The 134,143-nt window shown below is 41.9% G+C and overlaps 5 protein-coding genes across 14 annotated transcripts in view; 3 read left to right on the forward strand and 2 right to left on the reverse strand.

Annotated features, from left to right (window-relative positions):
* Positions 1–733, forward strand: part of LOC138968700 (ubiquitin-conjugating enzyme E2-22 kDa-like) — a 17,428-nt gene extending 16,695 nt beyond the window's left edge. The window contains exon 6 of the mRNA XM_070341313.1: positions 1–733. This exon is cut by the window's left edge and continues 3,856 nt beyond it. The gene's annotated coding sequence lies outside the window, so the exon portion shown is untranslated.
* Positions 734–3,999: 3,266 nt separating this feature from the next.
* On the reverse strand, positions 4,000–36,920 carry LOC138968701 (UDP-N-acetylglucosamine--peptide N-acetylglucosaminyltransferase 110 kDa subunit-like). Its single transcript, XM_070341314.1, has 22 exons — positions 36,644–36,920; positions 35,372–35,522; positions 34,846–35,089; positions 33,704–33,772; positions 31,030–31,146; positions 29,866–29,945; positions 26,423–26,512; positions 25,883–26,129; positions 24,945–25,045; positions 23,907–24,060; positions 23,526–23,627; positions 16,036–16,215; positions 15,025–15,183; positions 10,975–11,064; positions 10,596–10,721; positions 9,402–9,680; positions 8,795–8,983; positions 8,259–8,423; positions 7,595–7,717; positions 6,984–7,225; positions 6,349–6,642; positions 4,000–5,572 (listed from the first exon to the last, which is right to left on the reverse strand). Exons 1-21 carry the CDS (start codon positions 36,684–36,686, stop codon positions 6,468–6,470), a joined length of 3,126 nt encoding a protein of 1,041 aa, XP_070197415.1. The 5' UTR covers positions 36,687–36,920; the 3' UTR covers positions 4,000–5,572; positions 6,349–6,467.
* A 9,372-nt stretch (positions 36,921–46,292) lies between these two features.
* Positions 46,293–95,774, forward strand: LOC138968710 (thioredoxin domain-containing protein 2-like). Of its 10 annotated transcripts, none has more exons than XM_070341324.1 (11): positions 46,293–46,411; positions 66,224–66,389; positions 68,002–68,115; positions 74,755–74,868; positions 84,527–84,640; positions 85,125–85,238; positions 85,765–85,878; positions 88,152–88,265; positions 91,358–91,471; positions 92,040–92,153; positions 92,679–95,774. In XM_070341324.1, exons 2-11 carry the CDS (start codon positions 66,275–66,277, stop codon positions 92,708–92,710), a joined length of 1,059 nt encoding a protein of 352 aa, XP_070197425.1. In that variant the 5' UTR covers positions 46,293–46,411; positions 66,224–66,274; the 3' UTR covers positions 92,711–95,774. The 10 variants fall into 10 exon arrangements, with proteins under 10 accessions (XP_070197425.1, XP_070197432.1, XP_070197431.1 ...); XM_070341325.1 differs by lacking the exon at positions 46,293–46,411 and adding an exon at positions 50,209–50,367; XM_070341326.1 differs by lacking the exon at positions 46,293–46,411 and adding an exon at positions 62,741–63,097.
* On the reverse strand, positions 95,141–103,517 carry LOC138968709 (uncharacterized). The gene is made up of 7 exons (XM_070341323.1): positions 103,280–103,517; positions 101,758–102,110; positions 100,804–101,060; positions 100,180–100,390; positions 99,563–99,643; positions 99,037–99,165; positions 95,141–98,462 (listed from the first exon to the last, which is right to left on the reverse strand). The coding sequence occupies exons 1-7, from the start codon at positions 103,305–103,307 to the stop codon at positions 98,169–98,171; spliced, it is 1,353 nt and encodes a 450-aa protein (XP_070197424.1). The 5' UTR covers positions 103,308–103,517; the 3' UTR covers positions 95,141–98,168.
* Positions 103,518–108,627: 5,110 nt separating this feature from the next.
* Positions 108,628–121,397, forward strand: LOC138968708 (heat shock 70 kDa protein 12B-like). Its single transcript, XM_070341321.1, has 10 exons — positions 108,628–109,566; positions 111,324–111,753; positions 112,368–112,589; positions 113,377–113,551; positions 115,285–115,481; positions 116,317–116,526; positions 117,003–117,143; positions 117,519–117,698; positions 118,723–118,838; positions 120,742–121,397. The coding sequence occupies exons 2-10, from the start codon at positions 111,331–111,333 to the stop codon at positions 120,947–120,949; spliced, it is 1,872 nt and encodes a 623-aa protein (XP_070197422.1). The 5' UTR covers positions 108,628–109,566; positions 111,324–111,330; the 3' UTR covers positions 120,950–121,397.
* Positions 121,398–134,143: the final 12,746 nt, after the last annotated feature.

Here is a 134,143-nt window from a genome sequence, read left to right on the forward strand (position 1 = left end):
CACACACTGTGGTATGGTTACTTTATACATAGGGACTGAGCTTGGCTTGCATAATGACTGACGTAGGTTGTACCTAATAGTAATTCATCAACCAGGATAAAATTATATAACATGATAAAAGGTCACCAGTTAAAATAATGTAGTTTCAGTGCGTCTCTTGTAAACTTACACTCGACAGTTTTAGCTCAGATGGAGATGCGTCTTCTCTCGACTCGTTCACTCTGTATGTTATGTAGATGTGTACTTTTTTTTTGGGGGGGGGGGGGGGGGGGGGATGGTGGTGATGCTGATACAATGTACCAAGTTTCATTTCAGGCACTCTGTCATCATTGTGAAGTAACTTTCCCTCTGTCTCTCTCTTTCTCTGCACACCTTTTTTTCTGTACCTTTTTTTTCTGGTCAATATCTTTCAGGTGTCTTGCTACAGGTAGTTCCCATACTTTTCAGAATGAACCTTCTTTTTAGCCAGATTTGATTGGGGGGGGGGGGGGGGTATATGTCTCGACTCACAGGCTGTGTTCCTTGTGTTCTGCAAGATCCTACATTGTATTTTAATGTAAGGGGGATATAAGCTGTTAACTAATAAGTGCAAGTATTTGGAAATGTATTGGTGCGGCAAGAAAATATATTATTGTAGCGGAAAAGAAGGCGGCAAAGCTATTTCATGTAACTGACTTTTTTTGTATGTGACAACTTGCCTGAAACAAATAAAATTCACATGAAGAAAAATGAATATATTTTTGTGTGGAATGTTATGTTACTTTTTGTTAACCCTTCATCTCACAACTTACATCTGGAACCTCCTTTGAAGACCTACCAAAATCTGAGAAATTCAGGTTTTAAAAAGGAACTTAGGAAGTACATGTAGTCTCAAAATGGGGGTTAACATACAGAGGTTATGAAGAGAAAATCTGAAAAAGCAAAGTCTTAAAAGTGGGGAGGTCTTAATTTGGGGGTTAGGGGGAAGAATTTACCCGATGCTCCCCAGCATGTCGAGAGAGGCGACTAACAGATTCTGTATCTTCCTTTTACGTGTTAAGTGTTTCTTGTATAGAATATAGTCAATTTTTGTAAAGATTTTAGTCAAGCAGTATGTAAGAAATGTTAAGTCCTTTGTACTGGAAACTTGCATTCTCCCAGTAAGGTAATATTATTGTATATTGTACTACGTTGCAAGCCCCTGGAGCAATTTTTTGATTAGTGCTTTTGTGAACAATTAACAAGTGGCTCTATCCCATCTCCTCCCCCCCCTTTCCCCCCCCCCCCCCCTCCCCCCGTCACGATATAACCTAGAACGGTTGAAAACGACGTTAAACACCAAATAGATAAATAAAGAAAGAAAAGCTTTTAAAAAGGAACTTGGGAAGTACATGTAGTCTCAAAATGGGGGTTAACATACAGAGGTTATGAAGAGAAAATTGGAAAAAGCTAAGTCTTAAAAGTGGGGAGGTCTCAAAAGAGGGGTTCCACTGTACCGTCCCCCTTCAGTAGTTGTATGTTGGTTGGTTGTGTACAAAAGAGGGGTTTCACTGTACCGTCCCCCTTCAGTAGTTGTATGTTGGTTGGTTGTCTACAAAAGAGGGGTTTCACTGTACCGTCCCCCTTCAGTAGTTGTATGTTGGTTGGTTGTGTACAAAAGAGGGTTTTCACTGTACCGTCCCCCTTCAGTAGTTGTATGTTGGTTGGTTGTGTACAAAAGAGGGTTTTCACTGTACCGTCCCCCTTCAGTAGTTGTATGTTGGTTGGTTGTGTACAAAAGAGGGGTTTCACTGTACTGTCCCCCTTCAGTAGTTGTATGTTGGTTGGTTGTGTACAAAAGAGGGGTTTTACTGTACCGTCCCCCTTCAGTAGTTGTATGTTGGTTGGTTGTCTACAAAAGCAGGAACACTTGCATTGCTGCATAGGCTTATAAGCAAACTATATGTGTTCTTTGGCTCAACCTTTTTGTCTGTTTGTGCCCTTCGGATTCTCTGCACACCTGGCAATAAATTGAATAATACATATATTTGCTGGTTATTTCAACATTTCTCATTCTCTCGAGTGCTTACTTCCCTTCATGAAGGGATCTCATTTTAAGGCATTTGCCTCAACTTGGTTATGATTACTGAACCTTTTTGGCTCACTCACCTAAATAATCAGTCTCAGTAATGAGCAGTGTTCGTCTGTATGGGCTGGCTGGCTGTGAACAAAAACCTTAATGTTGAGGTTTAGTTTGATGACCTCCAGACATGCCTCAAATCTGGTTCAAATTTCAAGGTCACAGTGTGGTCATGTTTGGGCCAAACAATAAATTTCTTCCGTTTTGATCTTATAATTTACAACAAGCCATTGCACAACTACAGGATTTTTACCCATATAGCCCACAAAAAATGATGCCAAAACAAGCCTTTTACGGCTTCTGACAAGGCTTCTTCTTCTGCGTTCGTGGGCTGAAACTCCCACGTACACTCGTGTTTTTTGCACGAGTGGAATTTTACGTGTATGGACGTTTTTTTCCCCGCCATTTAGGCAGCCATACGCCGTTTTTGGAGGAAGCATGCTGGGTATTTTCGTGTTTCTATAACCCACCGAACTCTGACATGGATTACAGGATCTTTTTCGTGCGCACTTGGTCTTGTGCTTGCGTGTACACACGGGGGTGTTCGGACACCGAGGAGAGTCTGCACACAAAGTTGACTGAGAAATAAATCTCTCGCCGAACGTGGGAACGAACTCACGCTGACAGCGGCCAACTGGATACAAATCCAGCGCGCTACCGACTGAGCTACATCCCCGCCCCTCCGACAAGGCTGATACCAGTCTTCTTCAAAATGGCAAAACAACACTGCTAAGCACAACAGCTGAACCAAATAAATTTGTATGGGTAGAAAATGAGTTGTTCTTTCATTTGAGATCAAAAACGGGGTCACTCTTGCTTATTTTGATTTTTGTGTGTATTTTAGTGTCTGCAAGTTTGCTTTTGCGAATTTGATTTCGGTCCTAGGTCTCCGGTCCACTGCATAAACACTAATTCATGAAAAACAATACTCTTTATTTTATATAGTAGAGGAATGAATTACCTTTCTGGCAATATACTTGGTTTTAACATAATTGGCTGCATCACAAAGATCTACAGCTAAAACCTACTTTTTTATGACGGGTAATGAAGACATTGGTCTGGTTGATCCTGGTCAAATTGAAGGTGGAAATGGGATCGAGTTTGTGATGGTGGTTGATGTTTCTTGTCTTAAGAACCCAGGGGGTCGTCCAAGAACGATTCATCATGTCTTATGCTCTGTTTTGTTCTCAACTCTTTAAAATGTGGAAAGCTGTGAAGTGAAAGGTGTGGAGTCACTTGAGCATCTTATAGCCCTCGTCTCATTAGCATGTGGAGTTTTCTGTTGGGCTCTGGTCATCAGTTTGTGCTTTAACCAGCTGAAGAAACCACACCAAAGACCTGTTATCATCTGAGCCCCGATTCAACTGTGGATGAAAAGTAGGTAAAAGGCACAGGATTATTTGTGTGCATGTGTGAAAGCAGTCACCAAGTGCACTGCCATTTTGATGTCATTTCATGATCTCTGCTCTCTGGTGCTTGGCCGCGATAGGTTTCATTTTGCAATTGAATTTGATAGGGTGCCATTCCTCGATTATTTGTAAGTGAAATAAATATTGATATATGCAGATCTGAATAAATAAGCTTGTACCCAATTTTGCACAATATCATTACATGGGTGCAACCTGGAAAATTCCAAAAACCGGCAAAAGTTGAGGTCCAGCTTTTTTAGTATTTAAAATGCCAAAAAAAACCCTCTCCTGGAACAAAAACATCGGCAGCCGATGAAACCAAAAACCGGCTGCCGGGGTGTAGCCGGCAGAGTTGCACCCATGTCATTATATGGCAGTAGCAGCAGATATGCCAAATTCTGGAGTGACTGACTGCTTGTGTGAATATTTTCACTTGTAGGGCATGTATGATTGAAATCTTTCACACGGACACATCAATTCAAACAATCAATCTTTAAGTCAATTTTTGTAATCATCAAACCATGCACTTTTGGTTAATGCCAATCAAAAATTCAGTTATGGCAAGTCGTTCCTCTTATCCAGACCAGGAACACAAAACTATTGACAGCATACGCAGAACATGTAAGGTTCTGGTAGACCATAAACAGAACAGTAATTCTCAGGATACAGACTTGCATAGGCTGAATTGGTAACACCTTTCTGTGTAAATAAGAGTGAAATTCCCAGGAAAAAACAAAAGCAACACAGAAAATTTCTTCCATCTGTACAAAGACCAGAAATAAATTATAACAGTTCTAAAACGAACCATATTTACAAATTCTGAAAGTGTGGTAGTTATGGATAATTTAGATATAAACAATGCTATTTACACCTGTTTGAAGCATGTATTTTTTTCACAAGACAACCAAACAGGATCAAGGTGCAAACAATACTGATTCAATGTTTTTTGGTACACATACAGTTCCCACCATGAGCACGACCAAACCACACACTCCCGCATCCACTCTGACATTACACTATCAAGCATCTCATCATTCCCACAACTTTTCTGTGTACAGTGAAATCAACTGACACAAATGAGTATCCACAACTCGGTGCAATAACTAAGCAAGACAAAAAATAAAGAACAAAATGTGAAAGGTTTGTCCAATCACCCCAGTGAAATAATGTTCAACAATTCCCGTTACATGCTACACAAAAAGCTGCAACAAAAGTGCTGTCAATTTATCAGTCGTCACGTCTCAATCTGAATAATGGCAAGTTAACACAGCGGTTTGGCACAGGCAACACCCATGCCCAGAGAATATATACAAGTTCACAGTGTAACTAACATAAAACCCTTCAGAAGGACATTTTTGTCCAAGTCGGCAAGTGAGCCACCATAAAATTATTCCTCTTCATTTGCTTACCATAATTTCTACTCTAATGCATACACTTTTGCCTCTCAGCAAAACATGCGGATTTCACACTACATTCATATCAAACCTCTACGTATATGAGGCAATCACCAGGATTCAAAGGAAACATCAACTGAAGATAAAAACAAATGAATATAACCATGTCTAGACAGGAAGAGTTCCTCTCAATGCCACACAAGACGTGGCACAATGATGAAAGCAGCCAACCTGACCTAATGTATCCCCCATAAGGCTGGGAAGCATTAAGATCATATGATGATTACCTGATGTGGATGAGTGCATGTTTATAAACACAACAGGAATGTTATAAATGACACGGGACATTTTCAAAATGTGGTAACAGCTCAGGCTGCTCAGCCCTTGATGCAAAGACTAAGTGCTAGATAATGTGGCAATAAGACACTAGAGGCACACAAACTCTGATAAAACACCTCTGAAAGTGACAAACAGTGAACAGATCCAAGAAGCCTTCACACATTAATCTGCTTCTTTTGCATCTCAAACCATACATTATCTGGTGGTTGTGTACAACAAAAGCAGAGGAACCACCAGGAAACACTTGGGGATTCTGACAAGTTCCTCAACTTTCATGCCTGCTTGTGTTCTCCTGAAGCAGACACTGCCACTTCAGTCCAAGGGCATTCCTTCTTAGGCCAAAAAAAAAAAATGCTTTGGTTACGGTTTCATGGCCAAAAAAAATAGGGTAGGTAGGTCGATTAAATTTTTTTTTTTTTTTTTTTTTTGTTTTTTGGTTGGTCCCTCTTGAAATGATAAAAATATTTGTGTATGCAGGATATTCGAGGTATTTTCATATTGGTGTATTTGGAACCACAGATATTAATTACTTTTTCATGTTAAGAAAAGAAAACTGGACATACCCTTTAAACTGTATAGTGCCACTAGTGAACACAGTTTTCGAGAGTCATGCCAAAGTCCAGTTCGAAAGAGTCTTCGGGCTCGGCACTTATTTTCGTCGACCCAACACATTTTATCCCGAACAGTTTGCCGTCCAAAGTTGGATGAAAATCATGAAAAATGTCCACCAAGGTTGCACTCTTCGAGTACCGACTTATCAGTCGTGTTTGTTCGATATGAACGCACTTTCCGAATACGATTGCAAAAACGTTCGCGCAACGAACGAACGCACGAGACTGACTTCCCTTGGATATGGGAGTTGTAAAAAGCGGAGTGGTGTCCCTTGTCGGGCTTGTTGTTGTCTGCTCGCCGGCGATCGATGTTTTCTCTGTGCCGTGGTGTTGTCGTTTTCGGTGGGTTTTTGTGTGTGTGTGTGTTTTTTTGTGTGTGTATGTATGTGTTTGGTTCATTTTATTTTTAGCTTTAGGACCAAAAAAAAAGTTTAGGGTCGGCCCAAAAAGTTAGGGTCGGTCGGGAAACCGTAACCAAAGCATTTTTTTTTTTTGGCCTTAGCACTGCTTATTCTTGTCTTTCACTACCCTCTGGTGTGTTGAGACACAGTATCTGGGGTGTTCCCGTCTTTTTTTGTACCAGTCAGAACTGGCCTCTTTCGGTAAATGCAGTAAGTCAAGAGAAAGCTCTGGCATCGGTTGTCTTGGTGAGGTGGTTGGCTGGCAGGTTGTGCTCGTAGCGGTCCCACATACGGTAGAAGAGGTTCTCCAGGTGGTGGGTGTAGAGCCTGGTGTTGAACAAAGGGGAAGAGGTGCGTGCCATGAACACCTTCGCCTGCATCTTTCGCAAGCTGCAAAAAACATACATACATAAGTAATCTGAAATAATTAAGATAACAATATGTTTTGCGCCAAAAAGACTTCACTTTCTCATCAGTCTACAAATATGTTGATGTTTTTTGTTAAAAAGTGGTATTCTTTCTGCAGAAGAAACTAATTAAAATTCAATCTCCTCTCTTGAAACAATGCTATTAACAATGACAAACACTAATTACACACCACTGTTTGGCTGCAAAAATCAAGTCTCTAATCCAATTCCCCTTGAAGAACAAAAAGCACAAATTACATGCCATCTTTTGTTTGCAAAAAAGAGTCCTAAGAAGCAAACCGAAACAGAAAGATGAGCACTCACTAGTCCACATCGTTGCCCAGCTTTGCAGCAATGTCGACGTAGTCGTGACGAGTCTTGGCCACCAGCTCAGGGCAGCCCAGGGTGACGAGCTGTGAGGACGCCACACGGGAGGCCAGGGTCTCGGCTGGCAGAGTCACCATGGGGATTCCCGCCCACAGCACATCCATGCCCGTGGTGTGCCCGTTGCACAGAGGGGTGTCCAGACACACGTCAGCCAGCTGGCCACGACGTACATGCTCCTCCTGTAAAACCATTCACCATCACTTAGGCACAAGTCCAAGTCATAGGCAGCAACGTTATGTCAACTGAGGGTAATACAAAATATTCTAAACCAGTACATACAACTTTCTTCATTATTTATTTCATTTCATGTCTGATTAAGTAAATCTACAGGACAATTTGTTTGTATTTTCATTTTAAATGTTATGTGTGTGGCTTTGTGTTTTTGAATATGCATGCCAAAATAGTAATGGCTCACAGACAAACAACAGAAGAAATTATTTGACAAGATTGCAGAAACCAAAAACTAGACAAACATTACCCCAAACCGTCCTGTCAGAAAACAAGCAACCATTTCTTCAAGAGATCCAGAATCTTGTAAGAAAATTTACCTTGGGAGCCACGTTGGAGAAGATGATTCGTCCAGCAGGCAGACCCATCTCTGCAGCAGTTGCCAGCACGTTGGCTTCACCGACAGCAGGGAAGCGAAGCAACCACAGCACACCATTGGGAACCTGTCACATTCATGTCAATAAATTCCATCATCTACTTGGGTCCTCAACATGTGCACAATACTTTCTCATATCAAACACAACTGTAAGGCACTTTTTCCAGCTTATGGATGTTGATGTTCCTTTTCTTCTGCGAGTGTCAAAACAAGGTATACTTCTCCTTTACAGTTTTGTAGGCTTCAGAAAGGTGTGCTGTTGTGAACTCACCGATTCATTTCCAAGGAATAACAAGGGCTTATATTTTTTTTTTCATTTCACACCTTATCAAGCATACTTTAACCCTTTCACTGGTGCAATTCTGTAACACGTTACATTGCCACTGGTGAATTAACAGAGACAAAAATAAAGAAAAACGGTCATATAGGTTTTCGCATCCATGGGAGGTAATCGGAACCGACCAAACAGACTGAGCCAGTAGCACGACATATGTCGTGACAACCAGGTGACAGTATACGTAAAGTAGCGCAACATATGTCGTGACAACCAGCCTAAGGATTAATACAAAAGTAAGTAAAACGTAGTGGACGAAGAAGACAATAGTTACCTGCTTGAGAATGTCGACCCACATGGCCATAGTCTCAGGATCGATCTTGTAAAGCTGGTTGAAGTTGCAGAACACCACTGCATTTTCAGGCAGTCCATAGGAGGTACGGGCAGACAGCACCACAGAGCGAGGAACTTCCTCCCCTGTTGCAGCCTTGGTGTTGGTCTGAAAACATGGAAGAAACCAAATTAATACATTCTCTGTGAAATTTTTATAAGAAACCAAATTAATAGATTATCTGTGTCATATTTCATGATCAGAAAGCAAAAGAATCCCTGAATTAGACAACAGCTCAGGGTGAAGAATGCCTAACCACTCACTAATACTCCCAGAAACATGTGTACAAATATTAAGTTTACATGAGCACGACGAAGATACAGTAAGACTAGAGCCAAACTGGGACTCAGCCAGCGACCTGGATCCGACAACCAGCTTCATGGCATCAACCGAGCTGAGGATTAGAGTGGAGTGGCCCCCATCAGACACAGAAGATAATAAAGGAGAAGGAGGAGAAGAAGAGGTGAATGTTGACATACCTGGTTGGTGGTGAGTCCATTCTGCACCAGCACGTTGCCGATGGTGCACTGCGGCTGGTTGGCGGTGATCATGGTGTGCAGGGTCTGCAGCATGGGGGCAGGCAGTTCTATCACTGTGGTCCTCACTTCAGCCACTTCTCCATTGGCAAGATCCGTTGTGGTCCCGTGTAAAGCCTTCTGCACTTTCTCCTGGAAACATCAATATGCAACGTCCAATGAGATATCTCTTTACGCTGCTTACATGATAAGAATTCAAGCTGATGTATCATTATGTCACGCTCAGGGTTATAAAAACTAAACACATTTTGATCTTCTCAGACTGACACTAATATACACGGACATTTATCTCAAATACGACTGTCGTACTTAACCAGTGTAAAGCACGTTCAAATGATGCATCAAGTTGTTGATCACAAACATCAAGAAAGCAGACGTGGAAAGAAATCCTTTCCACACCGACACTTCTCCGACATGTTTTCATACCATATAAAAGAAGGCAGACAATTACAGGCATGTCTTGGCAACCAGGAACATTTGTAGGGCAGAACACTACGGAAGACTACCCTTTCTTGCAGCCAAGCAACGCAGTAAAGCAGCCACTCCTCACCTCCACGTAGACGGCCAGCTTTTTCAGGGAGTCCAGGTCCACACCGTTGAAGGTCCAGTGGACGGTGATGCCAGTGTGAGCATCCATGAAACGCAGAAGGATGCGCTCGGTCATGTGAGGGAACATCTGCATGTGGTCGCCCACGAAGAAGGTGTGGTGCATGTAGGCCAGCTTCTCAGAGTACTGGCAGGCCAGCTCCAAGGGGGAGGTGACACGGTCAGTCACGATGTAGTCCATGTAGTCTGCGCCGCTCGTTCCGGGGTACCCCAGCCACATGGCCTGCACAATACAAGCAGTGCTACTCATTGAAACATTTGTCAGGGCCTGCCACAGAAGAGGTAAAGTAAGGTTCTATCACTGTAACATCCAGTTTATACAAACATTTGGTTTAACGATTTGTATCCAAACAGTTTGACAGGGATGGTGAGGAAATGAATCGTAACGAAGCATTGTGGTAAAGTCAAAGTCCCTTCAGTCTACTTTCACCTTATTTAAGCCTTTCGCTAGCAGCCGCGCATCTACACGTGGCTGTGAGGTCACTGTTCTAAATACAGCCCTCACGCTAGTCACATGATCAAATCACATGACTTTTATCACATGGTCAGTCACGTGAGTTTACTACAAATGGCTGCCTCCATGTGTTATTGAAAAGCGATTTTAAAGTGTGTATTTTGAGGTTTTTCTCCGGGATTTTTTCATGTGATCCAAGATGGCGTCGAGGTTTGTGCGTAGGTATGATGTGGAAGACGTTCATCGCTTTATATTTGATGTGGTAATGGAGATGTCAGCGATGAGGAAAACAAGTTCCGACGAAGAAGGCAATGTTTATGTTGAACAACCTGACAACGGTGTGTCTGATTCTGAGGAGAATATCTTCGACAAGTACATCAGTACCGAGAGGGCGTGGTCGTGGTCGTGTTCAAAGCAGAGGTCGTGGTGAATGTGCTAGACATGATAGGATTGCAGAAAGTGTTGATTTAGGACCTATGGATGAACATGTACACAAGGACTATCCTGTTTACATCTGATTGGTCTAGATTAATTAATGATTTTTCTAATGAAGTACCCCAGATTTGGGGAAATTTCCTTCTGAGTGCTGAGGGTCAAAGGGTTAAAGGAGGAAATTAGGATAAAATCTCCATGTTTCATACTGGACTTCTAAGAGATCTGCCTGAAACCCTACAAATAACACACCTGGATAGGAGCAGCCTTGAGAGCGAAGAGCTCGTTGCGAGCACCCTTGGTGTAACCGTTCATGTTGACCAGGATGTGGATTCCGTCAGCGTGGATACGGTCTGCGGCTTTGCCGTTGCAGGCGATCTGCGACATAAAAATTGGGGTAAATAACCACACTCATGGGTACGCACAAGGCGACACAAGTTATATAATTAGACAAAGTCATAGGGGACTTAAAAATCGTTCTAATACACTATGTTACGCTAACACTTAACACTGCCATAGGTAAGAGCAACAGGCAGCGCAATCATCACTCCGACGTGCAAGATGAAGATGCTTTTGAGATCAAGACAAAAAAGGCCCCTCTTTGCAAAAAATACAAATAGTATAAGCTTACCTTGGAAAGATCCACAAAGTGTTCAACTTCCTTTTCAATCTTGCCCCTGAAGTTTGTGTTGTCATCGGAGCTCAATGCATAGCAGAAGATCTGCAACAAGATCAGATAAAGTTTCTTACTATCAGTGACAAAATAAAACCTGCACCACAGAAATCATGAAAGCAGCATCTTAAATTTTTACAAATGGGCTGGATAAGATGACTTGAATATTGTTTGAATAGACCTCCCACATTAGACAAGTGGTTTTTTCTCTCCATAACTGTTGCTATGTCCAATGACCAGACTCTTTTTGAACTTTACTTGAAATTGTCATTACCAATCGTACCAGATCACCAAGAACAACCGGTATAGCGAGGGAATGTTTACTGTACACAGCGATGAACGGTCAGCTCAACAACTAGCATGTTGAGAGAAGCTGGTGCTGTGTCTTAGCAGTATGTTAGCGCAGCAGGACAAGTCTCAGCGAGAGGGAAGATATCTGCCTGTGACCCGAGTCCCCACCCACCCTGTATACTGTCTGAATCATCGTCTCTCTTGTTGATTTCATCAATATGTAGTGGTATCCAGCGAAAAACTTGTACATGTATATGTGCACGCAAGGCTAGTGGGTACCGAGTTGATTTGGGCACTGAACATGTCTTTGTGGAACTGGGGAAAAGTGAGGCGTTGTAACCTAAAACCCCTACAAGAAAGAAGGAATGAGGACAATTGTCACTACCAATCGTACCAGAGAATCACCAAGAACCGGTATAGTGAGGGAATGTTTACTGTACACAGCGATGAACGGTCAGCTCAACAACACACATGTTGAGAGAAGCTGGTGCTGTGACTTGGCAGTATGTTAGTGCAGCATGATAAATTTAAGCAAAACGGATTATGTCCGTCTGCGACAGAGTCACTGCCCACCCTGTATCTTGTCTGAATCATCGTCTCCATTGTCGATTTCGTCAATTATGTTTGTGGTATCAAGCAAAAGCGACATGTGCATGTGCGTTCAAGGCTAATACTGAGTTGATGTTGCATACTAAGAATGTCTTAGTGGAACTTTGGCAAAGTGTAATGTTGTAATTCACAACAGGCTTTAAACTGTTTACTGTGTTATTTGGATCTTTGTTGTGAGGGTAAAGCTGGAAATATAACCGTCAGGAATTGTGTGTTTCTACCAGTTTGTCCATATTGCGCCATTTACTCAAACACCCCTTCACATAACAAGGAATGAGGACAATATTGTCATTACCTATCGTACCAGAGGATCACCAGAAACAACCGGTATAGCGAGGGAATGTTTACTGTACACAGCGATGAACGGTCAGCTCAACAACTAGCATGTCGAGAGAAGCTGGTGCTGTGTCTTAGCAGCATGTTAGTGCAGCACGATCAATTTAAGCAAGAGTGAAGATGTCCGTCTCCGACCTAGGCCCTGCCCACCATTATCCTGTTTGCATCATTGTCTCTGTTGTCGACTTCATCAAAACATGGTGGTATCCAGAATTGCATGTGCAGGCAAGGCTAAAACCGAACTGATGCGAGTACTGAGCATGTCTTTGTGGAACTGAGGAAAAGTGTGGTGTTGTCATTCACAAGAGGAATTAAATTGTTAATTTTGATTTTTGCTGGACCAAGGTGAACCTGGAAATGAAAGTGTGAGGGATCGTGCGTCTTAGCCAATACGGCATGTAATGGCATTCTCCGCAATACCACTAAAAGTAACAAGGAATGAGGACAATTGTCATTACCTATCGTACCAGAGGATCACCAGAAACAACCGGTATAGCGAGGGAATGTTTACTGTACACAGCGATGAACGGTCAGCTCAACAACACCCATGTTGAGAGAAGCTGGTGCTGTGTCTTTGACAGGATCTTGGTGCAGCACGATAAATTTGAATGAAAGGGAAGATGTCAGTCTGCCTATGAGTCACCGTTCTTCCAGTATCCTGTTCGCACCATCGTCTCTGTTGTCGACTTCATTATCGAGTGAAAGCTATGAGTGCATGTGTGTGAAAAGCAAGTATTGAGTAGATGCGAGTACCACGAAATTCTTATTATTTTTGTACAACTTGGGGAAAAGAATATATGTAGCAATGTAAGTGAGGAATTTGTTCTCTCAATTGTCATTACCTATCGTACCAGAGGATCACCAAGAACATCGGTATAGCGAGGGAATGTTTACTGTACACAGCGATGAACGGTCAGCTCAACAACTAGCATGTGGAGAGAAGCTGGTGCTGTGACTTGGCAGTATGTTATTGCAGCGGGGTAATTTGAGCGAGTGGGAAGATGTCCGTCTGCAACGGAGTCCCCGCCCACCCTGCATACGGTCTGAATCATCATCTGTGTTGTCGACTTCATCAATACATAGTGGTATCCAGCAAAAGCATGTGCATGCAAGAATAGTACTGAGTTGATGGGAGTTCTAAGCATGTCTTTGAGGAACTGGGGAAAAGTGTGATGTTGTAATTCATGAGGAATTAATTTGTTAACTGTTAATTTTGATATTTATTGTGACTAAAGTGAACCTGGAAATGAACGTGTGAGGGATCATGTCTTGGCCAGTAAAGCATGTAGCGGGATTCATCCCAACAAGTAATGACGACAATTGTCATTACCAATCGTACCAGAAGATCACCAAGAACAACCGGTATAGCGAGGGAATGTTTACTGTACACAGCGATGAACGGTCAGCTCAACAACACGCGTATTGAGAGAAGCTGGTGCTGTGTCTTAGCAGTGCAACAGGATAAATCTGATAGAAAGGGAAGATGTCTGTCTGCCTCTTGAGTCACAGTCCTACATGTATCTTGTTTGCATCATCCTCTCTGTTGTCGATGAGTGTATGTGTGTGCAAAGCCAGTATTGAGTAGATTAAGTAGGAAGTAGTTTTTGTTGTACAACTTGAAAAAAGTATGTATATAGCAATGTAAGTGAGGACTTTGTTCTCTGTTTTCTGAATTGTCACTCCTTTTGAACTTTACTCGAAATTGTCATTCCCAATCGTACCAGAGGATCACCAGAAACAACCGGTATAGCGAGGGAATGTTTACTGTACACAGCGATGAACGGTCAGCTCAACAACACACATGTCGAGAGAAGCTGGTGCTGTGTCTTAGCAGCATGTTAGTGCAGCACGATAACTAAGTGAGAGGGAAGATGTCTGTCTGCCTCTGAGTCACCGTCCTTCCTGTATCCCATTTGCATGTTAATTTCTCTTGTTGACTTCATTATCGAATGAAAGCGACGAGTGTATGTGTGTGCAAAGCCAGTATTGAGTGGAAATGAGTAGCCAGTAGTTTTTTCTCTCTACAATTTGGGAAATATATGTATGAAGAGATTCAAGTGAGGAATTTGTTCTCTGATCTCTGAATTGTCATTACCTATCGTACCAGAGGATCACCAGAAACAACCGGTATAGCGAGGGAATGTTTACTGTACACAGCGATGAACGGTCAGCTCAACAACACACATGTCGAGAGAAGCTGGTGCTGTGACTTTGCAGCATGTTAGTGCAGCAGGATAAGTCTGATAGAAAGGGAAGATGTCTGTCTGCGACCGATTCCCCGCCCACCCTGTATCCATCATCGTCTCTTTCTTTCTTTATTTGGTGTTTAACGTCGTTTTCAACCACGAAGGTTATATCGTGACGGGGAAAGGGGGGGAGATGGGATAGAGCCACTTGTTAATTGTTTCTTGTTCACAAATCATCGTCTCTGTTGTCGACGAGTGCATGAGTGTTTAAAGCCTGTTGTGAGTGGATGTGAGTAGCCAGTAGGTTTTCTGTACAACTTGGCAAAAGTTGGAAAGTAGCAATGTAAGTGAGGACCTTGTTCTCTGTTTTCTGAATTGTCATTACCAATCGTACCAGAAGATCACCAAGAACAACCGGTATAGCGAGGGAATGTTTACTGTACACAGCGATGAACGGTCAGCTCAACAACACACATGTTGAGAGAAGCTGGTGCTGTGTCTTGGCAGCATGTTAGTGCAGCAAAATAAATATGAGCCATGACCACACAGACCAAACCAAACATACATAACATAGTCATTTCCTCACCTCGACTTTGCTCCTGTCGTGCATGCCGGGGATGCTTTGCATTAGGTGGGAGGTGGGGTGGTTGCAGAAGTCAGAGCTGACGTAGCCAATGCGCAGACGACCGCCGCTGGCTCTCAAGTCCTTGGGGAACAGGTAAGCCTCTTTGTGAAGGACAGCCACCTGCAATGCAAACAGTTGCAGCTTTTTTTTCTCTCTTCACTTTAGTCATATCAAACAAGCATGTTTGCGCAAAAGTATTTGTACAGAGACATTTTATATCAGTAGTAGATCAGACTTCAAGGAGTCAAATTATCCTGATTAAGAACTTACACTGTATGGTTTGATCACTTGGCGCAGCAAACAGAGCTGTGTCTGAAGCTTCCAGATGTATATCACGCACAATATAAGATGAATACCTTTGATACAATCTGAATGATAACCTTGTCTAACTTTCAACCATGATTCTTAAAACGTTCTGGCCCATAACATACAGACCTAAACATGGAAATGTTAACCAGATGGGCACACACACACCAACTCAGGCCTGGGTTCCTGCAGGGCAGAGCTGATACAATTCAAGGAGTTTTCAAGGACATTTCCAGGACCAAATAAATGCTTTTCAAGGACATGATTTTCCCCAAATTAATGCAAAGCACCAAGCTTGCCTTCAGGAAGGGAAGCAACTACAGGTGACTAGTAATAGTTAGTTCGTCTGCTTTTGTTTTCACTCGATCTTTTATTCTCCCAAAATGTGTGTACTGTATTTGACGAAAAAAAAGGGGGTTGCATTTTTTTTTTAAATAAGACAAGCTGCTGACGAAATGTATAGGCAACAATTTGGAAAAATCAAGTACTTTTCAATGACTATTTAACAAAACTCTATTTTCAAGCACTTTTCAAGGCCTGGAAAAGGTTTTCCAATTTTCAAGGAGTTTTCCAGGGTTCAAGGACTCTGTACGAACCCTGTCAGGCACACACACACCAACTCAAACACTGTACAGGTATAAATGTATAAAAGAAATGAATACACACTTTCTCAGTGCAGAGATTGGCGTGGCAGGCAGCAATGGCCTTTCTTTGTTCCGGGGTAAGGGGGTAGAGCATACTGTGGTGGGGGTGGACGGAGGGCAAGCGATTCCTGTCCACTTGGTCCTGGACGATCCGCACAAGGCGCTTCATGCGCTTGTTGTAGTCCTTCCAGTCACACACAATCTGAAACACCACACAAATTGCTTTATTTACCTGTGAACAAAACTTCAGTTTATCAATAATTCAATTCAACAATGAGACTTACTAATCGCCTTTCTATCATATGAGCTCATGGCATTGCACATTTGTACAACACATACACACTAATAATAATAATAATAATAATAAAACATTCTTTTATATACTGTTCAAAAAAAGAAACGCATAGCTTGTAATATTTGGTTAATTTAATAGGTAGTCAAAAGCCTCTTTCCCGAGTTGTCCTAAAGCCGGTGTTATCCCGTTTTGCTAATGGTTCACAAATGATTTCTGGTGTAATTACGTACCGCATGTAATAAAAAACTGAATGAAACAAAAGTTCGAAGTCTTATCTTGGTTTCTGTGGTGATGGTTGTTTGTATTTGTTGAGCTAGAACAGATAACAACTCTCAAACCGAGGGCCCCGTGACCACCGGATGCCATTACGTCACGCTCTGTGGCATGTCAGGCCTGACGGTATGCTCACACAATCTCAGAGTGCTTCGCGTTGTTTCATCGGTTGACCTAGAAATGATAACCAATTAAAAGCTTTGTTTCTCAGCTTCATTTACATGTAACAGTAAACGGGATCGGACGTTGGCAAGAAAACGTGCAAAGCAAATGAAATATATGATATACATTTTTGGAAGTTTTGCGATTTACAATCGATTTCAAAAGGATATTATCAGAAAGAAGAAGTATTCGACTAATTAATGCGGTATTTTTCTTGCCTAAACGTTATTTGTACGCCGAGCACTTTACGGGAGAAAAACGTAAACAAAGCCGTCTGTGCAACCCAGTCACCCTGAGCCGTGATGGCCGAAGCTTGTTCACGGCCCTGTCGAGCGACTGAAGACATCGCTGATTCTCGGCCTCGTCCATGCGAATCATGGAATCTCAAAGCTCTTGTTGGTGAGTACAGTTCTTAAGAATCCTGATTCATATTGTTTTTATCAGTTATAAATAAAATCTGTGCGGATACATGCGAGTAATGCCGATCGCATGTGCAGAGATCGGTCGTCCATTGATGGTGTTCATGTGTGTAAAATGGTAGCTGTGGTTCTCAACAGATTTAATTAAATGTACGTTTCAAAGGAAGGATTGTTGAATGGGCAACTTTGACTGGGCTTTTATATTCATGGTTTCTGAAGGTTTTGTGGTTGTAGCACCTAAATATAAGTGGAAAATCATGGAAAAAGCGAGGTCACGTGACCCGTGGCAAAATCAGCGGTTTTGTGTCGTCTGCTCGATGTCGTTTCAAGGTGTGCTTTGCATGCTGCAACGTTAGAACTCCGGTATTTCGGGTTACAGTTGAGAATTGCCTTTGGCTTACTTATAAAGAAACGATACCATTACATCAGTTATAACTAACAAGAGGCGAAGCCTTCAAGGCTCCCGTAAGAAATCGACAAACAGTAACACAAACTCAATCACTCCGTCACACATACACACGCACACACACAGTAACAAACACTGTACATTGTAGTTTCTTTGACAGTAAGCGGGAGACGCTAGATCTAGATCTGTCTGTCTGTAGCCTACTCTGCCGTGTGCTGAAACCGAGTAAGTCCACTGACGCTACTTCCGAGAAAAACGACTTTTACTGTTTGATAAAATGTATCAAAAGTGATGATTATCTAGATCAAACCACCGAGATAATAAGATAAATAGCATTAATTTACGTTTAAAACCCGATTTTCATAATAATCTGATGGATGGTTTTGGTTTTGTTGGGCAAATTGTGGACTTACTTGGTTTTACCACTTTACCCCCCCAATATCAGATCTAACAAAAAATGCGCAGATCTAAGCAAGCGGACTTACTTGGTTTTACCAGAATATTTGGAAGAAGAAGTGTTGTCAAGAGAAATGACAAAACAGTGAAAATAACACTACGAATTTACACAAGATGGAAAGATGGAAAGAGGGAGAGAGAGAGAGAGGGGGGGGGGGAGAGACTAGACAGGGAGTGAGAGAAAGTGAGAGAGAGAGGAGAGAATGAGAGAGAGGAGACACAGCAGGGGCAGGGGGGGGGGGGGGGGGTGGAGGGAGTGGGATGCAGGGAGTGAGAGAAATAAAGGGAGGGAGGGAGATAGAGAGATGGAAAGAGGGGTGGAGAGAGGGAGAAAGAGAGGGAGGGTGAGGGGGGGAGAGCTATGGAGGGAGAGATAAATGGGGAGGAAGAGGGAGGGATGGAAAGAAATAGTGGGATGGAGGGAGAGAGAGAGGACGGAGGGAGTGAGAGAAGGGGAGGGAGGGAGATAGTGAGGGAGGAAGAACAGGGGGGAGAGGAAGTGTGGGAGGGATGGAGGTAGGGAGAGAGAGAGGGGAGGGAGGGAAAGAGATAGTGGGATGGAGGGAGAGAGAGAGAGGAGGGAGGGAGTAAGAGACGAGGAGGGAGATAAGGGGGGAGGAAGAGAGTAGGAGGGAGAGAGAGGGGGAGGGAGGGAGAGAAAGAGAGTGGGATGGAGGGACAGAGGGGAGGGAGAGAGGGGGAAGGAGAGAGGTAGAGAAAAGTCGATTGTTGGCGGTAGGGAGAGAGGGATGAGGGAAGAGAGCCACTCAAACCTCAAGATTGAGAGTGTTGCTGCAGGTCTGGATGACCTCCGACTTGTAGCTGTGGTGTGTGCTGTTGTCCTATGGTCTTCGTCCGAATCACCGGTCCATACTGGGAGCTTCTCCAAAGTGAAGTCAAGTACACAGAGTTCCACAAATATATCCAGCTCATGATCCACAGGATGGACAAGCAAGTTGCAGAATATCCAGCCTATTCTTCAGCTTTTTACTGTTTTCTTTTCATATTAACAAACTTACATTTTTCTCTGACACTTCAAGGGTTAATTTTGTACGAATGAATTCTAAAATATCTGCGTATACCAGAGTAATTTGCAACTCTAGCTGAACTTTATATTCAAGAACAAAGAAATGTAAGGAAAGAATTCTGTGATAGCACGAGCAATATATATTGTACTAGAATGAATACCCGCTTCGCCGGGTAGCCGGCTTCGCCGGGAAGAAGTACTTAGAGCCGTACGCCGGCTTTGCCGGGTCCGAACAATGGACCCGTCAAGCTTAGGTCCCTCCCAGATTCGTGGAATGGGAACAGCACGAAAATGATTCAGTGGCCATAATGCCATTCCTGACCATATCGAGTCCCATCCATGTCGACGAATGTAACCGTGTTAATCACCTTTGGAGGCGAACTCCACTCAAACAGGATTGAGCAATTTATAGCTTATCTGTAAGCCCTTTTGAACTGTTATGGCTTTTCAAAGGAAGGCCAGTACATACAAATACACAAAAGCCGCCAGACCACATCACAAACAGAACTGAACAATCCCCAGGTGTTGCTCACATAGAGAGACACACACACACACACACACACACACACACACACACACACACACTCACACACACACAAACACAGAGAAGCCGTATATATAGAGAGATAGATGACAGTGTATTTTTCGCGTGGCTATAAATTGATTCGACCTTTGCACTTTTACAGTGAGGATAATTTACGGGTCCAATTTACGTTCTGGACACTGCGGTGACCTTCTAAAAATAGTAACAGAACGCCGGGAATATCCGAAGACGCCCCACTCATACTATAGTGCACCATACGAAGGAAGGGAGGTAAACGCTGAAAACCTGGAGAAGATGAGAAGATAAGGAAGAGTTACTTATAATGGTGAAATGAACACAAAAACCAAAATCGGTTCAGCGCTGCGCGCTGAGAGCACGTGTTGAAATATCTCATCGATGATATTGTGTCCGGGGTGTAGCTGAATACGGTGTCCAAATTTGAAAAAGATCCACCGAGAACTTTGGCTTTGGTGTGTCGGTATGGGGGCCCGGGTAGCTGAGGTGGAACCAAAATAGCTGAGGTGGAACCAAAATCGGTTCAGCGCTGCGCGCTGAGAGCACGTGTTGAAATATCGACCAGGTTGTGTCCTGTCCCGGGTCTACCTGAATATGCCCACCAAATTTGAAGCAGATCCATCGAGAACTTTGGCCGTGCATCGCGCACAACCACACACACACACTCACACACACAGACAGACACACAGACAGACAGACAGGCACAAGTCGTATATATATATATATAGATTAATTGCTGAATTTTTGTAAGTATTTTATTGATGCATTATTTCAGTTGGACGGCAGATTCCAGCACTCTCCTGGACCCTCACTTTCTGGGCATTGATGGGGAATTCGAACTGCAAGGAGACAAAGCAGCCCTGAAGGACAGTATCTACAACTTTGCCAGTCAGCACATCGAAGCAGTCCAGTGTACTCTACGGCAGCTGATGCCAAACATGTGCAGTGTATTGCGCAGGCAGTTGAATGACTTTCTGGAAGATGGTGTGTATAGAGGACAACCAGTTCCCTTCCCAGATGTCCTCAACCACTGCCCACTGACAAATCTGCTCGGTGAAAACATTTTCGGTGACCTGGGCTATGACATTAACAAGCGGCGCAATGCATCTGTCCACCAGAGGTCGTCAACAAATATGCTGAGCCACAACAGGACAACACTGTGGTTGAAGAAGAAACTGGAGACCCAGTCAATTAGCCATCTTCTTGCCTTCGCTCGAAGGAAAGGGAAGTCTTTGCGACACCACAACCGCCAACAAGAGAAAGCGGTGTTGCTGCGACTGAGGTAGAGGCTCCTGAAAAACAAGGCAAAAAAGGCGGCAAAGGAGGCCAGACAGGCAGCAATCAAAACCGAGCTAATAAGAAAGCTGACGGCTGTTGGTGGCCCCTGTGTCATTGCAGAAGATGTTGATGCTCTGGTGACATGATACGACTGAGAAGAGAAAAGAAATCAACCATCTTGAACGCATTGAAGGACCAAATTCGATACCAGAAAACAGTATTGAATCAGAAGGGCTGCCTTCGACTCACTGGTAGCATTGAGGACCTGACAGCCAGCCTCAAGGCTCATCTGGGCGGCACTAATCTTCCAGCTCCAGATGAAAATTTAAATTTTTTTAAAAAAGCCTTAAAAAATGAAAATTTTCAAACCTGTTTTATTTCTTTGTCTGTGTACATGTGTTTACAGATCTGTCGATGCTGATCATTTTGATGTAAAGTTCATGTTGGTCGGACAGTTAGAAGCTGAAATATATCCTTTTAAAGATTAGAAGTGTTTGAACGGTAAAATTGAACGATTTTCCCAAGTTTGGGTTCTTCAATTCAATTATTTTTTACCCGTAAATTTTGGAGAAAAAAATTGAGCTAAAAGTCTTAGATATGGAGAGGTAATCTGTTCAAAATTAGCTTCATATTTCTTGTTTTGGTTTCACAGTGAGGCTCCAAAGTTGACGATTTCTTATTCTTGAAAAAAGTGAGTTTAAAAGGCCTAAAATTGCACTTTTCAAATGTACATAACTACTAAACTAATTCACCTACAGAATGCAAATTTACATCACTGTGCTCAGAATAAAAAGATCTACAAGACCATGGAAGTTATAACCTTTAACTCTGGAGTTTGAAAAATCACTTTTGAGTACCTAAATTTAATTATATGGCTACAAGGATATCCACCAAACTGCAGAAAATGTTTATCTGGTCGTCGACCTTTCGTCCATTGCCACAAGTGAGCTCTGCACGTGACGCATGCGTTATCAGTGGCTACAATGTCAAAATTGCTCATTTGGCATGACCATTCGTCATGCTTCAGTGTAATCTCGTGAAACTCGGGGAATATTGAGCTCTCACCATGTCTTCCAAAACCCATAAAAGCGGATTGTTCGCCACAAAGAAATCAGACGACAATTCAGCGACGAAAGATGGCCCGATTGAGCAGAGAAGACCGCCAAATTGCATTGGGTCGTTTACAAGCAGGCCAAAGTCAAAGTGCAATCGCCAGGCACTTCCACGTGTCCCAGAGCACCATCAGTAGACTGTGGGTCAGGTTTCAAGCCACTGGCTCCGTTGCTGACTTGCCACGAGCGGGAAGACCAAGGGCGACAACTGCTGCTCACGACCGCTTCATACGGCTCCGCCACCTCCGGAATCGTTTCCTGTCGGCCTCATCTTCTGTCCAGGCTCTCCCCGGGCCACACCGATTATCGGACCAGACCGTGCGGAACCGCCTGCATGAAGCTGGTTTGAGAGCTCGCAGACCTCACAGAGGAGCTGTCCTCACCCGCCGCCATCGCCAGAACCGAGTGCAGTGGGGCAACCAGCACCTTCGCTGGACCGTCCGGAATCACTGGAGACACGTGTGGTTCAGCGACGAGTCCTACTTCCTGCTCCAGCGACATGATGGTCGGAGGAGGGTCTACCGGAGAGTAAACGAACGTTACGCGCCCAACTGTGTGGATTAGGCACCCGTTCATGGTGGTGGAGGCGTCATGGTGTGGGGGGCGATCAATACCGCTGGAAGGAGCACCCTGGTGCACGTCCAAGGGCGCATAACTGCCCAGCGATACGTGGAGGAAATTCTGCGCCCACACGCCCTTCCTCTTCTGGCTGACCAGGATGCCATATTCCAGCAGGACAACGCTCGCCCGCACACAGCACGACTCACCACCCAGTTCCTCACCGACCACCATGTCCAGGTGCTTCCCTGGCCATCCATGTCGCCAGACATGAACCCGATAAAACACCTCTGGGATGAATTGGACAGACGTGTGCGCAGGCAAGAAGAAGCGCCGGCAAATCACCGCGATCTATTGCAGGCACTTGAGGAGGAGTGGGACACCATCCCACAGCAAGATATCCGGCATCTGATCCAGTCCATGCCCAGAAGGTGCCGGGCAGTTGTTGCTGCTCAAGACAGTCACACCCCCTACTGACTTGACAGCCTCGGCACCCAATCGTATTGATTGACTGATTGATTTGAAGATGCAAATGAACTGTGTGTGCATTCAACTGTGTCCATACCAAATTTCAAACAAATAATCTAAATATTGGATTTTCTGTTAATTTTTTAGAAAAATAAAACAAATTTGGCAAGTAGCAACTATGCGTTTCTTTTTTTGAACAGTATAGCACTGTTCACCGCCGAATGGCAGTCTCATGGCGCCTGACATTAGACATTAAAATTTAACATTTTACATAAAGTTTTCTCGTAAGAAATAACATACAAGAATTAAAAACAATTCAAAGACAGAAATACATTTAATAGGTAAAGTCCTATTTGTACTCAACATCAGAAACACGCTGCAATAGCAAATCAGATTGTGTTTTCCGACACAGAACCATTAATTTCAACACTCTTGTAAAATCTCTTCCATGCAGTTAACCACAGTCACACCTTGTCATCACAATGTGAAGACGTCTCACCTGTAAACAGTGTGCTAAGTTGCAGAACGCATCAGGAAAGTCTTCCTTCAGCTTCAGGGCTGTTTTGTAGGAGGAAATGGCTTCAGGAATGTTCCCTGAATCCTGAAATGACAAAAAATAGAGCTTGAACCATACCCCAGATGACAACTATCACACATGGCAATACAATGTCCTATGCACAATTTGGAGCACATTCACTATGAAAACACAAGTTTTATCATCCTTCTTAATTGGTTTTTTAATTGGCGCCACAACCGCAAATCACAGATTATGTGAGACCTCCCATGCCTGTGCTAAAATTCAAAAATCTTCTGACAATGCCTATGGCACTTAATTAACACAACGCCTACTTAAGTGGATAAGTCGTGAAGCTGGGCTCACCTTGTGTATAGAGGCCAGGTTGCTGTGAGCGTCAGCAAAAGCGGGGTTGATCTGAATGGCACGCGTGTAGCACTGCAGAGCAGACTGGAGATCCTGCATCTCTTTCAGGGTGTTGCCCATGTTGGAGTAGGCATCAGCAAAGGAGGGGGATATGCTGAAGGAAGGACAAAGCAACACGTGTGTGAACAAGCACACAGACTGAAGGAAAAGGACGCAACACTGGTCAGCCAACTTGCCAATGGTGTATATAAACACATAACACTATCTACACCTCTTGTATTTTCTTCTTTTTAGTACAGTGAAGTGTGAGAACAGAAGGAACGTCAAGATAAAATGGTAATTGTCAGCTCAATAGGTAGAGTAAGGTGATGGTGCAAAGAAACACACGGACACATACACTAACATAAGCTATGCCCCTCATCATTTTCGTGTGTGTTTTTTTTCTTCTAAAAAAACATCAAAGTGTAAAAACTGAGTATAGCAGGGGCTCACATCCACGTCGGACATAAACGGATATTTTTTCCAAATGTCCTATACATTTTTTCATGCAAGAGGACATATGTCCTATTGTTTTTGTCACAAGGTGGTCATTGTCCAATTATGCTTTCATTTGATCCGGACATTGTAAGTACTTTGCAATTTACAGTAGTTTGATTTCCTATTTTATCAATGTTTTGTGAAGCGATGTGTCTCTCCTAGCACACGAAACTTAGAGAGACTTTAAGCGCTTTTTATAGAGAAGAGCTTCCAAGAGTTGCAACTCTGAATGCTCCAAGCCGGTTGACAGTTTTATTTGTTCTGTTACCGTTGTGACAAGAAACTTGTCAAGTTTAATTAAATTTACGTTTTGTTGCGAGAACAAATGTCATATTGATTTACTTTTGTTCAGGACAAATGTCTTATCACTTTTGCATTGTCCAGGACATTTGTCCTATGCCACCTCTCATGGATGTGAGCCCCTGGTATAGGACTTAGAGAAAAGCAACCCCTGTTACCTAAAACCATATGAAGCAAGATGTACAATCAAAGTGAACTAACCTGATGGCTTGCTTGTAGTGGCCGAGGGCTTCATGCAGTTTGCCCTGCAAGTGGAAGATGCTGGCCAGGTTGGAATGGGCCACAGCAAACTCGGGATTCACCTGCACAAAACATACAGCATGTCAGCATTACAGATGTAAAAACATGCTGGCTGACCGAGACCACACATTTTACAGTTATGTCTAAACCTCAGCCCCCCCTGGTACTCAAAGGAATAAGGTATATAACCTAAAAGCTATGGCTTACCGTTTTCAAGACATTCATCAGCTTTGTAATACAGAACGTGCTGGTGCCGACACATGCACAACATAGCTGTCACTCTACAGGTGACAGACAAGAAGGCCATGTTCTTACTGTTGATGGCACTTGGTTACTGACACTCATACATATGTTTAAAGTCATTTAATATCGTACAGTAATTTGTTGTTTACAGTAATTTCATATCATTTTCTTACAAGCCAAACTTATTTCACACGTCAACATCAATGATGTTATGACAAGAACTTTCCGTCCTTTTGTGTCCCTATTCAACTTGCGAGCTTTCATTGTGGGAAGAAAACTCCAGCACAGGGCTCTTAGTTTGTTTGTTTAACGCCCAGCCGACCACGAAGGGCCATATCAGGGCGGTGCTGCTTTGACATATAACGTGCGCCACACACAAGACAGAAGTCGCAGCACAGGCTTCATGTCTCACCCAGTCACATTATTCTGACACCGGACCAACCAGTCCTAGCACTAACCCCATAATGCCAGACGCCAGGCGGAGCAGCCACTAGATTGCCAATTTCAAAGTCTTAGGTATGACCCGGCCGGGGTTCGAACCCACGACCTCCCGATCACGGGGCGGACGCCTTACCACTAGGCCAACCGTGCCGGTGGCTCTTAGTTAAGGTGCTACAGAATCTAATGTGTACCGTGTACAACAAGCCACCCCTCACCTCCAAGGCTCTGAGATAGAGGGAGATGGCTTCCTCAATGACACCCTGCTCTCGCTTGATGTTGGCCAGGTTGTTGAGGGAGTCGGCATGATTGGGGAGCAGGGTGAGGGCAGTGTTGTAACAATCCTCCGCTTGATCCACTTGCCCCTTCTCTTTCAGGGCGTTGGCCAGGTTGCAGTAAGCATCAGGGAAGTGAGGCTGCAGTTCTATGGCACGGCGGTACATCTGAATAGCCTGGTCAATTTTCCTGCCACAGCCAGCCAGCCAGTACATCAATGACATGTTTCAGGTACTACATTTTCAAAAACATCTGATCATAGCTCATCCACTTTCATTGTACAGAATCTAAAAATAACTAATTTCCCCTCTACTTTGGATTAACAAGTCCTTAGAATCTTTTTCCCAAAAATTTACTATTGGAACCAAAACAACTGCAAGCTACTGTTGGGAACATAAACATACAACTTCTGTAAACCAAATGATCCAAGCTGTTAATACAAGCGCATAATATAAGCAAAGCAAGCAGCCGCAGTTACTCACCCCTGTTCATAGTAAACACAGGCCAGGTTTCCATGGACGGTTGGACTGTTCGGACTGAGCAACAAGGCTCGCAGGTAGGCATCCACAGCCCTGAGCACAGAGAACACATAGCATCTCAAATGAGTACATAACTCTTTCCTCTACCTTCAACCTTCATTAACTCTTACCAGTTCACGATATTTCATGCTGAAAACAAAATAATAAGGGTATGGCCAAACAATCTTAAGTTTTATGCTCATTTCTTTAGGTAATTATCACATGTTATATATCAAATTGAAGCTCTTGAAATGTTCTTGCCAACAGTAATAAGGAATTACAAGAAAAAACAGACTGGAAAGAAGTTTTGTTGGATGAGAGCTAACCGTTTTGCTAAATCTCATGCCAAAACCAGCACACATGACAATCGTCATGAATAACTTTTTTTCCAGTTTCATTTTTTTAATAATCTGTTGATATTATTTTGATAATTATTTAATTTTTCACATAAAATCCGAATTTCATTTAGTGAGTGTACCAATACAAATGATTCGTCCAGCTGATCTTGAATAAACATACCAATACGTCAAAAAGTGGGACTTCTGAGCTCAAAGAGTAATAGTTTGGTTTGAAAAATCTTTAAATACACCTAATTACAAACAAAAAATAACTTTCGTGATAGAAGATGTACTGTTCTTGCAACTAAAGTAAAAAAGAGAGTCAGCTTTGCTGATTCCATTTTTGGGTGTATCTGAAACTCTCTTTAGGGGGTGGGGTGCCTTTGGTCTCTGGTCCACTGATTTAACGCGACATCATGAAAAATACAGCTGTTTGTTGCATTCGGTAGGGAAATAAAATGCCTTTCTAACACTATATTCTATTTTCAGTGCAAACGGCCTCATCGCACAGATATACACCAGACGCATATGCCTAGTTGTTATTTTCAGTAACGAACCTTACTACAGCAGTCCCTCTCATGAACGGACACCCTTGGGCCATAGCAAAACTGTCCGTACATTGCAGGTGTCCGGTCACGGGAGGGGTGACCACACCACCCCCTCCCCCATACACTCACACCGAGACACACAAACAACAGGATTGAGTGTATGCTAATCACTTCTTGTGGCTACTAAACAATAACAATAAACTCCTAATACTTCTTTAAACGTTCTGTAAAAATGATTTGTATGAAAAGTGTTGAATAGAAGAGATAAAATAAATCCTCAAGGCAGTGAACACACCATGCACTGACATACGAAAGCAGCCACACAAACACAATACAGAGGAGCGTGTGCAGATGCTTTGCAAGAATAAGCTTGAAAACCAGTTTGAATAAAGAGCAGCAGATAGAGCTGCTCCAGCCATGTACTGTTTGGGGCTGTGGCCAGAGAGGCCAGCTGCACTGTTCACTCAGAGCAAAACCAGTTGACTGTGTCGTAACTTTTGACAAAGCAAGACAACTGAAGGGTTCACAGATTAGGCAACCGACTCACTGGTCAAGGCTGAGGGGAAACAAGAGTATCTTGTCAATGAAAGAGGTTACACACAGACACACGATGCTGAGAACTGTGGCTGGTTTTTTACTCTCTTTCGCTCAGGACCTTCATCGACTATGGTTTCTGTTGTTTACGTCCAACAGACAAGAATAAAGAGCACAGTGCAGTTTCATGTTGGCATCTTCGCATGTACTCCACTCCTGACCAAAACTAACCCCCCTCCTGATGGATACACGTGCACTCGAGTTATCAGTGACTGTCATCATGCCATTGCGGCTGTGATCTTTGTACCAAGAGCCGGACTGCTCTGTTATCGATTTTGTTGTGGTGAAAATTTGACGATGGTCTGTCCGTACATTGGAGGTATGACCTGCTGTTGGGACCGAAAATGAGTGTCCGCGTCCACGTTTTGCAGGTGTCCATTTAAGGGGGGGCAAATATAGAAGGAAAACACTCCGTGCCGAGCAAATGTGTCCGTACATGTCAGGTGTCCGCTCACGCCGGGGGCCGTACATTGCAGGGACTGCTCTATAATAACAATCTGCTGATAACGATGTTGGTGTCACACCAGTACAAGTTTAAACTTTTCCATTTGAAGGAACACATGCACTCACCACAAGACTGAAGTCACATTAGTTACACTTACAGTTTACATCAGGTGATCTATCAGTTATACTGCTTGTAAATTTGGTGCTGCAGGGGTTGGCCCTAGATCTAAATTCACGTAGCTACCCGATTTGAAATGAGAGCACAGAGCAAACACCAAATGAGTGTTTATGTTCTGACAAATTCTTTTTAAAATTAAGACAGCAATGCTGAATGCTTTTAGTAAAATTTTGTTCGATACTCAGTACTTCTGGATTGTGTGCACCTGCAGACTCAAGCACAGACTGTGACAGCGATTCCACAAAAGCCGCTATCATGATGTAAACAAGTGCACGCTCGACTGTGACAAACAACGATTCAGTGAAAATGACAACTTAATCCATGATGAAATAAACGTATGTTATCGTTGTGATTAGAAAAGGAACAGTTGCAATGCTCTTTTAATTAAAATACACCAAAAGATCACTGCTAGAGTCAAAAGAATTGGGAGCGAGTATGGCCAATCTAAAAATAGAAACAGGAACACTTGTCTCGAAGCAGTGACTGTTTGCTGCCAATTTCTTTATTGCTCAAGTCTTCAGTGCCAATATTTGCTCAAAACTAGAAACATTATCACCATGAGAACAGCTCATCAACCTCAGGCTCAGATGAACTCGCTGTGCTGAACAGAGCACAGGCGCACCAAAAATATATCAGGAAAACCATGGTCATAGCAAGCAAAGTAGTGATCATTTTAAAAAAATCTGTCACCATGCAACGACAGTTTAAGGCCCCCCCCCCAAAAAAATAGGTGTGGTTACGGTAACATAGCCAAAAAAAAATAGGGTAGGTAGGTAGGCCATAACTTTTTTTTTTTAAACTTTTTTTTCTAATGTGTACAAATTAAACCTACTTGACAGGGAAATAAGTGTGCGACACGGGCGCTTTCGCTTTCATTGCGTTTTTTGCACTCGTTTTTTTTCTTCTTTTGACAAATGTAATAAAAAGTTATAGGATCGGCCCCTAAAAATAGGGTAGGTCGGGTTACCGTAACCACACCTATTTTTTTTTTTTAGGCCTAATCAATAAACAGTTAGTTTTGTTATTTTGAGTGCATAAAAGGGCTTGTCCTTAGAATAAAGTAAATGGGAATTTCCGTAGCGAGTCATCCGAAAATATCTTTGGATAATCAAGGGAGTGAACTGGTAAGAGTTAACAAAATCTCACAAGTCTACATGGTCTTCATCATTAGGAGTAGAATTAATACTGAGCTCATCCAAAGAGCACTTACAGTTAACACAACAGCTCAGTCTGCCAAGCCAAAAATGAAGATAACTCTTTTCTCTTCGGCAATCAACAATCACATCTGACCAAACACAGTCTTACCTGTCAAAAATCCTTGCTTCCTTGAGTACATTTCCAAGGTTGACGTAAGCATCCAAGAAGTTGGGATCAATAGTAACAGCCTGCAATAATGGAAGCCTCTTCAATTAACATGCTTTCTTTTTAAAAGCATCCAAAATAAACACACGCGCGCACACACACACAGAGGAGTCTCAGTATCAACACTTGACGGGCGCTGTGGGAGGGTGGTAAGGCGATCTCCCATGTCAACTTATGTGCAGACCTGCTAGTGGCTTATCCCCCTTTGTGTGTACACGCAAGCACAAGACCAAGTGCGCACGGAAAAGATCCTGTAATCCATGTCAGAGTTCGGTGGGTTATAGAAACACGAAAATACCCAGCATGCTTCCTCCGAAAGCGGCGTATGGCTGCCTTAATGGCGGGGTAAAAATGGTCATACACGTAAAATTCCACTCGTGCAAAAACACGTGTACATGGGAGTTTCAGCCCACGAACGCAGAAGAAGAAGTATCAACACACAAGAAATTTCTGTCACACAAAGATGCAAACTCAAAAAAATGATAATTCCCCACTCATTCAACCAAACTCAACCCCACTGTCACCTTGAACATTTTACCAGGATCAAGCAGACCGGGGTCATGTCTTGAGGTCATTAAACCATAATTGTGTCAAGTTTTCATTTCTGTTTATTTTATTTTTACTTGCAGTTGCACAGGACCCCTCTGTGACCTTGTAATTTGAAGAGGATAAAACTCGGGACACATCTTGGAGTAATCAAACACTGGAAGTGTGTGAAGTTTTAAAGATCTTTCTTCAAAAACGAAATTTGGAGGTTCTACCTTTAACCTTCGCCAGGCCAGGTTATTGACTACACACGGAAGACATGCTTCTCAAAGAAGGAAAAACGTGCATGGCCTTATGTTGACGCCGTGGGTCCGCACGGCCCCACGGAGTCTACGGAAGGGTATGCATATTTTTCTTCTTTGAGAAGCATGGGTCCACACGGCCCCACAACCACCGGCAAAGGTTAAACAAATCTCAGAAATCCTCAATGTTAAGTTTGTCATCTAAACCAGCCAGACAAATTGCCTGCATAACATTGCTCACAACCAAGATTCCCTATTTTTCAGGTGAGCCAAAGACAATAGAGAAGTATCACTTATGACCGGAAAATATGTCACCCACCTTTTCGAAGTGATGGATGGCCAACCAGATTTCTCCCTGAGCATTGAAGACACAACCCAGGTTGCTCCAGGCCACGGAAAAATTGGGGCACGTTTCTATGGCTTTTAGGTAGCATGCCTGCAATGGGACAAGGGAGGGGAAGGACCAAAACGATAACAATTAGTACTTGGAGAACTGCAGCTGACCACGCAGTGCGCTGTTCCTTTAGCTGCCATGCGACCGCTCTTTTACTTTATCTACAGCTTCAAACCCTAACATCTTGCTCTTTAAGCAGACAACTAACTGCAAAAACTTGGCACACCCCCGCTTGGTACAATGTCCTGATTTTCCCAAGGAAAGATGCAACCGCAACAAGAGTTTTCTTTTCCATTTCTGAACAAATTTTGTAATACCCAATGGATACCCTGTCGTTTTTGTATCAAATCACCAGCAACAATAAGATAATGCTCTTGCTGCCCAAGCACGAGTTAACAAATGCGGTAAACAACTTTATCTGAGCACAGCATCTTTCCTTGCTTTCTCTTTTTTAACACAGACAATGGCCTTGGTGTGCGCCAAGTCTTCACAGACCAATCTATAAGTGAAACAAGTTTCGTTTTTTGTCTAGCAAAATGTGCTGCTTTGGACAACAACTACAAGATCCTTGCCCGTAATAACGGAACTTATTAATTCAATTCACTTGGAAAAGTGTCACTGTATCAAGAATTGGAAAATATTCTGAAAGTGTATAAAAAAAATGCTAAAAGAGCAAGAGATACACTAAAGACGCCCTATCGCAATATGCGCAACGCTCCTACATAAGACGCAGGGATATAAAGAGTGCATAAGTGCATCAAAACCTGTCAGACAAAATCCAAAACAATGTCACAGCTTCATTCACAACAGTCAGAATGTTCTTTTCAAGGCAGCAACCTAAGACGTATGTCCCGAGGTTCATGTTCACCCATGCACATGCTCTAATTGCCAATCTTTTGGAAAAAGTCTGCAGAGACCGAATATGACAGACAAAATAGTTAGATTTTTCTCCTTCAAAAGGAGCTAGAAACACACTGAATCTAATAAGCTATCAGATCAAAAGTCAAGCTGGTACAGATTACTGCCTTAAAATTAACTGACTGCAGTGATGAAGCTGGAGGTCACAAAGCAACTGCCATGAGCTTTACAATACTGCAAGGAAAGTCTTTGAAGGAAGACAGTAGACCCCTGCAGACAGACCAATCTTTCGGCCGACTCCATCCATTAAATCCATGCTTACTTAAAAAGTCGCTTTTTGTCCGAGCATCAACCCATCACCAAGACAACTCTTGATACAGAGAATGGTTCTGAAACAGGGGTCCCACTGTCTTGGAACAACTGCACAGGAAAGTACCACTTGACTGCCATGTCAACAGGGGTTGATGCACTTCTAACTGAAAGAGAAAGGGGCAGGGTTTCTGGCAAAAATAAAACGCGCCGCATAGCTAGAAGAGCCTGATATACGCCAAGCGCACGCTGCAAAAAGCTTCGCGTTGCGTCATACAATACCTCCCAATCTGACAGCTCACAGTGATGTTCTAGGCTTTGGCTCACAAGCCTTCGATGGGGACTCCCATTGGATTGGAATAGACCACAAATCCATTATTGGCAGAGCAGCAGTCAACCTAAAAACTTGTAATAAAAAAAGAGCTATTAATATCTTTGAATAAACAATCTTGCCACTTTAATTCAATAAAACTCTTTAGTCTTTCAGTTTTGAATGTATTCTGTATCCACTGCTAATACTACTTTACATTTGGTCAACTCGTCTAAAGCATTCCCAAAACATGAACATAAGGACAGAAGGCAGCTTTAGCACAATTCAGCATATCAACATTGTTCAATCAACAAAGTTCACAACTGGACCAATTGAGGAATGGAATTTAAATCAGAGTTAACAGTTCAACTGAACAAAGCTTGAAAAAGTCCAAAAAGGGCCATGATATGGAAACTGTGATTAACATATTTGATTGCTTCTGTGTGCAAAACACTGCCTCCAGATGTGAATCTGGAAAAACTTCAATTCTCTATTATTAATCCAAGCAAACTTTTTTTACCCAAATTCTTCCAGCACATTTCACTAAAGAAAAGGAAAGCATCGCATCATAATAGTAAATAAAGCACACACAAAAGACAAGAGAAAACAAATTCAAAATAAAGTAAGACACCCAAAAGTCTGGGATGGCTGAGTTAAAAAATAAACTTATAGCCATTCAAAACAAAGTTGAGTTACTTCCTTCGTTCTAGTTTTCTGCTTGATCTTTTTCTTTTCATAGGGCATAGTGCTGGAAGAATTTGTTATAATTTTAACACCTGCATTAGCTCCAATGGTCCTTTCTCTAGGACAAAGCACTTGCTGCCAAGAGGGGAAGCAATGCCAAGTCAAATGAATAACAAAATTTTATCAATCTCCAGAGGTAAGCAACGTGTACCTCACATCTCAACCGCAATCGGCACCTTCGTGAATCAACATTCGGAACAGGCATTACTTTCCCCCAGTGGCAACAGCTTCTGAGAACTGGAAACAGACAATCTAAGGAGCAGTTAGGAAACTTGGGAATGCTTTGCAATGAAACGTTAAACATGTGCCATCTTGGGGCAATCTAGTGAGACCACAAAACAACAGCAGAGCAAGTGTGGAGATGTGGCTATTGCCTACCTTGGCCTCGTCCAGCCGACCCAAGGCCTTCAGCAGGTTGCCCAAGTCACTGCGGGCTGTGTACAGATCCTGGACAAATAAAGAACAAAAATATATTGTGTACTGGTAAAAGTAGCACTTTCAGTTTCGTTGAGTCAAAAAGAAATAAAATGATGCAAGAAAGACAAGATTATCTGGACATTCTTGTTTTCCATTATGAAGTTTTGCCAACACACTTGGAACAGTCTTCTCATCTATTGAAAGTTGAGCCTGATAATATATTTCATATGTCAGGCATTGATCTACAACTTGGATCCAATCATTGATTTCTGGCAGCAGTAAACCACTAAATCTCTAGGATATATATGTCTCAAAGTATGAACACATTTCAAGTTCAGTACCTAATAAAAAATATGCTATCAAGTTTTCCTCTCGATCTGATTTGTGTCTGAAGTTGCTTTCTATCACTGAAGAAAACAAGAAGAGCAAACGCTCGATCGAGTCACTTTCGCAGTTCTGAATATTATATGAGGCATCAGATGGACAGGAAGAAATTGCTATTCACAACACAATGCATACCTGAAGCATACCTGTGACCTTGAAAAAGGTCAAAGGTCACCAAAGCAGACGTCAAAGTGTAGAGGTCACTGGGAGTCACGTTCACATAAAATTTGAGCCCGGTCACTTTTATAGTTTCCGAGAAAAGCCCAACGTTAAGTTGTGTGTTGCCGAACAGAAAAGGCTAGTTATCTCCCTTGTTTTTCTGATAACGTTCGTAAAAGGCTACAGATGTAAATACTTTGATGTAAAGAATAATCCTACAAAGTTTCAATCACATCCGATGAACTTTGTCAAAGATATAAAATGTCTAATTTTTCCTTTGACGCTGACCTGTGACCTTGAAAAAGGTCAAAGGTCAACGAAACCATCGTTAAAGTGTAGAGGTCATTGGAGGTCACGACTAAACAAAATATGAGCCCGATCGCTTTGATAGTTTCCGAGAAAAGTCCAACGTTAAGGTGGTGTCTACGGACGGCCGGCCGGCCGGACAGACTAACACTGAGCGATTACATAGAGTCACTTTTTCTCAAGTGACTCAAAAACCAGCGAAAACATGCACACAAATGACAAGATTGTTAAAGCAGTTGAAAGTAAAGCCTCACCGATTTCACTTGCAGAACTGTGACGTATGCCTGCACTGCTTGTTCCAGGTCGCCAGCAGCTACCAAAGCTGCCGCCAGGTTGATGTAGCCGTCTGTGAAGTCTGGTTTCAAGGACACCGCCTGTCGGTAATTCTGCAAGGCTTCTTGTAATTGACCCCATTCCTTTTTCACATTGCCCAGGTTGGAATAGGCTTCAGCCAAGCGTGGGTTATGGCTGATGGCCAGCTTGCTGAAATAAGCTGACCTAGATGAACAAACACAAAATCAGCATTACTTTTGAAAACCAGCAAGACTGCAGTTATTTTCAGATGGATTTATTTTTAAAGAAAGTTTTATGTGCATGTATCAGACAGTTTCCCTGCACCTGACACAACCAATTTTCTATGAAATCTCTAGGATATATATGCAATACGCAAGCTCTAAAAAGAAAGAAACAACTATTTTGAACTTGAAAGCGTTTTTAGTTTTCTCCATTGAAATTGTGGCCAATATGATCAGTATACATGTAGAGACAATGCAAACTCACTTTTCCAACTGGCCCGTCTGGAAGTGGATGGAACTGAGAAGCAGCAGCAGGCTCGTATTGTCTGGTTCTATCTGCAGCAAAGCCATGCAGCTTTTCTCTGCTTGGACATAATTGCCAGTTCTGTAGTCCCTGTAAGCCTGGTCAGCCAGTGCTGCACACAATCAAGGACACACCTATTAGCCCCAAAAAACAAACCATGTCTATTTCTAGTGACAAGGCCAAAACAATTAGGGTTGATAGGTCAGTTCCTTTCGTTATATTTTTTTTAATGTAATTTGTTTTTCATTTACACAGGCATTTGTGGCTTTTTAATGGCCAGAAATTGCGCCAACTGTGTCTCCTGGATGACGGAGAAGAGCAAGTTTTTTTTGCAACGTCTGCAAAATCAAAGTTTGTCTTTTTTCATACAAATATTTTCTGAAGGGTAAAAAGAAAGTTCTTGGGTGGGGAGGAAAAAATAGGGTAGGTCAGGAACCAGATTTACAATTTTGGGGGGTCTTAGCCACAGGGTATGAGTGTTGTCCTTGTGTTACTGTTAGTCAACATCTGCACCCTGTACTTAGATAAAACACTAGCAATGAATAGCTGGCAGGTAAAAATTGGTTGCAAAATAATCAACAGTGCTAAGGTCATACAGTTTCCAGATGGATTATTAAAATCTCATATATCCTCTTGCAGCTGGGGGAGAAGAACTAAAACTAAAAGTGGAGATGTTGCTAAAATCATGAGTGGCTACTGTTACAAATAGTGTAACGGCATAATCTGGCTCGGTCATTCTAATAAAAATGTCTATAGGTACACCAGAACGGCGTCATTATGCTTGACCATGCCAAGGTTATGCAACAACTTTAATTTTGGCTCCATTGAAAATTACCGTACTCAGTTGACGTCACTAACTGACTAAGTTATCTTTGTTTGATGATCTTGCCTATCTTCATTTCCTTCAGTTTAATTTTGACTCAGTTTGAGACACCATTCTTCAATTCTTGAACATTACCCAAGAGTATTTTTTCCGAAACTTACACGCACAATTCCTCAAACTGCACTGCTTTAATTGTATCATGAACTTTCCTTAGGGTCCAATCTTGTAGACATTCAGTAGATTTACTTTATTGAGACTGAGAGCAAGACTGAGATTCACAGTGTGCACTTTTATTCAATCAACACGAACATGAAGGTCTTCCACTTTAGAATATTGGTAATAAACACACCTCCAAATCACAAACGACATCTTATGCAATTAAATAACTCAAAAGGACACTGAATTCCTACCTGACACATCCACCGTAATCTGTGTCATCGGCATCGTCGTCATTGGTACTTGAATCAAGATGGCGGAGTTGGCCACTATGTCTGGACAGCTTCCAAGCTGTAGAATCGGCAATTTACTGTTATTTTTGAGAACAGAAAGGTGGTATATTCACTTAAAAGAACACTACGGATATCGAAGCACATGAAGTCCTCCGGAAAGTTCGTTCTATAAAAATATATCGCAGAATCTTGCTGGCTTCTGCGACGTACACATCTATCCCCACGCAGCCCAAATGCGGTTACGATGCAATCACGTGATCAAAAATTTAACATGGGTATTTTTAACAACACCAATTTTTTTAATTTTGGAACGTTATATACTACCTAGAACAGAGTTTACTATACTGTCTATACATTTTCTACAAAAAATGTGACTAAGTAGTAATAATATCGACAGTGACGTCATTAAACACCATGGCATGCATACCCGATGGTATGGAAGGCCATTATGCTCACAACAGGTCTGCGCGGATATTTATTCCTCGACTAGTACCAGGGCCGGACTACCGGGGGGGTTATGGGGGTTGCGCAACCCCCCCCCCCCCCCTAGCCTAAACATGTACCTTACTTTTTTAATTTTTTTTATTATTGCTTATTTTATGCCGTTTCATGCAAGGAGCGACCATTTTCCTATCTCAGAATATGACCTACCCGTCAGCTTCAGGGGGCTTCGCCCCCTGACCCCCACAACGAGGGGGGGGGGTGGGTTCTAGGGTTTTCGGACCCCCCCCCCAGCCAAAAAATAAAAATATTGAATGAGGTATGCATTTCTTTATTTTAAATTCAGTTTCCATTTTTGGGGTATTAATCAGTGACAAAATCTGCTGCCTGAAACTGGTAATGATCATCCTCAGAATGCACCAGATTGCACCATTTTGCATCCTTTTTTTCAAAATTTTCCGGGGGGGCATGCCCCCGGATCCCCCTAGCAAGCTAGGCGCTTCGCGCCGTCGGCTCGGCGCTTCGCGCCTTCACACCCATATCTTCACAATATACTTTTGAAAAAAACCAGTCATAAAATGAACTGATCCGCCCCTGCCGCCAGGGGGGACATCCCCCTGGGCCACCACTGGCAACCCCCCCCCCCCCCCCCGTCCTCTTCGCCTAGTCCGGCCCTGAGTACTACGTACATAATCTATGTAGGGCGACACGTGTGGGCTCTGTCCAAGTGTGTTATGTTTGACTGACACAAAGGCAACAAAACAAAGTTCTTAATCAAAAGAGGCTGATCGTGATCGACTCAGGGGCGGATCCAGAGGGGCCGGGTCAGTTTCCGGACCCCCCCCCCCCCCTTATCCACCACCCCCAGCCTAAAAGAACTCTTAAAAAAAGAGAGAAAAAAATGAAAAAAGAAGAAATAAATAAATTTATCAAAATGTTTCGGGAGAGCATGCCCCCGGACCCCCCTAGGAGCCGGCCTTTGTCTTCAGTCTAAGTGACGGTTTTGGAAAGTAGTAATTTGTTGGCTCAGGTTGCACCAGATCGGTCAATTGTCCTTGTTTAACATTAATGTTTAGATCCAAATTTGTCTTCTTAAATTTACTTTTTGGAAGGTGTATTAGGGGAAGTTTCTTGGCTGGCTCAGATTGCTCCTTTTTCCTTGTTCAGTTTATCAACTTTTTCCGTCTGGGCCGGGGTGGGGGCATGCACCAAGACCATCCTCAGTCACACCGTATACCGTGCTTGCACTAGGCAAATCTGTCCGAAGCGGTTGCACCCTTATTTTTCTGTCCGAAGGGAGACACGCGACGTAAGTTTCTGCACAAAATCACCTGTAATTCCTCACAAATGACATATCATCACAAAAATACTGTTTGTACTTTGGCCTAAGGTGTCATAGCATCATATCATCGATTTGTTTCATTGCTTCAATGTGTTTGTGAACGTTGGCCTTCAAGTATTTACACATTTCAAGCGCATTATGTGCAAATTTTGACTCAGTTCCGCAGTTACTAGGGAAATTCAAGCACATGAGAAAGGCTACGCGCGATTGTAATGTGATCTATGGTCATTTCTTGACATCTGGGTCAGATGATATGATTTAAAGTGGTGCAGTAGCGTCATATTTCATGAATCTGTGAAGACATTCAAAGATTTGTCGGTTGCGCATCTCCGAAGTGGCTGGTTGCGCATCTCCGAAGTTTTAGCTTTGCTCGGTTGCGCATGTTTTGCCTATATTATGCTAAATAAAATTAATGATGTTGATCGTCAGCGCCCACCCCAATTTTTGGGGCCGCCCGGAGGATTTTTTAATATTTTTGTGTGTGATTTTCATGCTCCAAAGTGACATTTTCGCATCTGACAAGGCATGTACATGAATTCAGTGCAATGTTGTGTGTGCGCGTGCGTGTGTGTGTGTGTGTGTGTGTGTGTGTGTGTGTGTGTGCATTTGTCCGTGTGAGCATTTGTCCTATGAGCAATTGTCATACAACCACAAAATGCAACAAAACTCTTGCCACGGTTAACCGTGGACAATTTGCTATGCGTCTTAGAGGAAAAAGTGTGTTTTGCGGCTTGACCAAACAGGATTTTCAAGGATAACGGGCTTGTGGGGTTTTCTTTTAACAGATTTAGCTTCATAACTTATTGTTAGCAAAACGTCAATTTACCTGAGCCTGCCCAGATCGTTTTGCCGTCTGGACAGCCAACCGCCATTAATTTGCTATGCACCTAAGAGCAAAAGTTGGTCTATTTCACCTCTTGAAATAGAATCCTGAAGGAAAAAACGCTGACGCGATTTTTCCCCGATTTTTAAAAATAGAATTATACAGTAATGATTATGAACAAAGTGTCATTTCTAAACACACTAACACTCTTTCCTTCAGAATCGTGTTTGGTCAAGCCTAATAAACGACTTTTTGCTCTTAGCCATATAAGATATTACCTACAGTTAACGACCAGTCTAGGAGTGGCAAACCATATGGGCACCCCCAGATCAAGCATGCTATACATGGGCATCGAAACACCGAAATATCTTCGGCGGTGTGCAACCGATTGCTTCGGGGATGTGCAACCAGAAAAACAGAGAGACTTCGGAGATGCGCAACCGACAAATCTTTGAATGTCTTCACAGATTCATGAAATATGACGCTCCTGCACCACTTTAAATCATATCATCTGACCCAGATGTCAAGAAATGACCATAGATCACATTACAATCGCGTGTAGCCTTTCTCATGTGCTTGAATTTCCCTAGTAACTGCGGAAAGTCAAAATTTGCACATAATGCGCTTGAAATGTGTAAATACTTGAAGGCCAACGTTCACTAACACATTGAAGCAATGAAACAAATCATGCGATGATATGATGCTAAAGGCCGGCTAAAGTACAAACGGTAGTTTTGTGATGATATGTCATTTGTGAGGAATTACAGGTGATTTTGTGCAGAAACTTACGTCGCGTGTCTCCCTTCGGACAGAAAAATACAACCGCTTCGGACAGACTTTCCTAGTGCAGCCACGGTATACCGTGCGAACGCTTCGCGCCCTCAACTAAACCCTTCGTGCAGTCGAATTGTCCCTAAAAGTAAAAGAAATTTTGAACCCCCCCCTTAAACATGATGTGATCCTCCCCTGCCGACTTTTGCAACTGATATAATTTAATATGTCCGAGTCCGCACAGAGCCGTAGAGGGACATTGTGAGTTTCCATCTGGTAAGTTTGTTTGTTGGTTGTTGGCAGTTTAGTTTTATCGTCGCATAAAAGGACGAATATATATGTGACAGAAACGACGTAAAACACCAAATAAAGAAAGAAAGAAAGAAAGATATGTGACAGGGCGACCAGTCACCAATCATAGAGTAAGTTTTTGTCATTGTCCAGTCTAGTGTTTGTAGTTCATGTTGCCGATTGCTTTATGTTTTGTGTAATGCCATTATCTGTTCTAAGTTAAATTTTGATATGTGAGAAAGAGAATCTTGAGAGACACTAGAGAGTGGACATGTTTTGTAGTGTGCTCCACCAACTGAGAAGATGTAGTGAATTATGCATTGTGTTGTGCCACCCGGCTTCGGTCGGGTAGGCGAAGATGTATTTGCGGGAAGCGAACACAGGAATAAAATTTGCCATGCCAGCGGTATTCTGCTGTTGTCACAATATCATCTGTTGTGTCCGTGAGTGAAAGTCCAGAGAGAGTCCGTAACACATCAGAGAAACAAAACAAATCATCTTGTTCCACCGAACCTTCCACATATAGTATAAACTGATAAAGGAACACAAGTGAATTGATGCCGCTTACACAAATACGCAAATGAATGAATGGACGTGTTCAAACCCAACAAGTCGCGTAAGGCGAAAATACAACATTTAGTCAAGCTGTCGAACTCACAGAATGAAACTGAACGCAGTACAATTTTTCAGCAAGACCGTATACTCGTAGCATCGTCAGTCCACCGCTCGTGCCAAAGGCAGTGAAATTGACAAGAAGAGCGGGGTAGTAGTTGCGCTGAGAAGGATGGCACGCTTTTCTGTACCTCTCTTCGTTTTAACTTTCTGAGCGTGTTTTTAATCCAAACATATCATATCTATATGTTTTTGGAATCAGGAACCGACAAGGAATAAGATGAAAGTGTTTTTAAGTTGATTTCGAAAATTTAATTTTGATCATAATTTTTGTATTTTTAATTTTCAGAGCTTGTTTTTAATCCAAATATAACATATGTATATGTTTTTGGAATCAGAAAATGATGGAGAATAAGATGAACGTAAATTTGGATCGTTTTATAAAAAAAATAATTATAAAGATTGCTTGGCCAAAATTTCAATCAATTTGATTGAAAAATGAGGGTGTGACAGTGCCGCCTCAACTTTTACAAAAAGCCGGATATGACGTCATCAAAGGTATTTATCGAAAAAAAGAAAAGAAAACGTCCGGGGATATCATTCCCAGGAACTCTCATGTAAAATTTCATAAAGATCGGTCCAGTAGTTTGGTCTGAATCGCTCTACACACACACGCACAGACACACACACACACGCACAGACAGACAGACACACACACACACACACACACACACACCACGACCCTCGTCTCGATTCCCCCTCTATGTTAAAACATTTAGTCAAAACTTGACTAAATGTAAAAAGGAGAGAAATTATAACGGTCTTTAAGAAGATTTGTTTTCTGTTTATTTATTTATATTTATATGAGACATTTATATAGCGCTTGACGTTCTCTAAGCGCTTTACATATTAATTTCTGCCGTGTGAGATGGATTTTTTTACACAATATATCACGCATTCACATCGGCCAGTAAATCTCAAGCCATTACGGCGAATATTTACTTTTCACGGCCTATTATTCCAAGTCACACGGTGGACATTTTTTATCTATGCCTATACAATTCTGCCAGGAAATACCGTTTTGTCAATCGTGGGATCTTTAACGTGCACACCCCAATGTAGTGTACTATTAAATTACCATAAAAACTACCTTAAAACAATGCCATGTTAAACTTGAAAGTCTTCTTTTACTTCAAACACAAAATGGAAGACATGATGGGTGTCTTTTTTAGGATTTGGTTACATGTTTTGAACACACCCAAGCAAACAATCCCACCGCGGAGGCCATTTTTCGGAACTACGGTCCGGGAACGGCGGCGCACACTTCGTACATCCTTGAATATACGGGGTGGTTTTGGGGACTTCCGATTTTCCGCGAGAGTTACCTTCTCTTAGCTTGGTTATGTCTACCTAAAGCTGCTGTATTGAGGATATCCGGCGCACGCATTATTTTTAATTTTCTGAAGGTATATTTATATCTATTTTCGGACATGGCAAATTGTGAACACTTTGAAAAAGCGCTTACATTTCACTCAACATGCATATTTTTTAGACTACGATCACTCTTACCTCTTCTGATGTCATTTTTCAAAATGGGGTTAATTGTACGTTTTGCAGGTCTGAGAAAAGTGGCACTTTGTTAAAATCGCTCGGATGCTCCAGGAAATATGTTCATCCGAACTGAGAAAGTGATCTTATTTTACTAAATTAGCTTACGAAAACGTCATGTAATTACGCTATTTCCAGCCACATCGTCGGAAAGACACATTGCAAAGGGGGGAGATGGGATAGAGCCACTTGTCAATTGTTTCTTGTTCACAAAAGCACTAATCAAAAATTTGCTCCAGTGGCTTGCAACGTAGTACAATATATTACCTTACTGGGAGAATGCAAGTTTCCAGTACAAAGGACTTAACATTTCTTACATACTGCTTGACTAAAATCTTTACAAAAATTGACTATATTCTATACAAGAAACACTTAACAAGGGTAAAAGGAGAAACAGAATCCGTTAGTCGCCTCTTACGACATGCTGGCGGAGGGGTAAATTCTTCCCCCTCAGTAACCCGCGGGGGGTGAAGCCAGCCCGTAAGTAATCTGTCATGGGTAGCCTCGGGTTCCTCGCCAATGGTTTCTGGACGGAATGAACAAGGCTGAGAAGGACAGTAACTGAAGAAGAATTTCAGAAAGAGGAACCCAGTAGCCTGCTCGAGAACCCAAATTAATCAGTTTTCAGTTTCACTGGTGTACTGTCAGTACGTACGTGTCAGTAGCATTGCCAATCACCGTGTGTTGCGGTTGCCGCGGGATCACACCACAGCATGGGGAACTGAGGCGGTACAGGCTGATCATGATTGACGGCGTAACAACCTCAGTTGCCCTTTGAAAGTGTCGCCGGTGTCACGATTTCATCTTTCGCCTGTGTACATATTTCCCCGGCCCTCGACATATAGCCTACTCAAGACTGAAATGTTGTTTCCTGGTAAAATTAAGAAGTGAAATTATTTATGGACGAAAAGCATGTCAGTTTCTTGCATGTGAAGAAAATTGGTGGTAAAATTTAATAGATTTCACCCCCAAAATCGAATTCTTCGAAAACGTGTACTGAGTGGTTACGTCCCTTGAGTAAGAAGGAAGAATCAAACTTCTAAGTTAAATAAAACAAATTGGTTGGACAAAGTTGGCCCCATGTGAATGTAAGGTACACAAGGTCGCTCGATCATCAGTACTATCGAAGGGTGTTTTTTTGTTCAGTGTAGAGTTTATACTAGATCAACAAGGCCGAGAAGCGAAATATCAACGACACGGCGAAAGATGAAAACGTCACACCGGTTCAGTTTCACTGGGTCGAGTTCAGTGTTCTTTCTTTTAGATTGATATTGGGTTTCCAGCTCAGTAAAAAGCAAAGCGATAGTCAACTTGACTTGATTAAAGGCACAGTAAGCCTCCCGTAAACCATCACAGATACTGGCAGGCTTTTACACACAGTACAAACACCCTTTCATTTAAACACTCGCCGCTTGAGAACATCCTAGGTGCCCTCCGTAAAGAGCGAGCAATTTTCAAAGAATTTATTTTTGCGTGGTTTATCTTACCCCTGAGCCATCGTGAACCCGTCTGATCCAGTTTCCTTTTTTTCACAATGTAGTCGTCAGTTTGTGATTTCAATGCAACTCTCTGTAAGCTTATCTGCAATCGCACGTTATTATGTACCTCTGAATCTAAACGCAACAAACGGCTGCGATTCACACGAACTCTTGCGATGGATTTTGACTGTTCGGAGGAACTGGTGATAGACATAACTGTCGTCTGCTACGAGAACCACGCCACCTTGCGTGACCGTGACCCTGCTTCCGGGCTTTTCTTTTTTATAACTTTCAAAACTTTGAATTGTACTGATCTTGTCTTGATGAAAAAAGAATTATTTTATGATTTAAGAATGTTTGTGTAACAAGCTGTCAATCTATTATTTAGATTTTAAAAGTTAGGTCTAGCGCCAAAACGCACCGTCCGATTGTCTGATCAGACAATCCGCAAAATTAATTCTTTGAAAATTGCTCGCTCTTTACGTAGGGCACCTATGATGTTCTCAAGCGGTGAGTGTTTCATTTATTTAAGGAAGAAAAGCTTGTCACTTTTGTTGCAAGTGAAGAAAATTGGTGGTTAGATTTTGATTTCACCGGCCCAAAACATCCTAGAATTTCTTCCCTTCTCGTTCAAGAGACGTAACCACTCGGGGCACGTTTTCGAAGAAACGGCGAACTTGTTTGATTTTTAATGACCAAAATCATTAATTATTTCCAGTTCCAAGCTGAAAAGCAATCCAATAGTCCGGGCTTCGTCGAAGATTCACTTACTTCACACTTTTGCCTTTGACTGACCCCGTCCGGGGCATAGGCCGCCAACAAGAGCCCTCCAGGTTGGGGGTTGTGCGAAGGGCTAACAACCCATCCATGGAAAAAAAAACCCGTTACAGAAACGTCAACAAGAGATCGTCGAAGATTGCTTGACCAAAATGTCAATCAATTTGATCAAACTTGAAATGAGGATGTGACAGTGCCGCCTCAACTTTTACAAAAGCCAGATATGACGTCATCAAAGACATTTATAAAAACATTTTTAGAATAAAGTCTAGGGATATTATTTGCAGAACTCTCATGTAAAGTTTTAATGAAGATCGGTGCAAGTTTTCTCTGCGGAATCGCTCTGCACACACACGCACACCGTGACATGCAATATGCACCACCACCCTCCTCTCGATTTCCCGTCTATGTTACAACATTTAGTCAAAACTTGACTAAATATAACAATCTTGCTGCATAAGTTGAGAAATCAGTAGGCCTACTTTTCAAAATTAAGAGATACCCAACCCCCACCCATGTCAATATTGCGCATTACTATGAGATAAGCTGAGGCCGATCAGCAGCTGTGCCACCCGCAGAACGTACTAATTAAACTTCTCCGACTTTATTTGGTGTTTTACGTCGTTTTCAACCATTCAAGGTTATATCGCGACGGAGGGAAGGGGGGAGATGGGATAGAGCCACTTTACAATTGTTTCTTGTTCACAAAAGCACCAATCAAAAACTTGCTCCAGGGGCCCGCAACGTAGTACAATACACTACCCCACCGGGAGAATGCAAGTTTCCAGTACAAAGGACCCAACATTTCCCACATACTGCTTGACCAAAATCTTTACAAACATTGACCATATTCTACACAAGAAACACCTAACAAAGGTAAAAGGAGAAACAGAATCCGTTAGTCGCCTCCTACGACATGCTGGGGAGCATCGGGTAAATTCTTTCTCGTCCCAACCAATATGGGACTCCCCCTAACCCGCGGGGGGCAAGAGTTCGACTGCCCGGCCTTTCTTCGCGACTTCCCTTTCTTCAAAAGATTCCCTCCAGTCTTGATACGTTTCACATCGGCTCCCCCCCCCCACTCCACACACACACACACACACACCCCTGACAGAATCATTAATTGTTGTAGTTCTCTGAACGTTTTCTAAGACTGAAAATGATCAATCAGACCAGGGACCTATATCTAATATAGGTCTATGATCAGACACAGGCTTGCTGTCTGGCACTCTGTCTCTGTCCTTCTGAAACTGATTCACACAGTCACAGGGCTTGGAAGTGCGGGAAAATGGGACTAGCTTTCCAAAAACAAAAACAAAAGAACTTGCGTCAAAATAATGCATTCCTCCAAACTAACCGCCCCACTGATTCCTGAGATCGATTAGAATTGTATTGCGGCGATTTTTGTCCATGAAAGGTATTTTGCAGCAGGATCACACAACGTATGACATAGTACTTCCATATAAGGGCATGTGACACACCCACGCATGGCAAGCTCTCTCAGTGGCCTAACGGTGTCACAGCGCGCGCACAGACAGACTTTCACACACACTTCCTTTGCAGTCAAACGGGACGTTTCAGTCGAGGTAAGCGGAGAAAGTTTGTTTTCTTGTTTGTATAGTTTGTGCAAAATATGGTAAATAGTTTCACGAACAAATGAAATCAAAGTCTGTAGAAAACTGAGTATGCGTAGTTCTTGAATTTTCTCCGCGGCAGCCGATTTTTAGCGTTTGGCTCTTTGAATGAACAGAGATAGCGGAAGTGTGAAGTGTCTGCGTAGTTTGCGAAAGTTTCTGAGATGCGCTGTTCGTTGAGTCTGAATCCTTTGCATCCCGTCGGTTTGAGTCTGTAAATAAAATGCGACATTCTATGTAACAGCCTTATAATGTGTCACGCAAGTTGTTGTTTGTTTTGGTAGACGTAGGGGTTGTGTGGCTTGGCCGTAAACAAGACATTTGCGGAATGTGTTTCAGAAAGCTAAGTTTTCTGCTTCAGTGCTTGTCAGACTCGGAGACAGACTGTCAGACAATGACATGACTCGCAGCTGAAACTGTAGGCTGATGTCACCAAACAGTGACACACAGTGACAAAGAGAAGAGCGAACGAAATAAGGCTGCACTATGTTAATTGTATGACACTACAAATTCTGTGGCCATGTAAGAGTTGTGAGGGGCAGGAAAGCTTAAACTTGAATTTAATTGATTGATGGAAACTGCATCTGTGTACCGCAACTACACTCCCACGTACTGTACGTACGTACTACTCGCAGTACAACTGAGTAAACTGGATGACTTTGATCGATCTGAAACTGAGGAATGTTTTGGCAGCATGTTAAGATTTTGTTGTCATCATTCATGCTTTCATTTTAAATTTTCAAAAAGCGACAAATGAATTTGCATACATGTGATGAAATCGTGTATGCTACAAGCAGTTGAGAGCAGAGTATTTCAGCTAAAAACACATACATTCAGAGGCTGGTTAGTGCAAGATTAATACAATGTATTAGATGAGTGTGACAGGTTAATTTGTGAGTATGCTCAGTAACTTCATTAAGACTGACCAATTAATAGACTTTAGTCATGGATGAAAGTTAAAGGGGGATGTACTTGACATTGTCAGGTACCCTTTTTCATCATTTATCCTCATAACGTCTGTTTTTTCATTAAGGGAAACTTTCTTTTACACTTTGTTGATCTAAGAAGTTTTTCATTGTGTGCATACGACGTTGCTAAATATTTTGTTGGAGGAGGGTTAGGAGGTTGGGGATGGAGGCAGAAAAGAGCCACTGTGGTGGCTGTTCACCATGGTGATTATAGAGAGGGAGGCTTGAGAAAGAGAGATGCAAGTAATGAATTGTACAGACAGGCAATTAATAGGCCAGTCACTGTGTGACTTGCTCCATGTTTACCCCAGAGCTCTGTGTCACCCAATTCACATTCCATGCATACAGTATGCTTGCAGCTGTTAGCAGTTGTGACAATGTTTCTCCAGCAGAAGTTTGAATACAACAAATTGACAGTGGAGTAGACATATGTGAACATTGAGAAGAGACATTTGTGTGAAAGTTCCGGATTTTAGAGGGTTGTAAACTAGATTCAGGATTGTAAACAAGGTTGTCAACAGGATTGTATTTCTCTCTCCCCCCCCCCCCCCCACCCGTTTTTCCCCCACTTCCATTGACACCAGCAAACATGTTTACTCTCTCTCTACCCTATTTGGAATACTTCCGATAAAATTGTCGAAGAGTAGTCATGAAGTCAGGAACCAATTCACAGACATTTACTGATTATGTGGTTTGTTCTAACTTCTTGCAAATTTTTTTCAACTGATTTGAATGTCTGACAACATGGAAGAAAATTACAGTATTAGTAAAATTAAGTTGCACATTTACTGAACTCCTGTGAAAGTGAAACCTGTTTCTATTTTTCACTATGCGTTAACTGTCACCTTCTTTAAAAGTCCACTCAACTGATCTACTGATAAGTGGTAATTTAAATATATGTAATGTTAAACTTGTGGGGTCCTGATTTGGCTGGACCTAAAAAGCAATAACTAACTAACTAACTTAAAAGTGGAAAAATACAGTTAGACATTAGGTGATAGCTGAGTAGCACACATACTAAAGTTTAGCAAGTGAAAAAGGATATATAGACTTGGCAAACACCACAGGAGTGATTAAGTTACTGGACAGTAGATAATGCTGGTAATTAAAAAGCTTTACAAAAGTTATATGCAGATCTATGTATTAGGTCTCAAATCATTATCATGCACATTTAGTTACTGATATTATTATTAATATTAATTGCAATTGCATGAGCATGCACAAAAAGACATTTTATTTTACTATCTCTTTCTGTCTTGGTTAGTCTTTGCTTACTTTTTGCTGTCTTAGCTTTCTTTGTTGTTGTTGTTGTTGTTGTTGTTGTTGTTGTTGTTGTTGTTGTTGTTGTTGTTAGTGTTTGACAGTAAAACGGTCTAGCTCAACTTTAATCTTTTAACATCCTTTGCCATGTTATGTTACAATCAGGGTTACTGTGTTAATTTCCCAGTAATGAAGAGAACTTTGGACATCCTTTACAAATAGATGAGAACAAGGAAAGAAGTGCAAGAAAAAAACACCTTGAAACTTTGTCAGATGTCATTGTCTTGGCTGCACGAATTTAGCAACCATTTTGTCGGGTCAGAGAAACACAGTGTTTTCTTTTCCTAGTTGGTTAGGTGTTTTTTCCCAATCAACTGGTTTTGTTTGTTTGTTTTTAACGATAGTGGGTGACAGTGAAAGAAGGCAGACAGACAGAGAAGGTGTGTGTATTATGTGCTGGTCCCGTCTCCAGCAGAGCAGTAGAGCACACAAGCTGCGTCCGTGTTCTAGGCTCAGTCGCAGTGTGCGTGTGTGTCTGTGCCGGTGTGTCGGGAACTGAGAGTCACTGCCCTGTGCGCTGAGGAAATGAGTCATAGCCCAGTGCGAGTGTGTTTTTGTGAAGATAACACGTGTGCACTGCTGACAAACACGCACGAATGTGGGTGTGTGTATGTGTATGTACGTACACAGACAGACACACTGATGCACACACACACATACAGAAACAAACTTAAAAACTTTCCCACAGAAAAGACAGTCAGTCTCTTTGTCTTGTCAATACTTTGGCGCGGACACCCAAACACTGCTAGACGCGGGACTCAGTGAGGCACGCACTCACACACAGGCAGATTATGTATCACTCTCTCTCATTCCATTTTCTCGTCCTCACTCTTGGCTAGACGTATACATGTGCATTTGTATGCACATGTGCATTTGTATGCATTTGTATGCATTTTCAAGTTTTTATTTTTTTATTTTAATCATTACTGCCCAAAATAAAGAAGTGACTGAACCCAGTCGTACGGTTCAAGGTGAGGTCACACTCACACCCACTGCACTGTGGCAAAATCGAGGGAAACAACGTGAACGGTTACCTTTTGCTAGCTTGCCCACCCACGCCCCTTTAGCGTCGCTGATAAGCTTGATATATTGCACAGGTCAGGTGTGTTTCTGAGAGAAACTGTGTGTTTGTGAAAATGCTTTTTGGTATACTTCACAAGGAAAGTATTTTTGAGAGAGAGAGAGGGGGGGGGGGGGGGAGAGAGAGAGAGAGAGAATCTAGTTAAAATCATCAATAAAGTACGAATATTTTTGAGTACAAAAATACGTTCAGTTGTCCCATAGTATTTGTAATACATTTACCGAATGTGTGTGTCCGTCAGACTGATCGTGTGTAGTGGCACGAACGCGCGCGCGCTTCAATCATCAATGTACCTGTGAACACTTGACGTGTGTTTGAGTGTGTGCGCGCGCGTGTATGTTTGTTCGCCCGAAAGTTATATCCGGCCAGTACAGTCAGCGGGCCACGTTGCAAGTGTACGCGCGTAATGAGTCAGTAATCATAGCGTATTTGCGTAAGGAAGAAAGGCGCAGTTTAATGTGACCCACTATCATTTGCTCGACGCCTCTAATCGAGTAGTGTGGATCTGGCTTTCGTCTCCTACGGCCCTCTGTTTTCAAGTAAGCACGTTTCTTTCCCCTAATCTGTTTGTTTTGCTCCCCCTGTCTTTAAACTAGTTTGTGTGCAAGCAATCTTTTTCCGGCCGAACGTTTTGGTTCGCTGCCTGTGTTTTAAGTTTTTCCCTTGTAGCTTTGTTCCTTGTCTCCAAGTAAGTGCAAGATATCTTCTATTACTGTCAAGTTTTGACTAAATGCTTTAACATAGAGTGGGAATCGAGACGAGGGTCGTGGTGTGTGTCTGTGTGTGTGTAGAGCGATTCAGACTAAACTACTGGACCGATCTTTATGAAATTTTGACATGAGAGTTCCTGGGAATGATATCCCCGGACGTTTTTTTTCATTTTTTCGATAAATACCTTTGATGACGTCATATCCGGCATTTTGTAAAAGTTGAGGCGGCACTGTCACACCCTCATTTTTCAATCAAATTGATTGAAATTTTGGCAAAACAATCTTTGACGAAGGCCGGACTTCGGTATTGCATTTCAGCTTGGTGGCTTAAATAAAAAAAAATGAATTAGGTCATTAAAAATGGGAAACTTGTCATTAAAATTTTATTTTTTTAAACGATCCAAAAACAATTTCATCTTATTCTTCGTCATTTTCTGATTCCAAAAACATATGCATAATATTATATTTGGATTACAAACAAGCTCTGAAAATTATGATTAAAATTAATTGTCCGAAATCGATTTAGAAACAATTTCATCTTATTCCTTGTCGGTCCCTGATCCCAAAAACATATAGATATGATATGTTTGAATTAAAAACAAACTCAGTACGCTAAAAAGAATAGAGATACAGAAAAGTACGTGTGTTATCCTGCTCAGCGCGACCAATACCGCACTATTCGGGCTTGTCGATTTCACTGCCTTTGCCACGAGCGGTGGACTGACGAAACTACGAGTATGCGGTCTTGGTGAAAAAATGCAGTGCGTTCAGTTTCATTCTGTGAGTTTGACAGCTTGACTAAATGTTGTTATTTCGCCTTATGCGACTTGTTTTAATTTTATTTTAATGTTTGCACGGTAATTCCTGCTTTCTAATTGCAAAAGCCGCGATGCGGCGGTTTCAGGTCTCTTTACTGTCACTTAACAGTGAAGTTGTTTTGCGTCAACGTGCTTACTGTCATGCGTGTGTCAGTCGCCGCTGGCGCATTAGCGGAAACGGGTTTCCGATTGACACTGCTACAGGAAGGCTTGAGCGAGGCAAAGCTGGTAAAAGTAAGATGTTTAGAAGATCATCTGCATCTCAGTAGTTCGTCAAAGCATCACGCATGTGCAGTGTAGTAAAAGCTGTCAGTTTCAATCTTCTGCAGGCAGGAGAAAACGTGTATAAATTAAACCGTGCAGGGAGAAAACTCGCAACCTTTAGGGTGTTGTGAGGTCTTTTATTTTGTTATTAAAAACAAACAAGTCGCGTAAGGCGAAATTACTACATTTAGTCAAGCTGTGGAACTCACAGAATGAAACTGAACGTAGTCCGCCGCTAGTGCAAAAGGCAGTGAAAGTGACGAGCCTGTTTGGCGCGGTAGCGATTGCGCTGTGCTTCATAGCACGCTTTACTGTACCTCTCTTCGTTTTAACTTTCTGAGCGTGTTATTAATCCAAACATATCATATCTATATGTTTTTGGAATCAGGAACCGACAAGGAATAAGATGAAATAGTTTTTAAAACGATTTCGGAAATTTAATTTTGATCATAATACGAATACGAATACGAATACTTTATTATCTCATACAGAGAAATTTCAGTGTGGTGCACATTAAAAGACAAAACAAATAATAAGACAACAGATAGTGACAGATGAACTTCGTCCCTGTAATTTTTGAGTCACTTGAGAAAAAGTGACTCTATGTAATCGGTCAGTGTTAGTCTGTCCGGCCGGCCGTCCGTAGACACCACCTTAACGTTGGACTTTTCTCGGAAACTATCAAAGCGATCGGGCTCATATTTTGTTTAGTCGTGACCTCCAATGACCTCTACACTTTAACGATGGTTTCGTTGACCTTTGACCTTTTTCAAGGTCACAGGTCAGCGTCAAAGGAAAAATTAGACATTTTATATCTTTGACAAAGTTCATCGGATGTGATTGAAACTTTGTAGGATTATTCTTTACATCAAAGTATTTACATCTGTAGCCTTTTACGAACGTTATCAGAAAAACAAGGGAGATAACTAGCCTTTTCTGTTCGGCAACACACAACTTAACGTTGGGCTTTTCTCGGAAACTATAAAAGTGACCGGGCTCAAATTTTATGTGAACGTGACTCATTGTGTTGTGAATAGCAATTTCTTCCTGTCCATCTGATGCCTCATATAATATTCAGAACTGCGAAAGTGACTCGATCGAGCGTTTGCTCTTCTTGTTATATTTTAAATTTTCAGAGCTTGTTTTTAATCCAAATATAACATATGTATATGTTTTTGGAATCAGAAAATGACGAAGAATAAGATGAAATTGCTTTTGGATCATTTAATAAAAAAATAATTTTAATTACAAGTTTCCGATTTTTAATGACCAAACTCACTCATTAGTTTTTAAGCCACCAAGCTGAAATGCAATACCAAACCCCGGGCTTCGTGGAAGATTGCTTTGCCAAAATTTCAATCAATTTAATTGAAAAATGAGGGTGTGACAGTGCCGCCTCAACTTTTACAAAAAGCCGGATATGACGTCATCAAAGGTATTTATCGAAAAAATGAAAAAAACGTCAGGGGATATCATACCCAGGAACTCTCATGTCAAATTTCATAAAGATCGGCCCAGTAGTGTAGTCTGAATCGCTCTACACATACACACACAGACAGACACACACACATACACCACGACCCTCGTCTCGATTCCCCCCTCTATGTTAAAACATTTAGTCAAAACTTGACTAAATGTAAAAAGAAGTATATTCATATGTATATTCTACAACTATTTGGCAGAAACATTTTTCTACCCTCGAACAGCAGGCCAGGGGAGTCCTGTGTCTGTGTATAAATCATATGCGTTCCTTCAGAGACTGACCCGAAACTGGCATGTGATATATTAGAATACTGTTACGGTTGGAGCTGGTTTCAATCAAGTATCAGTTTCTCTTTTTTCACCTTTGCCCTTTGATATGTTAATGTTATGACCTATTAGAACAGCATGTACGGACGGGTTGGAACAAAAGGTTTAATATTACTTTTTTTTTGGTAATGGCCTATTGTTTGAAAGTAGAGTCTAGCTATTGTGTCAGTCAACCGCCCAGTGCTGTTGGCCGTCCAGTATCAAGAAAAACGTACCACCAATAGGAGAGAGGGGTAGGGGCGAGATTTCCTCAAGTAAAAATACTGCAGGAAGAAATATACAGATGAACTTCGTCCCTGTAAAATTCTGTGTGTGTGTGTGTGGTGTGTGTGAGAGGGGGGGGAGAGACTTCCGTGTGATTGTTTAGAGAAGACCTAACGTTCGTCATATGATTTCCTTGTCTTAAACGGCTTGAGTTATTATGTCACCTAGTACAGTGCGTCCCCTCGGTAATGCACAGTGAAACTTATACATACAAGGAATGTTTGTGTGTGTCTCGGCCTCATAAAGGACTGTATAAATGCGACCGTTAGAAAAAAATTGGTGAGGATATTTATGCGAAATCTCCAGAAATCGACGGAGCGATGAAATTGAAAACAAGGAAATACCGATCATTGTCATAGTGGTTGGTGCAATCATCACTTACACAGATGTAGATCATTGGCATAGTCATAGTGGTTGGTGCAATCATCACTTACACAGATGTAGATCATTGGCATAGTCATAGTGGTTGGTGCAATCATCACTTACACAGATGTAGATCATTGGCATAGTCATAGTGGTTGGTGCAATCATCACTTGCACAGATGTAGATGATTGCAACAACCTTTAATTAAAACTGCAACACATAGTACATGAGGCACAATGACAAGAGAGTTAAGACAGGGAAGGAAGTTGAAGGAGCAGACTTGACTAGAAGGGCAAAACATAAGGGGGCAAATTGTGAAATATTTCTCACGCCGTTTAAAGCTTCTCAAAAACTCGCCGTCCTAAATTTCAAGTACTTTTTATGTGTGATACTGATTACTGAAGGGGGCATACAAAGGTGTGTGTGTGTGTGTGTGTGTGTGTGTGTGTGTGTGTGTGTGTGTCGTTTGGGTGCGGAGGAGGGGAGTTATTATATATTACAAACTCACATGACTTGGCTCTTTCAAAGAGTTTGGTGGTGTTACTGTTTTTGTTGTTGCTAATTGTCCGATGTCGTCACTGAAAGAGGCGTGAGGAAAAGAAATTGCATCATGCCAGTACAGTCCCTAGTCACTGTCTATCATAAAAAAAAGAAAAAGAAGAAGAAACAGTTAGTCAGCACTGGTTTCTTTCAACCGGTTTGACAAGAATAAGACACTTTCTGGGAAAGTCTCTGCGTGGAGTGCACTCTTTCAAGGTTCGGGATGAAAACGGAATATGACCAGTCTCTGGTATGACAGTGCCCAAATGGCTGGAGAGAGGGGGAGGGGGCCCACTCATGCAAAACGAATGCACGTGGGAGTTCTAGCCGATGTGGGAACGCAGTTGAAGTAGAAGATTTGGGATCATCATCTCAAGGCTAACACATATTGCACCATTTAACTGTTGCCTTTCTGATTTTCCATTGAAGGTTAAAACAAGTCGCGTAAGGCGAAAATACAATATTTAGTCAAGTAGCTGTCGAACTCACAGAATGAAACTGAACGCAATGCCATTTTACTCGTAGCATCGTCAGGCCACCGCTCATGGCAAAGGCAGTGAAATTGACAAGAAGAGCGGGGTAGTAGTTGCGCTAAGAAGGATAGCACGCTTTTCTGTACCTCTCTTTGTTTTAACTTTCTGAGCGTGTTTTTAATCCAAACATATCATATCTATATGTTTTTGGAATCAGGAACCGACAAGGAATAAGATGAAAGTGTTTTTAAATTGATTTGGACAATTTAATTTTGATAATAATTTTTATATATTTAATTTTCAGAGCTTGTTTTTAATCCGAATATAACATATTTATATGTTTTTGGAATCAGCAAATGATGGAGAATAAGATAAACGTAAATTTGGATCGTTTTATAAATTTTTATTTTTTTTTACAATTTTCCGATTTTTAATGACCAAAGTCATTAATTAATTTTTAAGCCACCACGCTGAAATGCAATACCGAAGTCCGGCCTTCGTCGAAGATTACTTGACCAAAATTTGAACCAATTTGGTTGAAAAATGAGAGCGTGACAGTGCCGCCTCAACTTTCACGAAAAGCCGGATATGACGTCATCAAAGACATTTATCAAAAAAATGAAAAAAACGTTCGGGGATATCAATCCCAGGAACTCTCATGTAAAATTTCATAAAGATCGGTCCAGTAGTTTGGTCTGAATCGCTCTACACACACACACAGACAGACACACACACACACACACACACACACACACACACACACACATACACCACGACCCTCGTCTCGATTCCCCCCTCTACGTTAAAATATTTAGTCAAAACTTGACTAAATATAAAAAAGAAGTATTTTAGATTATGTAAGCAGTTTATTTACTTCATTAATTTTTTGTCACAATACGTGTATTGGAACAGGATTTACACGTCGAGTTATTTTGGTGAGAAGATTCTTTGCAAGCGTAGTATGTACTCTTGTCTGTGGCCACATGTTACAGCAACATTTCTTCCGTTGTCAGCAGGTGGTGATTTTTATAAATAAATGTTGACTCTAATTTGGTTTGAGGTAAGGATTCAATTGGATTGCACGTTTCAGCAGGTACCGACCACTGGCTCTGATTATATTAAGACAAAAGTAAGCACAAGACGTCAAGAGGCTCTAGGGGCCCGCGAGCGTGGCATGTGAGATAGGAATGGCACTTCGCTCTCAGAGATTTATGGAGCTCTTGAGCCCAGCTAGGGCAAAGAGGAGACGAAATGCTTGACTCAACACCTAAACAAACAGACAGACATGAAGGCTAGAAAATGTCCCCTCTCGTTGACTGGGCTGATGCGGACTTGGGGACTGTTCCCTCAAGGGTTTTTATGTCTGGACGAAGTCGGTCAGTTTGCTGCCCAGGACTTTGCTGTCTGCACACGAACATTCATCAGTGGTGTTCGTTTTGTACAAGCTGTCTGGCTCTTGTTTGTCTTTCGTGGTAGTTTGGTGTGCATCTTTAAGCTGTGTAAGTGTCTGCGTGTGATTATTACTGTATCTGTTGTTGGTGTTGTTGTGTGGTGTTTTTTTCCGTACAAGTTGAGGATTGCACGATATTGGTTAAAATATATTACGGTATTCAGTAAATATAGTTTGACATGACAATTAATACGGATAATAGAGACTTGGGGCCACCCAACAAACTATGCTGTTTCATAATTTGTGTAGGTCACACCGTCTTTAGATTGTTTAGTTAAAAACCCAGAAAGTTTATTTTGTTTAAACTATCTAGCATTTGAGATCGAGTTTTTGTTATTCAATTCTTTCAGTTTTAAAATATTGACTTGTAAAACTTCGAAGCTGGCAACTTGTTTAGTTAAATTCTAAATATGTGAGCGTCGTTAATTTCGGTAAATGGATTTTACAAAACTAACATAGCCAGTCACAAAATGTACGTATGAGTTTAATTGAAGGCAATTTTACACTAAATTGTATCACTGTTGTTACAACGAAAAACCGGATGTAAAATACTCGTAAAAACGGGTCATCCTAGAACGGCCAACGATTGTAGAATGTATCCCTTTTTCAGGCTATTTGGAAAGTGTAGGAACAGTTCATCCGTACAACCAAATCCTCTGGCTGTTTGTACCTACAGACAGTCTATGTGTGTGGATGTGTCTTCTTCTTCTTCTTCTTCTTCTTGGCGTTCGCAGAGGTTACACAATCAGTCCAGCACTGGTGATAAATGTTGTCGTTTTCTCCAACTCCTGTCGACTGCCGTATAGTTTGGTCTGCAAGGGAGTTGGTGACGGCCCGGAAAATCCTCCCCCCTGTGCTCTCAGGGTAGGACGTACGGGCCATGAGCTAAGGGTGAGGTAACCCCGACAGAAAACCCCGAATGCTGAAGACGGAGGACCCGGGCCGCACGGCGCATTCTAACAAACCACGGGTACACGCACTTACGCAAATGATAAAGTGTGGATGTGTGAGGGGGAAACCCTACACTTTTCCGCATTTGTGAAACGCTTGTCTAGGGGTTGGATGGCTTCATTGTTTGAACCTTGGGGTACAAAGATCGGTCTTTGTTGCGGTAACATGCTTACCCTTCCATTCCGCTGGTCTGCCTCAGATGATGGGACCACTGTAGACGCCTGCTGATTCTGCTGGCTCAGTCGGGGTTCGGTCTATAATGTCAGCCTGTTTGCCCTTTGCATCTGCAGTGTGGAATGTGTGTGTGAGAGAGAGAGAGAGAGAGAGAGAGAGAGAGAGAGAGAGAGAGAGAGAGAGAATGGCAATTCTTTATTTTACAGAGAGAGAGAGAGAGAGAGAGCACGCGTGTGTGTTGGTGTGATTTTGTGTGTGTGTTCACTTAAAAAAAAAACCAAGATATTGGAAGATACGTTATTCTTTGTCATGCCAACACAATTTTGTTTTGCCAAAAATCACCATGAAGGAGTTTGTGACGTGTCATTTTTGCTCGATGTCTCTGTGTATCAGGTTATATAGGCGCATACTCACACACACACACATATGTACACACATACACACACCGACCGCTGACTGTGATCATGCGATCTTTTTCCTTGTTTTAGACTTAGCTGCGCACTTCCGTAACACGATTCAGCCACATTAAAAAAAAACCCCACCTTTTACATGTCATTTAACAATTGTTCCTGTTCTTTTCTTTTCTCTTTGCAATGTGGACAACTTGTGAGAAACAGACAAAATCCGGCAGTGTTTAAACGCAATGCCTCTTGCGATCTTGTGTTTGACACAAATAAAAGATTGTAGTTAAATATTGCATGGGGGGAATGAATGTAAGAAAGATTTCGCGTGGCGTCCCTGAAGTTAACAGTGGTAACAAGAGAGAGGAAGGGGAGGTGTGTATTAGAGAGAGAGCGCGCACACATTGACAAAGTTAAGGTGCATAAAGGTGTAAAAGTGGTCATATACATAAGAGACCGGGATTCGTCCATACAGTTCTTAGTCATCACAGGTAACAGTATCACATCTGCATTTATCATATTCAGCAACTGTCACCTGCCAGTTGTAGCCGCTGTGTGAAGAGGTTATTGCGTGTAATGATTCATCTGTTGTTCCGTTATTCAAAATTATTGTTCAAACGGTCTGAGCTACCGACCGAATGGTGGCCAGATCTGCGAATCAGCAAAACCGTCGCCTGAGAGGAGAAGTAATGATAGTCCTAATAATTAAGTAACCCGTTTTCGGACGGACGGACAAACAGACATAAATACACACACACACACACACACACACACACACACACACACACACACACACACACACACACACACACACACACACACACACACACACACACACACACACACACACACACACACATATGTATCCATGTGCTTCTTCTCAGTGCCGGTTATTGGAATGTTTTTAAACGCATGTTTCGGGTTTTGCATGCACTGAGTCATCAGCAAACACTTATAAAATGTGTCGCTTAAATTCAGTTACCTTTTCTTTTTAGTTGATGTCAAAACGGGGTTTTGCGTGTAATATTTCAATGCCCCCTGCAATATCCTTGTGGAAAAATACGCACATGTAAGAATGATGGAAGACAGGTTGTCGGCAAATAATCTTTTTGCCGGCCCCCCCCCCCCCCCCCCTCCCCGGGGCCCTTTCACTCTGAAAAAACCCCACCAAGGTGAAATAAAATGCACATTGCTCCAAAAACGGGAAAAAAGCATCATACGGCCAAACAAAAATATATGTTGGTTTAGGGTAACGTGACCCAAAATAATAGGGTCCGTAGGTCGGTTTTTTTTTTAAATTTTAATTTTTTTGTTCTCGGTATGCTTTGCAAAATGTGCCAAGGTGATTTTGGGGGGATTTCTTGTTAGAAATGAAAAAAAAGTGTTAGGGTCGGCGGGAAAAAATAGGGTCGGTCGGGTTACCCTAAACCAACATATATTTTTATTTGGCCTAAGCGTCGTTACGGTTTTATGTCGCCCCCTGCCAGTCGCCTTAAGTTCTTTTCGTGTTCTTGTCGTCGTTACGCGACGTAGGTTTTTGGAAATAAATCCCGTGGCATGAATACAGAGCACGTTTCCCTACAGTGTCAAAGTGAGCGCATCGTACTGTGAGAGAGGCCGTGCTGCTAAGTTGAACAGGAAGGAAGTTAATGTAATGGCTTTCCTATTCAAATTTGGGTCGTCATCCACTGTACGACGAAGTTCTAAGTCTGCCGTAGACAGCCATGACAGCCATTCGAAATGGCGACATCCAACTTGTTCCCTTTCACACACACACACACCCCCCCTCCCCCCCCCTCCTCCATTTTTCCTCTGCATCTCCTTTGTTTAATCTTTTCATTTAAATTAAGGGGTTATTTCTCGTTGTTGTTTGAATTTTGATTTTAGAACGCCATCAATAAACATACTGTTTGTTTTGGATTTTTTCCGTTTATATGGCGATGATAGCATAATCAATGGCTCGAATGATCACTCAACAACTCTGTCGGAAGTCATTTATTTATGTCGAGATCAGCGATCAGGACCACAATTGTACGGCAATTGTACGATAATGTTTATACAGACTGAGGTTCACTGACCTCAGTTTTTTTAATAGCAGTCTGTTTACCTATGTAGCATGATTGTGTAGTGTCTGTCACTGATTGTCGTAGCTATCAATTCTACGACATTGTAATATGGGATAAAAGTTCATTCACATGACTCGCCTCGAAACACATGCCGTCCAAAAGTATCTCATATTAGTCACACAGGTGATTTATTGACGCATGTGATGAAATACTGTCACATTTTGTTAAGCCCTCTCATTGTGCGTTTTTCTGTCGACGTGCAGTGCTGGACAGCAAGCGAACAGCATGTAATGAAATCAACACGAAAACAATTGATTTTTTTTAGCGGACTGAGAGAGACGGAAAGCCAGTTCGCACCGTATTTGGCTGCAAGCCGATACGGCCTCACGACAATGACGATAATGAGCTTTCTCCCGATCAATGTAAGAGACATGGACCTTTAGCGTGAATTCATTGTCTCTTTGTGCAGCGTGCCAATGTCTTTTTTGTGTGGCTTGAACTAGTTCGGTAGTTAGGATGTTGAGATAGCCGAATTCTTGCACCGAGGCGTTTTTATGCAGGGGATTGTGCTGGTAATGGGTAATTAAAAGTACGCATGTCTGCTTCTCCCACAAAGGTGCAACCGGAGAAGATAGTTTGCTAGCACTGACCGGAGAAAAGGATTATAGAGTTTAGGTGTAATACGAGGGGAAGGGGTGAGGGTGGGGTGTCAGTTCGTCTGCAAAAGTCGTGAATATTTATTGTTCAAACGGTCTGAGCTACCGACCGAATGGTGGCCAGATCTGCGAATCAGCAAAACCATCGCCTGAGAGAAGTAATGACACGTACCTATTAGGGAATAGTCCTGATAATTAAGTAACCCGTTTTCGGACGGACGGACAGACAGACAGAAACAGACGCACACACACACACACACACACACACACACACACACACACACACACACACACACACACACAGGGAGGGGGGGGGGGGGGGGAGAACAAGTTGGCTGCCAACATTTCGTATGGCTGTCTTCTGCAGAGTTTCTGGACTTTGGATGGGCGCAAAATCGAAAACCCAAACCTAACCTCGCTTACCATCTGTATTTCTTTGTTGTCGTCGTGGTCACTTTCTCGCTGTCACGTGCGCCCGCAGTTTTTCACAGCTGTATCCCACTGAACAGTAACGGAGACGAGAAGCTGCAGATGCATGGACTGCACTAAAAGAAAGGAACCATTGTAATACGTTCAGAACTCTGAAATGAACTTCCCTTCTCGGTCCTTTCACGGAAATTTGCACCTGTTGTTCAGTGATTGTACAGTCGCAGATGAGACTACCCAGTATGTCTGTTGAGCAGCTATGTGATACACTGGAACCACCTTTTAAAAAACCCAATTTAAGACTTCCTCCCTTTTAAAACCTTGCTTTCTCAGATGTTCTGTTCATAACCTCTGTGATTTTACCCCTATTTTAGGACTCCCTCCTTTTTAAGACCCGCTGTTGTCAGGTTTTTGGAGGTCTCATAAGGGGGGTTCCACTGTACCTGGGTCAGAGCCCACACCCCATTCCATCCCTCCGGGAGCAGCTGCCCTTGAGGTCAAAGGGGACTTGTACACGACAGTGGGACAGGTTTGTCCTTGTCACCTGTGGGCGGGGAGGGAAGGGGTGGAGGGTAGAGGAAATGGAGGGGGAGGGTGGGGGTCTGCTCAAAAATTCTTGCGAGCAAGAGAGGTTTCTAGACTGGTGTGCTATTTACGGTGGGTTTATTCAAAAAGGGGAAAATAAATGAATGAAGGGGAGCTGGGGTATTGAGGAGCCGCCCGGACTTGGGGTTGTATAAACTGAGTGGGACACTACAAAACCAGCATAGTTTACTGTTCAGGCTTTTGCTACTAGTTATGTTGAGCACACAGAAATCACTGCTTTCCGGCCATGATTTTTTTCAGGAATTACCTGTCACCTGTGATCAATCTGATGTGTTTCTAGAATAGAAAGAAATGCAGAGACCACAGACAGAGAAATGAAATAAATGTAGCTTGATTAGAGTAACAATAAATATGTGTATGCCATGGGTATTCATTTTGTGCTGCTTGCCCTCTTGCACAAGTGGAGGGAAATCATCACGTTTTGCAACAACATTTTGCTTCTTGTTCGAGCATCCCAAGTGCATGTGTATGTGAGACCGTATCGATGTTGGGCTTGAATTTCAGTCAGTCAACCTGATACTTTAGTGCAAGTCCTTGAGCAGTTGATGAGTAAACATTCCTTGGGTGGGAAGTGAATGTTTTTGTTCTTTTTTCCTGCTTTGCGCTTTGGTTTGAGTCCAAAATGAATGGTTTTTGTTTCGCACTTTGGCTTGGGCCATGGGGCCTAATAAAAAAAACATCACCTTTCGCAACTCAGCTACTGACTCTGATCTCTGTGACAGTCATACGGAAATGACTCCGCACTTTTCCTACATTAATTACTCACTAAGAGCTGACTGACTTTGCAGTTAGGTACCCTTGGGGTATAGTTTTATGTCGATCTTGCTTAGTTAGAAATGCAGCAACTTCCCTCTTAGTGGCGTAGGTTTCAGGTAATTACCCTTGTGTGTATAAATTAACTTCCTGGTGATTTAAGTTTGGGTCAAGAAGTGTTCGGTGGTACATGTATCTACTGTTACTATCTGCCCATTTAGGCGGCTGGCTGTCCAGTTTAATCCTAACATATATACGATTGTGATCTTATCATTTGTGGACAAATTGGACATTTAATATTTTACAGTGGACATCATCACAGGTGTTTTCATATCACTGCTGGAGGCAGTCAAAATTTATTGTTGGAGCTGCTTTGTACCCGGACACTTTTTGTCATACAGCTGACTTGACTTCTTGATTCATTTTACAACCGCTTGGCTGGTTTGATATCAGTGTAGCATACTGTCAATCTTTAAACTGAGACTGGTTACGAGGATTGCGCCACTACAGAAAGGAACTTCTTGTACCAGCAGCTTCGAAGTCGGTAAGATTCAAGCTGTCTGGTAGAACATACTTATGATAGTTCTTCGAAATGCAATTGAGTTGCACAGGGTTTTCACCAGTTTGATTTCCTCCTCGGTACACACGTTTCAGCTCCTGTTGTTTAGCAAGAGGCTGACCAGAAACTTGCATGAGGATGTATGTTGTTCTGAAGACCGTTGGAGTTTTGTTGAAAATCATTCTGGACTTCCATGTATTCTTTAGGGAGTGTTTTTTTTTTCCCCCTTTTTTTTTCTTTTTCTTGTTGTTGACCTCAATTGCATGCAAGGCTGCTTCAACCCATCTTTTTTGCCTGGTTTTTTTATTTTTTTTTTATTTTTTTTTTTTGGCGGTGAGCATATCCTTCATTGGTTTTTTTTTTTTTTTTTTTTTTTTTTTTTCCTTCAAAGAAATTTTACTTTTGTTTTCTTTTACATTACAGGTTACATTTCCATTAAATTACTTTTTAATTCAACAACAATCTAACTAAGGACAATGGGGATAAACCTTTTGTAGCGCAAGTTCTTGTTGAAATACAATTTCCAATGAAATATGCGATTTAGTTTTCTTAGCTTTGCTAATGCACATTTTTGCTATCAATAAAACAAGGTTAATTAACGCTGATTCCTTTTTTTACATTTAGTCAAGTTTTGACTAAATGTTTTAACATAGAGGGGGGAATCAAGACGAGGGTCGTGGTGTATGTGTGTCTGTCTGTCTGTGTGTGTGTGTAGAGCGATTCAGACTAAACTACTGGACCGATCTTTATGAAATTTGACATGAGAGTTCCTGGGTATGGTGATATCCTCAGACGTTTTTTTTCATTTTTTTGATAAATGTCTTTGATGACGTCATATCCGACTTTTCGTGAAAGTTGAGGCGGCACTGTCACGCTCTCATTTTTCAACCAAATTGGTTGAAATTTTGGTCAAGTAATCTCCGACGAAGCCCGGACTTCGGTATTGCATTTCAGCTTGGTGGCTTAAAAATTAATTAATGACTTTGGTCATTAAAAATCTGAAAATTGTAAAAAATAAATTTTTTTTATAAAACGATCCAAATTTACGTTCATCTTATTCTCCATCATTTTCTGATTCCAAAAACATATAAATATGTTATATTTGGATTAAAAACAAGCTCTGAAAATTAAAAATATAAAAATTATGATCAAAATTAATTTTCGAAATCAATTTAAAAACACTTTCATATTATTCCTTGTCGGTTCCTGATTCCAAAAACATATAGATATGGTATGTTTGGATTGAAAACACGCTCAGAAAGTTAAAACGAAGAGAGGTACAGAAAAGCGTGCTATCCTTCTCAGCGCAACTACTACCCCGCTCTTCTTGTCAATTTCACTGCCTTTGCCATGAGCGGTGGACTGACGATGCTACGAGTATACGGTCTTGCTGCGTTGCATTGCATTCTGTGAGTTCGACAGCTACTTGACTAAATGTTGTATTTTCGCCTTACGTGACTTGTTTTTCTTTACATTTTTAAATCAACAGCCTAAATAGCTGGTTGAAAAAAAAACCAACACTTAAATTTACTTCTTTTGCCCTAATCTTTTCACCTCTATCATGGAGTGTGCCTTTTAATTGTAAAGCGTGAGACACACATCTATAGACATGCCCCGACTTTGGGCTTATTACAGTATGCGTGATGAGACTCGTTATTAATACATTTACTTTTTGGCTCACGTAAGTGTAGCCTATGCGATGCTAACTTTTGTCTGTCTGTCTGTGCGTGCGTGCGTATGTATGTATGTATGTCTGTGGTAGAAACTTTAACATTTGACTGAACACCGAAATACTTTTTACTTGGTTATTATTCAAGCAACAGCTTCAAAGTATTGAAGCAATGATCAACATTTCGTCGGCACGTATGTAGTTAGTGTGTATCCAAAGAAAACGGGTGGTGGGGGGTTTGGGGGGGGGTAAAAACAGCTGACTGGTTTGTGTCGTGTGTGGTCTTATCGACTGTAAAGAGAAGTTTAAACCCGGTGTGTCTTTTATTCCTAGTCAAAAACACATTCTGTAATATTTCTAGCAAGTGTACCGCTCGGGGAAAATGCCTTTAATAAGTAATTTGGATTTGATGCTTTCACAACTTTATATTGCTTTCTATTGTTGTATGGAATGCAACAACAATCGCACAAAAACCACCACACACTGCGCCTGCAGAAGAGTTAAGAAAGCACAGTAGATGAATGATTTCTAGTGGAAAATGTGCAGTGAAGTGTGGCTGTCAGCTGCAGAGGGTGGGGTGATGGTTGACTGCCACATCTGTCCCTCTTCACACTTGCGACCAGACTGGCTGAAGACTGTGACACACTAGGGTGGCGCGGCAGCTGTTTATCTGACCTTGATTTTTGCTGTGTGAGCACTACACAACAGTACACAGTAGAACCCCCTATTTTAGACCCGGATTGAATTATAGACCCCCACCCTTATTTAGACCCTGTTTTCTCAGTTTATCTACTCTTGAGGTCTTGTTAATTTACCATGAATGATTGTAAGACTCTGGTAAGACCTGAGTTAAGGTCTTACAAGGGGGGTTTCACTGTACCTATTTACGTTTGTAGGTCGTGTGCTTATTCACGAAGTTGTGTCCACCTTCTAAGCTCGTAATTTGTGATGTTGTTCAAAGCTCTCGATTAGCTAAGAGCACACATTTGGCAAGCTTTTGTCAGATCTTCAGTCAAGCAGCTCCTTTGTGTTGAAGTATTTCCGTGTGCATGTCTTTGTCGCTGAAAACTTCAAGCATTCGAGTTCCGTGTTATGAAGTGTGTTGTTTATTACTGAGCAGGGTGGTTTAATGACGTTCACAAGGAATCAGTTCTAAGGCTAAGATCAGAACAGGTATTTTTGCAAAGCAGAAATGACTCGCACGAAAACAGAACTAATTCGTTTTAGAAGAACTTGAAAGGTCAAGGCACTAATACAGTGGGTGTTATTTTTCTTCTTTTATCCCTTCTTAAAAATGAGACATGTTGAAACAGGAACAGAAGCTGGCAAATGGCTTTATTCATACCTTTTGTTTAGGCCCTAAGGTTGAGTTATTTTGGATATTTGGGTCCTCATCCTCTGTGGCAGTGTTTTCAGTGGCATTTTTCTTTTTTCTCTTTCAGATTATCAGTGATTCTTACTAGCGAGCCTAAGGACCAATTACTAGCAGAAAGATGACGGACACAGCCAAGCCCCCCAAGCAGCTCCTGGCCGAGATCGGCAAGGTGGACCCCAACAAAATGAAGCACGTGCAGACCAACGAGGAGAACTCCTTACCCAGCGCTGAAGGTAAGTGGACTTTGGGTCTCTTGAGCACGCTCTTCTCACGGCTGAGATCTACCAGGCATGGGAATTGTCCGCCGAAAGGCAAATATCCGCCGATTTTTTTTTTGTTCCGCCGAAAAAGCAAGTGTCCGCCAAAAAAATAAATGGGGGAGGCAAAAATGGTTCTAAAAACTGAATTTAATGGCAAACTTGGAGCTTAGATGACACCAAATTGCACCATTTGGGTTCTTTGGAGAAACAAAATTCCGGGGGGGCATGCCCCCGAACCCCCCTAGCAGGGCTAGGCACTTCGCGCCATTGACTTTGCCATTACTTACACATTTTCAGCCTTTTTTACTTTTTTCAATTCCCATGCCTGATCTACTCATAAGGTAGTTTCTGAAGGCGTAGGCCTATTTTTTTTTTTTTATATAGTTTTCGAATGCGTAGATCTACTTTAAGTTCTTGAGGTCTTGGATCTATTTTTAATGGGTTTCTGAAGGCTTCTATCTCCTTTTAGTTGATTCCTGGGGCTCAAAGTATAGGAATTTCCGAAACATTTTCTTGGAAAAGGAATATATAGAGCAAATAGTGGCAGCTATGATTTTCTTGTGCTTTATCCTGTTTCGCTTGCCTATTTCTCTTGCACATATTTTCTTGAAATGATATTAAGGTTACACTTGGATAGGGATGGATAGGACTATCAAATACATTGTCTTCGGGATTGTTGCTTTGCACATTAAAGAACGCATGGAGCAATACCATCAATTTCTAATAATGCACGGCCTTTAAGAAGACAAATATTGTGTATATTCTTTGAGTTTTATACTAGGAAAATCAAGACCGAAAACTGTTCTTTTTAATTCACTTTAGTTGCAACAAGGGCCCAGGAAGTTTCACAGAGTTATCTCTGTGTGTGACGCCTTTTCTCCACAGAATTGCAATGTCTTGATTTTCCTTGCCAAGTATCTCCTGTTACTATTTCATTGCCAATGTCGGTATATTGTACTTTGATTGGCTTGATTTCGTTTCATATCCTGTTTACGATTGAAAGCAAATGGCTGCACATTGGGTTTTTTTTACCCCTTATAACCGCATTATTTTCTTTGTCTGTGATTTTGTTTTTGGCCCTTAAAGAACCGATGGAACAGGATACTTTGCATCAAAAAAACATATCTGAAGACTTTTCCTGATACTTACATGAGCAGCTAATAATACAAGCACTGAATGTGTAATCACTGACACAAAGACCCCACAGCTAAGATGTTTCCAGCAGTCATATGTTGCGATCATTATGAGGGTAGGCTCATTGCCATTATTTTGCTTTTGCATTTGTTGTAGATGCTGAAATAGAAAATACTAACTTTTGGGGGAACATTTTTAAACCCTTCTGCTTTTTATTTTATTTTTATTGTTCTGAAAGGTTGCTTTTTTCTGCTACCTTTTATACAATAATTTTCTGTCTTTTAACACCAGCTTTTTTGCCTCAACTTTCCATTTTCAGCAGACCTGGCTTACTGGATCTCGCATTTTGTGGTGGTCCGGTTTTTTTGTGTGTTTTTTTTTTGGGGGGGGGGGGGGGGGGGGGCCTGTGTGTACCCTCTTTCTATCTCTCTCCTTGCATGCTTGTCTCTAGACGTAGCTCAGGAAAAGTCCCATCTGAAGCACTTGGAAGGGATCACTCAGTTCGAACCCAACGCTTTGCAGCACGCCAACACCAAAGAGCGTGTTGTTCTGCCTGACACAACCAGTGAGTTCTCCCCCCTTTTGGCTGGTGGCGCTTTTGTAACCAGTGTTGCAGCTTTAACTTGGTTGTTGTTCTTGCAGTTGCTAGTTCTCTTTTCTGCAGTGTTTTGGGGCTTTTGTTGTTTGTTTTAGTGCTTTGCTGACATTCTAACGTTTTGGTGTGTATATACGATGACGTGTGTCATCTGGTAAGTTGGAAGAGTTATTGTACATGTATACTGTGTTTGTTATTGCTGTTGTTTGTCACGTGCGCGTGTTGGCGTGTTATGATCTTCGTGTTTTGTGCACTGTTGCCTGTTTCTCCGTTATTATGGGTGTCGCCTTCTAAGATGGAGGAGTATAGCACTAGGGTTGTTGTTCCTGTTGCTAAAGGCCCACTCCACCTCTGCCTCACCGTCTTAGATCTAACCACCCCCCACTTGGTCACTTACCAAAATGAACACCCTGGGTGCTCTGTGCACAGTGGTTTATTTTTTTAATTTTTTTAAAGAATTAATTTCGTAAAAGACACTGGTGCCTTTTTCGGAAATTAATTCATCAAACAATTCCATCTCATTACAGCAAGCAGTCAGGGTGTTGAGTGGTGTTTGGTGTGTGACCAAGTGGAGGGATGGTCTTATCCCATGTTAAAGCCTGGCCAGTTCTGAGACAGTGAGGCCAACTGTTATTTTTACGAGGCCTTTAATGTAGACTGTGAGTGTTAAAGCTTTGTAATGGTAACGTTTTGTGTTTACTGTTGTCTAAGTTTCGTCGTTGTGTTTCTGTTAAGCTAGGGTCACGCTAGGACGATTCAAACGTACTTTTGTTCCATACTACTGAATGTTCCTTGATTCCTCTGTTGCTCTTGAATAATAAGTAGTACATAAAAACGCTGCTGCGTATGTATGCATGTGAACAAGTTGCTGTTATTACTCTGTTTATGCCTGCTTTTTAACATGTTGTTAGTGCGTTTGCAGTGGTGACTGTATGAGTTCATGTGATTCTTTGCATTGATTGCATGCGCATCAGTTTATTCATTTGCGGTTCTGTTGGTGTCTTCTCCTGACAATGAAATGTGACAGTGTTGCAGGTTTAGCAATACTCGCTAGCTTCTTCGTTAGCATTACGCACCTGTACCAGTGTTCCATGTTCATTTACAGAGCTTACAACGCTAAGATAAACTGCATCCTATGTGCGTTGCAATACATTATATATGAGTACTCAGCTTCTTGGTTACGGGTAGAAGGCTGAAATATTAACTCGAAAGATTCGCATATATATCTTTCTTTAGACGGAGATCTACTTTCCATTCACACTAGCCTTCTTATCTGCTGTAACCTGTTTCCCTAATTTTCTTGTTTGATGCGATCAATAAATGAACATGTTAGCGTATGTTGTACTAGGCTTGATTGGGAACCTGATTTTAGGCAGGATTGGGAACTTGATTTGGTGTGTGGTATTTTATATTGCCCTCTGACAATCCCCCAGACATTCAAAGGGATACAGGGGGAGGGGGGGGGGGGTGTGTGTATAACCACCTGATTCCGAGTTCTTTCTTTATTCCATTCAACGGGATACTTGCTTTCTGTCACGAGCGGGCGGGGAGTACGGGCAACTGTGAAAGGCTTATTTATGTTTGACCGAGAAACCACAGTTGTAAGGTGAAGGCAGAAGCCCTCTGTTTACGACCTCAAAAAAAAAAAAAAAAAAAAAAAAAAAATCACAGAAAGTCAGTTCTGATGGGAGTCTCACAATATGGTTAAATGTACATATACGTCATGAAAAAACCACCACCTTCCCTGTTGCCCTCGGCAAGATCAGTCAACCCCAGGCTGTGATTGAAGCTTGTGAGTGACAGGACTTTGATTTATAAAGCTGCTAATGGCTTCTCGAAAAGGAAAAAGGCAGTGGTGTTTATTTTAGGATTGTAAATAATTGTGCGTGTGACTTTTTCTCAGTGCATTGTGAATCGGTTGACATGTTGAATGAGAAAGTCCTTTGAGATCGTAAATTTCTATCGATAATGAATCACGTATGTGGAAAACCGGGTTCGCTGCTTTGTTTGTGAAAAAACAAAAGGGAAGGGAGGGGCAATTTTTAATTGTTTTATTTTCAGCTGTTGAGATAATGTGGCTTGGCCATACTCATTTTACGACTTGCAGTCTCTCAAATTTATCGAATGATGGTTTGACGAAAAGGAAGAATGAATCACGATGATTGGGTAAATTACCCCACTAACGAGAGGAAGGCTCACAGTATGACGGAAACATCTTGTGCGTTCTTTGTAATAGGAAGCTTTCAACATACTCAATTACAACGATGGAACTGTGACGTAGGGAAGAGTATTGGTAAAGTTTTTGTCACTGCAAGGAAAACGATAATAGTCGTGATATTTTTTTGTTTTTATCGTACTATTTTGTTAAAAACGAGTGTTTGCCACGTGACGACAATCGATGTGAACCAGGAAAATGCTTGCAGCGAATACCAATAAAGTCGTTAACATGATTAGTAATTCAGGACAGTGTGACTATCTGTAGGAAAACATTAATCTTCTTCCCCTTCTTTTTTAGCCACCACTTTTTGGGAACATTCCGTCTATTTGTCTCTCTCTGTCTCCGTCTGTCTCTCTCTCTCTAGTCTCTTCTCTTCTCTCTCTCTCTCTCTCTCTCTCTCTCTCTCTCTCTCTCTTCCCTTCTCTCTCTCCCCTTCTCTCTCTCCCCTTCTCTCTCTCTGTTCCTCCCTCACCCCTCTCTGTCTATATCACCCACATTAATAAATAAACAAATTGATATCCAGAAAAGTGCATTGATTGACACTCGCTTCTTTCTCCACCCCCTCCCCGGCCCTCCCCTTCACTGTTTGGAGAAAAGCACACAATACTAACCGTCCACTGACATCGAAAATAAGTTAGTCTCCTGCTGTCCATCTCTTCTGTCTGTCTTTCTTTCTAAATCTGTCTCTCTGTGTGTCTGTCTCTGTCTCTCTCTCTTTCTCTTTTACCAAGTAAATACATGAATAGATTTTTAAATTATAGAAAACTACTATCAATGCCCCCCCCCCCCCCCCCCTCACCCCGGCCTTCCCCTTCACTGTTTGGCGAAGATATGCTGCAGATGAAAAGCACACTAATAATTATACTCCATTGTCATCAAACATTCATTACACACACCCTCTCTCTCTCTCTCTCTCTCTCTCTCTGCCTTTCTGTATCTGTCTCTCTCTCTCTCTCTCTCTCTCTCTGCCTTTCTGTATCTCTCTCTCTCTCTGCCTTTCTGTATGTCTCTCTCTCTCTCTCTCTGCATTCTGTCTTTCTCTATCTCTATCAGTCTCTCTCTCTCTCTCTCTCTCTCTCTCTCTCTCTCTCTCTCTCTCTCTCTCTGTGTCTCTCTCTGTCTGTCTGTGTCTGTCTGTCTCTCTCTCTTTTATGGAAGAGAAACAGTGTGCATTGTCAGGGCTTTAGAGGCAAGGAGTTTATTTGCCTGGCAGAGGGCCAAACAGCGTGTGATCTCATCACGTTGCCGACTGAGGCCTGACTAAAATAGGAGCTGCGCAACAGGTCTGCCGTATAACTGATGCAACGTTGTATTTACTTGTAAAGTGTTTTGTAAGTTCGTGTTAGTTAAAATAAGGAAACAAGTGGAGAGAGAAAAAGAACCCCCCCCCCCCAAAAAAAAAAAAGAAAAAAAACCCCACACATACACACACAGGAAATTCACTGTTAGCTCCCACTATATTGAATATGTAATTTATTAAAAATTAGGCACTCGGCAACAGCATCTGTTGAAACAAAGCCCAATGACAACACGTTTGCGTATTGTATTTCCCTGTGGGAAGATTACCACCTGCATTTTGAGCCTGAAGGACAAGCGATTGATTCTTTTCACATTGTAACTGATAAAGCACCAAACACCTCGGGTTAACAGGAACACGGCTTTTAAGCCACCTTATTATGCGTCTAGCAATAGAAGCAACATATTTTGTTGGTGTTGTGAAACATACGATAGCATTTAAGTCGGTTGATTTATGTCTTGAAATATGAGCTGCAAACTATCTAGGGTGGCAATTAAAATGGTATTACGCCTTTTGCTATACTTGGGGGGACCCCTATGGTGTTTAGAAATAGAAACAGTGTTAGTTTACATCATTCTCACGCTCTCTTGCTGAATGTCCCTCGTCCCTACTACTCTGCAAATATATACCAAAATGGGAAAGATCTTATGCAACTAAATTGCAGGGTTTCTGCCTATATGGATTGACTTTTAAGTTAAAAGAATTCATCTTTGTGTAATCTCGCCTAGGTTCTCTTCATGATATCTAGCATGTTTGCAAGCTGTTGACGTATGCATTTTATATCCTTTTGGAATGCACAGAACTAATAAAACCGTCATATAAAATTCATATATGTACATGTATTCGTTAGCTCTCGTGTGCATAATACCATGTGTGTGACCGGATGTTACTTAAGACATAATGCGCTGTGGCTCATTAATATGTGCATATTGATTATCCTGTATTATGGAACTCAGTTGCTGTAGCTTTAACAATTGAACCTACTTGTGTATGCAGACTTGCTTTTGCACACTAACTCTGGTGAAATACTCACATAATCTTGCGTGGTTACTGGCTGTCAACTGTTAGACGCTGTGGTTCCCTTATGGCAACAATTCCTTTCTGTACTCTTGCTACCATGTTGCTTGCCAAAATATCCAAAGCGTTTATGTCATTGTCTTGACGAAGAGAGGGTGACAGCGAAAGAGTGTGGATGTGGAATGAGAAATGCATCAATAAAACGGACATTTTCAATGGCTAAATGGGTTTTCATGCTTTATTATCTGTTTAATTCTAATACTTTCTTGTTTTGAGTAATCTGGGTTTTCTTTATCATTGCATTTTACTGTATTAACTTAATTAAGTGTTTCTTTTTTACATTTAGTCAAGTTTTGACTAAATGTTTTATTTTATTCTTGTATATTATTTGCGTATTGTTTGTGTTGTTTGCTGAAGGGCACATCGCAGCAGCTAATGAAGAATTGCTTTTTCTAACAAATTTAAAAAATCTAAAATTTTCTAAAATTATAAAAACAGTTTAAAAAAACAAACAAAAAACTTCCAGTTACTGAAATTTGTCAGTAATTGTTCAAATTGAAAATCAAGGGCGAATAAGCATGACCCCTGTTTGCGTTTTGCCTTTCTTAAAATTGATCAGCCAAAGCTATGCTTTGACCACTCGTTTCAGCAGTGTAATTCCTGTAGTCTTTCATTGTAGATAATAAATAAATGAATACATTAATTAAGATATCAAGAAAGAAATACATAGCAATCATCAATTGAGAGGGAACAAATCTTTGATTTTGTGTGCATATTCCATCGCAGTGCACGCACTATTCCGCTGACTGTCTACTGCAATTGTACACATCTGTCCAATCGTTTCCATTGGTGCCAGGACAGTAAAGGAGTTAAGATTTTTGAAAAATTCTAACTTTTAGCGTTCAATGGTAAAGAACAGTCGATGTAAAAGGTAAATGTGATGACAAGTGTACACATTCTACACAGAAAAAGTAACACAAATCCTGTGACAGCAACAACTCTTAACATATTGGTCAGGAAAGTTTGAAAACTAAGACGTAAGTGTAGCTCAGGCACAAATCGTTCACTGTAAACTGGGTATTCTTCTTTCCAACCTGAAGTGCTGTCTGCCTCAAGTTCATTGCAACTCTTGTCAAAGCAGAATAATAAATTAAGGACAGCCTGTGAAGGCGGTGACATTTATTGACAGGACAGGTGCACCTGAACGAGTGGTTTGGGGCGATGGCTTGATCAATGTATTTTTGGTTCTGTTTTTGCTTCTTCTTTTTTGTTTGATTTGAGTGATTTACCAGCTGTCTCTCGCTAACGTTGCACAAGACGGTGTGTAGTATTCTTCTTATCGTTAATGATGTTGAATCGGGGGGATAAAGGGCAAATCAATCTGTATGGATTGATAGGTTGGTTTTTTTTACAGTGAGAGAAAGGGATAAGAAAGTTCAGTTGAAAACAGTTTCAAGCAACTCTTTCGATGTCGGTGATTTGATGAAACATATTTCGTTTTTGTGTTAATTGAGGAGGAGAGTTAAGGGTTGGGATGGGGAAGAGAAGGAAACAAGTACACACAGGAGGACGAGGAGAATGATTTGACTGAGACATGGGGAGGTGATAAAAAAAGAACAAAAGAACAAAAATGAGGACGGTGAGGATATGGACAGATAGGTTGAGGTGGGGGGGGGGGGGGGGGATGCAAAGAAAGAAGGAAAGATAGTAACGGAGGTGAAGTGGAGATAAAGACATAAAGAAAGAAAGAATGAACAACAAGGAGGGGTGGGTAAGAAAAAGAAACAGAACAGAAAAATGGGGTGAAAGATACAAAGTGAAAAAGAGGAGAGAAAGAAGACGAAGTCGGGAGAGAAGACGCAGAAATTCCGTAGATTTATATGCGCACCGTTGGCAGAGAGACAGCATTTTTTTTGCGTGTGAAATCTTTTACAAAACTTTTTCTTTTGTTTAATCGCCAAATTTGTTTGCTTAGCTTTTTTGTTCTGTTGTGTTTTATGGTTTTGCTTTTTCCTTTCATTTTTGGTTGCTGTGTGTTTTGATTTGCTTTGCCTTGCTTGTTGTGTGGTGTTGCTAGTGATCGCGGACGAAAAGAAGCACCAAGAACATATCGGCGGCATAAGCTCCTTCAAGCGCCACAGCTTGAAGCGAACCGTTTCACAGGAGAAGTCGGTACTGCCGGACAAACAGAGTACGTCCTTTGTACGGTATTGTCTCTCCTCCAAAGTACTCTTTGCCACTGTACTCTCATGTCATTCAATTAAATGATTAATGGAAAGAAAAAAAGAAGACAAGAAAAAAGACAACGATAAGAATTAAATAAAAAGTATCTTGCTTCTTCTCTCTCTGTCTTCTGTTGTTCCTTCTTATTGCCAAGAATTCTGATTGAAGAGAATGAAAATTGGGAGGCTCCTGAAAGAAATAAAGAGAGCAAACTACTCAGGTATGCTTCGTCTCTTGCCCTGTTGTATCTATTTTTCTAACCCAGTTTCTGACCCCTTTCAGTTTCTCTCTCATTTCTATGGCTTTTTGTGTGTACTCCATTTTGAAGAATCGGAATCGTTCATCTATGTGCTTACAGAGAGGGTTTAAAAGTTGGCCAGAGCATAGTTACTCAACTTGTTTGTTCAGCTTATCCATTGCTACGCATCATGTTTCACCTTATGTTATGGTTTGGATTGGTTTGCTAATCATTATGTTTGGTGTTTCAATCATGTAAAATAGCCTTAACAAGTGTGCAACATGTGGCTTATAATAGAAGTTTTCTGTGTAAATTCCTGTTTCCTGAGTCAGAATTATGCTTTGAAGCACCTGACGCATGTCGCGAAAATTGCATCGCCTCCGTTATTTACCTGTGCTTTTCATTCATGAGGATATTTAAATCAAGAAGAGGATATTTCAGTCCAGAGTGACGTCATTACTTAAAAAAAATCGTAGTGCTTGTTTTTCTTATTAGTCAGAGAAAAGAACAACATAAAAAGGGTGGGGTTGGAAGACAGAAAGTCTTACAACTCTCCTCAATATAAGAAATGCTGTTTTGATCAAAAATCAGATTTCAAAACAGGCCAACAGGGGGGGAGCGTTTACTTCTTGTTATCCTGTTAAAGTGAGCCTGCTCATTGCGGTTCTGATAATAACTTAAAAAGACCCTGTTTGTTGGCTGATATTTCAAACACACATATTAACACAGCGTTGAGCCAGAAACCTGTTCTGGTGTTACCAAAGCGTGAACGCAGGTTGCTCAAATAGTAACAGCAAAACCAAACGAATCCCTTTCCCAACTGAACCCGTTCCTTATCGAGTCTTTTTTTAAATGTTTAAAAAAAAAAGATTTTATTTACTTTTTTAAAACTTCAGTTGCTTAGAGTGTTTGAATGCATGCTTTTGTCGAATGTGCACCATGCGGCTTCCAATGCGTGACTTGGGTGTGGTTCGTATTCTGATCGAGCGTTAGTCAAAGTTTTGGGGGAGCTTGTATGTTGAACTGCATTGGTGTTTTTGTGTTGGCTGATACCCCCTAAACACGCACACACTTGTGTATAGATCTCATCTAAAGTCGGGGGATAACCCGGGAACATGCCCCAAATGGCTTTGCCGTGAGGGCGTAAAACTTGAATTTCTCTGTGAAAATGTGATTAGGTTTACCGGCTGCAGTTAAATGTTCGTGGTTAGCAATGAACGGCGCACAGCTGGTTATTGATTAAACGCTCAATTCATTACACTGAGTGCTGTATGTTATCGTTTGAATGACCCCCCTGTGGCTTGACATGTTTTCTGAAACGCGAGAGGCGGTGTGGGGTGTACACTGCTGTTAACCTTAAGGCCAAAAAATACATTTGCGCAGTCGCCACTACACTACATGCTGCGATCGCCTAGGGATTATGACGAGTACTTGGCCTGTTTTATTTTCACGCAACGTGTAGCGGGCTGGGAAAAAAAGAATCACCTCAATAATCTGCAGTGCGTCGTCTGTCCTGCTGGCGTTACATGGCATGATAAGTGAGCGCCGGTGTAACACGAAATTTTTACTTCACGAAAAATTTACTCCGGAGTAAATATTTCGTACGAAATTCTTACTCCGAGTACACTTTTCGTACGAGAAAAGAACTCCACAAGGCACGAAAAAATTACTCCCTCCACGAAATTTTTACTCCCCATTTTTTTTACTTCCACAAAAAATCTCGTACGCAAAAATGGGATGCGGGCGAAGGGATAATGCCAATAAGTGATCTCGCGCAAACGAATGTCGCGCTACCCTCCCTCCACCCCTTCCACCACCAAGACTAACAGGGGACAAGGGAGTATAAATTTCGTACACCTGACATGGGAAGTTAAATTGCTCGTGTTGGGGTGAAGTAATTTATTCGTTATTTATTCGTCAGGGGAGTAACATTTTTGTACAAAATGTTTACTCGGAACGCACCTGTCTTGGGGAGTAATTTTCTCGTGCAATGGGGGAGTGCTTTTTTCGTAAAGGGAGTAACACTTTCGTACGAAATGTTTACTCCGGAGTAAAAATCTCGTGGGAGTAATTTTAATAATAATAAGAACATTTATATAGCGCTAAATCAAAAACTTTCGTTAAAAAGGCTTGCTCTAAGCGCTTGACATCTAAACTAAAACGTCATTCACACTCTTTACAATGATGTACAAGAACTTCATGTCACACTCTTTCATTCAGTATAGCACCATTCACACAGTTGTTATTCTCGTGTTACACCGGGCCTTACTGTCTTTCCGGCATACAGGGTCATGGTTACCGCCACAGATCTGTTCTGGCGTTTACATTGAATAACAACATCCTTTAAATTGGAAATAAGCCCAAAGTCACTCATGACAGGTTTCTGTGCAGCGTGGAGACTTTTTTGTGCTCAGATAATGTCACTCGTGTGTTGACGCTGGTGTTAATTACAAAATTAATTCGTGGAAAATTCCACTTTGCACAAAAAGCAGACAGTCTTTCGCTTTTGGCATGTGTTTTAGTTGATGGACGCATTTATCCCGAGTAATAACCTTGACAGACCTTCTGCTGTGAACATGATCGTTTTGTGGTGCACATAATCGCTTGCACGACAAAGGAGGTGCTTAGCAAATTTGTAACATTTGTCAGTGACAGTGTACAGTGTAAAGCAAAGGACAAACGAATTAGCCGAGAGTTGCTATCATGTCACGAGAGAACATTGAAAAATGGTTGTATAGTATAGACGTAAAAGCAGATGGTTGTCGCCTCTCCATTCGTTTGACTGCATTTAAGGTTTATAGCTGATCTCCAGTTTGCAATTAGTTAACCCATTATATCGTTTAGTAAGGACTTGATATCTTCATGTACGCCGTTTTGCTCCATAGATAATTGATGAATGCGTGTGCATAGTTTTAATCAATCATTCCCTTCACATCAATCGTTAATAAGGTATACGTGCAGATTTACTGACCAATATATTAATCCATCACCGACAGGATCCTAGTTGCCGTAACTAGAGCTACATAGCACGGATTTGGCAGTCAGTCGACGTCGCAATACTTCCGTTGGCAGTAGTACCATTATCATGTGACCTTGATCCAGACCAATTTGTCAACAAGGATTGCTACGTCCCATTTATAGCAAACAGATTATAGCTAAGGTGTGTACGTGACACGTATACTGCTATACAACTGGCGTGGTGGAGTAAACACTGCTGTTTACCCTGACACTGTTCACAACCTTAGCGTACTAGTCCTTGCTCTATTTACACTATTTTATACTTGCCCATGTTCAGAAAACGTAGTTGACTAAGTTGTATGCCTATTGTGTCTTATTATACCATTTGTGATGCGTCTTCATCTGGCAGTCCTGCGGTCAAATTTGTGTGTGTGGAGTTAGAGGTAGCATTGAGCACAGGATGTTTAACCCGTAGGGTCATCTCAGAGCAACTGGAGACGGAATGCAAAGGCTAGTCATGAAGCTGAAGCAGCTTGTTTGTGCAGTGGAATCCCCTTTTTGAAACCTCCAAAAATCTAAGAAAAGCAGGTCTTAAAAAGGAGGGAGTCTGAAAAGGGGTAAATTTACAGAGGTTATGCACACAATATTTGAGAAACAAGGTCTTAAAAGGGAGGGAGTATTAAATGGGTTTGTCTTAAAAGGGGGTTTCACTATAATGCTGTTTGCGCATACGCGCCGCCTGTGTGCGAAGATAGTCCAGCCATACGTGCCTTTCTACTTGTCTCAAGCGGTTATTTCCGTCGTTCGTAGATGATTTCAGGCATGCACCTCTTTCAAATCCACACATCGTCGACACAGACAGAAAAACAAACAACACGGCGGTGCAGAGATACAAACACACGTATGCAGACTTGCCGCACGGACAGGTCAAAAGGTGGCACTGCTTACACACATGCATGTACAGTAAGTTCTTTCACACAGACGAATACAGATACCCAGATACTGATATACTGATATACTCTCTCTCTCTCTCTCTCTCTCTCTCCCTCTCTCTCTCTCTCTCTCTCTCCCTCTCCCTTCTCCCTCTCTCTCCCTCCCTCCCTCCCTCCCTCCCTCCCTCTCTCTCTCCCTCTCTCCCTCCCTCTCTCCCTCTCTCTCTCTCTCTCCCTCTCTCTCTCTCTCTCCCTCTCTCTCTGTCTCTCTCCCTCTCCCTCTGTTGGCTACAACATAGCACTAAGTTCACACATTCTCTGAAGTCTCACTATGTTGTTGTACATACACACAGAAGTATACAGATACCCGGATACTGACACACTGTCTCTCTGTCTCTCTCTCTTTCTCTCTTATCTCTCTTATCTGTCTCTCTTCTCTGTCTGTACCGGCACGGTTAGCCAAGTGGTAAGGCGTCCGCCCCGTGATCGGGAGGTCGTGGGTTCGAACCCCGACCGGGCCATACCTAAGACTTTAAAATTGGCAATCTAGTGGCTGCTCCGCCTGGCGTCTGGCATTATGGGGTTAGTGCTAGGACTGGTTGGTCCGGTGTCAGAATAATGTGACTGTGTGAGACATGAAGCCTGTGCTGCGACTTCTGTCTTGTGTGTGGCGCACGTTATATGTCAAAGCAGCACCGCCCTGATATGGCCCTTCGTGGTCGGCTGGGCGTTAAGCAAACAAACAAACAAAATTATCTGTCTGTCTCTTATCTGTCTGTTGGCTACAACATGACACGTTCACACATTATCTCAAGTCTCACTTTGTTGTTTTAACACCCACCCCCACCACCCGCTACCCGTTCTTTTCCTTCATTTCCGAGCCACTCTGTTCTGTCTGCAAAACATCTCTAGTATGGGGATATACGTCAGTCAGATCGAAAAACACTTCTCAATGAATAAAAAATCGCACGTGTATCAGAGAGTATTTGGCAGGGATTGTGTTTGGCGGGATGCCATCGAGTGCAGCGAAAGAACACGCGGCCTGTCTGACGCACAGAACGCACTGCACAAGCCGAGTTGACTTTTTTAGGAGTGTCAACAGCGACTAACACCAAACACGGCGAATAGAACTTAGAAGACATCGCGAGGAGAGGAAGAAGGAGGACGGAGGGGGGAAATAGGGTGGGTGGGGTGGGATGAGTTGGAGAGAGGAGCAGGAGGGAGGTAGTCATCTGATATGGAGGCGGGCGGAAATACATCTAGCATCATGTTGCCTTCATTGAAATAGTGTCCCGTCTGCTTTTTTAGTGTAAGCGGGAGAGAACCCTACTTCCCGGGGCAAACAAGCACTGAGGCAGATTCAGAAAGGCTCTCTTTATCCTTCACAAGGCCTCAGAGTCAGAACCTCAGTTTTATGAAATGCACTCCAATTTGCGGTGTGTCAGTTTGACAGGCCCTTGTAAGACCGTGTTGTGCAGTCTGTTCCTTCTTTTTCTGTCTGAGTCAAATGACTAAATGTTTTAACATAGAGGGGGAATCAAGAGGAGGGTCGTGGTGTATGTCTGTCTGTCTGTGTGTGTGTCTGTGTAGAGCGATTCAGAGTAAACTACTGGACCGATCTTTATGAAATTTTACATGAGAATTCCTGGGTATGATATCCCCAGACGTTTTTTTCATTTTTTCGATAAATATCTTTGACGTCATATCCGGCTTTTTGTAAAAGTTGAGGCGGCACTGTCACACCCTCATTTTTCAATCAAATTGATTGAAATTTTTGTAAAGCAATCTACGACGAAGGCCGGACTTCGGTATTGCATTTCAGCTTGGTGGCTTAAAAATTAATTAAAGACTTTGGTCATTAAAAATCTGAAAATTGTAATATTTTTTTTAAATATAAAACGATCCAAATTTATGTTCATCTTATTCTACATGATTTCCTGATTCCAAAAACATATAAATATGTTATATTTGGATTTAAAAACAATCTCTGAAAATTAAAAATATAAAAATTATGATCAAAATTAAATTACCAAAATTGATTTAAAAACAATTTCATCTTATTCCTTGTCGGTTCCTGATTCCAAAAACATATAGATATGATATGTTTGGATTAAAAACACGCTCAGAACGTTAAAACGAAGAGAGGCACAGAAAAGCGTGCTATGCAGCACAGCGAAACCACTACCGCTCTAAACAGGCTCGTCACTTTCACTCCGTTCTGCACAAGCGGCGGACTATGGTCATTGTGAAAAAATGCAGTGCGTTCAGTTTCATTCTGTGAGTTCCACAGCTTGACTAAATGTAGTAATTTTGCCTTACGCGACTTGTTGTGAGTGTAGGGACAAATATGACCTGCGTCAGAGAGAGACTCATCTGTAATAACCATGAAGGAAACAAGAATGAAAAACCACACAAAAAACAGTAAAGTTTGTGAAATGTGTTTACTTGCTGTCCGTGAAGGTAACAGTTGACAAGTCCTTTGGTCAAAAAACATTGGCAAGGATGAAGTACAATCAGCATGCACACACAAACACGCACACTCACACACACACTCACACACACCCACACCCACACACTTATAAGAAAAATATTCATATAAGTCATAATGACTAAATGAGCGTCAAGTAGAGAGCTGGCAGAACATTTTTGAACAAGCACACTGAATTATGAGGAAAAGGTTAAGCATGATCATTATGAGCCTAATGAGAAGAGCGAGCACTCAAAGATTTGGCGGAACTAAAGTTGCCACTGTGGGGTGACTTGATTAGCCCCCCCACACGCACACACACACACACCACACACACACACACACCTTGTTTCTCTGATTTTCTGTGCATACCATTTGAACATTTTACTCCATTTTAATACTCCTTCTCTTATAATCTGATTTTCTCAGATTGTTGGCAGATTTAACAAGTCGCGTAAGGCGAAAATACAATATTTAGTCAAGTAGCTGTCGAACTCACAGAACGCAATGCCATTTTTCAGCAAGACCGTATACTCGTAGCATCGTCAGTCCACCGCTCATGGCAAAGGCAGTGAAATTGACAAGAAGAGCGGGGTAGTAGTTGCGCTAAGAAGGATAGCACGCTTTTCTGTACCTCTCTTTGTTTTAACTTTCTGAGCGTGTTTTTAATCCAAACATATCATATCTATATGTTTTTGGAATGAGGAACCGACAAGGAATAAGATGAAAGTGTTTTTAAATTGATTTGGACAATTTAATTTTGATAATAATTTTTATATATTTAATTTTCAGAGCTTGTTTTTAATCCGAATATAACATATTTATATGTTTTTGAAATCAGCAAATGATGGAGAATAAGATAAACGTAAATTTGGATCGTTTTATAAATTTTTATTTTTTTTTACAATTTTCAGATTTTTAATGACCAAAGTCATTAATTAATTTTTAAGCCACCAAGCTGAAATGCAATACCGAAGTCCGGGCTTCGTCGAAGATTACTTGACCAAAATTTCAACCAATTTGGTTGAAAAATGAGGGCGTGACAGTGCCGCCTCAACTTTCACGAAAAGCCGGATATGACGTCATCAAAGACATTTATCAAAAAAATGAAAAAAACGTTCGGGGATTTCATACCCAGGAACTCTCATGTCAAATTTCATAAAGATCAATCCAGTAGTTTAGTCTGAATCGCTCTACACACACACACACACAGACACACAGACACACACACACACGCACATACACCACGACCCTCGTTTCGATTCCCCCTCGATGTTAAAATATTTAGTCAAAACTTGACTAAATATAAAAAGAGGGTACCATTGTAGGCATATGATATTGTGTGCTCTGAAATAGGGAAGCTAATCGCGACAGCCAGCTCGATCCTGTTGAGCATTGTGAGAGACAGGAAAGTAGTGTCCGCTCTATCAACAGGGCAATCTCTGAGGATGTGTTGACTTTCTGTTCATTTCCTTATTGTTCTATCTTACGAATTTGAAGAGTGAATGCATTCCTGTTGAACAGCTTGACTTGCTGTCCAAGTGGGATTAGTAAGAGTGTGGTGTGATCAGTAGCAGTTTGTCTGTGTGCATGCATGTGTGTGCTTATTGTGATGAGAGAGGGTAGAGAGTGTGTTTGTCTGTGTGTGCTTATTGTGATGAGAGAGGGTAGAGAGTGTGTTTGTCTGTGTGTGCTTATTGTGATGAGAGAGGGTAGAGAGTGTGTTTGTCTGTGTGTGCTTATTGTGATGAGAGAGGGTAGAGAGTGTGTTTGTCTGTGTGTGCTTATTGTGATGAGAGAGGGTAGAGAGTGTGTTTGTCTGTGTGTGCACATGCATGCATCAACTTGCATGATTGCTTGCTTAAATACATGAGTGTTGGTCAGGGTGGTTTTTGTTGGTGTTTGTACGTTTATTTGTCTGTGTGCATGCATACTTGAATATATATACATGAGTGTGCGTGTGTGTGAGAGGGAGGGAGAGAGAATTTCCGAAAGTCATTCAGTTGAGGCTAGCGTGTCATCAAAACTGTTTTCTTAATACTTCAGATGATTCAAGTCTTAACTTTCCAAACTTTTGATCACAAGACCAGTCATGATAAATTCCTCAGCAATGATTGCCACATTGATGGGAGAATGATACCCCCCTCAAAATAGGCCCTATTGTCAAGTATTGTTCAGAACAATGCAACTCTTCAGCTTTGTCATCCTAACCTTATTCTTGGAATTTGGAAAAGGTCATGCAGCAACTGAATCAAGTATAGCAGGGATACGAATGGGTAGATAACAACAATGCAAGCTGCTAGTCATAGGAATAGCATGCATAGAAAGCCTAATCCCCAGCGATAATCCAACCTGTTTTTGTGCATTTGCTTCACTCACTTGCTTTCACAATTGCATCGTTTGCTCATTGCTCGTAAAATTGTGTGCGCTGCCTTTTAAGACAAAAAGGGCAAGACTGAAAGAAGATAACGGGAATGAGAGAAGATTACGCTAACACTGCAATATGGAGAAAGAACATTCACCCAAGGGGATCATGTGCATCCATTCCTGACCTGCCCTGCCCTGACATTCCCTGCATGTTTGAAAGGGCAAACAAGATTTGTGTTGTCCGTCCGTACAGGGATGGCCAAATCTCAAACATTATACTAGGCAGCCGGGCTAGCCCGCCAGAAATGTCACTAGCCTGCATCACACCATAAAAAAGTAACACGGCATAGTATAATTTCCTGATTACAACTTTATTAAAAAAAACTGTTGCATGGAGTATGGAGAATAAGGCTGTGTTTGATCAGGCTCGATGTACTACATTAGTCTTCACAGTGAGAAACGACATGGTTCTTCCGAAATTTGTTTCGAATTTGACCAGAATTTTCACTCTCCATCTGGTGGTTTCTACTCGCCCGGCAGAATTGTCACTCGCCCCTGGTGACCGGGCGAGCGATTTGGCTATCCCTGTCCGCATCCAGTGTTTCTCCGTCCTTGTAAAGCGTCTAGCATGCGTGTGTTAATTCTGCTGTCTGTGTGTGTGCAGCCATCGCACAGGAGAAGACGGAGACAGAGCTCAGGGAAAGGATCGGCAACTTTGACAAGAACAACCTCAAGCACACCCAGCCTCAGGAAAAGGTTGTCTTGCCAACAGGAGAAGGTAATGCTCATGTCGAAAGGGGGTGGGGGATTGGGTGAGGGAGGGGAATGATGAAGAGGGGGGGAGGAGGGGGGATGTCTGTTTAATAGAGAGTGAGGCCAATTTAAAAAATGTGTGTTTGTGCATGTGTACGGTTTGTCGTATGCATTTGTGTGTGCACATGTGTGAACATATCTTTGAAAAACAGGGGCCCCAGGGTTGATTGTGTGTGTGTGTGTGTGTGTTCTTGGGGACGTGCGAGCCTTTCCAGGGGAGAAAAAGAGACTGGGGGTTGTTCTGTTTCTCTCAAATTGCTAATCTCTATCAGATCATTTCATAGGATTACTTGTACATTCATGTGATTCAGATACGCTTTGTAGATTTTTACATGTACATGTACTAACATTTGAATTGCAAAATTGCAGGCAGTGACTTGAATTGAAATCTACGAGTTCTGTCTTTCACTAAGTGGCTTGCAGCTGTATGCTTTAGTTCATGTTTTCAGATATTGTCCATGAAAAAACAGAGGTTGAACTACGAGAGCGCATTGGTTCTTTTAGCAAGGGTTCTCTGTATCATGTAGAACCTGAAGAAAAGACTGTGCTTCCTACAGAAGAGGGTATTATCATGATTTGTTTCCCGTTACGTCTAATCACAGCATCTAATCACAGCATCTAATCACAGCACTTTACCTGTGTATGATTGCACAGTATGTGTGTGTGTGTTTTGGCGGGTGTACTGCTTCTCCATATGTGGTGTGTGTGTATGTGTGTGAGTTGTGTGTGTGTGAGTGGGGTGTGTGTGAGTGTGTGTTTGTGTGTGTGTGTGTGTGTGTGTGTGTGTGTGTGTGTGTGTGTGTGTGTGTGTGTGTGTGTACTGCTTTAATGTGTGTGTTTGTGTGAGAGGGAGAGAGAGGGCATCTTTGCACAGTCTGAGAGTGCGTGCTCATGTATCCTGCCACCTCGGAACAAAATGCTGATTTGTTTCATAACTGGTTTGAGACGGAGTGTGAACTAAACTAGACTGCAGTATGTTACTGAAAAAACAAGGCACAAATATAGGTGTATTTTTTCAACTCGGAACTGATTCTGTGGATTACAAGCATGTACAAGTCTATGCGCTTTCATGATAGTAAATGTTTTCAGATATCATCCATGAAAAGACGGAGGTTGAACTGCGAGAGCGCATTGGTTCATTTAGCAAGGACTCTCTCAAGCATGTAGAGCCTGAAGAAAAGACTGTGCTACCAACAGAAGAGGGTACCGTGGTGATTTGTTGGCTACCTTATTACCCCCATGTGTACATGTGGTTGTTGTGTTGTTTGTTTGTGCACACAAGACAGTGAGAGTACACCTTTGTACACCTTCATCCATTCCTCCCACTTCATCTCTGGAAAAAATAAGATATTTGAAAGCTTGTACACGTGTCCCTTAAATTCAGGGATGAGATTTGTACGCAGATTAGCTAAATACACATGCACGCACATATGCACACAAGGAAGAAATTGACTGGAGAAAAAAAGGAGAGTCAACATTTACATTGGTGTTGATAAAATATAAAATAGATTCCAACACATCTTGCTGTACAAGTTTGTGCATTTGTTTTGACAAATAGTAGCAACATTTTCCCCGATATAGTCCATGAAAAAACGTAGTGGTTGAACTGCAGGAACGCATTGGATCCATTCTCTCATTCATGTTGAACCCGAGGGGAAAGACGGTTCTCCCCACAGAAGAGTGTGTAGCGTGTGTTTGGTTCTTTCACACCTGTCCCTGAATGCACATCTCCCGCCAAAGTGCTCGTAGCATTGACTGTCGCTTTTCCGCAGGACAAAGCCAGACAAACAAGGCTTGGCTGCCATTTCATTGAATTTTTTCTCTCAATCGGAAGGAACAGGTGCCAGCTAGTGTTAGTGGAATAATGAGAAGAAAAGGAGATTCATTCTATTTGGGTCAACATGTCTCCAGAGGTGTATACGCTCTGCAGTTTTTGCTTTTTGATCATGTTCACGTCACTTTTTCCTTGTACGTTAGCACCCCTCTAAAGCTTTCATAGTGCAACACACATTGTGTGATCTGAATAATGACAGTTCAAACAGACAGAATTTTTAACTTTCATCACATTGCAGTGTCACTTGTCAGTAGAGTTCCAGTTTTGTTTACAGTAGTTATTTTAATCAGTAAAGGAAAGACATGTGAAGGGCAAACAAGCATGAGGACACACGGTTGTGAACTCTTGAATATTATAAAGCAAAATTCATGAGATGTGCTGAAATGTGCATTGTTGCGATTTTGGTGTAAAGTGTTCTTAAAAAAATGCTGAAAACATAAAAGAAAGTAGAAGACCATCAGTGAAAGCACACACACACACAGACAGGATCTCCCTGTTAATGAATGTATTGTTCAGATTTGTGCAGCAGCCCAAAGAGCCCCCCCCCCCCCCCCCTCCCCCCCCCCCCCCCCCCCCCCCCCCGCGGGTCAGGGGGAAGAATTTACCCGATGCTCCCCAGCATGTCGTAAGAGGCGACTAACGGATTCTGTTTCTCCTTTTACCCTTGTTAAGTGTTTCTTGTAAGTTGTATAGAATATAGTCAATGTTTGTAAAGATTTTAGTCAAGCAGTATGTAAGAAATGTTAAGTCCTTTGTACTGGAAACTTGCATTCTCCCAGTAAGGTAATATATTGTACAACGTTGCAAGCCCCTGGAGCAATTTTTTGATTAGTGCTTTTGTGAACAAGAAACGATTAACAAGTGGCTCTATCCCATCTCCCCCCCTTTCCCCGTCGCGATATAACCTTCGTGGTTGAAAACGACGTCAAACACCAAATAAAGAAAAGAAGGAAAAAGCCCAAAGAGATGTTACATGTTAGACTTGCAAACTACATGCCCAGTTTGTCTCACAGATATTCTCATATGTCTGTCTATATGCACAGAGTTCAGATAATAGTTTTGAACCAGGCTTTGCCATTCTAAGGGCAGTCACACTCACCCCATCAGACATCCGGTATTCCACAGCTTATCTAGGTGTCTGTGTCCGTGTGTGTGTCTGAGTTTGTGTGCACATGAATCCTAGCTCATTCCAACCGTTCCCCCACTTCATCAATTTTCTATTACTGATGGAGCTGTCTTTTTCACAGTAAACTGAAGAAAAACTATTTTGTCGATTTGACACTTGGTCGGAAAGATTAGAGCTGATGGAATTCTTTCTTATTCAAATACTGTAATATCTTTTTCATGTACATGTAGTACTTTTTTTTAATTACATATGCTGTTGCGTGTGAATCAATCTGGAATGAAAATATTTCAAGTTGTGCTGTACAAAAAACACTGTTTGCTTTGTTGGCTCTTTGTATTTTTTCTTGTAAGTGTATACACACTCAGATGTTCAAGTTGCACAAATGGTAGGGACCTTTGTTTGTGTGATGTCGGAAAAGTAAATCAACAAACATGTCCATGTAGCTTCAGAGATGTGTACATGATTAAGAGAAACTGTGTGCGTGCTCATTCTGACTGATGCAGTCAACGTTTTCAGAAATCGTCCACGAGAAAACAGAGGTTGAGCTGAGAGAGCGCATCGGTTCTTTTAGCAAGGATTCTCTCAAACACGTAGAACCGGAGGAAAAGACTGTGCTGCCGTCGGAAGAGGGTATACCTCTTTGAGTGCCGTTCCCTTTGCTGTGTGCTTCCTGTGTGGTCATACATTGTTTAATCATGCACACTATTGCTTCAGCACATATATAGATGTGAAAATAGCGTAAATTAGAGAATGCAAAAAATACAGTAACATGGAAAGAGGTCAGCAGAAAAGATTAAGATGGTGGTGGTGTTGCTGATGATTGGGAAATTGGTGTGCGTGCGTGCATGTGTGAGACTGAGACAGACTGAGAGAGAGAACATTATAAGATGTTTGGTGGCTTGTTGACAGACCAGCTTTTTTGTTGGTCCAAGGGGACCATATCGTCTTTAGTTTCATCTTTATCGATCAAGGCCGAAGGCCGCGGTTGAAAATATGAGACAAAAGGCGATATGCTCCCCGGGGACCAACAACAAAGTGCTGGTCTGACGACGAGCCACCAAACATCGTTTTTGTCATCATTTTGGTTGTGCAACAAAATGCACAATAACCCACAGGGAGACGAATTTTTAGAATCCAACTCCGGGCCACAAAGCATCGTCACAGTAGCACGAGATAAGACGTCAAACTTGTATGTGACGTCAAACGTAGCTTGTTGACGCTTTTCTTCCAGTCTGAAAATGTACAGAGCTGCGATCATACCTGTGAATTCATTAAGTGTTGAGCATATTTCTTTTCTTTTAAGTGTTTATGACTTTTTGTTGTGGATTTTGCGATTACAGAGATAAGTTGCAAATTGACCATGAGTCGCCGCGGTAATTATCAACATTGATTGGGTCTTTGAGAGTGAATGCTTACGATCGTTGTCCTCGGAAACACAAATCCAAAGCCACGATGGTTCCACACATCAAACAATCAGCCTGATTGGCTTTTACTTTGACAATCCACGTTTCACATGAAAGCTCAAACCCATTCACCACCTCGAGTTATTGCATGGGGAACATGAGATTTATTTACCAGGTGTTTGTGAATGAAAACTCGTGAAAATGATGACAAACATGTGTATCAATGTTGCTGTGATTTGTGGATTTAAATAGAAGTGGGTGGTGTGGCTATCAGGTATGGGTTGAGAGAGAGAGAGAGAGAGAGCATAATGTATGTGTTACAGTATCAATGTTCCTGTGATTTGAGGATTTAAATAGAAGTGGGTGGTGTGGCTATCGGGTATGGGTTGTGTGTGCATGCATGTGAATGTGTGTATGAGAGAGGGAGAAAGAGCATGTGTTATCAATGTTGCCCTGATTTGAGCATTTGAAATAGGTGTGGGTTGTGGGGTATGAGGGGGAAAGGTTGTGTGTGTGTATGCAAGCATTAGCCCACACTGGGTGGGTCTGTGTGCGCACTTGTACCAGTGATTGCACATTTTATGGTGAACATGGTTGACAGATGCATACACACAGCTTGTATTCATTTAGTCAACAGCACTGACTGAACCTGTCCCGACTGAAAACTGTATGAAGGTGAGGGTGCATGTGTTAGGCCACTGGGTTACCGTTGAATGAATGATGTGTGTTGACACCTGTATAAAAATAAGTTTGAGTGTGTGTGGGGGGGTGCGGGTGCATGTGTGTCTGGGTGTTGCTGTGATCTGAGAACAAATGTATGTGTGTGCTTTCACCATGAAGCTGATCCACAAACTTAGACAAATTTTCAACTCTTTTTATTTGTAAATTATGCTGCAGCACCCATACATAAACATGCATAGACACACACATACATACACACGCACGCACGTATAAGCAGGTGCGCGCGCGTGTGCAGACAAATGCAAACACATGCATGCACACACACACACACACACACACACACACACACACACACACACACACACACACACACACACACACACACACACACACACACCCCCCTCACTCACTTTGCCAGTCTTCTGCCCTTTCTCATCCCCCCCACAATCCCTCCCTCACACCTCTTCCTACAGATCCTGTCCAGTGTTGATCACATTATTTGCGCACAAAAAATACACTTTTTTGTTGACCCTCTCACCTTGCCCTTCCACCGTTATCACCCTTACCTGCCTACAGGGCAGACATGAGTTGCAAGGCATCAAAACTTCGCCCAAAAATAATATTTGACATTTTTGCTGTGTTACAAAAAGAAGATCTACTTACCTCACATGGTCTTTACTTGTTCGTACACTCGCACCCTTTACCCTTCCCCAGCCCTCAAGTTTTTGAGACACTTCAGTCTTTTGATCATTTATTGGTGAATATTTATGATAAGAGTTTGCTGTGAATTTTTGTCCTGAACTTTGTATTTTTGATTTTATTTGTTCAATCTTTAACAACAAATTAATACACATGTAAGCAGTTATATGTTTTGTGTGAGTAGTTTCAGGTATATCTGATTTTTTTATGTTGATTTGCTAAGACTTTATGGAATAATCTTTATTTGTTGCATACTCTGCATATTTCTTATTTATTTTTGTTTGTTTATGGGTTATTAGTTTGTGTGAGTGTTTTTTTTCTCTCTGTCAAATGTATTAAGACTACATGGAATTAGCATTGATCCAAAACTTCTCTTGATGACCAAGCCATGTATTTGATGAGTAGGAATAGTGTCTTGTAATTAGCGTTGAACGAAGTAGTTAGAAAGGATTTTGTTGCATGTGCGGCAAGAAATTCTGTTTTAAAAACAAAAGATATCCTTACCATGGCAAAGACAACACAAATTTTACCTGTGAAAATCTGTGAATACAGACAAGTTTAAATGTTTGATAATAACTTGACATGTGTGTGTGTGTGGGTGGGTGGGTGGGTGTGTGTGTGTTGGCATAATTGTGTGCTACCTTGATCTGATACATGTCTTTCTTGACAGTTTTGCAGCTTTGAAGGAGTACACTGTCCGAAAGTTTTGTTTATTTTAGTCTGATTGACACTTGGGGCACACCATTACTTGTCAGTCATTTTCATGGTTGTGATGTTAACCAGTGTTTTCAGGTGATGATTACTTGACAGGACTTACAGTGGGGGGGTACCAATCACCCCTTTCATCAAGCAAAATTGGAATCAGCTACCAGTGGATCTGCAGTGTCATAGGTTACGTGAATCCAAATAATGTGTGTTTGTGTGTCATGTGCTGTGCAGATGTGCAACAGGAGAAGACGGAGGTGGAACTTCGGAAGTCTATCGGGGAATTCGACAAGAACAACTTGAAGCACCAGCAGGTTGACGAAAAGAACCCTTTGCCTTCCACCGAGGGTGAGTTCATGCCATTCCTTTGCTTTCCATGGTTAGATTTAAAAAAAAGAATAATTCATTATTTTCACTAACAAATAGATGATTTTCACAAATAACTTCACACGTGCTCCTGTCCTCCTGTTTGTCCAAGTGAAAAGCAAGGGCTGTCACTCCTTCGCAACCTATACAAAGCCGACGGAGTCATTTTGGAATTCATCTATTGCAAAGGAGTAGAAGCCAATAGAAGCATTAAGCTTTCTGTTGAAAACAAAGTGTTATCTTACTTCTTTTTTGTTTGTTGTAGCAGTTGGCCTAAACACGAATTCGCTCTTGAAGGCCGCAGTGGCCCAAAAGACGTAAAGGTTCATAAACACGGCATAAATAGATCCCTACGCCTTGAATATGTGCGCGATATAAATTGCATAAAATTTTAAAAAAATTAAAAATAAATCCCTGCGCTTAGAACTGTACCCACGGAATACGGGCGATATAAGCCTCATATTGATTGATTGATTGATAATAAGGGTGGAAAAGCTCGATAAACATTTCGTATTCAACGTTGTGGTCTGAGACTGGATGTGGTGTGCAGCCATCGAGGCGGAGAAGAAGGAGGAAGAGTTCAAGCATTCCATCGAGGGCTTCAACCGCAAGAGTCTCAAGAAAGCCGAGACTGACGTCAAAAATCCTCTGCCAACCAAAGAAGGTAAATTACTGTTCTGGCCTCCGAAACAGATAGACTGCTAATGTTACAAATCAAGAATCAAAATGCAAGAACGGTTACATTTTTGGAACATTTAATTTCTGTCCTTGTTCTTGCATTTAGCACTCCTGCTTTTTGTGGATCGCTAAAGTCGATGAGTCACATTTTGCACTCACATGCTACAGTGCTGGCTGGATATTAAAGTTTAGCACTTCTGCAAATTGACGTCAATGTGCATGTAAGGCTCATTATGTAGTGTTTGTAAGGTGAATCTTAGCAGGATCTGAGAGTGATTCACAGTCAGGAGAGATTGTTTCAAAAATAAAGTTTTTATGTCAAGGGTCTTGCAGTTAGTTTGGAGAGGGGCGAACTTCACTCTGAAAGACAGTGATATGTGCTAGTGTATACAATGGAATGGGGGGGGGGGGGGGGGGGGGGTGTCCTAAAAGGGGTGTTCCACTATACAGTGACATCTGACACAGGAACATCTTCAGTGTTTTAACTTGCCGTTGTTCTTTACTGTTACAGTTATTCAGCAAGAGAAAAAAGCCGCAAAGTAAAGAAACTGTATGACCAAAGGTCAAAGCCAGGGGCGTGGTTGCCTCAAGTTGCCGCGGACTGACCCAGCTGTCTAATCGCACCGCTTCTACAGCGAGGGAAACGTCGTCCCGGCAACAGCATGATTGTGGGGCCAACCGGCCTGTTCAATTTGTACATAGACTTTTGCACCTTTGTACGCTTCCTGTTCTAGTTATGTATCTTTTGTGCATGGGTAGTTTGTTTTCTCAGTCAGGCGTTCAGAAAGGAAATCCAGAGTAATGCGTCGTCTGTTGAGTTTGAGTCCTTCACATGGGTGCAACATATTTTGGGATAAGAGGTCGTTTGTGCCTACCAGAGATGCTTTTCGTCGTGTTTGAAGAAAGTTTACTGTAGGGAAAGTAATTAGCATGACTTAGTGCCATAACTCCAACAATGCTGAAAAGAAATGTGTTTCTTGTTGTATATGTTACCTGCTGATTTACAGAATCCGTTTACACGTGTGGGGCATTATTACGCACATTTTTATAACAGTCGTAAAAAGTGAAACAAAATGTGAGCAGATTTGGTCACCATTTTCAGGATGTTGTTACAAGTGGGGACAACATTTTTGAAGCAGAAAACAATAGTGCTGCCATCAAAGAACCTTTTCGTGAGGAAGAATAATGAACATTGTTTTGACGTTGTGGTGAAAAGGCTGAGAAAAACAGTTGGTTCTGCTTTCCAGAATCCGAAAGGATATACTATTCAATACACATGTACAGTATAAAGTGTATTCACATGTTACTGCAAACCATCACTGCTTGTAAAAAGCACACACTCCATTAAGATGTGTATTTTCTGACTGAGCAGATCGATTCATTTTTGCTTTTGTCTTTTTCAGTCAAAAGTATTTTCATTTGAATGCTTGACTAAGAAATTCTGAAGAAGTTAAAGAGCCTAATGTGCAAGTGCTTTGATTAAACAGAGCAGTCCGGACATCTACTGACAGTTTTGGATGTTCTTCAGCCATTATATGAAAGGCTTGCCATACATTCAGCAGCATGAATAGTGTTTTTTGTTTGTTTTGAAGATCTCAGGTGATGGTAATCGTTTTTTCAGGAGGAAGCCAAAATGTATTAGAAGTTCCAGTACTAGGCAAACCAAAGTGGTTTTGCTTCAAACCTGATGAAGCCTTTAGAAAATTATGAATTGGCCAAAAGAAGCTCTGCATGCTATTGGCTAAATGAGTGAAACCAACTTGTTAATGCGCAGTCCCTCAGTTGATAAGCAAGGCAACCCTTTTGCCTTTATTGGCACTACCGAATTGGAGATGCTGCCTAGGGGAGATCATCCAGTTGCTGTTTGGCTGAATGGAAGATTTTTTTTTTTCACATGAAAGCCCAGTTTAGTTCCCTTCATTTGAAAGAATTAACAAAATTGCAGAGAAAATACAAAGTGTGTTTGGTTAAGATAGTAAAATGAATTGTGCCTTTTCTGAAATAGACTTTTGCCTGTGAAGTTTATGATCATATCAGACAAATGTATCCTGTTATATCTTCTTGATGCTCAAATGTTTTCATACAGAATATGAATCAGTTTTGAGTAGCCACATGCAATGATGATGTGTCAGTGCTCACAAGCACAAATCAAGAACAAAATGATATGAATTCAGGAGTAAAAAACATTCACTTTTGCAAGGAGGCATTACATTTTTTATAATTCAGACTGTGTAGTTTGTTGTATTTTGTTGCCTTTCCCCCTCTTTCCTGTTGCTTTGTTTTTTTATATTAAGTTGCAGGCCTAGTCAGTCATTCCAGTTCCAAAAGACGTTCAGCTTAAAACAGAGTATAAAATTGACACTTTCGCAAATTCAGAGTGCGTTGATTTCATGATTTGATTTGTCTTGGCAAATTACACCAGCCGTTACGTTTTTCAGCAGAACAATTGACCCTTGTGATTTGCTGTATCGTTAGTTATGGTCAGAAGCAAAGATTCTTTTTCTGAGCAGAATTGATGATAATAATAATGATAATAAATAATTAGCTATAGCACGAGTTCAATGACACTCCACTGTTAGGTAAATTATTGTTGACATTTTGTAATAGCTTTTATGCTGACGCCTGTTTTCTTCGTTAACTAGTGTTATTGGTGCTTATTTTATTCTGTACTTTTGCTTTCTTTCAGTGCAATGGTTTTGTATGTTTGTTTTGTCTTTCCATAACCCAGTAGGCTTTGCTTGATCCAAGTAATTTTCAAATTGAAGGCTACTGCTGTGTTTTTGGTGAACTGACTTTTGAAGAATGCGTACATCATTTCTATGTGTAGAAAACAGAAATAACAGGGATTGATAAAAGATGAATGATCACCATTCCATTTTCATGTTTGTATTTTTAGTCATTTGTTTTAACTTCATAATTGTTCCATTTTTGAGACAGTTTTTTTTCTGCAGCAAGACAGCAGTGTTTTGTGTGTTTGTACCGTCAGTGGGTTAAACAGTATTTGAAAAATGTGAGTAAAATAACTTGCATGAAATTTTCATGAAAGGAACTGAAGTTTATAATTGTATTGACAAAAAAGACTTGTTGCAAAGATGCTTTACAATAACTAAAATGGTACTGCTTGTCAACTGGATTTTTAAGAAAAGAACTGTTACTCAACATCATGAATTTAAATGTGGACAGTGTATTTGCTTGTGACAAAGAGAAGTAGACTGCTTTCTACCTCTAAAGAGATGCACCCAATCTGTTACTAGTGTTAGCACGCGCAATGTATTGTGTTGTGTTTACAGTTTAAAGCACCCATGCAGATTGATGACACCTAATATAGTACCATGTTTTCTGAATTGCAACAAAACACCCTTAAAAAGATCAAGCTAAAGGAAAGAAGAGCTCAGTTGAAAACGACGTTAAACACCAAATAAAGTAAAGAAAGTCAGTGGGTGTCAAGATTTTAATTCATTCAAATGTTGATGAAACCAGCATTTGTTTTGAGAAGAGTACTGAAAAGGTAGACAGGTTTAATATTTCTCACAGGTTTATGAATCACTTCTGTATTTGCTTATTGCCTTGTATTGATGATGTATCACAGTAAATGCCTTCCATCTTTCATGATTGACCTTTTCCATGTATCTGCTTGTTTGCGAGCATGTGTGAGGTGTGTGTGTGTGTAAAGCATTTCTGATCAATGAGGATATTGAAATCACACAATCAGTAACTCTTGTTTCCTCTTTCTCCCTCTTGTTACGCACACACACTCAACACACACACATTCACACACACACACACACACACTCACAGAGTGACATATCTTTCTTTTTAAGAATACTTTTTTCATTTTATTTAGATGTACATGTATAAAAACATACTTTTTACGAAATGTACAAAATTGCGCTTGGGGACCATAAAAAGTCATCGGCTTCACACACATGCACACACACACACACATACACACACACACACAAACACCCAGTGACATATCTATCTTTTTAAGAATACTTACTTTATACCATTTAGGTGTATAAAAACGCACCACATACAGTTTGCATGAAATAAACTATTGCACTCGCGGGCGATAAGGTCAATGCACCTCACATACCTCTCACAGGTGCTTGCCTTGCCTGTTAGCACTGCAGTTGCTGTGGAAGGCAGTTGTAATGATAATGATTACCACAGAGAAAATTAATGTGTGATGAGGACAGCATATCAGCAGTTACAGTGGAGCCCTCTAAAAATCAGAGAAAATCAAATCTAAAAAAAAGAAAGCTGCTTGACTATCGGAAAAATCAAAAAAATTATGACTAAAAGTCAACACGCCAAAATAAATAAATTCATGAATAAATAAAGTTTCCAGGGGAGGCAATCCAGTGGATGCAAATCAAAGAACTACTTGTAGCTTATCTCCCTTGTCACAGTATTGATTTTTGGTCTGAAAAGTACCGGTACTTGAAAGCAGTCAAGGGGTTACAAAGGAGGCAAATGTACAGACGTTCTGAGCACAACATGTGAAAAAATTAAAGGGAGGAAGAGGGGGGGGGGGGGGGGGGTCTTTTAACGTTGGGCTTCCACTGTATTACGGTAATGACCATGAAGATTTTACTGAGATGATGGGTTACCATTGGGACAATGATGCGATGAGAACAAATACTGGTAATATTCATTTGCAAAACGAACAAAGAAACAGCCCAGAAATAATCACAGTTCAGCAGGAGCTTCGTACACAAGTCGTTAAAAGGAAAATCAATGTGCGAATGAAAGAACAATCCCTGACGATGCCCTATTTGTTTTGCTTAATAAGAAAAACGCTGTTTTTGTCCAAACAAAATAGCTTCTTAACGAAAACAAATTCAAAAACACAGAGTCCTGACTTGTGACACACCAGTTGACAAATTTGTAGTAACAAATAAATAAATATTTTCAAGACAAATCACTGTGCGCCCATAGAGTAAAGCAATACACAAATGTCGATTTGGTTCTCGGAGTTTTGTTGATGTAAAACAGTTCGTAATACAGGTTGTTTAACCTTTGGTTTGACGTGAAGCAGTGTAAGCAAATTCAAGATCAAATTTCACTGAACTTCACCCAAAGCGCGCAGAATATTCGACTCAGGGCTGGACTTCATAAATAGGTGAGAGGTAGGGGCTTCCAACATTTTACTGAGGCCGGACAAGTCCCCAATATGCTGTTGAAATTTAGCATTTTTAAAAGGGTATTTTAGGTCTCTCCATGAAGAATTTGCCGGGTAAGGGGAGGGGCGGGGGGGAGTTGGTGGCTTCCGGAACCCAGGACCACCCCACCCCACCCCCCCTCTCCGATCGAGCCCTGCGAATGCTATGGGGATTATTGCACACACAAAGTAAAACAGATTCAGCACTTTCTCAGACCAACCCAGCACAGGACAGAGAGGACCAATACACAATGTCCGTTTCAGCACCATAAGGGGAAGATGCTCGGATTAATCCTCATCGCCAAATTTGCCCAAACGGTCAAGTTTCAGCAATTTTCAGAAAGTTCGAGAGTTCTTCACTTCACCTTTCCTCCACCGTGACTGAAAACACTCGGCAAATCTGCCAAAACATTTCCAACGTTTTCAAATACGTTTCGGCGTTTACTGCCGAATTCAAACGACATCCGTAACCATGTCTCTGAAGGAAAATCTCACTGATGGGTTGTTCATGTCCAAAGGTCAAAGACCATTGAACTTCTGCCACGGAAGCTCTTTTAAAAAAAAAACTCTAGTCCAAACGTCTGTGTATGTGTACGTCGGTGTCTTCAAATCGCTTCGATTTCACCACATATCATACTTACTCTTTAAAATGGTCAAGGCAGCCTACAAGTGGCGACCTTTTTTTGATTTAACTGGTGACCATGGAAACTGACGGTTAAGGCTTTGGCCAGGTGTTTATTTTTTTCTTTGGCGATTTCTATGCATGTATATGTCAAGCACTCTTAGGTCTGAACACATTCATTTCCAAAGTCATTTTGGCAATTAATTCGAATTAAGTTAACTCGCACAAACGCAACCTTTGACGAGTACGTTTCCATTCTCGTAATCGTAGAGCACAGGCCACACAAACATGTCCACTTTCCTGGCCCGAGATTGGTCGCAGGACCACCACAACTTGTGCTTGCCGTCATCAAAAGCTGTGTCGTCTGCTACGAGTTTCATTGGTGGGTTCTGCACGACCATTTGCCACGTGCTACTGGCGCACTCTTTGAGGTAGTTTTGCACAGCTTTGTCGGAAGATGCAGTCTGTACGATGTTCCTTGTGTCTGGGTCATGAGTTTCTGTAGCCATCTGGAAAATAAACCCCAAAACAGTAATGTATGAGAGTTGCTGAAGAAATACGCTAGAATATCATAGTCTTGGCCGGATGCGGAAGTTTAAACTGAAATTACCACTGGCCCGGCTGGCTAGTAACATTAAGATTTCACTAGCAAACAGACATTTTCACTAGCCTAAAACTTGTTTTGGTTAGGGTTAGGGTTAAGCAGTATGCATTGTTAGAGGATTTTTTAGTAGCAGTGTTTAAATGTCGAAGCTGCTTTTCCCAGTTTTACCTAAGAGACCGACTGTATATTGTGTTATTGTATTTGTCAGACTTGATTGTACCAAGTCTCTACACATGTTGTAATGCGCTTAGAGCCAAATATTTTTGTTTTTTGTAAGGGATAGGCGCAATATAAATACACTTTATTATTATTATTATTATATATCCACCCCATGTCTGAGAAAGGCAGTCTCTGAAGGCCACAGTGACGCTTTCAAGGCTTACGTTTAACATTTGTCCTCCTGTTATGATCATGTAATACACCAACAGTACCAAATACAAGTTTTTACATGCGTTAAAAGCATCCTTCATGACACTTACCGACAAGATGACGTCAGTGTCGACGCTGTCGGTGGTCTGACGTAGTCTCTGTTTGACGCTGTCCGCGAAATCGTCAGGCAGAACGCTGATGTGACCACTGGATACTAAACCATTCTGGACAATGGCAGTCTGTAACGATCGTCAAGACACATGTTAAAAAGATCGCAAAGAAAATAGCCTTTAGCGCACTGGCTGAGTAATAAACCAGTGCCAGCCAGCAAACAAACAAAGGATTTAAGTAAAACGTATAGAAGCTCAACGATAATACACACACATACACACTCACAGACAGACAGACAGACAGACAGACGCACACACACACACACACACACACACACACACACGCACGCACGCACACACGCTCACACACTCACTCACAGACAGACAGACAGACAGACAGACAGACAGACACACACACACACACACACACACACACATCCCCCACCAAAAAACACACACACACACACACACACACACACACACACACACACACACACCAACACACAACAATCACACGCAAACTTACCGCTAAAGTCGGCTGTCTGAGCAGTTCACAGATGACAAGCTCAACATTGGCGTACAACTGTCGGGACGCACTGTACATGTTCTGCACACACACAGCAAGACAACAGGCATTAGGACACTTTCTCTTCCTAGACAATGTCCATTTTGTTCGTTGTTGCATCGTTTTCGGTGGCATTAGCGCAACGTTGAAAGCACCAACATCGGTCTTCACACCGTCTATGCATCGAGCATACGCAGCAAAAAGATCAAGCAACAACAATATATCAATCTGAGCTCTGGGAGCATTCAGCTTATCTATAGTAATGAACCTGAAATTAAAGTCTGGCAGAAGACGTGCACGGTCTTGCCCTCAACCAACTGAGATCCCTTGAGAGAGCCCCCCCCCCCCCCCCCCAGGCTTCCGTGGCATACACTCACTACTGACTCTCCAGGGCGTTGCATATGCCTTGTTGCATTCAACTTATCCGAGTCAGGTAACTCCGCCCTTGACCAAGCAAGCAACCTACCATTAAAGCCTGGCAGAGGATGTGTACGATCTTGCCCTCGTCCAGCTGGAATACCATGGGAGCGTCTTCCCTGAGTCATGTAACTCCGCCTTTAACCAAGCAAGCAACCTACCATCAAAGCCTGGCAGAGGACGTGCACGATCTTGCCCTCGTCCAGCTGTGCTGCCTGTGGGGAGTCCTCCAGCGCCTCCTTGGCGTCCACCCACTGCTGGCTCTCCAGGGCGTTGTAGCGCAGCGCGATGTTGGAGGGCCGGCAGCGCTCGCTGATGTTCTCCGTCAGGCGGTTGTCTGCCCGCACCATGGGCTTCACGCTGCTCGTCATTCTGACAACAGTGAAATAAGCGGTTATAGGCCTTCTTTGAAAGAAACACCAGCTACTGTTGTTGTTGTTGTTGTTGTTGTTGTTGTTGTTGTTGTTGTTGTTGTTGTTGTTGTTGTTGTTGTTCACTTATGTGCAATGACGAATTTTTGAAGGATGTCTGACTTGCATTATTGTAAAAAAAAATACGTATGACACTTTCAATTAAAATCTCACCAAACATTATCTCTGTGCATCATTGCAATTTCTTGCATGAGATGAAAAAATTGTATTTGTTATAGTGTTGTTATTGTTATTGGTACTAAATTCTCAAAAATGTGTATGCAGTTTGGCGGTAGATGCTTGCACTCCTAAAACAGTCACTCAGAGCGAACCTTCGTCAAAGTTCTCCAAAACAACCCCCCCCCCCCCCCTTACTTTTGTTTGAGCGAGTCGTTCTCTGTCTTAGCCGAGGTGAGACTACTCTCCAGTTTCTTGTAGTCTTGGCGAGCCTTCTCCACAGACCTCTGGGCAGCGTCTAGGGCGGCCTTGGATCGCTTGTACTCGTCTTGCAGGCTGGTGTTCACCGCCTGCAGCTCGCGAACGTTCTTCTGCAGCTGAGTCACCTGAGTCTTGAGCCCCTCGTTGTCTGTCCGCGTCTTGAGCAGGTCGTTGATGATCACATCGCCTGGACCCTGCGAAATAAGGACGGTTGGATGTGTTTGTTGTAGACGGTGTTCGGATATAACTCTGTCTGTTTTGTATGGGTTGTGAAAGAGTGATTACTGTCAGAAATTATGAGGCACGGTTTTCAGCGTGACATTCATTAGCGACGGGTATGTTTCCACATGTGATCCTCGTCCACGTATGGAGACAGGCCGCTCGCTAGTGATTGGACTATAATGTCACGCGCACGCGGCAAAGCGTGCCTCATATGTTCCAGGAGGTTTTACTCTTTAACAACACATACAAACTCGGCAGAGCTCCCCCCCCCCCCCCCATTCGCCTATTGCATGTTCATGGCTCTTTTTTTTTTTAAGGACAGAATATGATTACGTATTATCGAGGCTGGGAGATGAGATATTCCTCAAGGATGAATTTAGACAAGTTGATTCTAGATCAGGTGTTTTCAGGCACTAATTTTTCAGTATTCATTGTTGAAGATTTTATTTGGAGGATGCAACCACGTAACACTCTCTGCAAAATGAGAACTCTGACTGAGTTCGCTACTCTTTGCAAATTTTCTAAGCGCTAGTCTATATGCCCCAGCTGAATTTGAGTTAAGGTTAATTCTTTGTAATTTCACTTTTAAATTTTGTTTGTTTGTGCTTGTAAATGTGTGTGTGTGCTTGTGTTATCACCCACTGTACTTACGAGGACATCACCTCTTACCTTGTCTTTAGGCGACGAGCAGCGGTCATCCTGAGACTTGCCCAGCTGCCTCCTGAGGTCGTCGTTCTCTCGTTTCAATTCGTCCAGCTTGACCCACAGCTGACCCATTCCCCCTGGACTGCCCCGCGACCCCCCTCCGGGCCTGGGGGTACTTGAAGACCCCCCGGACCGCTTGGAGGACACGCTGAGCCGTTGGTTCTCGGCCACCAGGGCGTCGATGAGGAACTGAGCCTTCTCCAGGAGGTGCCTGGACTGAGGGTCCCGCTTCTTCAGCATGAACACGTTTGCCAGACTGCTGGTGAAGCTACGGGCCTCTGTCACCAAGTCTCGAGTGGCCATGCTGCCGCCCCGTTCTGAAAAAAAAATAGATGAATGAATAAATAAATTCAAAAACACTCCAAGAACGTTATAGACACAGTCCTTCCCCTGTAAACAGTTATCACTATCTCAAATCTTGCCAGGCGTTTACACGGGATAAGCCCTATCCTACACTTGAAGAAAAAGAACAGAAAAGGTAAAGACGCAATCCTTTCCATGAAAACTGTTCTGCTCACTATTAAGGGTAGGATCATCCCTCCACTTGAACACAGACCAAAAACCAACATCCCCATTGCTTCCTGTAGAGAGTTGGGAGTTGTTGATGAATTCACGTACAGGGCTCCCCATACCGCGCGTCCCTGCGTCCTTTTTGTTTGTTTGTTTGCTTAACGCCCAGCCGACCACGAAGGGCCATATCAGGGCGGTGCTGCTTTGACATATAACGTGCGCCACACACAAGACAGAAGTCGCAGCACAGGCTTCATGTCTCACCCAGTCACATTATTCTGACACCGGACCAACCAGTCCTAGCACTAACCCCATAATGCCAGACGCCAGGCCGCGGTGCAGCCACTAGATTGCCAATTTTAAAGTCTTAGGTATGACCCGGCCGGGGTTCGAACCCACGACCTCCCGATCACGGGGCGGACGCCTTACCACTAGGCCAACCGTGCCGGTCTTTGAGTTTATGGAACGTTTAGATTATAGACAAAACGAAACATTCACGAAAATGGCGACCTATCGGTCTTTAAAGTGGACGAACAAGACCCACAACAGTATCACACAAAGCATTCGACCTCTACCTGTCCCAAGTTAGGCCAATTAGTCCTAAGAGGACGTAAAACTCGACCGGTCAGTCTCAGGACTCAGGACTGCTTTATTTCAGGCCACAGCCCATAAATAGGGCGATACACCATGACAAATAGAAATGCATAAAAACCCCATGTTTAACCGGTCAGTCTCAGGACTCAGGACTGCTTTATTTCAGGCCACAGCCCATAAATAGGGCGATACACCATGACAAATAGAAATGCATAAAAAACCCATGTTAACCGGTCAGTCTCAGGACTCAGGACTGCTTTATTTCAGGCCACAGCCCATAAATAGGGCGATACACCATGACAAATAGAAATGCATAAAAAACCCATGTTAACCGGTCAGTCATACACACGAGACAAACAATAATGACATTATATTTTCTTACCGCCTCTGTCCAGGCTTTTGCTGGACATTGTGTTGTGGGTATTGGTGTTGGTGTTAGTATTGATAGTATTTGGGAGTGTGGACGAGGTGGTGATGATGGTGGTGGTATTTGAGAGGGTGGTGGCGGTGGTGGTGACGGTGTTGTTGAGAGGGGCTCTGCTCCTGGTGGTTGATCGGGAAGCTCTTTCTTTACCTGTTAGAGGACATCAAGATTTTTGTGAACAAGATTTGAAATACAAGTGAGAAAAGACATGAGTTCTTGTTTGTTTGTTAGAACCTTCTTCACTTCACTGTGATAAACCTAAATGTAAATAGTTTCAAACACGGATACCACAATGTAAACTGAGAAAAGAAACAAAACTGAATCGGCTCCGAGTAGCCAAAAAGGTTCAAGTGACATTAAAAAACAAGAAGCAAGTATAACAACTATAGCACCGACTTCGACGACAACAATGACCCTTGCGCAAGCAAACAGTAAAACGTTTTTTTTTAAGAACCACATGATTTTACAGAAAATGTAAACAAAAAAGACAAACTTACACAAAAATAGTATTAAAAGATATAAAGACAAGTGGTAAACTTTGATCGGTTCACTGTAGCATGGATATTTTGCTTTAAAAACCATCTTGGGTAATCTTGTCATGGGCATTCTGTTGACATAGGCCGTTGACCCATCCTGACCTCAGGTCAAAATGAGTTCGGCTCATTCTCTCCCTGACAGGATGCCTTGAGTTTCCTTGTCTGGCAAGGAAACCGATTTTTGTATTTATTTAGAGTTTTTTGTAATGTGTTATGGATGTAAGCAGATTCGCGATCGTCGATAATGATTTTTCATGGTGTTTTGTAATTTTTAAATTACAGAGGAATTTTTATTTTAGACAGTTTCAAGCGAGCTATTTTTCGCGGATGTATTTACTGTGCAAACAACTCTAAATATGGCATAAGTGTCACGTGATAATCAACCGTTTGGTTTCGGCCCTCGCTTCATCTTGAACACACGGCCAGTACAACTGGCCTTGACACGGAACGATTCAAGGGGGGGAATCTCAGTCATCTGAAAGAGGGAAATCCAAACGCAATCCGCCTTGTTCGATTTTATGGGCTTGGACGATAGAGAAAAATAAGAAAAGCAAAAGCTGGAGTCCAGTCTGGACGAAACTGCTATCAAGAACGCAGAATTGATTTTTTCTGAGTTTTTTTTTAGCCGTAAGCGCCATGTTTATCGGAGCAGGAAACTCTTCCAGAGTGAGGCCCCTTTGTGGTTTCACTGCGGCCGCATTATGAACAGCAGTTACTGAGAAATTCGAAATGAGAAATGGCGCTTACGGCTTAAAAAAAACACTCACAAAAAATCAATTCTGCGTTCTTGATAGCAGTTTTGTCAAGACTGGACTCCAGCTTTTGCTTTTCTTATTTTTCTCTATCGTCCAAGCCCATAAAATCGAACAAGGCGGATTGCGTTTGGATTTCCCTCTTTCAGATGACTGAGATTGTCCCCCTTGAATCGTTCCGTGTCAAGGCCAGTTGTACTGGCCGTGTGTTCAAGATGCCCTCGCTAGAGCAGACGATTTTTTTGACAGTGATGCAACCATATATTACGATCTCCTTCCGGCAGCAGTCCCAAAATTTCGACTTATTTTGACCTTAGAACGATGTCTTTATCATAACTATTAACTGTGAAGAACAGAACGGAGATCACTGTCGAAGTCGGCCAATCTGCAATCATTTTCGTCTCGCGAACACTGCTCGTGAACAACATATGGGAGATCACTCTGTATTCTTCATTTGATAGATTCGCGTAGGACTGTAGCGTTCGGTCAGAGAGACAACTGGCGATAGCCGTGGAGCGAGGATTATCAGAATGCCGTTGACCCTGCTCGGCGGTCTGGGCAACCCCCTACCCATACAAAAAACACCCCCCACCAACAACAAAACAAAAAACCCGGCACAGTATCAAAGAAAAAAGAGCAAACAATAAAAATGAATGAGAAAAATTCAGTGCATATTATATATTGATAATAAGAACTGTTTTTTCAGTTAAAAGCAATCGGCACATAAAAAAGGTGTTTTTGTCCAGAGGAGCAGTATGAGGTAGGGTGTTTCTGTCTGCTGTTGTCCTATTATCATCGGTATACTGAGAGTTACAGACTACAAGGCGTGTCTTTCCATGACATTTGTTTCAAAATTAGTTGAATACGATTTTGTGTACCATCATTACAGATAATCAAATTTCTTAAAGGCGGTTGTATCAGGGACCTATCTAATATAGGTCTATGGTTGTAGGCAATGATTTGGCTTGAGTATTAAAATGTAGCCTACCATCAATCAGACAATGAAGTCCCGTTATACCTCTTTAATGAAATACTACTGAGGTTGAGGTATAAAATAGATGCATATATATAAATAAATGAATGAATAAACAAATGAATAGATCGATGAATAAATGAACAATTGATAAAATAAATACATAAGTAAATAAATCATTACAATGATGAATAAATGAATGCAACAAAAATAAAAATATAAAAAAAATAAGTAAACAAACATATAAATCAGTACACACAAAGCCAGGAAAGAAAAAGGAATACAAAATCAAAAGCAATAGTCATTCAATTTAAATGCATTTATAAATCGACACGTAAACATTCACAAATACTGGACTGAATCTAACTGAGAATAAACATTCTGAAAATAAAAATAAAAATAAATAAAAGAACTGGTTTTTCTCAAGTTCACATAAATTTGCGAGATTGCAGAATATTCGATAGATGTTTATACATTGATGCTGGATGCAATGAAATAAACCATAAATGTATAATTCAACGTCCTCCCCACCTCAGTTTTCTATACACAAAGCAGAAAATAGCATGCATGCTTTTCCTTACCAAAAGATCGAACAACAGAACGGCCGATGGCTGCCGATAATTTGGAAGGCCAAACCGTACACATCTTGATTCCTCAAGCACACAGATTCGCAAGTATTTAATTCAACAAAACTACACCGTTTTTCTCACATAAACTCCACTTTTGAAAACGAAGAGAGAAACGAAACTCCACTGATGAAAATTCATACAGAAGCATTGAAAAATCTGGTACTGCTGCAGTGGTGATGAAATATGTTTGCATGCAGACGACACTCAGGCATTTGGCAGACGACACTGAGTCAGAGAGCGTGGGAACTGACTCATCCCCTGGCCCTTCCCCGGCCGCATCTCATTATACTCATTAGCATTTGGATGCAAAAGAAGGGAGAGCAATCGACGTCTTCGCCGTGAGTGAGTGAGTGAGCAAGTGAGTGTAATATGAGGCTGTGGAGGTTATTGACGTTAGGTTGGGGTCAGTTGTGAGAGGGAAGGCGGCAGGGAGAGGATGTAGAGATCAGTTTCTGAAAAAAATCCTAGCCAGGTATCTCATCACCTTGAATTTTAATAGAAACTTATTTTTGATGTAACCCTTAGGTTCTTTTTCCTTTACATAATTTTGATACTGCGACCACCAAGCCATGACCACCCCCCCCCCTCCACCCCCTGTGTGTTGTACTTGTCCCCTTGTCTATGTGATTTAATTAGTGTACAAGCCTATACATGTAACAAACAAACAAACAAACTCCAAAAAAAGAGAATAAAAAACCCAAAAAACCAACTTGTTTTTAGTTTACCCACTGTTAATTCTGTCAGATTGTTACACCCTCTCTGTTCAGTTTCAGACGGATATCTTCTCACGCCAACCATCCCCTGATTGCCGGGTTCTCTGCGTGGTTATGTGCGTGTGCACGCGCATCATTATTTCTAAAAAATGTTCTTACCAATTCAACGGGTTTTCTCATTAAAGTGTTTGGGTTACATTTCCACCCTGAAACACTTCATTGTTTCTTCGAAATCGTCCAGTGAAACACAATAAGACTGTACTAATTAGAAGCAGAAAAAAGCTTCAATGTATTCACTGCACTTTTATTGGAATGGTTATTGCAGCTATTAAAAGACCTTTGGCAAGTATATTGGCATGCGGTCAATAAACAATCAAACTGCATTTTTTCTTGAGATGTATAGTTTGTTTGTTTGTTCGTTCATGGGCTGAAACTCCCACGGCTTTTACGTGTATGACCGTTTTTACCCCGCCATTTAGGCAGCCATGAGGAAGCATGCTGGGTATTTTCGTGTTTCTATAACCCACCGAACTCTGACGTGGATTACAGGATCTTTTTCGTGCGCACTGCTTGGTCTTGTGCTTGCGTGTACACACGGGGGTGTTCGGACACCGAGGAGAGTCTGCACACAAAGTTGACTCTGAGAAATAAATCTCTCGCCGAACGTGGGGACGAACTCACGCTGACAGCGGCCAACTGGATACAAATCCAGCGCGCTACCGACTGAGCTACATCCCCGCCCGAGATGTATTGTAAAAGTGATGGCAATGTCTCTGCCAAAGGGAAAAGTTTTACGACAATGATATCTGCTTTAAAACAAACAAAAAAACAAAGAAACAACAAAATTGGCATTGTTACATGCTAAATTATCATTGCCAAAATTTAAGGTTTAGATGTTTGTACACATCATAGGACATTGCTTGAAACCTCTCTCTCTCTCTCTCTCTCTCTCTCTCTCTCTCTCTCTCTCTCTCTCTCTCTCTCTCTCTCTCACCCCGTCTGTGTGTATGTGTGTGTGTATGTATGTGTGTTTGTGTTTGTGTGTGTGTGTGTGCACGTGCAGGGTGTGTGTGTGTGTGTATGTATGTGTGTGTCTCTCTCTTTGGTGTGTGTGTGTGTGTGTGTGTGTGTATGTATGTGTGTGTCTCTCTCTTTGGTGTGTGTGTGTGTGTGTGTGTGTGTGTATGTGTGTCTCTCTCTCTTTGGTGTGTGTGTGTGTGTGTGTGTGTGTGTTTGTGTGGGTGTTTCTCTCCTCTCTCTCACAGACATACATACATACATACATACACACGGCATATATAATTGTGTGTGTGTGTGTGTATATATGTGTGTGTGTGTTTCTCTCCTCTCTAACACAGACACGGACACACACACACACACACACACACACACACACACACACACACACACACACACACACACACACACACACATATCATTATTTATGCCGTATACGGTAATCACAAAGGATTTCACTTAAAGGATGCGCAATGAAAACATCACTAATAAAATCGGCTAGCAAAGAGAACCAGGTTGAACAGATCGGAGGAAATCTTGCGAATTAGAAACAAAGAAACCCAAGAACCGAAAGAAAGCAGACTTCACATAATTGTTGCATAAATAGAATTCAAGGCAATGCTACTGGAAGCTAGCCCTCACCTTGCAGCTACAGCACACGTGTAGTTTGATTGACATTTGCAAATACTCCATGCAGTCCTTCACAAATAAAACCGGACAAAGACACAAAACCACAGGCTACATGAGAATAATAATGAATGAATCAACTTACCCCACTGAACAGAGATACACGCTCTGATTATCTAAGCTAGAGGACATGTCAATGCAGCTGATAATGGCTCAATTTTCGCTGCTCAGGCAGCAAGTTGCCATTATTCCAGACAACGACACTCTTTGCTTTCCCTTGCGCGTGCATGCTGGCAGACGACAGATCAATAATGTTAACGACGATCACGAGAGGAGTAGAACGCGCGTGCGCACACGCCGGTCTGAGCATGATGCTGCTGCCAGCTAACAGTGCGTCATGGTCTCAGAGACACAGAGAGAAAATCGCTATCCTGCTGCATGTTCGATCCAACCCAAACAACTCACTGGAAACGGAATGAATCAGTAGCCAGCACTTGCTGGAATTTTTGTGTCACAAATCCAACCAAGGAGGTGTAAAAGCAGCAAATTTTTCTTTGTGTGAAAAGCAGACGACAATTGGAACTCTTTTGTGTGAGGGCGTCCAACTTTCGAAATAAAGACATCGAGCACGGCTGCCAGTTGACAACAAAGAGAGACCTCAGCTGCCTGTCAGAGCGAGGGAGAGAGAGAGAGAGAGAGAGAGAGCTGGAGGGAAGGGAGAGAGAAACGCGTGTCAAAGAGCAGTGGTGTCTGTCTACACACACGTATTGATCCGCTCTTAATTATTCGCCAGCGTCCGTTTTTGTGCCAGCAATTCTCTATTCCCCTCTCATTATGAATGGGAATACATCACCATATCGGGTTTAGGCCGTTGCTGGCTTGCAAGCTTGTCTTAGGATTTGCTAAGGTGTGGTGTGCTCAACTTTACCTTCGTTGTTATCTTTCCAACGATTTTTCTTTAGCATCAAAGACTTAGCTGCGACCGTCGCTGCAAAACCGTAAGTGTGCAGAAACAAAACAAAAACAAAAACATGGTGTGGTGTTAGTCTGTTGATTTGGTTTGTGTGCTCGTCATTACAGCTTTAAACATTGTGTACGTAGTCTTACTTCACAAAAAAGGAGCACATTTGTAGTCGTTGAGAAATTAATGTAGGCCTATTTGGGTGTGTTTTATTCGACGTTATAAGAGTTATAGCTTGCAGAATCTGTGATTGGTATAGAAAATAATCTTCCCCATATCAAACCAGAGTTTATATGTATATTCATGCCTTTCTTTTCTTGTTACGTGTGTTTATTGATACCTTAGAGTGTAGTATCCATTGTATTTTGCTCCTGCTTCTAAAGAAAATGTTATGGTTTAATCTTATTTCTTTTAAGCTTACTTCATTCTTTAAAAGTGTTTATCAAGTTTGCTGCGATTTGCTGTATATTTTTGGCAATATCTTTCCATGTCCCAAATTCATTGGTTTTATTGCAACGGAGTGCTGGTTTTGCAGTTGATTTGATGTCGTTATTGAACAACTAGTCCTCTGTGTTAGAAAGGCTTGTGTTCCCGAGCTATGGGGCAACTGTTCGCATGATCGATGGGAGTAGGCCTACTTGTTTATTTGAATGTAAATGTCGTTACTTGTTACTGCTCTCTTCTGAGGATAATTGAAACTGTCTTCCCTCTCTTAGAATTTGTTCACATAACAAAACAATTCTAGCTTTCGTTAGTAAGCAGAAACAACAACAACAACAACAACAACAACAACAACAACAACAACAACAACAACAACAACAACAACAACAACAACAATGACCATCTGCGCAAAAAATATCTGCCTGGTATTAGCGTCACTGTTTTAAGAGGTTGACAGTCGCGAAGGTCCGAGGAAAAGTAAAAGAGTGACATTCGGAACTGACGAAATATCAGCTGATACTTGTTACAACAACAAAAGTAATCAGTACGGAGACAATTGTTAGTATTTATTGTCTGTTGTCAGGCCGATATATGGTGGTAACTGTTAAAAAAAGTTGCGTGTCCGCAGTTTATTCAAAAACCCGTATAGATCCTGGATATATCGGTACTATATGGCTTACAGGGGAAAGAAAGCAGGAGTTAGCACCAAACTTAGAGCCTCTTTACATATTCATGAACGCTTTACCTTTGAGGCATAACCACCGAATGCAATGAGGACCAACGTTCATAATCATGAGCCATCAAGTTTGTCTTCTTTTATGTTTGCTAGCACTCTGAAGACAACTACATGTCTTTCTTTCGGCAGGTAGTTCATTGGTGAATAACGAACTCACACAACCTTCTTGACTTCTTTTGAATGCATTTTCTCATCAGAAATATCATATTGAGGAAAAGCAAGCATATCATCTTCACCAGATTTATTCTGATGGCTAAATGTGTCTCTATCCCACCAGGTACTCTTACTGTGGCTAGTAAGGACATAATCATGATAATGATACCTTCTCTGCTTTTCTCCCAACAAGCGTCGTATGGCGTGTGAAAACAACATACCTCCTTTTCCGGGCCGATTCTGACGAGACATACGACCTAATCTCTTTCCCTCTTTTCGGCCTTTCTATCTTGAGGTACAAGTAAAGACTAATTATTGCCCCTTTCATCATCTTCGGATTTCTTCTTGGCCTTTCTCTCTTGAGGTACAACATGACGAGTAAAGACTAAATGTCCCCCCCCCCACCCCATTCACAATCTATGGTTTCCTTCTAACCAACCAGCCCTGCCTTTCTCTCTCCTCAGGGTCACCATGGCGAGTAACGAGGACAACATCCCGCCATCACCGGACAGTCCCTCCCCAGCAACCTCCCTCACGTCTTCCCTGCTCGGGGCCACGGCGGCCAAGTCTCCCACAGACAGCGACAAAGACTTCGAGCAGGGGATCAAACCCACAGAATACCAGATCGTGGCCGCCATAGACTTTGGCACCACCTTCAGCGGTTACGCCTACTCCTTCGCTTCCAACAGGGACGCCGTTCACGTGAACAAGAACTGGGGACAGACGCAGGGTTTCCTGCTGCACAAAACCCCCACGTGCCTTTTGCTGAAGCCTGACGGACAGTTTGAAGCCTTTGGGTTTGAGGCGACTGAACGGTACAACGACTTGTGCGAGGATGAAGCGGGGGAGTACTACTATTTTGACAGGTTCAAGATGAAGCTGTATGACAACAAGGTGAGTCTTCAAAGCCTCACATATTGCAGGTGTAACGATCTAAACGTTTCTTCCCGACCAGTCTTTCTCATTCGTTATCAGAGACCATAAAGCTGGTCTAAATTTATGTTTACAATCACTCTGTGGACAACTAAATGTCTTTCTTTCATGTGCAAACATGGGAGAAAAATCTCAGATCGTGTTCATGTCTCGCTTATCTTTTCTCGCCTCGACAATTTTTCATGCTATCTAGTCGGGAAGGTTGCCCTTCATTGAACCATGTATAACTGTAAGTTAGCGGGAAAATCGAACTATCTCTTCTTTCGAGTTTGTCAGAGAATGAGCAGTGGCCTAATGAAAAAGTCAGGTCGTATAGGGAAGCTTGAGATCGTTACACAGACAATTATTTGGGGGAGAGTGATGATTAGTAACTGCAGAGCTGCTGTGTACGAAAACGTTACCAACAGAGTGAGAGCTAGCCCTGGTTGAAACTGACTCTTTGTGGGCTTAGGTGCACGAAACGAAACTGGGTGCCACCCAACTGGGTGGGAACAAGTCGTGGGGTCTGATTGATTGAAATCACAACACAAACATTTGTTAAGGTTGTGTTATTTCATCTTGCGGTCGTTTTACAGAACCTTACACAAGACATCCAGATCGCGGCAGCCAACGGAAAGACACAACTGGCGGTGGACGTGTTTGCCAACTCGCTGACCTTCATGAAGAAACACCTGCTGCGGGCTGTGGGCGCCCACCTCGGGTACGACCCCCACCCGGACACTGTGCGCTGGGTGCTGACTGTACCAGCCATCTGGGACGAGAACGCCAAGCAGTTTATGAGAGAGGCCGCCTTTAAGGTGTGTGGTTGTTGTGCTGGGGTGGCAAGGTCGATAGTTATGGGTCCGGCATGGGGGTGGTGGGTGGGGGGATGGGTAGTGTGGTGGTAGTTGCGTGGTGTGTGAGGTTTGACTCCAACAGCTTGTATAACTGTGTTTGAATTTTAAATGTGTCAAGCGCAAAGAGCATAATTGTAAAGTTATGATGTTGCGCAAAATAAATGCTCATTTATTATTATTATTATTATTAACATCTAACCACATCTAAAACAGGCTGGGGAATTACTGTCTGGAAAAAAACCTCTGAAATAGGCCGGGGTCCAGGGGACGCTATGGGAATGTTGGTGAATAGAAGCGGTGGGGGAGGGGGTATTAAGAGGCCTCCCCAGGCAGGACATTTCATTTCTGGACAGTGTACTATAGCAAACTGACCAGGACTTGTGTACTAGTTCTATATAAAGTGATCTTTTTATCCAGGGGGAATTTATATATTTTTTGTTTGGATGTTTTTCCTGGGAGATTATTTTTCTTTGTCGGAAAACCAATCAGGTTACCTCTGAAATTCGCGGATCCGAGGATAATTCCCCAGCCTGCGAAAAATGCTCATTCTGAACTAAGGCTCGCCTGGTCAGTTTTTCCTGTCAAACACATGCAAGTGTAATGTTTTTCCACACCCAGGTTTGCCTCTAATGTTAGCCGTGGATTGTGTTTCTTAGCCATTTTTGTGCACTCAGTACTCAATGGATATAATGATCTTTCCGTTTTCCTACAACTCCTCACTGCCCGACATGTCTTGCTTTTTTCTCAGGGGAACCTAATCGACAAGCAATGCAGTGATCAGCTGCTGATCGCCCTTGAACCGGAAGCTGCGTCACTGCACTGTCGCCACCTACCGGACACAGACTTCGTGGGCTACAAGGATAATAGCATCAACAAACCCACCTTTGAACCTGGCACTAAATACCTCGTTGTGGATGCCGGAGGTCAGTGGTGCTTGCGAACATTAAAAAAGAAGTCGCGTAAGGCGAACATACAACATTTAGTCAAGCTGTCGTACTCGCAGAATGAGACTGAACGTACTGCATTTTTTTCCACTCCTTGACCGTATACTCGTAGCTATCGTCAGTCCACCGCTCGAGGCAAAGGCAGTGAAATTGACTGGCCAGAATAGCGCGATAGTGGTTACGCTGAGCAGGTTAGCACGCTTTTCTGTATCTCTGTTCTTTTTAACTTTCTGAGCTTGTTTTTAATTCAAATATATCACATCTATATGTTTTTAGAATCAGGAACCGACAAGGAATCAGATGAAATTGTTTTTAAATCGAGTTCGGAAATTTAATTTAATCAAAATTTTCATATTTTTAATTTTTCAGAGCTTGTTTATAATCCAAATATAACATACATATATGTTTTTGGAATCAGAAAATGATGAAGAATCAGATTAAATTGTTTTTGGATCGTTTTATAAAAACATAATTTTAATTACAATTGTTAGATTTTTAATGACCAAACTCATTAATTAATTTCTAAGCCTTCATGCTAAAATGCAATACCAAAGTCTGGCCTTTGTCGAAGATTACTTGGCCAAAGTTTCAATCAAGTTCATTGAAAAATGAGGGTGTGGCAGTGCCGCCTCAACTTTTACAAAATGCCGGATATGACGTCATCAAAGACATTTATCGAAAAAATGAGAAAAAAAGTCTGGGGATATAATTCCCAGGAACTTTCATGTAAAGTTTCATGAAGATCGGTCCAGCTGTTTTCTCTGAATCGCTCTACACACACACACACACACACACACACAAACACACACACACACACACACACACACACACACACACACACACACACACACACACACCACGACCCTCGTCTCGATTCCCCCTCTATGTTAAAACATTTAGTCAAAACTTGACTAAATGTAAAAAGGATACAACTGGGCATACGCATGTATATACAAATTCACAGACATACATATATTATATATCTATCACATACATTCAATACACATGTCAACATATGAAGAGTGCGGGGATGAATGTGAGGGATAGGGAAAGGTAGAGAGAGAGAAGAGAAAAGGAGGAGGAGACATCTTTTTATTGCATGCATGCCGTTTTATTTTTTATTGACAAATATTCACACGCTTTGTGCAGAAATTCCGTGTATCTTTCTGTCTGTTTGTCATATGATCATTACTGAAAGTAGGTGTGACAGGGAGACGCAGCGACAGATAACCAGACATGACTTGTGCACGAAACATATCTACAGACGACCAAAGTCCTTCCGTCTGTCCTTGCATATCTCTGTCTGTCTGCGATATGATCAATACTGAAAGCAGAACGAAAGGCAGGCAGGCAGAGACAGACGGAACGGCACAAAACAAATCAACAGAAACCTGTTGTACACTTTGAAATTACAATCAGACGTCAGGACTATCGTTGCCGCACTAGGTCGTTTTGCAACCAAGTTCACTTTGAAACGCTGTTTGTATGGTTTTGCAAGGCTGTAGCGGGCTTGTGGTCTTTTACGTACCGGGCTCATTGAACGTTGGGCTTTTATAAACATCTAATTATAATTCTGAGAAGTAAGCCTGAACACATGTTACAATTCTGTTGAAAACATCATTGACATTACCCGAAGATTATTTATCATAGCTCCTTAGGCTCCCGCTGCTGTCGCCGGTAACATCTTAACTCTGTCACTGTATTATTTTCAGGGGGGACAATCGACGTGGTGGCGCACAAGATCCGGAAGGACGGGCGTGTACGGGAGTTATTCCGCGCGACAGGGGGCGCGTGGGGTGGCACCATCATAGACCGTCAGTTCCACACCCTGATGGAGAGCATCTTCGGCACCGAGTTCATTGAGGCCTTCTGCCATGAATACTCCAAGGACTACGTCGAACTTCTGCAGGTGTGTTTTAGTTTGTAGCATGAATTTACTTCGTAAAAGTGCAGGAGCAGGTGCGTGCGTTTCAGGCTTATGCACAAATAGACGATGTTCGGAAATAACTCAGTCGGATTTGTATGGGTTGCTTTTTCAGGGAGAAATAAATCCACACTGCGTGCTCCTGTCCACGTGTTTCAGACACATTCCTCGCTAGTAACTGTCCCGTGCAATGTTTGACCCCCTAAAAGTAAAGCTATTTAATCAATCTTTCACAATCCATACAAACCCGACAGAGTTATTTTTGGAATTCGTCTATTTACATTGTAGAAATTTAAGAGGTTTTCTTTTGGACTGCAGCATGAGGTCAGGCCTCTCCTTGCCGCAATTGAACCTTTGGCGTTTAAATACATGAACATGAGCATGAACTTGCATTGCATAACTTTTGGCAATTGCGTTCCAGACTGCAGCAATGATATAGGCTAACTTAGTGAACGTTTGGAGTTTTGTTCGAGGTTAATATGTTACTTATTTTTCATTTCTTAATTTTGTTTTGCTGGTTCATGCCGTTTTACTCTGGTGTAAATTTGCAAAACTTAAGCGTGGATATCCGACATCTGTTAAAATCGACATTTTGTTGCGTTTGAAGGCCATTATGCGCTTTGTGCACATGAAGAATAAGGACCTTGATTGAAAAGTAACCCACACAAAGAAGAGTCTACAAGAGAATCGTAATCACGATATAAGCTAATGATTGTACCATGAATTCTACAACGTTTACTTTACTAACCCACACACAAATAAATGACCTCTCTCTCTCTCTCCTTTGGAAAATGATTCATATGTATGGCAATTTTTGCAGGACTTTGAAATCAAGAAGCGAGGAGAATGTGACAACATCCGGGTATCGCTGCCGTACAACTTCTGCAACTTTAGACATGGCGGCGTGAGTGTACAACAGGCCATCAAAAGCTACGCGGCCAGCTCCGAAAATGACGTCAAATTCTCCTCGGGAAAACTCGTTCTGTCTTCCGCCGTCGTCACCTCACTCTTCGCAGATGCCTTGAAGCAGGTAAGACCTTCTCTGAGGTTCACTGTGATTGTCAAGGGGCAAGTTTCCGGTTATTCTTCCGACCAGAGCCTCGGTGTTGTACATAAACCATTTCTTTCACGGTTCTACATTTCCTTTCTGTCTTACTTTCTCTCCTACCCGTGCCTTCCTCCTTGCCATCACTACCGCCCACCCCACACGACTCCCTCCCTCTCCCCCTTGCCCCCCTCCCTGTGAGATCTACTACGCTGCCTAGGACTTGAGTGTATGAGGGGCTTCCAAACTGAGGCAGGGGTTGCCCATGGATGCTGTGTACATTTAGCATTTGCATGAAAAGGGTGTCACGTTTTGGGTCTCTCACTGAAAAAGAAAGGTACATTTGCCAGATAAGGGATGGGGGGTGGGAGGGGGGGGGGGAGGGTCCGGAACCATCGAAAACCTCATCAGATCCAACCCCGCTGCCCACTGTAGTTGCGTTCGTTGTGCACGTGTTTCAGATCAACGAGCACGTGGAGATGCTGCTACAGAAGCCCAAGATCAAGGACCTGCAGTACATCTTCCTGGTCGGAGGCTTCGCAGAGTCGTCTCGCCTGCAGACCTCACTCCGGGACGCCTTTGGGGAACGCGTTACAATTCTGGTTCGTTGTAGTAGGATGATGAAGATGATGATGATGGTTATGATGATGATGACGATGACTATGATGCTGATGATGGAGAGGAGGAGGAGGAGGAGGAGGAGGATAGTGATGATGATGATGATGATGATGATGATGAGGATAGTGGTGATGATGATGATGACGATGATGATGATGATGATAGTGAGGAGGAGGTGGAGGAGGAGGATAGTGGTGATGACGATGATGATGACGACGACGACGATGACGTTGATGATGGTCTTGATGATCATTCTACTGCTAATGTTAACCGTTTCCAGATCAACCGTCTGATCTACCTGCTCCCACATCATGCAGCATAATTACCCGCTATAGAAATATTCCCATATTTGACTGCAGGTACCAGAAGAAGCGAGCCTCTCCGTGGTAAAGGGCGCGGTGGCCTTTGGTCATGACCCCTCCGCCATCTGCCAGAGGATCTGCAGGTTCACGTACGGCGTGGGGTCCTACCTGCCCTTTGCAGAGGGCGAGCACAGGGAGGACCTCAGGGTCAACTCCGATGGCATGGATCTATGCAAGGTATGGGTTTGTTGATCATGCGAGGTATGGATGGGATCTATGCAAGGTACGGGTTTGTTGATCATGCGAGGTATGGATGGGATCTATGCAAGGTATGGGTGTGTTGATCATGCGAGGTATGGATGGGATCTATGCAAGGTATGGGTGTGTCGATCATGCGAGGTATGGATGGGATCTATGCAAGGTATGGGTGTGTCGATCATGCGAGGTATGGATGGGATCTATGCAAGGTATGGGTGTGTTGATCATGCGAGGTATGGATGGGATCTATGCAAGGTGTGGGTTTGTTGATCATGCGAGGTATGGATGGGATCTATGCAAGGTGTGGGTGTGTTGATCATGCGAGGTATGGATGGGATCTATGCAAGGTGTGGGTTTGTTGATCATGCGAGGTATGGATGGGATCTATGCAAGGTGTGGGTGTGTTGATCATGCGAGGTATGGATGGGATCTATGCAAGGTATGGGTGTGTTGATCATGCGAGGTATGGATTGGATCTATGCAACGTATGGGTGTGTTGATCATGCGAGGTATGGATGGGATCTATGCAAGGTGTGGGTGTGTTGATCATGCGAGGTATGGATGGGATCTATGCAAGGTATGGGTGTGTTGATCATGCGAGGTATGGATTGGATCTATGCAAGGTATGGGTGTGTCGATCATGCGAGGTATGGATACCGATGTTTTGATTACGAGAGGTTTGGTGTGTGGATTACGAGAGGTAGGGGTGTGTGTATTATGCAAAGTACAGGTGTGTGGGTTACGAGAGGTAGGGGTGTATGTATTATGCAAAGTACGGGGGTGCAGATTACGAGAGGTATGGGTGTGATGATTATGCAAGGTGTGGGTGTGTGGATTACGAGAGGTAGGGGTGTGTGTATTATGCAAAGTACGGGTGTGTGGATTACGAGAGGTATGGGTGTGTGGATTACGAGAGGTATGGGTGTGTGGATTACGAGAGGTATGAATATGTGGATCATATTTCATCTTTTCTTCCAACCGTGATTTTATTTGTCTGTTTCAGCATATCTTCCAGACGTGGGCGTTAACAGGGGAAGTGATAGGACACAACGAGGTGTGGCAGGAAACGTACACTCCCATCATCAACAACCAGAAAGGCATTATCTTTGAGTTCTTCAGGTAAGCTCTGCAACTTCTTGCCCCTCCCACCCCTCCCTCCTCACCCCGGAGACAAGATATTTTTTAAACTGTTTAAAAGAGAGCCAGACTTTCAACAAGATTTGAAGTGAAAGTGTTCAAAGGTATGAGCTTTTAAGAACCTTGTTCACTTTGCTGGGATAGACCTAAATGTCAATACGGTAGTTTTAAACACAGCGAACACGGTGTATTCTGAGTAAAGGAAACCAAAATTAAATAGGTTTCGATAAGCCAAATTGGTTGAAGGAACACGAAAACCCAACAACCAACCAAGCATCTGCGAATTTTTTACCACGCCGCGTACACACTATTTATGTCTTCAGATAAATTGATACTGCTTCGATGACAGAAAGTCAGGTTGTACATGTGTTCAGGTGCCAGAAGTAAATACGATATAGCAGAGACTGTCCTTTCCACTGTATGTCTTTCCTGAACTGGTTCAAAGGGTGGTTGAAGAAACAAAGAAACTTGCCGCCTAGTACAACAAATAATTCAGAGAAGTCAAGACGAATACCACAGGAAGGGAGGACAAGGTAGTAGGAGAGTGAGACTTGGTAGCACGTGCACTAGACATAACCGTGACACCACTAACTGCTTGCATATTTACCCCTTTCGTTTTTACATTTAGTCAAGTTTTGACTAAATGTTTTAACATAGAGGGGGGAATCGAGACGAGGGTCGTGGTGTATGTGTGTGTGTCTGTCTGTGTGTGTGTGTGTGTGTGTTGTGTGTGTGTAGAGCGATTCAGAGTAAACTACTGGACCGATCTTTATGAAATTTTTCATGAGAGTTCCTGGGTATGATATCCCCGGACGTTTGTTTTCTCCATTTTTTCGATAAATGTCTTTGATGACGTCATATCCGGCATTTTGTAAAAGTTGAGGCGGCACTGTCACACCCTCATTTTTCAATTAAATTGATTGAAATTTTGGCCAAGCAATCTTCGACGAAGGCCGGACTTTGGTATTGCATTTCAGCTTGGAGGCTTAAAAATTAATTAATGACTTTGGTCATTAAAAATCTAAAAATTGTAATTACATTTTTTTTTTATAAAACGATCCAAATTTACGTTTATCGTATTCTTCATCATTTTCTGATTCCAAAAACATATAAATATGTTATATTCGTATTAAAAACAATCTCTGAAAATTAAAAATATAAAAATTATGATTAAAATTAAATTTCCGAAATCGATTTAAAAACAATTTCATCTTATTCCTTGTCCATTCCTGATTCCAAAAACATATAGATATGATATGTTTGGATTAAAAACACGTTCAGAGAGTTAAAAAGAATAGAGATATAGAAAAGCGTGCTATCCTCCTCAGCGCAACCGCTCCCGCGCTTTTCTGGATTGTTAATTTCACTGCCTTTGCCTCGAGCGGTGGACAGACGATGCTACGAGTGTACGGTCTTGCAGAAAAAATGCAATGCATTCAGTTTCATTCTGTGAGTTCGACTGAGCTTGACTAAATGTTGTATTTTTGCCTTACGCGACTTGTTTTTTATCTGTCTGAAACAGAAGCTTGTTAGAGTGTTACAAAAACAAAACAAAACAGGTTCTTTCTGAGGCAGGCAGTCAGTGACAATGTACGGCCACCACTTTCTTGTATAACATATAATTCTTCTCCTTTTGCGTTCGTGGGCTGCAAACTACCGCGTATACTTGTGGAAATGAGTGGTCGTTTACATGTACGGCCATCCCACACACACCCCTCCACCCGCCATTTAGGCAGTCATTCTCCGTGTTCAGAGGGACAAACACGTGTACTTCTTGTTCAGCGTTCGACGGTTGTGTCACTCATAGTCTTAGGCCTGCTGATCTTATGCACTGGCAAATTCGGCGCAGGTCAGTCTGACACGTGTACACATTGTCTGTGTGCAGATGCGGCAACAAGAACGTAAAGTACACGGACGAGAAGGGCGTGGAGAAGTGCGGCTTCTTGGTGGTGGAGATGCCGGACCCCACGGGCGGGAGGGAGCGGGCCGTGGACCTCGAGGTCATCTTCGGCGGCACGGAGATCAAGGTCGTGGGCTACGACCACACCAGCAAGACCAGCCGCCAGACCTACGTCGATTTCCTGTCCCAGTGAATTCACACTCATTTTGGACACCATGATCTAGAAGAATAAGGCTTGGGTGTCCTAAATGATTCACATTGTGCTTTGTCTTCCTGTCAGACAGAGGCAGACAGAGCGAGATCTGCCTCTCCTTGCATGTCGTTTTCAGTGGCCTTGAGTTCACGTAGAGAATTCCCAGATTGACCGGTCAGTCACATGCATGTACTTGGTCAACACGACCCCTTTTGCATTGTAAGGGTCAAGATTCACATTAATGCAGAACAAAATATGAATGAATTATTAGAATTGACTAACCTTTTTGTTCGCCTTTCGGTCTGTCCGGTGTCTCACAGTAACGTGTCTCTCTATCCTGCCAGTCAGAAACTTTGCTGTAGACGTTGTTTTCCGTCGAGGAATTCGGAAAAGCAGTGAACATTCGTAATAGGTTATGGCAGCTCCCCCTCCTCCTCACTTGAACCCCCCACCCCTCTTCCCCACCCCCCCCCCCCCCCCCCCCCCGGCCAGAGTCATGAAATTCTTTTCCGCTTTTTGGTTCGTGGACGCAAATGAAGGGTTCGTTTAACAATTGGCAGCATGTTTACCAACCTGGATGCAAGATGGGGCAATGTCAAGCTCTGCGGCTTTCAGTTACGGCGCTGTGAAATACTCGAATATTTGGTGTTGAGCAGCACACAAAGTGAAACTTTCTTTAAATACTGTAAATACTACAAAACTACACTTTAAAACCGGGGAAGATTTTCTTGGACTTGAAAATAGTGTGAGGTTTTGACATGAGAAACATTTGTACCAAAACGTGAATTGTGAGCCGTGTAGACTAGAGTGTTCGTCTCCGGCTCTGCTTTGCCACTACCCAAGGACCAAAGGGTACAAGTTTACTGAAACCAAAACGCAAAACCAAAGACTTCCTGGACATGGTTTTGCATGCAAGTGTTCGTTTCGTCCCATACTGGCAGCACAAATCTGACGAGTATTGCAGGCAAGCGGGTGACACCAGCGACCCAGATGAAAAACCTTTTTGGACAAAGATGTTTTTCCCCCAGAATGTTTTTATGCGCAACTCAGTGTTTCGCTCTTGTATTAATGTGTTTCACCACTGCGGCAATGTATAATTGTTGTGGACTTACATCCTCAACCGTGTTGTCGAACGAGAATTCATACATCTTGTAATTTTGTTTGTATTCCTTCAGGGGTTCTTGTGGCTTGATTCGTGCACCCTGAATCTGTCCCTGCCTTTGTCAAGTCCTGTTTTTGATGAAATATTTTACCACATACTATATGATACGTTTTGGTAACAGTCACTACGTCTGCATCCCCGGTCTCGACTTTGTGCCTACTCATCCGTATGTAGACTTGGTCAGTTAACTAGACTAAATCCTTTTCTGCTTATATTATACGTTCGATTGTGTCAGTTCAGGGGTGCATGGTTGATCCTTTCACACACCTTTCCTGCTACTGCTTTTTTTCTACGAGGACATCGACGTCAGCCATTGCTACTGCACAAGCAAGAAGTGTATTATGCCATCCCCACCAGTCCTTGGCAGGTACTAGGTGCAACTTTTTCGTAATTCCTTCAGTCTTCTTTCATACTGGTCACCATTGCAACGACCGTGAAAGAAGCTGGGGTAATTCGCTGACAGACTGTTTTAGATGTGTAGAAGTGGGACATGCAGACGACAATTCTTTAAACGCAAGTTCCCTTGTGTTGTGGGAACTCTGCCTCGAAAAAACCCCAACATAATCGACGTTTGCAGTCAGCCAATAACAGGAGAACGGTCTTCTGTTTCAAGGGAGAACACCTGTGCATTGCTACATTTTGTGGCAACATTTATAAGGCGTGATAATCTCCCTTCAATTTTAAATTTAATTTTTTTTTTATTTATTCACACTTTACTTAGCAATGTGGCCTCTGGATGCGTTTACTGTGTCAGAGAAATGGGAGTTAAAGGTCGGAAATAATATTTTAACGTTTATCATATTGTTTTATCACGAGATATTAAGAGAGAGGTATCAGGGTGACGGGCAAAATAGTGTTCGACAAACACGCTTCTGTTTATCTCCATGTATCACTGTTCCAGATAAATAGACAGATTCAGCAATACAATTTACTTGATTGACTTTGCTATTTCTTTGGCATAAGTAAATATGGACAGTTTTTTTTAATATGTAATTGAATTTACCACTCGTCTTGTTATGGATGAACATTCGCAAAGCAATCACAAGTGCTTTTGTAATTTGTTTTCTGAATTCTTTCTACTCATGTTTTTCATGGAAACATTTTAGTTCAGTTCTTCTCATAAGAACAACACTCAATGAAATGTGTCTAAATCTTACTGATGTGCCTGGTTTTACATTTCCCCCTTTTGTGGCGAACATTTTTATCGACATCTTAGATGTTAACAAAATCCTGACGACAATGAGTTGTGATTTCCTTGCAGCTGTGAATGATAATCCTTTTTGATAACATTTCAGGACGTCTCTTTATGGAACAGAATTTTATTTTCTCCATTGAGATAACGTGCTTTTATACGCGTGTATATAAATGTAAACAAACAAGCAGAAAAGCAAACGACCAAACACACCACCAAGCACACTAAAAAAACAAAAACAAAAACAAACAAACAAACAAACAAACAAAGAACGAAACAAATAAACAAACAAACAATAAAAAAGGTCTGACACGAAAAATCCAGCACGCTAAGTCATGTCGTGGATTATTTCTCCGTCTGAATAAACTGTTCTCCGATTCGTGGCATTATTTTTGTGTAACTGAGATACACGCACTCGTTTTCTTCAACCATGTGTTGTGAATTGTACAGGATTTACTCTCATTACACCGAAACAGTTTTTGTATTTGAATTGTATTTTGAATTTATAATTAAGTTTAAATAATGAAGCAAATACATTATTGTTCGCTTTATCTGTCACGTGTGTGTGTTTTGTGTGTGTGTGTGTGAGTGTTATGTGTGTGTGTGAGTGTGTGTGTGTGTGTGTGTGTGTGAGTGTGTGTGTGTGTACGTGCGCGCGGGCGTACGTGTGTGCGCTTGCGTGCGTGCGAGCGTGCGTGGGTCTCTGTGTGTGTTTCTGTCTCTCTGTCTGGATGATGGTAGACGGTAAACAAAATAATGGCAATGCCAAATGATTGATGCGTGACCCCCTTCCTCCCTCCTCCCCTCCCCCCCATCCTCCTGTGAGGTCAGTTTCCTACCCCGACTCCCCTCTGAGCCCAGGGTGGAGGATGAAACGTTTTAATCGTCCGTAAGCCACCACTGCTTAGCTACGGGTCACTGATTTCCACAGCGCCGTGACAGCGACAGCACCGTTAACAGATTTCACGCTTTGCTGGTCAGGTAGCAGGGGGTGGGGAGCTGAGGTAGAGGTATTAGGACAGGGACGGGGTAGGGGGGAGAAGGATGAGACGCGCTTGGCGGGTCGATGATTTTGGGGGTACATGTAGTGGTATATAGTAGCAAGCACATGGAACGATCTTACAAATTTGTTGTACGGTAAAAAGGATGATGATGATGATGATGATGATGATGATGATGATGATGATGATGATGATGATGATGATGATGATGATGAAGCGAAGACACATTCTGTCAAATCAGTTGAAGGGATTGCCTTTATACCATCAGAAAGAGATAGATAAACTGAGATTGAGAGAGAGAGAGAAAGAGAGGGGGGCGCAGAGAGAGAGAGAGAGAGAGAGAGAGAGAGAGAGAGAGAGAGAGAGAGAGAGAGAGAGAGAGAGAGAGAGTAGAGAGAGAGAGAGAGAGAGAGAGAGAGAGAGAGATAAAACAAAAACTACCAAAACACCATTGAAGCATCACAGGTGCTACAAAAAAGATCTGTTCGATAAAAGGATATCCGCATGATTGCTCAACCAGAAGATCTGCATGATTAGCATATTTCATGCAGATATGATCGCTCCATATTCATAGCTGTCTTCGACCCAACGCGTTTAACGCAACTTCACGACTAACATCGCCTGTGCGCTCTTATTCACCTGTTTGCAACAAAGCACGAAAAGAAAAAAGACAGAAAAAAGGAACGGAAAAAAGAAAGAGTAAAAGGCATAATAAACATAGGGAGAGTGAAATGCCACTAGATTGTTAGCATCAAAGAATGGATTCCCCCCCCCCCCCCCCTTCAACGTTTTATTTTACTAGCCCGTCATCTAAATTCGGCAAAAATTATTACACCCATTTTCGTACTCCTGCTAATGCATTCTTTCCCGTGTAAATTCATTCAAACTATTTATTCTGAAGTTTCGTCGATTTTTAGTTAGTATCTTACGTTTTTGTCAAGTCTTTTTTTTTGGGTACCCTTATTTGGGCGGCGGTCACGTGACACCTGTAAAAGAAATCTTTGATCCGAAAAGTTTTTTAGATAGCCAAGTGAACGGCCTTTACAGGCATAGAAAGTGTGAATGAATTGGCATGGGAATGAATGCTTTAGTAGGGGTACGAAAGTGGGTTCAATATTTTTTGTGCCGAGTGTAGAAAAGAATGTGGAAGGTAACATTTCCAAATTTTTGTTGGATGTCGTTTTTTAATTTTATTCATTTTTGAGAGGGAGACACCGTCTTTATTCCAAATTCGGGATGACCATTCAATGAAAAACAAACGTGCACAGAGGCTATCTTATAAAAATATGAATCTGCCTCGTTTACAGCAGAAAGTTGTCAAAATATTGTTTTGACAATATTTCATAAAAGCAGTTTCTTTGAACGGTCAACCGCCACCGCTCAGTTCGTGTGACTCGCAGCCGTTTGTTGCGTTTTAGATTCAGAGGTACACACAAACGTGCTATTGCAGATACAGCGAGTCGTATTGAAATCACAAACTGACTACTAAATTGTGAAAAAAGGAAAGTGGATCACATGTGTTCACGAGGCCGAGGGCTCTGGGGTTAGATAAACCACGAAAACAGTTGTGTGGTTTACGCGTGCTAAATAGCCATTCAAACGAACTGTGTCATTTAATGCTATTAAATGCTATTGCAAGTGTGTTCGATAAGGTTAGAACTGCTTTTTTCATGAGAAGATTTAAATCGTTCTGTAAACCATTTGAGACGGACTGGGGCTTTAAGAGACCATCCCTCCACTAGCACACATTTAAAGACTACATCAACATCCCGACTCCTTCCTTTGCAGAGTCACATTTTTTAAATGAATCACTTTCTTAAAAGAAAACAACTTAGGGCTGCATTCAACTATTTTTAAGAGTGATGTACAATGTTTTTGCTAATTTTCAAGATAACAACTGAAACTTTCCAACAAAACGATGAATGTCTAATATACGTTCAAGTCTACTCATGAGAATAAACAAGCATTAAAAGGGACATAATATCTTTAAAATAAAGTTTTAATGTAAGTTCAAGGATTGCCAAGGAGAAAGATAAAAATAAAAATAAAGTTAATCCTTTATCTGTAAGATAATGTATGAAACTTAACGGGATATCAGACAGTTGCACACAAATCACCAATAAATAAATCAGTAAAAGAAAAAAACCATTCGATTCTCGTGCTTAAAAACCTGTTTTCAAACAGTTCTTTATCAATGGTGTATATCTTTTCATTTGAGACACGTCACGTGGGCAAGTGACCTATTTTAATTCTACTTCCTGTCGCCAGGTGTAGACTCCAGAACCGAAGCGTTTACGCTGAAAGGATTATTCCTTTCCAATACTTCCTTTTGGGGGTAGACCTCTTCCGGCTGGGCTGAATCATCATGTGAACATCAAAGCCCAATAGTTATGGGAGAAAAACAAGGGTGCAAATACGACAACAAAGATTTAAGGGTAGTGATTCATATGGTTAAAGGTGTGAAGTGATTCTGCGAAAGAAGAAAAACAAACGTCAGTGGGATTCCCACCCTTGGAAAAGTTGTGCGCAAATACAGTAAACAGAAGAGAACCAAAAACTGATATCATACAAATGATTTTTAGCAAAAACTTACTTCATTGTCATATCGTCACATATGTGTACACATGTGATATTTTGACCCGTATTCAAGCATAATTATGGTTGGTTGTACCGTAGTAGCTTATCCAAACTGATGTCATATAAAGTAATTTTTCGAGTGAACTTAAAAAAGTTTCTCTACGCTAATTCGAGTCTTTGCGGGAGTAATACTTTTAGCAAGAGAAAACTATAAAAATGTGTTGTTCTTCTTTTTGTTCTTGTTCAGTTGAGAGAAAAAACATTTTAAGTACGGATACTGAGGCATCGCTTCTGCGTCTGTCCTTCTTCAAATTAACATGAACTAAAATGCAAACCCTTAACGTAAATATGAAAAGCAAAAGGCAGGAGAACACAATGGATACACAAATATAATCATGCATCATCCTATAGCACTGACGGGCATAGCTTACCATTGAATGTCTTCTTTCAAACTCTTTCCATATTTATTTTTGCCGTTGTTGTGTAGAACCTGTCTGGTGCATATCTTGTTTAGGCCAAGCAAAATTATATGTTGGTTTAGGGTAACCCGACCGACCCTATTTTTGTCCCGCCGACTCTAACACTTTTTTTTCATTTCTAAAAAAAACACCCCAAACAAAAAAACAACCTCTGGCACATTTTGCGAACCATACCGAGACTAAAAATAAAAAAAAAATAAAAAAGCCGACCTACTGAGCCTATTTTTGTTGGTTATGTTACCCTAAACCAACAGATATTTTTGTTTGGCCTTATGCGTGTTAAATATTGTTTAATCAATGGCTCAGCAAAATTAGTTTTGCCATGTTATTAAATTGAACGTTCAATAAAATACCCTTTCCTGTTTCTGGCTTCACTACATACCGTTCATCACAAAGCATACAGCAATGACGACCCAAGAGTTAAACAAACATATTAACGGAAAGAAAGACAGACAGACAGACGAATTCACACACAGACCGACAGTCAAACTGACAGACTGGAAGGCACCCTCTTCATTCACTGTCTTCTTACTTTTTCCTCTATCACAATAATAGTGATGAACAAACAAGGAACTTCAAGTAGAAAGTCAAACACTTGACTAATTGTTAAACAAGAAAGTCAAACACTTGACTAATTGTTAAACAAGTCGCGTAAGGCGAAATTACTACATTTAGTCAAGCTGTGGAACTCACAGAATGAAACTGAACGCACTGCATTTTTTCACAATGACCGTAGTCCGTCGCTCGTGCAAAAGGCAATGAAATTAACGAGCCTATTTAGCGCGGTAGTGGTTGCGCTGTGCTGCATAGCCCGCTTTTCTGTACCTCTCTTCGTTTTAACTTTCTGAGTGTGTTTTTAATACAAACATATCATATCTATATGTTTTTGGAATCACGAACCGACAAGGAATAAGATGAATTTTTTTTAAAAATCGATTTCGGAAATTTTATTTTAATCATAATTTTTATATTTTTAATTTTCAGAGCTTGTTTTTAATCCAAATATAACATATTCATATGTTTTTGGAATTAGCAAATGATGAAAATAAGATGAACGTAATTTTGGATCAAAAAATAATTTTAATTACAATTTTAAGATTTTTAATGACCAAAGTCATTCATTCATTTTTAAGCCACCAAGCTGAAATGCGATACCGAAGCCCGGGCTTCGTCGAAGATTGCTTGGCCAAAATTTCAATCAATTTGATTGAAAAATGAGGGTGTGACAGTGCCGCCTCAACTTTTACAAAAAGCCGGATATGACGTCATCAAAGACATTTATCGAACAAATGAAAAAACCATCTGGGGATATCATACCCAGGAACTCCCATGTAAAATTTCATAAAGATCGGTCCAGTAGTTTAGTCTGAATCGCTCAACATACACACACGCACAGACAGACAGACACACACACACAGACACACACACACACACACACAGACACACATACACCACGACCCTCGTCTCGATTCCCCCTCTATGTTAAAACATTTAGTCAAAACTTGACTAAATGTAAAAAAGAGAAGAAAACTACGGCTTTACTCGCCGTCCCCCCTCCCCCCCTCACCCTCCACTCCGACTTTTTCTCTCTCACAATAATAGTGATGAAAAAACAAGGAACTTCAAGTATTAAATCAAAACTTGACTAAGAAAAAAAAATAAGTAAAAGAAAACTACGGCCTTACTCATACCACCACCCCCCTCCCCTCAACTCCGTTTCCCCGCTTCCCCTCCCTCACGGTCATCTCGCTCCCACAAAAAGGTGTAAAACAAAGGCGACACAGTGTCTCCAACAGCCTGCTGTCTTTCCGGTTTCCACGTGCTGTAGTTCCCTTTGATGTTCACCGCTTTACTTTTATTCTTCACTCTCACGCGCGTCATCACCGCTGCTCTTGTGGCGTAGTTCCCCATTCATTGTGGGAAAATTCTTGTGCATTAGTCACGAAAACGTGAATTGTCTTTCAAGAGGTAAAATTGCGAAGAGGACTCTTTAATTTAATGTAATTACATTTCAAAGTTTGATTTTACTTCTTTTTGTGTGTGTTGAATATGGTAAAGCTCCTGTTCTCATCATTATTTATTTGTGAACAAGCCAATACTAGACTAACATTTTCTTGATTATTTTGAAAAGTTTTGTTGTAAAATATTTTAGTTTGAGAGAAGGGAGGGAGGGATGTTTGATGGCGGAGGGAAAACGTAATGTCAATACTAGGTGCAAGTTACCAAAAGTAATCTTTCTACTTTTAATTTTTGTAATGATATTCTTGTTAGTGTGGTTGCTTATATATATATATCTCTCTTTCTCTCTGACTATCTCTATCTCTCTGTCTCTCAGTCTCTATCTCAAAAACTTCGCCAAAGACGCGTAACGCGTAAAAGTGCGAATTCATGTGCGTGCGTGTAGAAACCCTTAGACACAGAAGAATAAGAAGAATGAGGAGGAAATTAAACAACAATCTGAATGAAGACAAAACATAAGAGCTAAATCACATCAATTGCACACACACGAATAAAAACAACCCCAAAAAATGGAAACAAAGAAGAAAAACTGAACAACAACAGCAAAACAAACAGAAACAGAAACAGCAGAATGAAGAGAGAAACAAGAAACAAACACACTCACAACCAAGAAGGCGGGGCGGGGAAGATTGGGGAGGAGCATGACAAGCGGGAAACAGTATACAAGCAAAATATGAATTGACAATCTGACAACTGCCAGGGTTCACGGTGGATACTTTGACCGGAGACTGAGAGCGCCTATACACTGCCCTCCGCCTCGATCACATCGACCAAGTTGACCTTTAAAACTTTAAAGGCCTGTTCATCAGCACACCGCGGCGATAATAACATTTCATGTGCAACCACCCTACCGTGCAGTAACGGCCCAGATCCGTAAAAAGCATACTCAAAATATGGGCTTCAAGGCACAAGTCACGTGATACCGCCGCCCATGCGCACTGCCGCTTGCAAGACGCCACGCGTGTTTACTGCGCCACCTGTCGTGCAGTTTCCGTTTCCGTCTTGAAGTTGCTTTACGTCTCGTGTTTCCGGCGATTGCCCCCCCCCCCCCCACCCCCTCTCCCTCCGCTTCCTCCCCCCCCCCCCTCCACTTCCACCTCCTCTGTCACCTTTCCTCGGGCGAGTTCCCAACAAAGAAACGAGTGTTGTTGAACTTGGTGTATTTATTAAGCACATTGCGAACGAATTCTGAATAAAAAAAAACCCAACAAGAATGATAAGTTATTAGAACGTTTAATTTATGAGCAAACAAAACATTACAATCACAGTACTCCTACCATAAGGTTTTTGAAGTGGACAGACAGACAAACACTTATAATACAGATAATCAACTTAGCTTGGAAAGTGGTTTTGTTTCCAGTCTCTGGAAGTAGCTCCAATGACTTCAATTTTCACTGTTTCCAGACTCTAGAAATGGCTGAAATGACCACAATTTCCACTGTTTCCAGTCTCTGAAATTGGCTCCAATCACTTCAATTTTGAAGGAATTTCGATTATTTTTTTTCACATCTAATACACTCTAAACTAGAGGTGTTCCAATTTGAACATACTTTTTGAAATCATTCGTAGCACACCTGTGATATCGGAAGTATGTATACAGGTGTCATAGACAATCTGCACAAATCAAAGCTTATAGTATAGGCCTCCCTCACCTTCTTCCCCTTATTTTCCCCGTCATTCCGCCCCCCCTCCCCCCCCCCCGCTTCAGGTGTTATATCAAATAACTGAGTCGGCCTGCCTGCACAAAGAAAACACCTGCAGCTTGCAAAAGGTACTTACAGCTAATTAAGCGGTCCTATGATATTTTGACCATCGTTCTACACCTTGCGTCAAGGTTGTTGGAAATCATCATCATCATCATCATCATCATCATCATCATCATCATCATCATCATCATCATCATCCATCATCCATCATCCATCATCATCATGTGACGACAGAATAGGCTGTCAGTCAGCTATCAGTCAGTGACAACAACAACAACAACAACAACAACAACAACAACAACAACAATAACAACAACAACCGCTAATAGGTACCGCTACTACTATTACTACTACAACGACGACCAGACAGACAGACCGACAGGCAGACTGGGCAGACAGAAAAACAGATTTAAACAGAGACAGAGATACAGACAGACACACACAGACAGAGAGACAGACAGGCAGACAGAGGCAAATAATTATATGCACACAGAGAACTGACAGAGAAAAAGAGACCGAGTCAGTCTTTTCTCCTCTTCTGCGGTATTCCGATGCACCTGTCATCAATAAAGTAAATACACAAACCTACGCTTTTTCGTGCATGTGAAGGAAACAAAGTCGGAAATAGGAAAATGAATCAGACAATAAACTATATATATCAATATCCGGCAGATGCGGTGCTAACTTCGACATAAGTGTGAATGGCAAATCCCCCAGAGCATTCAAGTGAACCTGACCTCACGAGCAAAGGTCAGTCAGAGCAGACACACACGTTAAATATTGACACAGGAAAAGTCATATTTCCTCCCTGTCACCTTGCTGTGTCCCCTTGTGGAATTAAACGTCCACTAAGCCTAAATCAAAACCGCTGTTTCCATCAATCAAAATGGCAGCCATGTTTGCGCAGCCATTTTGTCAGTTCTGCAGCTGGGGTCGACGGGAAGGTGTGTAGGCCTATCTGCAAGAAGTTTGAATTGTGGTCAACACTGGTACAATTGCAGTACAATCCTGTCGACGACTATTGTTCTATTCTCTCAGACGAAATAAATCGTGACTTTGTGAAAAGGGAGGCAGATCAGCAAATAGTTTGTAGCATTTCAAATAACCGTTTTCCGACATCGCTTTTTGTGCGTGTGTCAAAGTCTTCAAATGGGAAGCAGAACAAATGCTCTGTAAAGAGGAAAATCCAGTCAGACATAAATCCAACAGACATTTTGGTATCAAACCCCATCTCGAAGATGGATTGTGGGGGCGGGGAAGGAATGACCCCTTATTTTCATTTTATTAGCAACAAGACTGACTTGTAAAGAAAACCGTGTAAACCAAACGAGTGACCCCCCCCCCCCCCCCAAGCTAGCTCTCTCTCTGTAGGCGAGGGTCAGTTCAGGTCAGCAACTCAAATAGGCCCGACTGGCGCTTGTACTGAGTCTCAGTCGGCCGGTGCCAACCGCTTTGTACTCTCATGTCAATGACTGAGTGGATTAAACTGAAATGTGAAAATGTGGCGGGCCCGTGATGAAAAGGCGGCCCTTATTTAATTGACCCGGAATGCGACTTCGCGAAAACTTCGCGCAGTCTTTTTACCAAAATCTCAGTGCTGAAGCTCCGTGCAGAAGCTTCGAGAAGTATTCTTCGCCCAATTAATGTCAGGCTTCTCTCATGGGAGAGACATGATTGTAATATGAAAGGTAACGTTAGGTTGGACACATGTAAAAGGTAATCAGTAACGCAATGTGTGACAGTAGTTCAGATTCCAATCCATACAGTTCAGAAACTTCTCTTGTGTTGGAACAAAATATCCACCAGATTCCAATCCATTCATTTCAGAAACTTATCTTGTGCTGAAAAGAATTAACTTCTCTTGTGTTGAAAAGAAATATCCACCTGATTCCAATCCATTCATTTCAGAAACTTCTCTTGTGTTGAAAAGAAATATCCACCTGATTCCAATCCATTCATTTCAGAAACTTCTCTTGTGTTGAAAAGAAAGAGAGAGACAGACAGACAGAGAGAGACAGAGACAGAGAGAAGGAGAGAGAGATGGAAAGAAAGAGAGAAAAAGAGAGAAAGAGCGCGCGCGCGCGCGCGAGAGAGAGAGAGAGAGAGAGAGAGAAAGAGGGAGAAAAAAAGAAGAGAGACAGAGACAGAGACAGATAGAGAGAGCGTGAGAGAGACAGGGAGACACATATTGAGTGACAGAAACAGAGACAGAGGTAGAGAGACACAGAGAGATTAAGTTGATTTAGGAAAGCAATACGCGTACGCTAAACAATTAAAAGTGCAAACAATGTTAAAGACCGTTAAAACCTGGCTATGATTTATTGATGTGTGTATGTACCATAAAGCCGACAAACCGTGTAACGACTAACTTTGCTTTCATAATGTTTACGCTTCGTTAAGTCAAAGAAAAGACTATCAAACTGATACGGCTTTCACATTGATTCTGGATCATGGCGCTATCACATACAACCAACGGAAGACATTTAAAACGTCCGCTTTCTCTCTCTCTCTGCTCCAACGCTTTCATGCTGATCTTGTGATCAAAACCGCCGTGGTTTATTACCTACACTCTTTTATCGAACATGCTATAGTATAAACGTGTTCCTTTTTTGCCTAGTAATAGTTTTGCTGTATCGGGAGTGTCTGTCTAGTTAGTGTTTACGTCCTCTTAGGACCAATTGGCCTATCTTGGGACATGTAGAGTTAATATGCTATGTGGGGGGGGGGGGGGGGGGGGGGGTGTCAAAACACTGGACAGACATGTAAACAAAGAACACATACGATCGTGTAATAGTTCTGGAAAGCTCTTGTTGCGGTATTTCAAAATGGGGATGAAAGTGAAGATTTTGTTGGAAGTTGTTGCCTGTACCGGGACAGTCATTCTGCTTATAGCGCGGGCCCGGGCATCAGTTTCAATAAAAGGGACAGTCATTCTGCTTATAGCGCGGGCCCGGGCATCAGTTTCAATAAAAGGGACAGTCATTCTGCTTATAGCGCGGGCCCGGGCATCAGTTTCAATAAAAGGGACAGTCATTCTGCTTATAGCGCGGGCCCGGGC

The sequence above is a fragment of the Littorina saxatilis genome, linkage group LG6, assembly GCF_037325665.1.
Source record: "Littorina saxatilis isolate snail1 linkage group LG6, US_GU_Lsax_2.0, whole genome shotgun sequence".
NCBI classification, from domain to species: Eukaryota; Metazoa; Mollusca; class Gastropoda; order Littorinimorpha; family Littorinidae; genus Littorina; species Littorina saxatilis.

Excerpts from the sequence above, each read along its gene's own strand:
- LOC138968710 (XM_070341324.1), top strand. The coding sequence starts at position 66,275 with ATGACGGACACAGCCAAGCCCCCCAAGCAGCTCCTGGCCGAGATCGGC. Across the intron at positions 66,390-68,001 it reads CTCCTTACCCAGCGCTGAAG|ACGTAGCTCAGGAAAAGTCC; the intron begins GTAAGTGGACTT and ends GCTTGTCTCTAG. Across the intron at positions 91,472-92,039 it reads CCCTTTGCCTTCCACCGAGG|CCATCGAGGCGGAGAAGAAG; the intron begins GTGAGTTCATGC and ends TGTGGTGTGCAG.
- LOC138968708 (XM_070341321.1), top strand. The coding sequence starts at position 111,331 with ATGGCGAGTAACGAGGACAACATCCCGCCATCACCGGACAGTCCCTCC. Across the intron at positions 111,754-112,367 it reads TGAAGCTGTATGACAACAAG|AACCTTACACAAGACATCCA; the intron begins GTGAGTCTTCAA and ends GTCGTTTTACAG. Across the intron at positions 117,699-118,722 it reads ATGGCATGGATCTATGCAAG|CATATCTTCCAGACGTGGGC; the intron begins GTATGGGTTTGT and ends TGTCTGTTTCAG.
- LOC138968709 (XM_070341323.1), bottom strand. The coding sequence starts at position 103,307 with ATGTCCAGCAAAAGCCTGGACAGAGGCG. Across the intron at positions 101,061-101,757 it reads GCTCGTCGCCTAAAGACAAG|GGTCCAGGCGATGTGATCAT; the intron begins GTAAGAGGTGAT and ends CTTATTTCGCAG. Across the intron at positions 99,644-100,179 it reads TCCTCTGCCAGGCTTTGATG|AACATGTACAGTGCGTCCCG; the intron begins GTAGGTTGCTTG and ends GTGTGTGTGCAG.
- LOC138968701 (XM_070341314.1), bottom strand. The coding sequence starts at position 36,686 with ATGACGACGATGCCGATGACACAGATTACGGTGGATGTGTCAG. Across the intron at positions 26,130-26,422 it reads TGTGTTTACTATGAACAGGG|GAAAATTGACCAGGCTATTC; the intron begins GTGAGTAACTGC and ends TGGCTGTGGCAG. Across the intron at positions 16,216-23,525 it reads ACTTAGCACACTGTTTACAG|ATTGTGTGTGACTGGAAGGA; the intron begins GTGAGACGTCTT and ends GTGGTGTTTCAG.